The sequence below is a fragment of the Adiantum capillus-veneris genome, chromosome 10, assembly GCF_014529385.1.
Source record: "Adiantum capillus-veneris isolate H3 chromosome 10, ASM1452938v2, whole genome shotgun sequence".
Lineage (NCBI taxonomy): Eukaryota > Viridiplantae > Streptophyta > Polypodiopsida > Polypodiales > Pteridaceae > Adiantum > Adiantum capillus-veneris.
Genome location: NC_140940.1, coordinates 67,983,875 through 68,108,851, shown reverse-complemented (window position 1 = coordinate 68,108,851; position 124,977 = coordinate 67,983,875). Strand labels below are relative to the sequence as shown.

At 44.3% G+C, this 124,977-nt stretch overlaps 4 protein-coding genes across 7 annotated transcripts; 1 reads left to right on the top strand and 3 right to left on the bottom strand.

Annotated features, from left to right (window-relative positions):
• Positions 1–4,527: 4,527 nt before the first annotated feature.
• On the bottom strand, positions 4,528–68,300 carry HBP5 (SOUL heme-binding family protein). 4 transcript variants are annotated; one of them, XR_015189391.1, is made up of 10 exons: positions 67,736–68,298; positions 59,881–60,018; positions 37,686–37,754; positions 36,882–36,953; positions 36,715–36,797; positions 5,817–5,948; positions 5,400–5,613; positions 5,233–5,312; positions 4,930–5,120; positions 4,528–4,838 (listed from the first exon to the last, which is right to left on the bottom strand). XR_015189391.1 is itself a non-coding variant. In XM_086521387.1 (9 exons), the coding sequence occupies exons 1-8, from the start codon at positions 68,234–68,236 to the stop codon at positions 5,268–5,270; spliced, it is 1,254 nt and encodes a 417-aa protein (XP_086377513.1). In that variant the 5' UTR covers positions 68,237–68,300; the 3' UTR covers positions 4,840–5,120; positions 5,254–5,267. The 4 variants fall into 4 exon arrangements, 3 of the variants coding, with proteins under 3 accessions (XP_086377513.1, XP_086377511.1, XP_086377512.1); XM_086521387.1 differs by lacking the exon at positions 4,528–4,838 and having other exon boundaries at positions 4,840–5,120; positions 5,254–5,312; positions 67,736–68,300; XM_086521385.1 differs by lacking the exon at positions 4,528–4,838 and having other exon boundaries at positions 4,840–5,120.
• On the bottom strand, positions 6,232–13,083 carry LOC147449000 (uncharacterized). The gene has a single exon (XM_086521388.1). It carries the CDS (start codon positions 8,793–8,795, stop codon positions 8,085–8,087), a length of 711 nt encoding a protein of 236 aa, XP_086377514.1. The 5' UTR covers positions 8,796–13,083; the 3' UTR covers positions 6,232–8,084.
• On the bottom strand, positions 42,886–45,377 carry LOC147448999 (uncharacterized). The gene has a single exon (XM_086522498.1). The coding sequence runs from the start codon at positions 45,375–45,377 to the stop codon at positions 43,182–43,184; it is 2,196 nt and encodes a 731-aa protein (XP_086378624.1). The 3' UTR covers positions 42,886–43,181.
• LOC147448998 (uncharacterized) lies at positions 49,980–52,175 on the top strand. The gene has a single exon (XM_086522529.1). The coding sequence runs from the start codon at positions 49,980–49,982 to the stop codon at positions 52,173–52,175; it is 2,196 nt and encodes a 731-aa protein (XP_086378655.1).
• Positions 68,301–124,977: the final 56,677 nt, after the last annotated feature.

The following is a 124,977-nucleotide window of genomic DNA, read 5'->3' as shown; positions in this document are numbered from 1 at the left end:
TTTATCTGCCAGAGAGAGTTTTGATTCTAGAAATTTGCTTGAAACGAGATGGGGTGGCACCGGCGTGCACTGCTAGAGAGAGTTTTGATTCTAGAAATTTGCTTGAAATGAGATGGGGTGGCTCTTAAAGCTGAGGAGGCTCGGCGTGTACTGCTAGAGAGAGAGAGGGCGTGTACTACTAGAGAGAGAGGGAGAGGGAGGAGGAGAGACATTCAAATAGTGTGATGTGCTCACTGCTACCTATTGCGTAGGTTATTAATATAACCTGACTTCAAACTTTCAAAGTCAAGCATATGCGACTTGAGAGAGAGAGAGAGAGAGAGAGAGAGAGAGAGAGAGAGAGAGAAGTCAGGATCAAGACCTCGTCGCACCTCATCGTGAGTCGGCTACTAGTTTCACGTGCTATGGCGGAAGCAGTGATTTTATCAACCAACCTGTAGCTAGCGGCGAGCGCATGAACGCTAACAAACAGCGAGGCTGCAAGCGAGAGACCGAGCGAGAGAGAGACAGTGATGTCTAGATTATCGCTTTTCAAAAAAAAATCTTGAATCAAACCTCTGTAGCTACCCACGCCAGTGTGGAATGCTAGAGAGAGAGAGAGAGAGAGAGAGAGAGAGAGAGAGAGAGAGAGAGAGAGAGAGAAGAAGAAGAAGAAGAAGGGAGTTTTAACGTCGTAGGAAACTATCTTAAATCAAAACTCTCTGTAGCTGCCCGCGTCGACATGGACTGTAAGAGAGAGAGAGAGATCTAGCCTAAAAAATTTAGTGTAAAAAAAAACGAGGTCCAATGCTGAATTTACGATTAGCAAAAAAATGGAGAAATATACACAAGTTTAGTCTTCAACTTTTGACCTAAAAAACCAAGAGAATTTCAAGTTTGCCCTTATTTTCTTATGTTGGGGAAAATGTATTTTTCTAGCCCTGATCTTATTATGGGGTAGGGAATAATCAGTTGCTGACCATTCCTCGAAATCCGTGCTACTGCATGGCAAACGATCGAGGTCAAGAGCCATACGAGAGCGTCGATTTCCGGGTCAATGGTTAGCAAGTGACCATTCCCGGCCGTCAAGGTCCAAGGGAGGGGGGCCATGATCGCAGATTCTACACGCTGATTTATCTGCTAGAGAGAGTTTTGATTCTAGAAATTTGCTTGAAACGAGATGCGGTGGCACTTAAAGCTGAGGAGGCCCAGCGTGTATTGCTAGAGAGAGAGGGCGTGTACTACTAGAGAGAGAGGGAGAGGGAGAAAGAGAGACATTCAAATAGTGTGACGTGCTCACTGCTACCTATTGCGTAGCTTATTAATATAGCCTGACTTCAAACTTTCAAAGTCAACCATATGCGACTTGAGAGAGAGAGAGAGAGAGAGAGAGAGAGAGAGAGAGAGAGAGAGAGAGCGAAGTCAGGATCAGGACCTGGTCGCACCTCATCGTGAGTCAGCTACTAGTTTCACGTGCTATGGTGAAAGCAGTGATTTTATCAACCAGCCTGTAGCTAGCGGCGAGCGCATGAACGCTAACAAACAGCGAGGTTGCAAGCGAGAGAGAGACAGTGACGTCTAGATTATCGCTTTTCAAATAAAATCTTGAATCAAACCTCTCTGTAGCTATAGAGAGAGAGAGAGAGAGAGAGAGAGAGAGAGAGAAGAAGAAGAAGAAGAAGGGAGTTTTAACGTCGTAGGAAACTATCTTAAATCAAAACTCTCTGTAGCTGCCCGCGCCGACGTGGACTGCAAGAGAGAGAGAGATCTAGCCTAAAAAAATTAGTGTAAAAAAAAGAGGTCTAGTGCTGAATTTACGAGTAGCAAAAAAATGGAGAAATATACACAAGTTTAGTCTTCAACTTTTGACCTAAAAAACCAAGAGAATTTCAAGTTTGCCCTTATTTTCGTATGTTGGGGAAAATGTATTTTTCTAGCCCTAATCTTATTATGGGGTAGGGAATAATCAGTTGCTGACCATTCCTCGAAATCCGTGCTACTGCATGGCAAACGATGGACGTCGAGAGCCATACGAGAGCGTCGATTTCCGGGTCAATGGTTAGCAAGTGACCATTCCCGGCCGTCAAGGTCCAAGGGAGGGGGGCCATGATCACAGATTCTACACGCTGATTTATTAGCTACACAACAGTCCCGCTATTCATAAGCTTTTACATACTCTGCATGCTAACATGTCAACAACACAGTAGCTCTGCCATTGATGTCAGTTGTTGCTTAGATATTCTCTATGATGATTTGACAGAGTCTCACTCGTTGTGCGGTTACCCAAATTCCATGCACTGACTTGTCAAAATCTGGTGGCACTGCCCTTTCTGAAAGTTGAGTTGTCTCAGATCCAACAATGCATTATTGATTGTCCACTCAGGAATGTACACTAGATGAGCGGCCTAGATTGGCTGCCCCTGACCATGGACCTTGACGGATAGTTCCTCGCTTATAGTGTGTATTATGGGGCTTCTATTCCAAATTTTCAATATATGGACTATTGAAATTTGAATGGGTCACAAGAGGAGTGAGTCTTCAGAGAAGAGAAGGATGTTGACAACAATTGAAACTTCAAAAAGCCAAACCCTTTCCATGATTGGCAGTCGAGGGTTTCCAGTGAACTCGGCTACCTAAAACAGGCACCCTCATTGTTTTGAGGTTCACCTGTACGGTATTACTTTATAGTGATTCGGGAGTTCATATTGAATGTTGTATCTTTATTGCCAAGGATTCCTTGCCAAGGGATAAGAAATGGGTCTGAGATATTCACAAAGTGCAAGGGTTTCCCTAGTTACTTCTCTTCTTCCAATTCCGACAGTTCAGAAGACAGGCCGGAAGTGGAGTCCTCCTATCATCAGGGCCGGCAAAACACTAGAAAAGGCTCGACTCCGTCAAAAGATTTATCTTTACCTCCTCCTCCATCATCTTCGGGGCGCCGTTATGGGAAGAAGAGTTTGGAGTGGACACTCGTGAAATCAAGGATGACAACTCCACTCCAGAAGGGGACAAGGCCAGACATGAGTTAGGCTTTAACGACATGGTGGACCCCTTCTATAGGGGACCAAAACTGGAGAAAGACACTCCTTCCAAAAATAAAGGGAATGGTCGGGCGAAAATGACCCTGGAGAAAAGGAAGGACTAGGGGGGGTTTCCTGGCTTTGCCCCTTCCTGCTTCCCAAAAAAGAGAATGGCAAGGATGAACCCGAGGATGAGAAAAGGAGCAGCAGTAGGTATTGGAAATGTATTTAGTCCTTTGACAAGCCCTCTCGCATGATATCTATGATTAGACAAACAATTATTCGGTTCTATTACTCCAGGCTTTGCCTTAACAAAAGCTATTGCCCAGTTTTCTTTGACAATGACCTTTTTGATATTATTTGTATCTCAAGGAAATTCACTTTTGATAATTATAGACAACTGACGGTTACTTCAGGGTGGCCTTCACTTTGGTCACCCCCCAACTAGGTAACATAATGTTAATGTGTTAAGACTCACAGTCCTAGAATGATGGTTCGATTCAATCCCCATTTTGTTAAAAGTAAACCCACTATGGCATGACGATACATGACAAGGGATCCTAGCTTAGAATGCAATGGATGTATGTGGGTGCGTCCCCATCTACCTACTCCTTTTGCTAGGGAATTGGACACGCAAGAAGGATATGTCGCTAGCCCTTATTGACATAGAGCTACTGCCTTGGCAAGAGTTGTTGTCTTCGCTATGTCAACCAGATAAAAATGTGAAGGAGAAAATATTGAATATAATCAAATTTGATCCTCACTCAAAAACTTGCAAGGGGCATAGTGGGTATATGCGCACACGCACACAAAGAGATGGCAAACTAGGATTGAAGTGGATGTGCTAGTGGTAGAAATTGCAACGAAAACATGTAGCCTACCCTCATTTTGCTTTGTTGAACAAGCGCAACAAGATCGCATGGTGACAATTCGTGTTCCATACCATGTGACTTCTTGGGCTTGAAAGTTTATGAGGGCCCTTACTCTAGTAAGCTTGTCCCTCGTGTTCTAAATAGGTCTTGCTTCTTTGAGCTTCATTATACACACTCATCCCTTTGTCACTGTATTTTGACACAAGAAATATCAGCCACAATAACACTAAAGAGAAGTTCCTAATGGTACATTGGTTGAATCCTTTGTCTCCTTTGCATGTGCTACGACTGCGTATTTTCAACTTAATATCCACCACCTCCATCTATGCTTGGATAGAGTGTAAGAACTAAATAAAAACACATATGTGAATGATTATTGAAATACGTAGAAGTACCTTGACTAGTTTGGGATTTTTGATATAGTAAATTGCTAGTTTTTGCTCGGTTTAGTTATCGCTCGAAAAAACTTGCTCGAGATTTGGGATTCCTCACCACCCGCATAAGGCCGCATCCAACGGACGCCATAGCAAAGGCTCACCCAAGGTCTCTCTCCACGTCTTGTTACTAATGAATAGTGAGCTTCCATTATATTTACTATGTGCATTTGTCACAAGGAATCGCATGTGTTAATTTTTAGACCCTAACTTGATCGGCTCTAATCCAAATTGGATGCAGTTTGCTTTGAATAATTCTCAAGCATCTTGATCTTCGCCAATACACCAGAGTAACCCACTAACTTGAAAAAGAAAACTGTTGTAGCTTATCAAAACCCCAGTGGCATGCATCGCATCTGGGGGCCGCTCCAAAAACTACAAAGTCAATCCCTAGGAAACTTTAAAATACTCATAACTTCCCTGTCCGAACTCCGATCAACAAGCCGTAAAGACAAAGTCGAAGCGCACTTCGAACACTAAATAATAAACCCAACAAACCTACACTTTTGACAATTGTCGAGCAGCCCGACTCACTGCCATCAAAAACGCAATTAATGATCACAAAAACCCACTTGTTGCATACATACTGCCATCATTGCACAAATAGTACACACTTCAAACAACCTTAAATTGTGTCGCCTTTTGCTCTTTCCCTGCGTGGAAGCGGATCAACACGACAGAGGGGACAGACCTGAGAACAATGCGGCTAAGGCAAAAGCGGCTAGGGTGGCTGGACAAACAGCAACAGCTACCGTGGAACACCTACAAGTTGGTGGGTATAGCTGCTATGGACAACAATGTTGTAGGTCGAAAAACTGCAGTGAACAATTCAATTGATAGAGTTGGTGTTCTGTATTCTTGCTATTCTCATTAAGTGCTAAACATTCTTATTTTTTGTATAAAGTCAATCATCTTGAATTATCCAACCTTTTACAGAAGGCAAAGTACCATGCATAGTCTACTCATTCAAAGGTGAAATCTTCGAGCATGATGAGAACTTCGTTTCTCTGAAAAACACAAGAAAACATTAATAATCAAAGATAAAGAGTGAGTTCAAGCAAATAATACAACTTAGATACAATGCAAATTAGTACCCTGATCCTATCCCAAGTTCGCCCAGGATCATTGTATCGAGCCAGCATGAAGCCAGGCTTTGGATGCAACCCATCAATATTCAATGCAGACCGTAACTCTCTCTCCTTGCTCCTTACGAGTTCTTCGGTTGTTTCACCAGTAAATTTAATTGCCGCAATTATGCCACCCGAAACCTCTCTCAAATTTGCTGTGCCGGGTAATGGGGCAGGCAAGCTTCCAAAAAACTCAATTGAGAGTTAGAAAAAACTGATCTGATAAGTAGAGCAAGCAAATATACCACAGTATTTCCTTGAAACTAAACTAGTTTGAAATTTTGAGTTATAAAGGGTTGTTTGTATGTTTGGGTCTCCTCATCAAAGGCTAGCTTGTGCTAATGAGATTTCTTACCGTGTTCTATAACATAAAGTAGGAATTACCTTGACATCGTGCTTTGGATGGGAAGCACAACTTGAATGCTAACACCTGGTGTTGAATAGTCGACGGTGCTTGTAATTACTGGAGTTGTCATGGGGATCCTTTCTCCAGTAGAATTATTGCCAAATATATAGCTGCAGAAAGTCCTCTCTCTCTCTCTCTCTCTCTCTCTCTCTCTCTCTCATAGATCTTTAAGGTCTCTTGGGATAGTTTCCTACGACGTTAAAACTCTCTTCTTCTCGGGGGGGGGGGTGTGCGGGCACTAATAAAAAGAGGAAAATGGTATAACCTTTCTATCACCCAAGTGTGGTAGATTGGTTATGCCATTTCCCTCTTGAATAACAGGTCTTGAGTTGAACTCTCCTCATCGGATAGATCTTTAAGGTCTCTTGGGATAGTTTCCTACGACGTTAAAACTCTCTCTCTCTCTCTCTCTCTCTCTCTCTCTCTCTCTCTCTCTCTCTCTCTCTCTCTCTCTCTCTCTCTCTAAAAAGAAACTGATTTCTATTACTTTGTGAACATCATAATGCCCAAATGGTACCGATCTGAAGGTAGTATTCAACTAGAATAAAGCAGGCCCCAAGGCAATATCTAAAAGACTTATATAACTAGCCACAAGGAAAACTGAATGAATTGGAAAAAAGGCCAGGGGACAAAACCTCATCCACCTTCCTAAGGCCCTGGCCACCTAAGGAAGGTGGATGTCGGCTGTCTCTGAAAGATATGCACTTCCCCGCAAAAGTATTCTCTGCTGCTGTACTCCAAATTGCAAGATGAACAGAAAACCACCAGGCTATCAGCAGTCTCGACGATAAATGAACTGGAGTCAGCCTACCAAAAGGCAGCTGCTCTAGGTTGGGTCAATACCCACCAAGTAGTACCATCTCCAACCAAGGAAGTGAAGTAGCACAGGATAAGGGTAGTAGCAGTCGATGAGGAAGACGATGGGTAAGAAACAACTGGCATCACCAAGAAATCTGCCAAGAAAGCAAACAAGCTCATTTTGTACCAGTCAAGAAGACCATCGAGGCTGATCATAGGGCAAGCTCTTCTTGATTCACATATTCAAGTATTGGGATGCCAACATATATTGTTTCTGACATGGATCCCCAAATGACTAGCTTGTTCTGGAGAGCCTTATTTGAAAATATGAGAACGACACTCAAGTTCTAATCTTCTTTTCATCAACAGACGAAAGTTCAGTCGAAAATCACCAATCCCATAGTTCTGGATCTTCTACAATGTTATGTATATGATCATAAAAGTGAGTAGGAAAAGTATCTTCCTCTAGTGGAATTTGTGTACAACAACATAGTACACTCTTCCATAGGCAAAGCTCCCTTTCAAATTGTAGGTGGGAAGAAAATTCCACCTATTCTTTCAACAAAAGACAAAATATTCCAGGCCGATCATTTCGTGGAGTCATCAAGCCTTAGCTTCTTCCTATGCTAAAGTCGAGATCGCTCTTCAAAGATATCAGGAGAAGCACAAATAAACATATAAGGGCATTGGCATTTAAAGAAGGTGATTGGGTTCTCCGTTTTGAGAAGGCTCAATTGCGAAGATGCTCAACAAAAAGAACATTTATCCAAAGATCAGTCTCAGGTATTATTGGCCATTCCAAATCTCTGAAAAGATCAATGATGCCTTTTTTCGTTTGCACCTGCCTTCTCATCGGAGAATTCATGTCGTCTTTCATGTGAGCCTCTTTCGCCCTTTTCAAGGGAAAGTACCAAAGGACATGATAGACGATCAACAGCCAGAAGTTGAAGAGATGGAAGAATTTTTTTAGCCAGAACAGGTCCTTGGTTTGACTTCCCAGTTTCTTCTTGGAGTATTGAGAGGTGCTTGGTCAAGACCTTTGTAGTGCTTATCGGCACATTTTGCACACTAGGGAGATGCGAGACAACATGAGTGAGGATTTGATCCATCTTATCCCCAAGGAGGGAGGCTCCTTGGTTGAGATTCGACAGTGGCCTCCCTGTCAAAGGTGGCAGCGGTAGATACAATGAAGACAAGAATTGGCTCGTAATCCGGTGGACACCTCGACTCCAATCTAGAACATCTGCAATGCCAAACACATGAACAAGGCATAGAGAGAGAGAGAGAGAGAGAGAGAGAGAGATTGATTTATCGTCCACGTAGGTCATATATGACCCATGGGACCGTCACAAAAGGCATTACATCGACTTGTTGCTTCTGGGTCGGATACATATTAGTTAAGGACTGAGGGTCCAATCATTGGGATAAGGGAAAAAAGGAAACAAGATCTAGGGAGGGTTGGACAGAGCCTTTTTGGGGGCTCGAAATTCTTGAATGATGGCTTTACCACCTCGATAGACTGCCCATTTACCTTGCCTGCGGGCTTCGTGCATTTTCTTGAGCTCGCTCTTTTTTATCTTCAATTGAGTTGTGGTCAACTCGTCGTTGATCCAAATCTTTGTCTCTTTGAGGAGTCGGGCTTGTCGTAGTAATTGTAGCTTATCCTCTCTATCTTTGAAAGTAAGAAGGTAGTGTTCGGGTGGTACTTGCCTGTGTGTATCGTTGATCCAAGAAACCTTTTCAGGCTTGATGTTAATTGGTTGAAGGATGTCGTTGAGCTTGGTGATCGCTTCCTCGAGGGTGTCCTCAATGGTACACCATGGCGAGGAGAGCCCTCCAATGCGAACCTTGAGGGCATTTTCTTCTTGAAGTTTTTGTTCGCGAAGCTCTGCTGTCACGCATGTTTGAACTTCGGCAAAGGTGATCGATTGGGCTTGAGTGACCTTTGATTCGACTTCTTTTGCTTTGTCGGTGGCAAGCTCGACCATGGAGTCGAAGCGTGCCTCAAGCTTGCCAAGGCGAGCTTTGAGGTCACGGTTCTCCTCCATTACCTGGTCGAGGGCTGCTTGGAGTTGTGCAATCTGTGTGAGCTTGCTTGGGGCTGCAACTATTGTTGCAAAGCTTGGTCGGCTCTTCGCTGCAAGCTTAGGGGTGTTCATTCTGGGAGAGGGTCGGCTACCGTGGGAACAAACCCTAGGTAGGGAGTTTGTTGGGTTAGGCTTAGTGCTCTCAAAACAAAAAGCCAGAGGTTCGGGCAACCGAAATGGTTTCTTGAAGAGGCAGCTCCTGCAGGCCAATGTGACCTATGAGACGAAAAAGTTACAATGTGGTGGATCTGATACAAAGTCAGAGTAATGAGATGACAGAATGACAAAATGACAAAATAAAATACTATGGAATCCTGAACTGCTAGGTGTGAACTAAGCAGCCAATCGGTCGCTGGCGGACCTCATCAATCTCCTCCATGGTTAGTAGTCTGACCGGGCGTCGCGCATGTCAGGCCAAAGTGATCCGAATCCTCTGATGCAACCTCCGTCGATGCTGTGTAGTCCCCGCAGTCGTGGGCGTCTGGATCTCCCAAGCTCAGTCGCTCGGTCGATCAGTGTGCCTCTGGTGTGTGTGTGTGTGTGTGTGTGTGTGTGTGTGTGTGTGTGTGTGTGTGTGTGTGTGTGTGTGTGTGTGTGTGTGTGTGTGTGTGTGTGTGTGTGTGTGTGAGAGAGAGAGAGAGAGAGAGAGAGAGAGAGAGAGAGAGAGAGAGAGAGATTTGGGAACGATTCTCCATGCTGATAACAATCTGCTCATACAAGTGACCAAGGGTGGTCCGACATAGAACTGACATGGCAACTGGATAGACATGAGGTGCACACATTTGCGACTTCTATTGACACTTCCAACTGCTCCTATACACGAGACCACTGACACGGTCTCCACATGGGCTGCCCTAGCCTCCTGTGAAATAGAGGCTCTGGCGGTATCTCCTCCTACCAAGAAAACAGATCTGGAGAAGGAGAGAAACATGTCTCGAGTAGAGGGCATGCAACCTCCTCTCCGGTGCCTACACCTCTGCTATGGTGCTCTGCATCTTGGTGATCAGATTGTCTCCGTATAAATGCTCTGAGAGGAAAAACGCTAAGGGATTGCCCCTACTACCCATCATCTGCATGACCATGCTGCCCTGCTCACCGCAGAGAAAAACACTAGGGATGGGAGCAGCCAGCAAAAACGCTAGGCATGCTGCCCCCCCTAGCCTGCATACTCCTAGTAGGGCTGCCCAATGAGGATGCCCTGCACCATAGGGACTCTGCACATCTGCTCCTCAAGGTGCCCCTCCTCCTGTCTATATACCTCCATCAGCCTGAGTTGGCCAGCTGCCAACCAACCCCCACAACAGAGAAAAGAGGGAAATAGGGAAAAGAAATAACCAGAGCCCTAAGGGCAATAGGAAAAATACGCAATAGGAAAAATACTGGCAAGGCTGCAAAGAATACCCCCAGCCTGCAGGAGCCTAATGGCCATGGAACCAAGCCAAAACCCAAGGCTAAACATGGCTAGACACAACCCAACATGAGAAACCTACCTCACTCTGCCCAGGCAGAGCCACAAAACAGCCCTCATTCCCTAGCACCTGTCCCTAGGAGAAATTGGGACCAACTGGACCAACCAAGAGAGAGGCTTGAACTCTTAATAGCCCCTCTCAGCTCCTAGAAAGGGACCAGGAAGCTGGAGTGAGCAATCTACAACTGTAAAGAGAGGGTTTCGTGGACGAGGATATCTGCTACACAAGTCCGAGGTTGAACAATACAAGGCGTCATAGTATCATCCAACCACTATCCCCGAAACACGTCCGGAAAATAACATGTTGTCCGATGAAAGTAAATCCAGCTCTATCAAGATTCTCCTCAAGCCAACCAACTCAAAAGTCGCACAACCAGCATCTACAGAAGGTATTGTTGTTGACCACTCCAAGAGAATGCATCAATATTGAGGGTAAAGGCATAAAAGACCGGTATCCGGATCATTTCCCAACTCTAAACTGCTCCACCCTCCAGGAAAGAGTCGGAACCTTCAGTTATATATCACATGCCAGAATCTCCAACCTGCTATGCAAAGTCCAAAGAAAGGGACAACTGAGGCTGCTAAGAAATTATATGTCTGATGACGAAGAACCAAAGAACTTCACCAACCACCATATACAATGATGAACTACAAACTATATCTGAAGGAACTTCATCGAAACTGAGAGTGAAAACCTGGAACCAAATCTGGGAGAACCAAGAAGACTGTCTCCCCTCTTTGAGGAATGCCATAGCTAACTGTAAATGGTTCCTAGTTCGAAAAGGACCCCTATCCACCTGTAGGAAATATCATGCCAATCTAAGGAGAAGGGAAGTAGGTGTGTCATGAATGGTACAGTCTCCAAGGATCAATTTGGAAGACGAGGCATAGAAACTACTACTCGGATGCACTGGGAAGAGACATCGTCACACCACAAATACGAAAGACAAGGCAACCACCGAAATGGCTAAATGAGAACATCGGCCAAGATACTAACTGCACTGTGGGCTCAAGCACACCATCCAAAACCGCAAGAAATGGGCAAGGGAAACCAAGGATTGGAAGACACCGTGAATGGAGCATTGGTAGTCAATTTAAGATAATAACCTCGAAGCCCCTCTAAAAGAGAAGTATCCGCAAAAGTACACTAAGGTATCAACTGACTCGACCCACATCGAAACAGATCAAACACTGTCACTGAAAGCTCTAGAGCTAAAGCTGAGAACTCCCCCCAAGATAGGAAGTCCCCCTCCCGCTCAATCCTCGGAAAAGAGAATGAGTACCACTAGAAAGAAATCTGAGACAACCAAGAGTAAAACTGCTTCCTTTGTAGCTGAATAACATGTTAGGTTAAAGGCCCAAATGGCCCCCTTTAATGTATATTTTAAAGGTTACTAACCTTTGGCCAAGTTCACATTGAACTTGACCACTAACTTTAAATTGGTCCTATACACACTAATAAAGGGAATGTGAGTTTTTCCAACTCACTCACTTATTCCCCCTTCCAATATCGTGCGCTCTCTCTCTCTCTCTCTCTCTCTCTCTCTCTCTCTCTCTCTCTCTCTCTCTCTCCTATCGTTCTGCTAGCGCTACCTCTCTGCAGGCCTTTGCCTCCTCTGCAAGCAACACACCCTGCACTTCTTCGCATGCTCTATCACTTGCACACACCGCCGCGCACTCATCAACTGGTATCAAAGCCAAATTAGGGTTTGCTCCCAAACCTGCAAACGCTGATTTTCAGTCAAGGAGGTCAACTTTCACGCGAGATTTTGCAATTTCATCGCCAAAGGACTCGCCCCTGGACACTAGAGAGCTCCCGGCAAGTCAAATTGACCTAAAGCAGGCTGAAATTAGGTCAAAATCAGCAAATTACAGGTTAAGACAGCAAAATACAGGTTTTGCAAATGATGTATTATAGTGTGGGAATACTTTTGCTAAGTCCCCGCTACCCGAAAACACTGAAATTGCCGAAAAACAGGTCCTTAAACAAGTGTTTTCAATAAATTTCAGATTTACGCAGGTTTTTGCAAGTGTTTTTATGATGTGACTACATTGGGGAAAGTGCAAATTGATGCAATCTACGCACGTTTGACAAATTTTGGCTATGTATGACCATTTGTGGCTCAATTTCGTGCAATTTGATGCTACAAAGTGGGGCTTTTGCTCTTACATGCTTCTAAAAGCTGTGCATTAGCCTTATGTATGTTCTGTGAGGCTAAAAACAACTAAATTTGTTGTTTTTTAGCACAAATTCGCTCGCTGAAATTTCCTGCGCATAAATTTCAGAAATTGTTTTTTTTGTGCCCAAATCGACCTATTTTGCCCCAAATTGCTCCTGTGACCATTCGGAGCTGTAGTGCACACCTCTGTGAGGCTATACTCCGGTTTTTTGTGCATTTTGCCCAAAAATTCAGCGTATTAGCCCTCTTATTCGTGCAACTATGGCATCATCTTCTTCGGATGTGAAGAATCTCTTCGAGATTAGGAGGTTCAATGTAACAGGCTTCGACCTTTGGAAAGACAGGATTCAGGGAATCCTATTTCTTAAGGATTGTGAAGGGACACTTGAACAGGTAAAGCCACAGAATATAACGGATGAAGCATGGGTTAGCCTGAACAGGAAGGCTGTTACATACATTAAAATGGCCATGACCGATGAGACAGTCATTGATGTGAAAGGTCTCACGAGTGCTTTTGATGTGTGGGAGAAGTTAAAGAGAATGTATGAGAATACAACCAATGTCAACCAAGTGCATTTGATGCGAAAACTTGTTGGCATGCAACTAGATGAGTCCAAGAGCGCTGCAGAGCACTTGTCGTTGTTCGCAGGTACTTTGTCGCAGTTACAGGATTCAAGCTTGCTCCCTTTTGATGATAGCTAAAAGCTATCTTCTTGCTTATGACCTTACCTGAGTCATGGGAAACATTGGTGGTTTCATTGTCTAATAACCCCAATCTGACCTTTGATGGTGTTAGGGGTTCTATCTTGAATGAGGAAATTAGGAGGAAAGCAAGTGGAGAGGGAGACAACTCTGCCAACATGGTTAGAGGCAGGACAGAAAAGAAGAATGCCTATGCACAAAGGAGTAAGAGTAAGAGTAAAGAAAGGGGAAATGCCAGCAAAGGCAAGGGTGATGTGACTTGCTATCAGTGTGGCAAGAAAAGTCACAAGAAACCCGATTGCAGGTACTACAAAGCCGAGTTAGAACGGAAAAGGAATAGCGGAGACAAAAAAGAAAGAGAAGAAAGAAGTCAAGATAGATACACAAGATAGCTCAAAGGACAAAGAGAAGGCCATTGTGGCTTCTAGTGTTGTGATTGAGGAGTTCTCAGATGTAGAGGACATCTTGTGGACATCTTGTGTGCCACTTTGTCAGATAATGATGCTTATGACTTTGATGCCTCTCTTAATGTTCATTCACAGGACATGCAGATCACCAAGAGTGATCTTGGTGATCTTATTGATGCTTTGTTGACTGTCAATGATGCATTATCCCAAACTTGGATTGTTGATTCCGGTGCTTCATTTTATGTGACTCCTATTAAAGTGTTTCTCTACTCTTGATGCAGGCAAGCGTGGCCATGTATACCTTGGAAACAATCATGCACGTTCCATTGAGGGTATTGGCACTGTGCATCTCTCCGTAGATGGCACAAATGAGCTTGTTTTGCATGATGTTAGATACGTGCCGGGAATCAAGAAGAGTCTACTTTCTATTGGTCAGATGGATATGCATGATTACAGCATCTTGTATGAAAGAGAATCATGAAAAATGACTAAAGGCTCAAGGCTCATTGTAAAGGGCACAAAGAAAGGGACACTTTACTGCATGCATGGAAAGGCCGTGTTGGGCAAGTTTATTGCATTGGCAGAAATTAACTCTCATATGGAGTTGTGGCACAAGAGGCTTGGCCATATGAGCCAAAAGGATCTTTCTAAACTTTGTACTTTGAACAAGCTTGATGCTAAAGGCACAAAGCTTGACTTTTGTAATGAATGTCAATATGGCCAGCAAGTAAAGCGTTCTTATTACTCTGGTTTCTCTCGTAAATCTTGTGTGCTTGATCTTGTACATTCTGATGTATGTAGCATGCCTACTAAGTCTATGGGAGGTGCATGCTATTTTGTCTCCTTTGTTGATGATCATTCTAGGAAAATTTGGGTTTATTTGCTTAAATCTAAGGATGAAGCCTTTGCTGCGTTTAAGAGATTTCATGCATTTGTGACCACCCAAACAGGTAGAAAGCTAAAATGCTTGCGTACAGACAATTGGGGGGAGTTCCCAAGTGCTGAATTTAACAAGTTTTGTGAAATTTGGGCCTTAAGAGGGAGCTTATTGTGCCATACAATCCCTCTTCTAATGGTGTGGCTGAAAGATTCAATAGGACACTTTGTGAGACGGTGAGATGCATGTTATTCACAACTAATCTCTCTCATGGATTTTGGGAGAAGCTTTGAAAACTGCAGTGCATATATGCAATCGATCCCCTCACATGTCTTTGAAAGGTGACATCCCTAAAGAGGTTTGGTCTGGCAAGCCTGCTTCATATGATCACTGACGCATTTTTGGTTGCGAGGATTTTGTGCATGTCAGACTCGAGTTGAGGAGTAAACTAAATGCCAAGTCCATTAAAGGACTCTTCATGGCATATGGTGAAGAAGGCGAAATGGGTTACAGGATTTGGTTATCTCAGCTCAAAAGGGTTATACGCAGCCAGGATGTTGTTTTTAATGAGGCAAGGCTACTTCAAAACAATTGTGCCTCAAAGCATGACCATAAAAGGGTCAAATTTCAGCATGACCAGCCACCTGTTAGGCCTATTTTTGACCCTCAAGATGCACCACATATGGCTGAAAATGTAGATGATCCAGTGGTGTTTGAGCCAGATGATGTTGGGTAGGAAATTGAGGCTCCTGGAGGGCATTTGCAACCAAGAAACAATGCTGAAAATGGTGCTGAAAGTGATGTACAACAGCCCATTGTTGATGATTTTATCATGCCACCTGATGTAAACCCATTGCCAGATAATGTGGATCATTGGGTGAGGCGGTCTACTCGTCAAAGACGGCTTGTGAGCAGATATGATCCCTCTTTGCATTACATTATGTTGACAGATGAGGGAGAGCCTCTTACGTATAAAGAGGCAAAGACATGTGAGCACATCGACAAGCGAGAGCTTGCTATGCAGGAAGAGATTAAAGCTTTACATGCTAATCATACTTGGGATTTGGTGGAATTGCCCAAAGGAAGGAAGGCTATTCCTAACAAATGGGTGTATAAAATCAAGACAGTTGATGCAAAACCCAAGTATAAGGCAAGGCTAGTTGCAAAGGGATATGTTCAAACCAAGGGCATAGACTTTCAGGAAGTGTTCTCTCCTGTTGTGAAGATGACGACTTTGCGTGTATTGTTTGCCATAGTGGCTGCTCTTGATTTGGAAATGGACCAAATGGATGTACATACCGCTTTCTTGCATGGTGATGTAGAAGAAGAGCTTTACATGAAGCAACCCGAGGGTTTTGTTATTCCTGGCAAGGAACATATGGTATGCATGCTCAATAGAAGCTTGTATGGGCTGAAACAATCATGTAGACAGTGGTACAAGAAGTTTGATCACTTCATGCTTAAACATGGTTACAAAAGAAGCCATGCAGACCATTGTTTGTATACCAAATGTGATGAGGATGGCAGCCCTATCATTCTTGTGCTCTATGTTGATGATATGTTGATAGCTGCAAAGAAAAGAAGCTCTGTTGATGCTCTTAAAGGGCAGCTGAAATCTGCATTTTCAATGAAAGACCTTGGGGCAACTGAACATATACTTGGAGTGCGTGTTACAAGGCACAGAGACAAGCGCCTATTGTATTTGTCACAAGAAAAGTACATTGAAAAGGTGCTGGACAGATTTAACATGGCTAAAGCAAAGCCTCTTGGTGTGCCATTACAGCCATATGTCAAAATCTCCAAGGATGATTGTCCTAAGCCAAAGAAGAAACCAATGACATGCAAAGTGTGCCTTACGCTTCAGCTTGTGGTTCACTTATGTATGCTATGGTTGCTACTAGGCCTGACATAGCCAATGCAGTGGGAGTTGTGAGCCGATTTATGGCTAATCTAGGCAAGTTGCATTGGGATGCAGTGAAGTCCATTATGAGGTACTTGAAAGGGACTAAAAATAAATGCCTCTGCTATAGTAAAGGACCAATGGAGTTGAAGGGATTTTGTGACTATGACATGGCTGGTGATGTGGATACACGGAAATCCACAAGTGGCTATGTATTTACTCGTGGAAGGTGTTGTTTCATGGTGTTCTAGATTGCAAAAGATTGTTGCATTGTCTATGACAGAGGCTGAATATATTTCAGCCACTGATACTTCTAAAGAAGCTATTTGGTTAGCACGCCTATGCAATGAGTTTGGTTTGCCTGCCAAGGCACCTATGCTTGGTTGCTATAGCAAGAGTGCCATATGTCTGGCAAAGAATGCCATGTTTCATGCACGCACAAAGCATATTGATGTGCGGTATCACTTCATATGAGAAGTGCTTGAGGATGGTCTTATTACATTGGTTAAGGTCCATACATCACATAATCCAATAGATGCTCTCACTAAGTGCTTACTCAAAGCACAACATCATCTATGCATAGAGATGGTGGGAGTCACGTAGCTTAAAGGCGCCATTTATGCCTTTAAGTGGAAGGTTGTTGGGTTAAAGGCCCAAATGGCCCCCTTTAATGTATATTTTAAAGGTTACTAACCTTTGGCCAAGTTCACATTGAACTTGGCCACCACTAACTTTAAATTGGTCCTATACACATTAATAAAGGGAATGTGAGTTTTTCCAACTCACTCACTTATTCCCCCTTCCAATTGTGCGCTCTCTCTCTCTCTCTCTCCTATCGTTCTGCTAGCGCTACCTCTCTGCAGGCCTTTGCCTCCTCTGCAAGCCACACACCCTGCACTTCCTCGCGTGCTCTATCACTTGCACACACCGCCGCGCACTCATCATAACAAAGCCTGAATCTCATGGAACTCAAGGCTCAAAGAGAATCACACCATCGGTAAACTCGGACTGCTAAGAAGAAGAAGACCTGAAAGGTTGTCACCTGAGGATCTTGTTTGCCAAAGAAGCCGTTAGGGTCCAAAGACCTAGCTCCTCAAGCAAAACTCCCTGAGATCAAACCAAATGTCCGCCACTCCTGTACATGTGCCAAGATCAAACTTGTAGGCACAATCCAATACAATATGCCAAACTACATATACTCCCACTGTTGTAACTTGCTTCCTTAATATCTTCATCAAAAACTGTCCTTTGTACTTGTGCTGAAGAGAACATACCCACAATTGAATTGTGCAATGGATACCCGATACACAACATGATACCAATACTCAAAGGAATTGTAAAGGAACCGGCTTGGGGAACAAGCCCGTGAAGAATGCTAGGGCTGATCTGTAACATGCCAGAAAGCTGGGGAAAAAACTGCAAGGAGAAAGAACCTGCTATACTAGCCAGCCGTGGCACAATCCAATACAATATGCCAAATTGCATACAGACTCGGAAGAGCACATTTACTCCCAATGTTGTAACTTGCTTCCTTAAAATCTTCATCAAAAACTCTCCTTTGTACTTGTGCTCAAGAGAACATACCCACAATTGAATTGTGCAATCGATATCCAATACACAACATGATACCAATGAACCGGCTTGGGGAACAAGCCCGTGAAGAACGCTGGGGCTGATCTGTAACATGCCATAAAGTTGGGATAAAAACTCCAAGGGAAAAGAACCTGCTATACTAGCCAGCCGTGGCCGGATCTGCACCCGAAAATGGTTACCCCCAAGGTGGAGCTCTCCGAAGGGAGGTATAGAAGAAGCATCCAAACGTTGCTAACTGCGGAAGTAGGAACTAGATGTCCCCACCAACTGTCGACAATAAGTGCAAACCCGTCATCCAAAGGATCTTGACAAATCTCTTGTGATCATCAAGAAAACTACCCACAAAAGGTTGCAAACCTATCCTAAAATTGGTGCTGACAAGCTCACAAGAGATCGTAAATTGTCCCACAACTGGTACTGACAAGCTCACAAGAGGGCAAAGAAGTGACCAAATCTGTAGGGCCACACTACCAGTAGGGAAGGAGAGAATATGGAGAAAGGAGAAGTCCACCCTCCATTAAAAAAAACTCTTGTCCTTGTTGGCTCTACCTGACAAGGCCAACTCCAGCACATGCACTGGAACATGCACCTGAACTGCTGCATACCGGATAAACAAGAGTTACATGAGGCTGGAACTGGAACTTCCGTCCTTAAATGGACAAGAGAAAATCAAAAGGCATCCTCTGCTTAAAGAAGGAAAGAGATCCCCCCTCTATCGTCCATAATCCACAATCTGGTACAAAAGTGCGACCGGATCATAAACATGTTGCCCATCGGATAGGTAGCTCCGTCAACAATTCCAAGAAAGACGTGCAATTGCAAAAGGCATAGCAAATCTGCCAATCCATCTCCTCGAAGAAAACACAACCATAGAAACCTCCTCCATAAGTGTTGAAGAAGAAACACTTCTCGCTAAAGACAAAGCTAGAAATGAATAGCTCTCCCTCTGGATCCAACAACCACATGCTTGCTCCCCTTGCGAGAAGGCACGGTAACATGACTCCATCTGGGAGGAAACCAAGGCAATCCAGCACTGCTACACATCCTCAAGCCTCCATCGGGTTACCCTCAGTAAAGAGAAGTCAGGGTAATCAAGGGTAAAGACGGGGAAATTGTAGACGAGGATCCAAGGCCTCCACATACCCAAATCTGCCACAAACTTGGAGAAAAAACAGGAAACAAATAAGCAAGCTTCTTCTCTCTCAACCATGTCCAAAACAGTACCGGATCAGCCAAATTTGAACCTCCAAGGTGGTTGTGACATCTAAGTCTTTGATACCATGTCAAAGATGGCAGCGGAAGATGCAATGAAGACAAGAACTGGCTCGTGATCCGGTGGGCACCTCGACTCCATCTAGAACACCTGCAATGCCAAACACATGAAAAGGGCATACTTGTGGAGAAGAGAGATCATTGAGGTGGATAGAGACAGGACATTTGAGAATGAGAGAGAGAGAGAGAGAGAGAGAGAGAGAGAGAGAGAGAGAGAAATGAAATGAAATGAAATGTTATATTAACGTCTTCAAAAGGCCAAAATGACCTATGAGACCAATCAGTTACAAAATAGTGAATCTAATACCATGTCTGGGTACAAAAGAACTAGAAAAGAACTAGAAGTGGAACAAAATACTACTACTACTACTACAATCTAAAACTACGTGGGTGTAGCAGCTGATACAATAGGTACCCGGTAAACTGGATGTAACAGTGTGTGAAACAAAGATGGAAGAAATGGTGAGGATCCATCCTCATCTGCACTCTGGATGTCGAGAGAGTATGGCTCGAATCTTCTGTTGTAGTCTCCGTCGATGCTGTGTAGCTCCTCTCCTCAGTCGCGGTCGTCTGTATCTCTGTAGCTCCAATGCTCGGTCGATGAGAGTGCCAGTAGTGGTCGAATGAGTGTGGGACGAGCTCTGCAGTGGTGGCTGCTCCTCTGGCTGTCCCATATCTAGTGAAAAGAAATCTGTAATGTGTCTCTGGGACTGCCTCTCTCTAGCTCTCCCCAGTAAAGTGTCTCTATACCTGTGTAACTCAAGTAGATATAGTCCAAGACATCTCTGATCCTCATAACTCATGACCCTAGATAGAGGACCAAAACCCTCTCTGAATAAGCAGTGGAAACGCCCCCGTATCTCATAGAACAGAGAGAGAGAGAGAGAGAGAGAGAGAGATGGGAAAGGCTCTCCATGTTGATAACAATCTGCTCATACAAGTGACCAAGGCTCGTCCGGCATAGAACTGGCATGCCAACAAGATAGACCCGAGGTGCACACAATTGCGACTGCTACTGACACTGCCAACTCCTCCTGCACACGAGACCACTGACACGGTCTCCACATGGGCTGCCCTCGCCTCCTATGAAAGAGTCTCTAGCAGTATCTCCTCTTAGCAAGAGAACAGATTTGGAGAAGGAGAGAAACATGTCTCAAGTAGAGAGCATGGAACCTCCTCCCCGGTGCATGCACCTCTAGTGTGGTGCTCTGCAACCTAGTGATCACATCGTCTCTGTATAAATGCTCTGAGAGGAAAAACGCTAGGGGAATGCACATGCTGCCCATCATCTGCATGACGGCGCTGCCCTGCTCACCTTGGAGAAAAACGCTAGGTTTGGGAGCAGCCAGCAAAAACACTAGGCATGCTGCCCCCTGGCTTGCATACTCCTCCTAGGGCTGCCCAATGAGGACGGCATGCACCACAGGGACTACGTACATCTGCTCCTCAAGGTGCCCCTCCTCCTGCCTATATACCTCCATCAGCCTGAGTTGACCAGTTGTCCACCAGCCCCTACGACACACAAAAGAGGGAAATAGGGAAGAGAAATAACCAGAGGCCCTTAGGGCAATAGGAGAAATACTGGCAAGGCTCGGATAAATACCCCCAGCTTGTAGGAGCCTAATGGCCATGGAACCAAGGCAAAACCCAAGGCTAAACATGGCTAGACACAACCCGACATGAGAAACCTACCTCACTCTGGCTGGGCACAGCCACAAAACAGCCCTCGCTCCCTAGCACCTGTCCCTGGGAGAAACTGGGACCGACTGGACGAACCAAGAGAGATGCCTATAACCATTCTCAACTCAGTCTACAAAATCTTAGCAAAGGCTCTGAATTTGAGAATTCTGCCATTACTTGAGAGCATTATCCATGAGACACAGACGGGCTTTGTCAAGAAGCACAGCATCCTTGACAACATTTTCACCTTTTGGGAGGAGACTGCCCTCACACGTCTCCGAGAAGAGTAATTTGTGGTACTCCTCAATTTTAAGAAGGCATATTACAGAGTTGATTGGGGTTTCCTTGAGGGCACTATGCGCCGGATAAGGTTTACAGATTCATGGATTAGGGGAGTGCCAACTCTTTACAAGAGTGCACAGAATCAGGTGCTATTTGCAGGGGGAAGAGGGGAAGACTGCATGCTCGCATGTTCGGTTTGACAGGACTGCCCTCTTGCCCCCTTCCTGTTCCTCTTCTATGCTGAGGCGATGAGCAGATTTCTGACCTCACACGAGGTTGGTTTGCATCGACTACAGCTGCCTATTAGGGGAGACGATCTTTTGGGTGCTGAGTTTGCTGATGAATCGGGCATGTTTCTGGAGAGCCAGGAGACCAACTTGCACTATGCGAACAGTCTCTTGACGTGTTCTCTTGTGCGTAGGGAGCACTGATCAACAGGCGAAAGACAGTGGCTTTCTAAGTTGGTAGTGCTCCCCAATTGCTCCCTTGGGCCTTGGAAAGGCTTCAGGTGGATCCGTATGCTACTTGGGCTGTCACATGGGTTTGGATCTGTCACAAGAGCAGCAGATTGCTCCTCTCCTCCTTCCATTAAGAGGAAATTTCTCCATTGGAACTTAGCACCGTTCTCTCTTGCTAGCAAGGTTGTAGTTGCCAACCAGGTGCTTTTGTAAACTATGTTGTACATCACAGCTTGCTGGATTTTCCCAAGCTCTTGCATTAGCCAGTTGGAGAGGTTGATCAATAACTTTTTGTGGTCAGAGCCAGACACAGCCGGCTCACGCCAAAGTCTCCTGGCAACTTGGCAAGTTATTGCTTTACCTTGCTCTCAGGGAGGGTTGGGGATCATCGACCCAACACGGCAGAGTAGAGCCCTCCTTGGGAAGCTTGTGGTCAGAGAAATACTTCCACAGGAGGAGCCCTGGATGGAGCTATTGCTACACCGGATTCATGCTCGGGTCCAACAAACGGGTGGCCCATGGAGCCCTTCCACCCGGTGGATTTGCGCAGAGTAGGCTTGAGCACGAGATGGGAGGACCGCTGCTGCGAGCTTGCACAGAGTGAGCCCACATTGTTGGTAGCAACCCTCATGTCCCTTGGGGTCCCATGGCAAAGGGTTCAACGCACTTTTGAAAACTGGATGCAGTTTACAGGGCTTTTCCGAGGAGATTCCAAGCATTCAGCTACGAGACATGTGGGAGGTGCAGAGCATGTGTCAAGATATTGCAGAGGCTATACCTGTTGAGTGACACGTCCCTCTTGAGCCGGCAGTTCCTTGTTGGATGGGGGACTTTCACGCGACTGGAGGTCCTCATTGCAATTAGGGCTTGCTCACACAAAGGTTCTTGCATGTTCTTTCAGGTTTAGATAGAGGGCCGCTTCCACAGAGTCACTGTCGAGTTGATTGGTGCACAGTAGCCTCTCGGTAGAATGTGCCACCTGCGGCCACCCACTTGAGACCCAGCGTCATTGTCTATGGGATTGCCCGATGTCACAATAGGTTTGGCTTTGAATTCTTCGGCTTATGCATGTACTTTCTACAGCCAGTCACAGTACACTTGCGATGTTGCAGCTTGGTCCACACTCACAGGCCCAGCACTACGTTTTGAGATGGCTTCAGTCAGCAAGATGATTGTGATACACGAGAGTCGTCCTACACTCCAGCCCGCCACAGAGCTCGTCCCTCATCAGGAACGGAGCAGCGATAGAGAGTGGTGTTGGCAGCTCATTTGCAGCCTGACATTGTGGTTCATTTGTCGAGCCTCTTGCTTTCGCATCTTCAAGGGTCGACCTCTCCCATCAGCGGAGGTTGTTTGTGGTATTTGATTGGAGCTGATCCATACACTCAAGGACCGGTTTGAGGGACTTCGGCAGCTCTAACCGCATGCGAGAGCACGGCGAGGCCTTTTTGTGACTTTGGTGCCCAGAGCCCTTCTTCACGATGGTTCATGGTGCGCTTAGATGGCAGTACCATCCACCAATGTGGTTGTTTCGCCCTCCCATCTCCTGATCTAGCCATTACTGTACATATCTTTCCTTTTCACTGGGAGAGTCTCCCCACACTTTGATGTAGCCCTCTCTAGCAAGGGGCGTTTGTAGCCCATTAAGCAATTTTCTTAACTAATGGAAGGATCCTTTTCTTGCAAAAAAGGGTGGACAATTTGTTGGGCCACCTACAAACTAGCAAAGCGCCTAAGGCAAGTGGACACTTGGCCCCACATGCATGGCACATGGCAAGTGGACACTTGGACACACATGCAAGGCAGGTGAACACTTGGATAGCACGTGCATGGCACATGTGAGGCATGTGGACACTTGGACAAGACATGGTAGGTGGAAACTCGTGCATGGCAAGTGGTCTTGTGCACCAGGAGACCCATAAACAGCCAAGGGCGACCCCACACACAGCCACTAGCAACAAAGCAAGTGGCCACTTGTCAAAACAGCCCACTACAGGCTCAATGAGAGAGGGAAGGTGTTAACAAATGGCACATCTGCCATGTATAAACTGTACTAAACACACACACACACACTTTTTTTTTTTTGGTAAATCGATTTGATTGATTTACTAGTGGGAAACCTCGAAGCGAGGAAAATCTAGCGAAAGGGTCATATACAAGGGGAGGAACACAGAACTACTCAGCTAGAGAAACATTCATAGGAAAGCTGATGTATCTCTACGGTGATATCACCAACTTCCAAAGCAAACCGTAACGATTGCCTAAGAGAAAGCTTGAAGAGTGGGAACGGGTCTACATGAGTACGATGGAACATGTAAGCACTACGCTGACGCCACAAGGTCCAATAACCCGAGTATCTCACCCACATAAAGAAGACCGCGAAACGTTGTAGTGTCAATGAGAAAATGCCAAATGCCCAAAACCTTTTGTGGAAGACAACCCCAGGAAAACGGAGCCGCATACAGGCTGATACACGGCGAAGGAAATCTCTAGTAATGCAGCAATCCCACAAGTGGAAAATATCCTCTTCTGCAGTTGAGCAACAGACGCAAGAAGAGGGGCGAATATGACGCGCCCTAAGAGAAGTGCAAACTGGGAGCACTCCAAGCAAACAACGCCAAAGAAACAGTCGCTCCTTCATAGGCAAATGGCTTTTCCACAAGGCAGAGAGAAGATTCCTCCAACAGAGATCAGATTTGTGCATGTGCCAAAGGAAATTCCAATGATCAACAAGCCATGATTGTGGTAGAAGAAGAGCATAAATTCGATCGGCAGAAATATCTTAAAAAGGCGTTTCCCGAAGATCCCAATCAAACATGCGATCACCATCAAGCACAAGTGAAACAGGTAAAAAGTCAAGCAACATGCTTCGAAGTTCTCTCTAAAACTGACAGTAATGCATACCCAATCCAAAACAGCGAGCGGCGAAAGGAAACTCAAAAGTATATTCGGCCTCATCGACTACATCCTCAACCACACGAATGCCACGACTAGAGAGAAAGTAAGCCTGGCGAGGGCTGCGGTCGACCAAAGTAAGAGAGAATGTGCGGCTCCAATGGAGACTCTCCAAATGAATCGAATCACCTTCCTGCCGAGGATTCCATGAAAGATGAATCGTAACCTCTTTCCAGGCAGATACCAAAGTGGAAGCAAGAGGACATCCAAAAATGTGCCCTTCCATCTTGCCAAAAACCACCTCCCAGATAGAAGATTGTCAATGGGAAGTAACAACATGCTGGCCGAGGTATGCAAACATCAGAGTCCAAGGCTGAATTTGTTGCGCAAGTGTAGGCAACAACATAGCTTTCCTAGCAAGAACATGCCTTCACAAATCCAAGATATTAAGGCCACCAAGACGTTTAGGGTTGTAAAGCTTCTCCATCAACATCAAGCGCAAGCCTTTTTTCTGAGCATGGGTCCGCCACATATGGGACATAATGTCCGACATAAGAGAATCAAGACAACGACGAGGCCAGTGAATCAATGGCAAAAAGAATTGAACATATGCCAATCAGGATACTCTGAACGATTCGCAGACGAACATGTAATGGCCAAGTGGATAACATCCAGTAATGCAATGTGACATTCAAACGTTGCATAACCCAATCCACTTTCTGAGAGTGAGTGACATTCCTCCAATTGAATAACCCAAATGCCTAGTGATCACATTTGGATAAACAATCTCACCTGGCCACAATAGACTATGCCTAAACCGCGCCTTGAGCTTGTCTTGAAAATCAGCCCAACTGAAGGACAGGGACGTGAATTCGTCGATTTCCTCTAGGTGTGCGGCTAACTGTGCCTCTTGCCATGCGTGGTACCACTTGATGGCATCGCCGGCAAGGTACATGACTGCCGTCAAAACTTTGCTATTTCCTGTCTTCTTGGTTGTCGCAAAATAAGCATTAAATTGATGCAACCAAGAATGAATAACCGTAGCATCCATCTTACGATCATACTTACTGAAAGTCAACTTCTCTGTGACTGGATGGTTGGAATCCGCATCGTGGCTTGCGCCACTTGATGAAATCCCACGATCTTTGACTGGTTCGGACTTCGAGGAAAGTACTTGTCGAATCAATTCTTGAGTGCGTAGTTCTCGTTGAGCTTCACGCTCGATCTCCAAGGCCACTCTTTGAGCTTCAAGCTCGGCCTCCAAGGCCACTCTTTGAGCTGCACGCTCCGCCTCCAAGGCTTCCGCTCGTGTTCTAAAGCAAGGTGATTTGCTTCTTGTTTGGCCATCATGTCCATCATCTACTTAACCATTGCCTCCATAGGGTTAGGTACACTTGGTGGCGTAGATGGCAAAGGGGGAGGGTCGAACAAATCTCCTGGTGGGAAAATTCTTCATCGCCTCTCTCATGCTCATCACCTGTATGCGAAGTATCCATTCCGCTACGGGTGACGACCATGCACTATGATCTTTGGTTCTTAAGTCCCGAGGAACTTGGGTTTTTGAGGGTCTTAAGGTTCTTGAGGTTTTCTTTCGCTTGCAAACCGTGTTTGAGAAGGATCTTCTCTTCACCCGAGTTCTACTCCTTTCCGCGGGCGCACCCCTTGGCGGCCTTGCGCTCACACCAAGGTTGCTTTTTCCCACCTCACGTCGATTGGCCAGCCGCTAAGTGCACGGTCCGCTCTCAATGAGTGAAAAGAGCCACAAGGGAAGGCTGAACAAGCCCTTCTTTCCTGGGATTCCTGTCACTCTTCAAAAATATGATTACGAATCGACACGCCCAAGCGAACTTGGGTTCGTGCGACCGCAACAAGCAAAAAAAATCTTGTGATTCCTGTGGTTCTTTCCTTGAGTGATACTAAACACTGCCAAAGCTCTGATACCAATGTAAGGTGCAGCGGAATGAATATTGTACTTTCTCAAGATGAGTGATCCATATTTGCTCAAGGTTCCTTTTAGTTCTTATGGAAGGGAGAGCCTTCAATTATTAATGGAGAATGCTATGATCACAAACAAAGTGAGTGGACACTGTGCGTGCAAGTGTATGAGACTGAGAGATAGAGAGAAGAGAGATACGACACCAGAGACGTAAAACCCTCCTCCGAAGGCCCCACTCTCATCGGCGAGAGTGGTCTACTATTGATTGCACAAATGGGTACAATGATGATGCATAAAAGCCGATGCAGATCTAGGCTATGTCGACAACGTCAACCGTGATGGCGAGGACGACAATGGGGCTGAATTGGGGGTGAATCTTACTGCTGTCCAAAGATACTAACTAATGAAAATCTGCTGAACTTTGAGGCTGTTTTGGGCGGCTGAAAACGCAGGTTTGGCTGCGTTTTTGGGGGCTGAAACTTCTTGATAAAAACGCTGGTGTATGCAGGGGTTTAGGGCTGAAAAAACGCAGGTTTACCTGCTGCAAAAACGCTGGTTTTACCTGCTGTCCTTAGGCTGAAATCGCTGCTTGTATTGCTGCGAATGAAGGCTGAAAACGCTGGGGAAATGCAGCCTCTGTTGATGATAAAAACGCTGGTTGCTGGCAGCCTGCAACGATGATGAAAAATGCTAGGTGTTGTGGAAGCAACGCGGTCCAGAAGCTTGCTGAAAACGCCAAGCAAGATGGGGGGCTAGCAATGAGCAAAACGCTAGGCTAATGGGGTGATGGGGTCGCCAAGGAAAGCTTGGAGAGTCTGCTGAGAGAGGGGAGTACCTGTTGTGCTCCTTGCTCATCTGCCAAAGAGTGCTAGCTTTGGTTTGCTTATATATTTTCTTATTCAAATTGCCCTATCTAGTTTTGTTGGAAAGTCACTTAAATTAATAAGTGAAAAATGTCAAAAATAGGAACAATAGGCTAAATGCACTGGAAAAATCCCCTAGCTGATTCTAATGGATTCTGATGGGAATACTGATGATCATGTTGTGTGCAACCAGAGGATATGCATCTATGCTAAGTGACTGGGCATGCACGGTCTACGAATAGACTCACAAAAAGTGCCAGATCACTTCTAATCTAGACTGACTGGACTTGACGGAAACCCTGTTATGGTGTAGCTTGTCCACGGACACATAGGGTTGGATGTGTCACGTGACAACTATCAACCATCCCAGGGGTATTATTAATATCACCGCAAAGGAATGCATTTGAAGTCCATGAGCGAGAAGAGATGTCTCGCCATAGAGAACCCCTTTGCCCAGATGTTGTATGCGCATAAATGCCTCTAAATTCATATACCTGAAGGTTCAATAGGCATTGAACCACCATCCAACGGCCCTGCGGATCATTGTACAAGAGAGTTGGTTGAAGCTCATGCCGAACCAGCATCAATAAACCTGAAAATTCTTGCAAACCAGCATATACAATCCAATATCCAACAAAATAAGAACACTTACCAACAAAGTCATGTTGATTGTGTTCTTGCAAAACAACTACATCTGCCCTACATGTATGTACATAGTGTCAGGTCAGTCGCCATTTATCAAGGTTACATAACCCACGCACATTGTATGAAATGCATTTAATGCGACTGTGCATCAGAAATCATATATACAACGGCAAGAAACACATGGATCAAGTCGAGGTGACCATATGGACATCTCCATTCACCACATCCATAGTAGAACCCATCCGTTAAGTCAAAGCAAGAAACTTGTCCATAGAATTTGCATGAGAGGTGGAAGCCTCACCCAAAAGTACATCCTTATAGGAGTGCATCGCTTTTTCCCACGCATCAATCAACGTGCAATTGTCATTGCAGGGAAGCTTCTTAAACGTGTTAGGAAATATGACGTAGCTACACACGATATACATGGTTCACCCAATGTGGGCTACGTCCACGGGAAAGCAGCCACTCAATGGCTTTAGTACTTCAAAACAAGAAGTTAGGTTACAAAGGGATTATACCCTTTTGGAGCTCCCGCCTTGCTTCACTCTCACCACCTCACACCCACCTTGTTGTATCAACTTCACACTATGAAATGTGTGTAGAAATGGCCTCCTTTTATAGGCCAAAAGGACTACCCTCTCTCATGAGAGGCAGCCATGTGTGGCTGCCCTTGTGTAGATACTCCAATCCGCCCATGTGTGCCCGCCCTTGAGAAGACAAGTCCGCTTTTGAATTCGGCCACCGGCCATTGACTTCCGACCACCGCCACCGACCATTGACTACCGGCCACCGGCCAACCGACCGGTCGTTTTCCGACCACGTTCCGGCCGCCATCCCGCCATGGTATTCCGGCCATGATATTCCGCTCGAGACTGGGCGTTAAAATTTTGGTTTCCGGCAAGTTATTTTTCTTCACGCACGATGGCTTCTCCTCATAATGGGGGCCTTACAAATGTGCATTTTTAACACAGAAAATTACAAGGGCTAAATCAGGCTCCATATTTAACAATCTCTCACTTGGAGACTGATCTCCAAACCAAACATGTGACTGCTTTCCATCCTGGCTTCTTATCCTTGAATGCCGATTGAAGATGAGCAAAAGCTCAACTTCTCCTTGTTGACCACCTTTGTAAACATGTCTGCAGGATTTTCACTTGTATGCACCTTTCCTATCTTTAGCTGTCCCTCTTCCAAAAGAGTGTGTACGAAGTGATATCTCACCTCAATGTGCTTTGTCCTTGAATGAAAGGTTGAGTTCTTTGCAAGATGGATAGCGCTTTGGCTATCACTGTACAAGACACAATTGTCTTGTTTGAATCCAAGCTCTTTTAAGAATCTGTGAAGCCACAGAATTTCTTTGCTTGCCTCCGTCATTGCTACATACTCTGCTTCCGTGGTAGAAAGTGACACCACTTTCTGTAGCTTTGAAGCCCAGCTTACTGCTTAGGCTCAGCTTACTGCTTTGAAGACCACTTAGGCTCGAGACTGGGCGTTAAAATTTTGGTTTCCGACGAGTTATTTTATTTTCCGGCGAGTTATTTTTCTTCACGCACGATGGCTTCTCCTCATAATGGGGGCCTTACAAATGTGCGTTTTTAACACAAAAAATTACAAGGGGTAAATCACGCTCCATACTTAACAAAACAATACATTCTTATTGGTGTTAACCAAAGAAACATAATTACAGGAGGAAGGTGGAGTACGAATTTTCACTGTCTTTTTAGGCACCGCCCATGAGCTAACATCACTTGACCCAACATTTTTGCCTTTCCTAGCATTTACATTCCCAACATCAGCAGACTGCGGATTTTTGTTTTTCCCTTTATCTACATTGGGAACCACCTTCATAGTAGAAACTCCGTTCAATTTAGCTTCACCAACAGATTTGCCTATAGGGGCAGGGATAGAGAAAGGAACAGCCGAGAGAGGGGACTGCAAAACTGGGTCAAGACATTTAGATTGCATGTGACCAAATCTACCACATCGGAAACAGGAATTTGCAAATTTGCCCCATTTGAGTTTAAAAGGACGCTTGCCCACCCATGGATCCCCTGAATCTACCACAATTCCAATTGGGGTATGTTTGTCCGTATCCCAAAAAATGCAAAACCTATTGGTGTTCGCATCCAATTTCGAGGGGTAAATCACCTTGCCAAGCTGAGCAGCCAACAACAGAAGAAAATGTCTCCACTGCGAGGGAAATCAACAATTTCCACCCACACTGGACATTTGTGACGAACAAGGGTTTGATAGTCCTTCGTAAGTGCCCACGGCAGAACATGAGTCATCTGCGTGCCAAAAAAGAGGGGAGACATCTCCAGCAAAAGGTTTCTAGCTTCAGTATCTGCCAATAAAACCTCATAGAAACCCCGAGCACCAAAATAAACGCCTCGGACAACCTAGCGTTTGAGAAGGAAATCAACCCATTGTCCGACATCCTGCGCCAATGGGCACTTTGCCCGAGAAAAACAAAATGACCGTATTCATGGCATATTGCGCTACCGGATCCATAAGGTCATGTACTGGAATTCGCACCTCAATAGCATGTGCCTGACCATTCCAAGCTTTTCGAGCCTCTTCGAAGTCTTCGTACAGACAGCTTTTGATTTCAGAAGCACTCTACGAAACATTATCCATGGCTTTATGATGCTTGAAAACACACGGGAACTCTGACATGCAACAACCGGACCTCGACCAAAAACCAAAACAAAGGACTTTGTTTGTATTTTTGTTTTATTTTATCTAATTACAGAGACCTCAGAAATATATACATCTCCCACAGAGGACATACATCTACAAAATAATAGTGCCTGAAAAACTGTATGTAAGGTGCAGCGGAAGTGAATGTTGAACTTTGCTCAAGATGAGTGCTCCGAACTGTGCTCAAGGGTTCCGGAAGGGAGAGCCTTCCGTTCCTTTAGTCAGAGAGTACAAATGATTACAAACAAAGTGGTAAACACTGTGTAGAGAGAGAAGAATACGACACCAGAATGTTGTCAAACCCTCCTCCAAAGGCCCCACTCTCTATGGTGAGAGCGGTCTACTATTGATTGCACAAATCTCTACAATGCTTGGACTTGCCAACGATGTCGACAACGGTGAGGACGACAACGAGACGTGCTGAAATCTGAAAACGCTAATGGCTGAAATCTACAAATCTTTATCTGCTGAATTCTGACTCTATGTCGATGACGACGGCGATGACGACGATGCAACGACGACAAGCTGAAAACGGAGATGCTGGAATCTGCGTTTTCCGGGCTGAGACTGTAAACGCTCGTTGATCTGACCGTGCGACGAGGATCTGCTACGGGAATGTGAGATCTGCGAGGTTCAAGGCCTGCGGTGCGGGGTCTACATGCTGAAAACTGAAAACGCTCGTGCTATTCTGGGTTCTGTCGTGATGGAACTGCAAAACGCTGGTCTGCTATACTGCTCCAAAAACGCCGGGGCTAAATTGGGGTCTGTTGCAAAAACGCTAGGCTTCTGCTTGGTCTTGCTGTCGCCCGGGCTGATCTGCAATGCAAAACGCTAGGGCTTGCTGTTGATTAAAAGCGCTAGGCTTCTGCTGTTGGCAAAAACGCTAGGTGTGCTTTTGGGGAAGGTCTTGCTGAGAAGGTGCCTATTGAACAAGGTGTTCCTGCTGCCTCTTCTGCCAGATTATGCTAGCGCTGGGTTTTCTTATATACTTGGCTATCAAAATTGCCCTACCTAGTTCCCAACAAAAGTCACTTAAAAATAACAAGTGAAAAATGGCTAAAATAGGAAAAATAGGTCTATGCACTGTAAAAATTCTCCTGATGGGTTCTTATGGAAATCTGATGATCATGTTGTGTGCAACCAGAGGATATGCATCTACTCTAAGTATCTAGACATGCACGGTTTGCGAACAGACTCACAAAAGTGCCAGAACACTTCCTAACCTAGGTTGATTGAACTGAGCTGAACCCATGTCATGAAGTAGCTTACGTACACATAGGGTTAGATGTGCACATGACACTGTAACTGTCACAAAATGAAACCCCAAGGCAGACTGCACAGGTAATGAAGGCTTTGTTAGTGGCTGAAAACTGCAGGCCAAGCGTTGTTGATGCACAACAGCAAACTAAGCAGCAACTCCAGCAGGTCACGCGAGCTCTACCTAAAACTGCAGCAGGTCGCAGAGAGGTCTGACAGTGGACGAGCAAGCTCAAGAGAGCGTGGGCGGAACACCTGCAGGGCTTGGGACACGCGTGCAGTGCAGATGGGAGACTCACGCAAGTTGGCAGACAAGCAGAGGCTCACGCAAGACTTCCTTTCGATCTCACACAGTTCTCTCCACACACACACACACACACACACACACAAATCATAGCAAAGCAAACTCACACACATGCGTGCATCTATTTAAAGGGTTGAACAGCTAATTGTACATGTCATTTTACACTCTCCCCCTCAGACTACACTCTCTTGGACAAGGTGTCATCTCCCTTGAGGAGCTTTGTAACTATTCTGTCATTAATTGAATAAAAAAATACCAACAGCGTGCCTATTTAGGAGCCAGTGCTACGTAGGAGGGGAACTCTGCCTCTCCATCTCTCCTCATTCCTCTCTCTCATTTTCTCTTATTCTGTCTTGTGATCTCCATTATCTATTATATGCTAAGTCTTTATTGATTCTATTAACTATCTGTAAGTTGAAAACTAGTATTCTCTAACATTGTTGAAGGCCAGAAATTCTATTTTTGTTGTCCATTACCACCTGCGCAGTAGACCTTTCGATACACACTACAATCCTTGATGCAAAGGTGTGTGCACTGTGTGTGTGTGTGTGTGTGTGTGTGTGTGTGTGTGTGTGTGTGTGTGTGTGTGTGTGTTCATTCTTTCCTTCGTTCAAGCTTTTACTTAGGCAATCCTTACATTTGCCCTTGATGTTGGGGGCATATCCCCGAATATCCTACAACTCTCCTATGTTTGCTTTTAGAGCCTTCACATTACAGAACACTTCTTTGTTCCTCCCTTCGTATCTAATTTTTCTGATGGGTTTTCCTCAGTTTGAGGTTTCCCACTTGTAAATTAAGCAAAGATTTAAAAAATGTGTATGTGTCATGATATCATTCAATCACACATGTATTGAATAGGTACGATGTACCTATCTGAAGAACAATATTCTGAGTTCTTTGCGCAATATTGTTGCCGAAGCGTAGGTTAAAAAAGTGACTCTGTTCACAATCCTCCAAATAGGTAGTGTTTTCCACTTCCGTCGATTGGATATGAACGTGTGTGTGTGTGTGTGTGTGTGTGTGTGTGTGTGTGTGTGTGTGAGAGAGAGAGAGAGAGAGAGAATGAAATGAAATGTTATATTAACGTCTTCAAAAGGCCAAAATGACCTATGAGACCAAAAAGTTACAACGCGGTGAATCTGATAAAATGTCTGTCACAAACTGATGACGTGGCGGTATTGCTCGGACACTGCAATGATGTGGCTTGTACGGCAGCTTGCTGAAGTGGCAGAAGCCGACAGATGATGACGTGGCAGCAATACGTATTTTCGTAATTTGCGCTACTTGCTTTTTGGACCAGCTTTTTAACCAGTTGCTTTTGGGACTGTTTGCTTTTGAGTTTTTAAGCTTTTGGGGCTCTGCTTTTGGCATCCCTTGTAAGAATAAAAGGACCCAAGGGGCCTCACTCTTCGAGTCATCTGGACGCAAAGTCTGAGATAGAGGACCCATTGGGAGTTGTGCGTTGCTCAGAGATTAATATTAAATAAATACCGAAAGGAGCACCAGTCTTTGGGGCCAATCTCTCTGGGCACGGAACTACGCCGGGCCGTGTCAACCAAATTAAACTTTGATTTTAAAGTTGTGAAGTATTTTAAGTGATTCTCCTCGTGTCGCGACAGATTGGGGTGTCCAAGTTTGTTACAGCGGTATCAGAGCATCAAGCGTGTGCTTTTCTAAAAGCATACCGGTCCTATCAATGAGCAGATAGGACACTTGGGCACAATTTTGGAAATGGTTAATTGAAGTATCTCCGTGTCCTGAACCCGGACTTATTAGCGACTCCCACCCTTACTTCATCGCGCATCGCATGCGATCCCGTCTTCATTGCTTTGTCTTACAGGCCATTAAGAATCCCAGATTACACATGGGTTCTCGTGAAGAATCTGATGGAGATAACACCTCTCAACAGGAAGGCAAAGAAAAGTTGAAATTCGGCACGGGAGCTGAAGAAAAGAATGAAGATTTGGGCAAAAAAAAATTTGATTAAGTTTGCCAGAGCAGAATACAAGCGTCCACTGCACATTGACATGGGTGTGAAAAGATTGATGAAGTACTCCAGAGACCCGAGATTTATGAAACACCTGAAGATTACCCGACTGGTGAGATTCACTCGAGATTCGTGAGGCCATTGATTCTCCTCTCAGGACGAGACGAAAACTGAAAGGACAGACGAGTGCAGAAAAGCGGAAGCTTTACTCGCAAAAAGAGCTAGAACAGAACTGTTGACCAAAAGTTGAACCAAATACTAGAAAGGACACTGAAAGGGATACGGATGTACTGACAATCTGGTTGTTTGTGACAGATAACCGGAAATATGTGTGGATTGGGAAGCATGGAGTTGGACATCCACTCTTTTGCAACGAGGTGAGCCATCTCCTTGCTTGATTTGCAAGTGAAATCAAGGATGAGATGGTAAGATCAAGAGCGACGGAAGCTCATGACTGGATCCGTCGATTCGGGATAAGAATGATGAATTTGAATGAATGGATGATGACGCATGTTGAATGATTCTAGTGCATCCAGATTCCCATATGAATGAGATGACTGGATATTGTGGTAAGCGCATCAAGAGTTCTTGCGAGATGAGATGGCTACACAGGGATCGAGTGCATCAAGACTTCTCGACGGATGAGATGACTAGATGATTGAAACATTGTGTTCAGTATGAACTAAGTGTGTGAACGAAGAACTTTGAAATAGGAAGTTTCGAAGATGATTCTGATTTATGTATGAGATTAATGTCCTTTGGAAGAACTTGCTAGATGTGTGTCGATAACAGGTGAAATCGACGATAATGGATGACAAATTGGGAGCAATGACCGCTCCAGAATGAACTCGATAAGTATCATGAATATTGAATGAAACTAATGAAAGAACCTGCTATTTGTAAACAGATAACAGGGTTGAGAATGAGCGGATGATGATTTTGGAGAAATGACAGCTCCCGAATGAACCAGATAACGAATCATGAGTATTGAATCACGATTGATTCAATGAAACTGTCGTGAGCGCATCAAGGATTCCTGCAGGATGAGATGGCCACACAGCTAGAAGTAAATGATTGGACCACTCTGTTCAGTATGAACTTAGTGATGGATTGGGATCCCCGGAAATGATTACTCGCACACGACACTGCTAAAGTACGAATGGAATGAATTACCTGGTCTCGGAAATCTATGGACATGATCGCAATATGGGATTAGTCAATCCGACATCAATGAGATCTGGGATAGATGTAGACTACAATTCTTTCAAGAGGGGGGTATGTCACAAATTGATGACGTGGCGGTACTGCTCGGACACTGCAATGATGTAGCAGCTTGTACGACAGCCTACTGACGTGGCAGAACCGGAGGGACGTGGCAGCAGTATGGATTTCCGTAATTTGTGCTACTTGCTTTTTGGACCAGCTTTTTGACCAGTTGCTTTTGGGATTGTTTGCTTTTGAGTTTTTAAGCTTTTGGGGCTTTGCTTTTGGCATCCCTTGTAAGAATAAAAGGACCCAAGGGGCCTCACTCTTCGAATCATCTGAACGTAGAGTCTGAGAGTAGAGGACCCCTCGGGAGTTGTACTTTGCTCAAAGATTAATATAAAAGAAATATTGAAAGGGGCACCAGGCTTTGGGGCCAATCTCTGGGCACGGAACTACGCCGGGCCATGTCGACCAAATTGAACTGTGATTTTAAAGTTGTTAAGTATTTTAAGCGATTCTCCTCGTGTCGCGACAGATTCTAGACTTGGGGTGTCCAAGTTTGTTAAGAGTATGAGTACCAAAAATAAAAAGGTACTGAAAAAGGGGGTACTATAGAATTCTAAACTGCTAGATGTGAACGAAGCAACTAGCTAGAACTGTGTAGGATATGTGTAGGGGGTTGAAAGTAGTGACTGAGGGCTAATACAACACAATGTGGGTGTGTGTGTGGGGATATAATAGGTAAGATCTGATACAAAGGCTGATATAAAGAAGATGAATAGGGTGTACAATCTTCAAAAGAGCTAAATCACAGGAGATCCATCATCGATCGCTAGCAGATCTCCTCAATCTCCTCCATGGTCAGTAGTCTTACCGGGCATCGTGCATGTCGGGCCAAAGTGATCCGAATCTCTGATGCAGCCTCCGTCAATGATGTGTAGTCCTCCACAGTCGTGGGCGTCTGGATCTCCCTAGCTCATTCGCTTGATCGATCAGCATGCCTCTAGTGTGAGGAGAATGAGAGCTCTGCTGTGTAGCTGCTCCTTTGGCTGCCAGTGTCCGCTCTAAAGAAGTCTGTGATCCGTATCTGAGTTTGGCTAGCCTCTCCTCTCATCAAGCTCTCCCTGTGTCTACACAGCTCGAGAAAAAATAGTCCTTGAAATGATTCTTTCGTGTTCTCTCCTGTGGTATGTGATAGCATCTGAGCGCATCTGTATACTTAGCCACACAGTTCCAAAGAGTATTTAACTCTTTCAGACTCAGTTATCTGTGCATGCTAATGGCAATACTTCAGGAAGAACTAGATCATAAGATGTCCTGACGGCCAACAATATGTCCAAGATAACAAAGTTTTAGGTGGAATAATTTAAACCGCTTACCTTGTCACATTCTTGAAACCCTTTGAGCCTGTAAGCTGATCACCTGGTGCTTCTACAACAATAAACGGCTCATATTTGCGAACCTGTCTAAACCGACAAGAAAATCAGAGCATTTTAATAGCCAGTGAGCTATGGCACATTGTTTGGTGTTAACAACAATATCATACCTCATAAACATTGGCTCTTTTCAACACGTTGTATTTGGGTGTTTCCAAATCAGGCGTCTTGTAATACCACAGCTACAAATAAAGATATTACATCAATACTATTTTATAACAATGATTATGCAGCACTTATTCGAGAAACCTCTTTGCAAACATACAGTTAATGCATCCAGTCATGTTAAACACCCTATGTAACAAACCAAAATGCATTGGAGACAAACTATGCACTGCTTTTGCCGGAAGAAACAACACAAACACATTACCACTACCACTACCAGCCATTCTAGTACTTTCTGCCATATTACAGACCCTCTCCCACCTCCATGTCCAGTAATATTAACCAACCAGACCCTGATATCGTGGACGAACCAAAAGCACCTGATACTTAAACAACAAACCCAAGATGTACAAGACAATTATCTTGATATGTTTCTTTGCCTCAATGCAAATTTACGTTACCAACTAATTCTAAAATCTTTCTTTGAAGAACACAATTCCATCTTCTGGACTGATTCAATGTAGTTCATAAGAACCTAGTCATCCAGTAGCCATAAATTGGCCCAGTGGAGCCCCAGAGTTTTCGAAAGCCTTTTTTAACCCCATGTTCGAGTTTTCAGTGCAAGGTGCATAGATCTGTATTGATCGTTAACTCGCAATTTTCTTTGCCAACATCCCCGATTCACTAGATCTATGATTCCATGAGCTCCCATACATACGTACTTACCTATGCTCCTATGTCGCCTTGAAACAACCAAGTTGACAACATTCTAAAATAAGACACAGAGCACATAAGTGAAAGGGTCATACCTGCTTTAGAACATCAGTTACTCCCTCCAAAGAAAAGTAATCATTATTCTTTATTGAGTCCCAATAATCCTGAACGAGGAAGCAGATCCATTGACAGTTGGAATCAGTATTACAGTTGTTGAGAAGGATAAGGATCAGTACAAAAAGTTCACTACTTCTTGAGACTACCTCTTTCATGAACAAACCACGGACTTACAATTGCAAATTAGCATAAACCCATAAACAGGAGCTGCAATAAAGCATTATATTTTCCAACTCCATGTTATAACTAACATTGCAAGTGCACACTTGTACATGATGACTGGATCACTAGCTCATTTTGAGATCCAACGCATGCTTCTACAAATATTACTGACTTTGAAAAACCTGGCTTGCAAACTTCTCAAAGAGGGTTCAGAACCCCACGCTAGAAAGTGAAAAAGAGCAGAGATTGATGTTTTCAAAAGGTCAAATAACCTATTAAACCAAAGGATACTCTCCGTACATGACCAAAGTACAAAATGAGAATTGATAGTGTAATGGAGAATGGCTAATGGTATCTTGAGACCCCTAATCATCAATGAGGAAGAAGATCCATTGACAGCCGGAGTTCGTATTTCAATAGTCAAGACCGATAAAATTCAGTAAAAACAGTTTGTTACTTCTTGCAATTTTCTTGTTTTATAAACAAAACACAGATTTACAATTGCAAATTAGAATAAATCCATAAAGAGGAGCTGCCAATCTTGGTTAAAACATTTTTTGCATCAAATTTTCCAACACCATGTTATAACTTAACATTGCAAGTGCACACTTAATACATGATGAATGGGTAACACATATATATACCTAGATGAACACATGCATATAAGGATATTGCAGACTCTACTTGTGCTTACAAGAATTTTTCAAGCATTGGAACACAAAGGATTCGACTCGAAAGGTTGCTAAAAGCTTTGTTCAGGTCAAAAGGTGCGGGGTCTCACAATTATCCAAACTTGACAGATGTTCCACATCAATATTTTGAGATATAATTAAGCATGTATCATATGGGAAAAGATGGCAATGGCAATAAAAAGCCTCATATCAAGATGTGTGTCCTTACACTTGCCTTTCGTGGCATGAAGTTACTTATTTTCAAGAGGGAGCTCGTAAATGAGCTTCTGCGGCAGTTTTGGAGACAAAAAGTGTTGACTTCACTCATTTCTCTCCACTTCCAAGCCTGCCATGTCCATAAGAAGCCTTGAGGAAGGCCATTTTCACTACTCTACACCATCCTATGCCTCATATCAGGCTGATTTTCAGTGGAACAATCCATCATTAAGAGCAAGAGCAGGTACCAATTAAAGAACAACATACCTCTAGAGTATGCAAAGCTAGTCCTTCATGGCTTTTGTGCCTTGAGCAGATAACCCTTATGAGTAAATAGAAAGAAGTGCTTTGTCACGTATGTTTTTCTTGAAGTATTTTAGGAAATAGTATTTTGGTGGTGGAGAGAGAAGAGCATTGACCCGCTAACACTGGTGATTGAGGCCGACTTCCATGTATTCACTTGAAGATCCCAGATGTAAGAGATACTCCCACATACACCCTCCCCCCCCCCCCCCCCCCCACTTACGACCACATTGAGTATATCATAACTGTCAAAGTGAGGCAGCCTCAGGGAAACGGGCTGCTTTATAAAGTGCAATGTCTTCTTATCCATGGCTTTCCAATGCTTTGCTTTGTGGTGATTTAAACAATGCACCCGCTTTATCTGATAACACCACAGGACATTCGCACATGTTGAATGTGGATATGCAAGCCTGGACAGATTTTATTGCATGCATTGAGATGTTGGATTTGTGGAGCCTCTTGCATCCAAATGTTCATGGGTACATTTTTCGCATAGTAACAAGGGACGCCTTTTTCGGGTTTCCCGTCCCCACTTTTCCGTCGCCACTTGCCATCCCGCCCTCTTTTTTACACTAAAAATCCATTTGAGCCCCATTCCCTGTCCCGGAATGCGTCCCTTGTGACTATGATTTTTCGGCATAATGCTCCCTCTTCATATAGTGCACGATTAAATCGGTAGTATGTCCTCAACATGCAACAATTTGATGAGTTTGTATGTGAAATGAGCATAGGCCATACCTTACTGTTGTTTGATCATGCCCGAGTTGTGATGATATTGCGCTTTGGGAGATTCCATAGTGATCAGCCTCTCTCTAGGAAACATCTAGTGCAAATCAATAATGCTTATCTTTGCATGAGGCGTTCCTCAAGATGATTTATGATGTTATTCCCGCATTGGTCGTCCAACTACATCTTGATCCTGATATTTCCTGGTTTCGCTTTGTTGCGCATGTACAAAGTGTAATTCAAGATTATGGCAAGCATTACATGCTTCAATTACGTGGTGATGTTGAGGATGCCAAACATATTTATCAACAACTCCAACTCTTGGCTAATTGTCTGAAAGTGAATCGACGGCTCTTTGTCAGGCCCGGGTATGTCTGCAGCATAATGATAAACCCAAATTAGACAAATGGCAGACTTGGGGCAAAGTGAAAGATCAAGAAGCCCTGATTTTCTTTGATGGAGGAGCCAAGGCCAACTTCATGTCACCTGAATTGGCGGCGCGGCTCGAGATTACACCCGATCAGATGGGACCACCAGGAGAGGCAGTTCTAGCGGCACCCGAACGGGACATAGCCATTACATCTGTCATTGGCAAACTTCGGTTGCCTTGTCAAGGGTATTTGGGGCACGAGGACTTTTACATAATGCCCTTGGAAGGTTGTGAAGTCCTCCTCAGAGTCCCTTGGTACCATCAGAACAATGCCATGGTCTATTATCGCGTAAAGAAAGCGACTTTGACAAATGAAAAGGGCCAAAAATTGTACTTGATGTAAAGCTGAAAGGCGAGTCTATCCATATTGTATCGGCTTCCGCTGTTTCCAAATTCATGAAATATAGTCTCTTTGTTTACTCGATCTACTTGAAAGAGTTAAATGATGGACACAGAACAAATATGTCTGAACTTGATAAAAAACACCAAGACTTTCTCCACACTCATGCCGATTGCATTTCCGAGGGCCTGCCAGGAGAGTTGCCACCAACTCGTCCTGAGGATCACACTATTGATCTGATACCTAGAAGCACACCACCGAATCAGCCACCTTACCGTGTTAGCCAAGCCCAGAATGGAGAGATTATGAACCAAGTGAAAGACCTTCTGGAAAAGGGTCTTATCCAGCCGAGTACTTTACCCTACTGCTCTCCGATGTTGTTGGTTCTAAAGAAAGACGGATCTTGGAGAATGTGCATTGATTATAGAGCTCTCAATAAAATCACCATCAAGAACAAATTTTCGATTCGGAGGATCAATGATATTCTTGACAGACTACAAGGATCCTCCTGTTTGAGGAGGAGATATTTGACAAGTAGATATCATCATATCAGAATCGCGCCAAGAGATGTCTACAAGACAGCTTTTCGGATCAGCTTCGGTTTGTATGAATTTTTGGTGATGCCTTTTGGCCTTACCAATGCTCCAGCGACTTTCAATCGAATGATGGATAGAATTTTCAGAGAGTACAGATCTTTTGTTGGCACTTTCTTTGACGACATTATAGTCTTCTCCAAGGATGAGGCAAAACATACACCATCTGCTACAGGTCTTTCAGGCATTGCGAGATCACAAATTACTTATCAATGCCAAGAAGAGTGAATTTTTCTTGCTGGAGATACACTTTTTGGGACACATCGTCTCAGCAGGAGTACAGATGGACCCGGCCAAGATTGACACTATACGTGATTGACCCGATTTGAAGAATGTTCATGAAGTTAGAAGCTTCTTGGGCTTATGTTCTTACTACCGGCGGTTCATTGAAAAGTTTGCAAAGGTTGCTTCCCCTATGCACATTCTGACACAAAAAGGAGTCCCTTTCTCGTAGGGACCCACAGAGGTGACTCCCTTTCAGACTTTGAAAGAGAAATTGACTACGGGACCAGTATTGACTTTGCCGGATTTGCAAAAGTCATTCGAAGTATATTGTCATACTTGTGGTCGTAGTCTGGGTGTGGTCTTAATGCAAGAAGGCCATGTCATTGCCTATGAGAGCCGATTGTTTTCAAGGCCGGAATTGACAGCACAGATTTATGAGAAAGAGCTTTTGGCAATTATTCATGCTCTTGCTCATTGGCGATATTAACTACTCAGAATCGATTTTACGGTCTTCACTGATCATTTTACAGCTTTTCTAATGTTTTCTTTTAGAGCTTTCACATCACAAAACACTTTTGTGTTCCTCCCTTTGTCTCTAATCTTTCTCGTGGGTTTTCCTCATTTTGAGGTTTCCCACTTTTAAATTAATCAAAACAAATTTACAAAAAAAAAGTGGGTGGGTGGGTGTGTGGGTGGTGTCAAGGTGGAACCAAACGTAAAATATTGTACATATTCAATACGTAAGGTACGCAATCGTGAATGAATTGAGGTTTAAGGTGCGTAAAAATACGCACTATTGGTAAACAACTCTTAAAAAACAGGAAAAAAGTAAGAATTCACAAGAGAAGCCTACAAAAATGTAAACTATCGCTCTATATAGCTAAATGAAAAGGCCTACCTACATTAAACATCAATCAAGTCACAAGTAACCTACCATGATCCATGATACGAACATGGGACACAATCCTCGATTTCAGTGATAGCATGACAGATTGTTTACATGTATGAAGATCTGAGTTTTCATTGTTCAATGTTCAATACCATAAACTTAGAAGCAACATAGCACTGTAAGAGAATGTATAGCACCCATGAGTGAAGATCCAAAGATTGACTAATGATTATCAAAATATTGCAAATACAAAACTCAACACTACAATCATCTTGGCATGAAAAGTTCATATCAATCATGTCCAATGTCTAATGCCAACTACAAAAGCTCATAAACCAACAAGTTCCAAATGCCAAAACTACTACATAGCATAGTTTTTCCATACGTCAATCACACGTCGGACGCACACGGGTACGGAAGTACGGAATAAGTACGGATCAGACCACCCAAAATTCCACACGTCAGTCTTAGGATGCTACATAGTAATTGTAGAAATACTTACTGCACCACCATGTTTAAAACTTTATAAGTTTATAGACAAACAAAAGTTAAAACTTAAAACCATAGAAACTTTAGAAATTAAAAGTGGACTGAGGAGTCTGGAGAGTCGAGATTGGAGAGAATCAAGATGGTGCCTCAGACCTCTAAGTAATGATTGATAAAGTAACCTCCAAACAGAAAGGAGTCAAGAGTCAGGACAATAGAAGCAAGCCAAAAACATTCAGGAATCAGGAGTGTAGTCTCCTGAAGGCTGAATCCAAAACATAAGTAGGGAGGCGAGACTAGAGGCTAGAATCTAAACTGTAGACTCTAGAGTCAACAGTGAACAAAACACCATACGGGTAACGGCATGCCGCATAAGTAAATGTCAAAAACCATGGTCCAGACTCCATAAGCAGGCGGCCAGGCACAGTGAGCTCTAACTCTCACCATAGCTCACATCCTCATCGTCATAAGCAGCATCATCCTCCTCCTCGTCCTCATCCTCGTCCTCATCCTCATCCTCATCCTCATCCTCATCCTCATCACCACCAACTGAGCATGATGCTCCAATATGACTGGTCCCAGCAATGGGAATAGGCTCTATCGCATCTGTAGTACTCTCTGCAATGGCCTCCTGAATCTCTTGCAAGGCAAGCAAGCGGTCCTCATCTTTTTCCTTATTGAGCATTTCCAATGTGACCTCCATTCTCTCATAGCCGCGCTCTTTGATTTTGGATATGAGCCTCAAGTTCGTGTGTATGTACACAAGCTTCTCTGTATGAGATGGGAGTAGCCTATTTCTTCTCTTGGTATGAATGAGAGAGAAGGTGCTCCAATTTCTCTCACATGGAGAGGCACATGTCCCTTGCGAAAGCACTCTCAAAGCAAGAGCTTGCAAAGCATGTGTGCAAGCCCCAAAAGTTTCCCACCATTTCACTCCCTCTTGCATCCTCAATGCATCTTTTGCAATTGGATGAGCAAATGACTTGCTTTCAGCTTTATAAATGTCAAACTCATCAATTAGGGTGCCTTGCAAGGTCAAATCACCCTTGGTGTACCTGTCCAAGAATGTCATCCATCCTTCATGCACCTCGCCATCACTTTCTTGCCCTCTTCCTCGCCATATGGGATGCAACATGTATCCAACAGCATGTAACGGTGTGTGCAACATATTCCATCTTTGAATGCATAGATCCCTAATCTCTCTCATCCTTGCAGCATCAATGCCTTGCATGTTTTCAATTTGCTCTACCATGCGATCCGTAAGCTCGTACATAAGCCCCATGGTGGCTCCTTCCCTATCAGCCAAACGGAGAATTTTCAAAATCGGAGCACACATTTTCAAAATCAGCCTTGCCTCTTGCCAAAAGGATGCATTAAACACAATGTTCGAGACCTCAGTAGCCTTTTGAGTCTTGGATCTCTTCATCTTAACAAATTTGTCATCAATCATAAGCTTGCGCATACCTTGCATGCATCTCTCATCCACAAGATTGGCCAACATAATAAAGTAGTACGCAAATCGAGTGGCTGACGGCTTGACCAAGTCCTTCTTGCTAAGTTGCCGAAACAATGCCAACACAGTAGATTTTCTTGTCACAAATGTGACAATCTTTGTTGCATCCTCAAGCACTTTTCCAACCCAACCAATCTGTCCAATGTCCTCAAACAAAAGGTCCAAGCAATGGCAAGCACATCTGGTAAAAAAAATGTGTTTCCACTCCCTTTCAATCATCTCCCCAGCACCAACACAATTGGTTGCATTGTCCATGCATACCTGCACAACATTTGCTGGGCCAATCTCTCTGATAACCTGTTTCAGATGCTTAAAAATAAATTCCGATGTCTTTGTTTCCCCAGATGTGTCTACAGCTTTCAAAAACACTGACCCATGAATAGAGCATGCAAGAAAGTTAATGATAGGCCTGCGCCTAGTGTCAGACCATCCATCACACACTATAGAGCATCCATATCTTTTCCATTTCTCGCGTACACCCATGATCTCAGTCTTTACGCATTTAACCTCCTCATTCAATTCTGTGGTGCGCAAAGCATGATAAGAGGGGGGAACATACGAAGGACCTGCTTGCCCAATAGCTTTCACCATTTGCAAAAAGTAAGGGCTCCTTACTTTCCATGTAGGAACATCCTTAGCATAAAAAAACCTGCGCAAGGCTTGGTCTGCTTGCTTCCGTGTTTGCAAGCCAAATGCACTCGCCAAACCCCCTTGAGAAACCTTCCTCTTTTTGCTTGAGGACCCCACATTGGACTTGGAAGAGCCACTTACATTAGTTGTTCCCTTAGCATGCGTACTCATTGAAGCACTTCCTTGAGCTTGAGAGGCATCTCCTTCCAAATCATTGACCAGTGCATCTACAAAAGCAGCTCTGTCTTCTCCCTCTGGCCTTGCATCTGCATGCAATCTTGTGACAATCTCTACAACATCTGTTGGGGCCTCATCACATGGGCCTCCCACACCATGGCCAGCAATGCCCAAAATATGTGCACGGATACGCAAAGGACCATCGTCCCATGAATGCCCACAAAAATTACATTTACAAGTCCATTTTCCTTTTGGAAGACTCTTCACTTGTTGCACATACTGCCACTCGGGACGCTTGGTTCGGCCCATCTGCAAACTTGCAAAGAATTCGGCTTGGAAGTTGGAACTTGGAAGATGGTGCAACGAGCTTGAGCCTTGCCACTTGGAGTACTGAGCTGGCTCCTGCGCTATGTGTTGGGGGAGAGGTTGGAGGCAAGAGAGAGTGCGACCCGAGGGCGAAGACTCGAGAGAATGGGCGGGCCGCGGGCTGATGTCCAAGCCTCACAAGTTCATACACGCTCTGTGACAGTGTGAGTGTCTCTGCAATCTCTGTATATTCTATGCAGAGACATTCACCTGTAGATTATACGAGCGCGCGGCCAAAATAATGCAGCCGAAACTTTTTTGCCCAAATTTTTTGCCACACTGGCTGCACGTACGAAATCCTCTTCCATACTTCATCTGTACCCGCACCCGTACGGCAATACGGCAGGCCTTGCGTACTCGAACGAAAAAAACTATGCCCATACTAGGTTGGACTTCATATCAGCTGGGTTAGTTTATGCTTTACTGCAATCTGATGAATTGATTGTCTCACAGAAATTAGCTGTGGTCACTCTCCAAGTCTCACTTATGGTGGCAAAGAATGTTTTCTCGCATTTGGAAGAATCGTCTACCCCTTAAAGAGCGCATTTCCCCTACTTCAAATTTTCACTTGGACAAGCTTTACACTTTGCTCATGATGTGGGAGACATCTCTCTGGAAGCTTATAGGATTTACTTTAATTGCTTCTAGTTTTCGGAGCCTTCTGGTGCTTTGTCTTTTGTACCTCTTGTTTACTATGGATTTTTCCTCGCTTTGAGGTTTCCCACTTGTAAATTCAATCAAGAATTTTTTTTTACGTGTGTGTGTGTGTGTGTGAGAGAGAGAGAGATAGAGAGAGAGAGAGAACCCTCATAAACAAGGTGCCCATAACAATGGGTCTTTAGGAATCCGACTGACCAAGGTGGCCCAGCCAGGACCAAATGCAGCCAGCAAACAATGCAATTAGGTGGCCAGCCCAAGTGCACACTAGCTTGTACAAGTATGAAGCAGCACCTATTGTGTAACTCATAGTTTTTTTCGTTCGCGTACGGAAGGCGTGCCGTACTGCCGTACGGGTGCGGGTACGGATGAAGTACGGAAGAGGATTTCGTACGTGCAGCCAGCGTGGCAAAAAATTTGGGCAAAAAAGTTTCGGCTGCATTATTTTGCATAGTTATAGGGGACGGGGGGGACGGGCCCTAGGGCCGGGGGACGGCCGTAACCGGGCCGGTAACGACTGGGAACGCCGAGGGACGGACGGAAAACGGGCCGGACGGGCGGGTCGCAGGGGGGACGGACCGGGGTCGGACGGACCGGACGGGGACGGCAGGGGTCGGCCGGGGTCGGATTCAAAAAAATGGCCGTTTTTTACCGTTTGCAATGGCTCTGTGCAGCCCCAACTGCCATATTTTTTAAGCCTTGGCCCTTGGGAGGCTATAAAAGGCTCCCTTGGGCCTCTTAATACTCATAGTCTCAATGCTCAATGCTCATTCCATTTCCCTCAAGCTCAAGGCTCAAGCTCATTCCATTTCCCTCAAGCTCAAGGCTCAAGTTTGAACTTTGAAGCTCTCCTCTCCCTCTTCTACCCACTTTGAAGCTCTCCTTTACTCTCTCCACACAAGCTCTCCTCTAACCCTTCTAACTTCTAAGCTCTACTCTCTCGAGTCTCTCCACCATCATGTCATCTCAAGCCAACTCCACTTCTCAAGCCGCTTCTTCTCGAAGGAGGCCCGCCGTGCAAACGTGGTCGTGGTGGGATGAAGTCGACTTTAGCTCGCGTGGCAAAGGTGGCGGTGCAAGACCATGGACGTGCAAGCTATGTCCATACAAGAGATCGGGTGGTTCAAACAAAGTGCGAGCCCATCTTCTTCATGAACCCGGTCACGAGGTGAAGTTTTGCCCTCATGTAGCTCCCGAGAAGAGGTTGGATCTTCTTGAGAAACTCAGGGTGTATGAGGTTGCGGAAGCGGCCAAGAGGGGCCGTTTTGTTTCCGTTGATCCCTCCGCCACGGTGACACCGCGAGAGCAAAGGGAAGCCAACCTTGACGACATCTCTCGAACCTTCAAGAGCCATGGATCTACACCGTCCTCTTCCCTTCCGCATCGCCAAACCACTCTCAACGAAAATTGGAATCCTAAATTGAAGGAAGAGGTGGATAGGTCGGTTGCCCGATTCTTCTTCCACGACCACATTGCCTTCCATGCTTCGCGGTGAGTTTCCCTTGGCATATACACATTGCAATCTTTCATTTTGTATTCATAATGGGTTATAATTTCTCGACTCTCCATACTAACGCAACATGCTCTATTTTGTGTGGATAGGTCTCCATACTTTCGAACCATGGTTACGAAAATAGGGGAATATGGCTCCTCTTATGTGCCACCTTCATCGGAGAGGCTTCGCACCACCCTCCTTGACAAAGAGAAGCTTGCCGTGGAGCAAGCGGCCCAAGCAACAAAGGATTTGTGGGAGACCAATGGCGTCTCTCTTCTTGTAGATGGATGGAGCGACACCCGCAAGCGGTCCATCCACGGGGTGGTGGCCTACTCTCGGGGGGAGATGTACTTTGTGGAGTCACATGATGCATCTGATAGTGGCAAGGCCGTCGAGATGCTTACTGCGGAGTGGACAAGCACCATAGAGATCACCGGCCCGGAGAATGTCCTTTGTATGGTTGCAGATGGAGAGGCGTCAAATAGGGCAGCCGGAGCTATCATTGAGGGCATGTATCCTAGCATCCATGTCACATTTTGCATTGCGCATTGCCTCAATAACCTCCTCAAGGACATAGGGAACTTGTCATGGATTTCACCCACCATTGGTGACGCCTCTCGAATTGTCTCCTTTGTGCTCAACCATCAAAAAGTGCGCCATGAATTATCAAAGAGGAGCCACTTGTCTTTGCTCAAATATTCAGAGACAAGATTTGCATTCAATTGGCTTATGCTAGGCCGCTTGTCTACATGTGGCGGAGCCTTAAGGGGCCTCTTTCTCAGTGATGAGTTCCAGGCCATGCCGGAGTCTACATCAGCAGTAGGATTGAAATGCCGAGAATGGGCCGACGACACCGCTTGGTGGGAGGAGGTGAAGACTCTTGACGCCATGGTCAAGCCTATTCTACACCTACTTCGAGTGGTGGATGGCTTGCAGCCATGCATTGGCAAAGTCTACGAAGCCATGGATCGGATGATAGAGGCACTTGAGAAGCTTGTGCCTGACCGTGTTCAGTATGCGGAGATTCATGGCTTGTGTGAGTCGAGGTGGAATGGATACTACTCTCCACTTCATGCGGCAGCTTATGTGCTTGACCCTGAGTTTCAAGGAAGGCGTCAAGAGACCGACAAGGAGGTGAGCAAAGGATGGCGGCTTGCATTGGAGCGCCTTAAACCTAGTAGTGACATTAGGCGCAAGATTAGAGACGAGCTACTCAACTACAAGCAAAAGAAGGGCTCCTATGGATGTGTAGATGCACAGCTTGATCACAACAAGATTGGCTCGGTTTTGTGGTGGGAGGACTATGGAGGAGATGGCCCACATTTGCAGCGCTTGGCTGTTCGTGTCCTTAGCCAAGCATGTACCACTAGTTGCTTGGAGCAACTATGGAGTGTGTACAGCCACATTGCCTCTAAGAAGAGGAATCGCCTTGGGGTTCAGAGGGCCAATGATTTGGTGTTTGTGAGCGCTAACTTGCGCATGCTTGCCAAGAGCGTCACACACAAGGCAGATCCTTTCACTGAGTGGGAGATGGCACAAGAGAATCCATCTATGGCCAATACTCTTTTGGAGGAGCTAGAGGAGGATTTCGAGCCCCAATGCGAGCCTCCCGAGCCGGAGCCCTCATACGTTGCTGACGACCTCGACTACGACGACAATGTGGAGATTCAGCAGGCGAGCACTTCTTGAGTTTGATGATCATTGATCACTCGACTCTCGAGTCTAGACTCTTGAGTCTACGACTCTACCTACTACATATCCCTTTGTACTTTTTGTTATCCTTGAGGCCTCAGGCTTGTCCTAAGTCCTTTAGGCTTTTTGACTCTTGAGCCCTTGTGGCATGCACTTCTCATTTTGTATCGATCGATCATCGATGTTTTATTAGCACATTTCAGCCTATATGACTCGTGTTCTTTGGTCTATTTAGTGTAAATTTATGGTCAAAGTGATGCTCTATGTGTGTGGCATGAGTGTAGGTCAAAAAATGCAAAAAAAACTCTCTTTTTTTTGCCGTTCCGACCCTCGTCCCCGTTTCCTGACTTTTACCGTCCCGACCCCGTTCCCGACCCCGAACCGCCGTCCCATGTAACTATGTTATTTTGGCCGCGCGCTCGTATAGTCTACAGGCGAATGTCTCTGCATAGAATATACAGAGATTGCAGAGACACTCACACTGTCACAGAGCGTGTATGAACTTGTGAGGCTTGGACATCAGCCCGCGGCCCGCCCATTCTCTCGAGTCTTCGCCCTCGGGTCGCACTGTCTCTTGCCTCCAACCTCTCCCCCAACACATAGCGCAGGAGCCAGCTCAGTACTCCAAGTGGCAAGGCTCAAGCTCGTTGCACCATCTTCCAAGTTCCAACTTCCAAGCCGAATTCTTTGCAAGTTTGCAGATGGGCCGAACCAAGCGTCCCGAGTGGCAGTATGTGCAACAAGTGAAGAGTCTTCCAAAAGGAAAATGGACTTGTAAATGTAATTCTTGTGGGCATTCATGGGACGATGGTCCTTTGCGTATCCGTGCACATATTTTGGGCATTGCTGGCCATGGTGTGGGAGGCCCATGTGATGAGGCCCCAACAGATGTTGTAGAGATTGTCACAAGATTGCATGCAGATGCAAGGCCAGAGGGAGAAGACAGAGCTGCTTTTGTAGATGCACTGGTCAATGATTTGGAAGGAGATGCCTCTCAAGCTCAAGGAAGTGCTTCAATGAGTACGCATGCTAAGGGAACAACTAATGTAAGTGGCTCTTCCAAGTCCAATGTGGGGTCCTCAAGCAAAAAGCGGAAGGTTTCTCAAGGGGGTTTGGCGAGTGCATTTGGCTTGCAAACACGGAAGCAAGCGGACCAAGCCTTGCGCAGGTTTTTTTATGCTGAGGATGTTCCTACATGGAAAGTAAGGAGCCCTTACTTTTTGCAAATGGTGAAAGCTATTGGGCAAGCAGGTCCTTCGTATGTTCCCCCCTCTTATCATGCTTTACGCACCACAGAATTGAATGAGGAGGTTAAATGCGTAAAGACTGAGATCATGGGTGTACGCGAGAAATGGAAAAGATATGGATGCTCTATAGTGTGTCATGGATGGTCTGACACTAGGCGCACGCCTATCATTAACTTTCTTGCATGCTCTATTCATGGGTCAGTGTTTTTGAAAGCTGTAGACACATCTTGGGAAACAAAGACATCGGAATTTATTTTTAAGCATCTGAAACAGGTTATCAGAGAGATTGGCCCAGCAAATGTTGTGCAGGTATGCATAGACAATGCAACCAATTGTGTTGGTGCTGGGGAGATGATTGAAAGGGAGTGGAAACACATTTTTTTTACCAGATGTGCTTGCCATTGCTTGGACCTTTTGTTTGAGGACATTGGACAGATTGGTTGGGTTGGAAAAGTGCTTGAGGATGCAACAAAGATTGTCACATTTGTGACAAGAAAATCTACTGTGTTGGCATTGTTTCGGCAACTTAGCAAGAAGGACTTGGTCAAGCCGTCAGCCACTCGATTTGCGTACTACTTTATTATGTTGGCCAATCTTGTGGATGAGAGATGCATGCAAGGTATGCGCAAGCTTATGATTGATGACAAATTTGTTAAGATGAAGAGATCCAAGACTCAAAAGGCTACTGAGGTCTCGAACATTGTGTTTAATGCATCCTTTTGGCAAGAGGCAAGGCTGATTTTGAAAATGTGTGCTCCGATTTTGAAAATTCTCCGTTTGGCTGATAGGGAAGGAGCCACCATGGGGCTTATGTACGAGCTTACGGATCGCATGGTAGAGCAAATTGAAAACATGCAAGGCATTGATGCTGCAAGGATGAGAGAGATTAGGGATCTATGCATTCAAAGATGGAATATGTTGCACACACCGTTACATGCTGTTGGATACATGTTGCATCCCATATGGCGAGGAAGAGGGCAAGAAAGTGATGGCGAGGTGCATGAAGGATGGATGACATTCTTGGACAGGTACACCAAGGGTGATTTGACCTTGCAAGGCACCCTAATTGATGAGTTTGACATTTATAAAGCTGAAAGCAAGTCATTTGCTCATCCAATTGCAAAAGATGCATTGAGGATGCAAGAGGGAGTGAAATGGTGGGAAACTTTTGGGGCTTGCACACATGCTTTGCAAGCTCTTGCTTTGAGAGTGCTTTCGCAAGGGACATGTGCCTCTCCATGTGAGAGAAATTGGAGCACCTTCTCTCTCATTCATACCAAGAGAAGAAATAGGCTACTCCCATCTCATACAGAGAAGCTTGTGTACATACACACGAACTTGAGGCTCATATCCAAAATCAAAGAGCGCGGCTATGAGAGAATGGAGGTCACATTGGAAATGCTCAATAAGGAAAAAGATGAGGACCGCTTGCTTGCCTTGCAAGAGATTCAGGAGGCCATTGCAGAGAGTACTACAGATGCGATAGAGCCTATTCCCATTGCTGGGACCAGTCATATTGGAGCATCATGCTCAGTTGGTGGTGATGAGGATGAGGATGAGGATGAGGATGAGGATGAGGACGAGGATGAGGACGAGGAGGAGGATGATGCTGCTTATGACGATGAGGATGTGAGCTATGGTGAGAGTTAGAGCTCACGGTGCCTGGCCGCCTGCTTATGGAGTCTGGACCATGGTTTTTGACATTTACTTATGCGGCATGCCGTTACCCGTATGGTGTTTTGTTCACTGTTGACTCTAGAGTCTACAGTTTAGATTCTAGCCTCTAGTCTCGCCTCCCTACTTATGTTTTGGATTCAGCCTTCAGGAGACTACACTCCTGATTCCTGGATGTTTTTGGCTTGCTTCTATTGTCCTGACTCTTGACTCCTTTCTGTTTGGAGGTTACTTTATCAATCATTACTTAGAGGTCTGAGGCACCATCTTGATTCTCTCCAATCTCGACTCTCCAGACTCCTCAGTCCACTTTTAATTTCTAAAGTTTCTATGGTTTTAAGTTTTAACTTTTGTTTGTCTATAAACTTATAAAGTTTTAAACATGGTGGTGCAGTAAGTATTTCTACAATTACTTTGTAGCATCCTAAGACTGACGTGTGGAATTTTGGGTGGTCTGATCCGTACTTCCGTACCCGTGTGCGTCCGACGTGTGATTGACGTATGGAAAAACTATGGTGTAACTCTTAACACCTACTCTCAGCACTTAATCATGAACAAACTTCCACAAGCCGAAGACATGAGGCCTCAAATGAAGATGTCTGCTGCGAAGCAACCACCTAGGGACTTGGAGCCGCCAAGAAATCTCCAAGTAGATGCCATCACAGGCAGTGTAGAGAACTAATGTACTTCGCCACTGCAAAGTATATCGCTCCAACAAAGGTGTCATGAACCGTGTGTAGAAACAACTCTTATCATAGACTCAACAGTCGTAGGAGTGTCAAAAGACCTACACAAATGTCCAATCCTGCAGAAGAAGCTCTGTGGTCACTCTCTAAAGAAAAGAGGAAGCAGGGCAATCCATCAAGGCCGAGCAACCCATCCATAAAAACTCCGGGAAGGTCAGACTGAGAAGTATCCAACGCAAAACTCTATTGTGTGCTGCACTAGTCACTAGTAGATTGCATCACCCACCACTAGATGGTAGCTTGTCAGTAGGTGCTCAGTGTTGGGCTCTCCCTCAACTTGGAGGCTCAACTTGGAAGACACTCTAATCTCCGCTATGGTTATCCTTTGAGAAGAGGGATGGCCAAACCAAGGTGTCTGCGCCAAAGTCATCTTTTGAGAAGAAAGGTTAGCTAGACTAAGGAGTCTCGATCGTAGTCATCCTCGTAGAAGAGGGGTGGCGAGACCAAGAAGTCTACGTCGTCATAACCCCAGTCTGCAATCCTCTGATTTGGACCAAAGCACAATCCATGCTCACAATGCCACAAGACCGCAAGTCAGAGTGACTATCCTACTACCGAGCTGGGAGATGTGTATGTTGTAAGGTTACCGAGGGTGAGTGTAGAAAACTCTAAAGGTAAGAATCCATAAGGAGGAGAGTAATTGTACTATCAACCAAGCAATCAAGACCTGATTCTCCGCATCTCATGGATAAACTCCTCAAGGAAGTCTAAAGCATTGAAGCTCAACTCCAATCTATAGATCAAGGCCGAGCCGATGACCAAGAAGAAGGGGCACTCACAGATACAACTCTCTGAGGAGTGAGGGCGCCACAGAGTACCTAAAAAGTTTCAAAACGTTTCGTATAAAACGACTTTCAAAAGTTTTGGAACAGTTTCGCTAGATTAAGAAATGCTACCTCAAAAGTTTTGTCAACAACTACGAGTAACAAGCCACAAATATGCATGTGCAAAGCGTATTTATATAGCTCCTTGATGCAAAGATTACTTATCAAAGACTAGGAGAGAGTCCAAAACTCCTTTGAGTTGAGAACGTAATAAGTCTATAAGAACATGTGACATAGAGATTAGTATGAAGCAATTACCTTCAAAACCTTTCGAGAGAAGTTTTGAAATGTTAGAAACGCTTTGTGAGTTTCTTCATTTAAGAAACAAGTTTCTTGGCAACTATGGCCTGGCACCAATGGGTTGCCTATGTAACTGCAAATAAGCAGGTTGGCCAGCCTCAATAAATCCCCACGACCTCATAATAAGAATGCATAAAGAAATACCCTCATAAAAGGGCACCCATAATAATGGGTCTCCAAGACCAAAATAGGTATGGCCGCCCAAGGTGGCCCGGCTAGGACCAAATGCGGTGCAAGTGGGTGGCCAGCTTGGGTGCACACTAGCCTGTGCAAGTATGCCCTAACCCTACATGAAGCAACAGAGTGGTGTAACTCTTAACAATAACTACCTTGGTGTTCGGTTTTGTGCTTAAGCTCACACCATGGAGCCCTCTTATCACACTTGTACAGATTCATTGTATTTGCCTACTAGACTTTCCTACCACTTTTAGTTGATGCTCGCATTGACTAGCCACGATAGATAAATCCACACACACTCCCAAGGAGAAGCATGAACAACCAAGAAGAGATTTAGGCCGATCTCCACTTATTCCATCAGTTATGGATACGACGCACGGAGAAAAAAAAAAGACGAGTCCCATGAATCCATAGAGAACTTAGAGCTTCAAGAGGATGCAAGCAATGGAAATCTAGACAACCCAAAATGTAACATGAATAAAACCTCAACTAATATACGGTTTTATGATTATTTAGATCAAAGATCTAGGAACCAATGTCACCACTACAATAATAAAGTGCATGAGAAGTGGATTCCAAAATCCTCGATGGTGATGCAACCGCAACAAGCATCCTCATACATGGCTCCTATATAAGAAGAAAAGACTCAGCCGAGAAGAATACAGCCATGGCAATGAGCTAACAATGCTCTAATCAATGGGCCAAAAAATTCCTTCCAAAAATTACAATCCAAGAACATCCAGATAATAAATTTTCATAACCAGCAAACCACCAAGGGAAAGCACCAAATCTTAACCTTGCTAAGGATAGTAGCAACAATGATGATTCTTATGACATCCCCCAAGAACTCGTGTCATTACTATCACTAGCAACTTTTGTAACAACCATGGAAGGCCAAAAGCAAAGAACAACAAATTAGAGTAAAAAAGTTCGACAACATTAGGAGAAATATGAACCTTGCATGGGCCTTGTAAGGAATCCTAATTTTTAGGGATTAAGGCTAATGTTGTGTAGGGTTAAGGGGACAAGGGCATTCAAGAAGCTAGTTTTGAGTAGACTTTTCTAGCCTTTTTTTAGACACATCTAGGATGTGGACCTAAGAGGTCACTTTCTCTCTCTAGCTTTTGGAAAGTGAAGGGAGTAAAGGGGTGATGTCATCCAAAGCTTTCTCCAAAAGCCTATATAATGGCTCACTATGTACTTGCTTTGCTAGTTCAATAATCAATCAATTTTTGTGCCCAATTTCTTTGTGCATTGAGTCTCCTAATTGTGTATAGTGTGGTTGCACATGATGCTCTCCCTATCATCATGAACTAGTACGGCCGGCCGCCTTCGGCGGCCTCTCTCTCTCCCCCTCTCTCCCTCTTTCGCGTGCAAAGGGGCTTTCTTTAGTTTTGGACTTTAGCCTTCAGGTCGCAGATTGCGACACATGTAAAGGGCTTCCCCTTCCACCATATTATGTTAGTAGATGCAAGCCTAATCTATCCTCCTTGATCTCTCTACTCTGCATGTGGTATCAGAGCTTAAAACTAGGCTATCTCTATTTGTAGGTTTCTGTAGATGCATCACTCACCCTAAACTAGGCCATATAAGTCCCCTCCTTGCTTGAATTGGTTGCCATCCATACCTCTTTGCATTGCACTTTAGTAGTTTGCATAATAGACTTTGGATTGATTGTTATGTGTGTGAGCAATTAAACCCCTCCATGCACTTCAGAATTGAGCCCATCACAACCCCAATTCTTTGCCAAACTCTAGGTGTGCAAATACCCCTTGCTTATAGCTCTCCAATGAGCCTACTCATCGTAGCCAGGAAAGTGTCGTGCTCTCTCTACAGTGGGTGCTCCTCATTGCAGTATGCAAGAAACCTCACTCCAACAGAAAGAAAACATCACACTAAAATGGAACAAATCAAGCACAACAGATTCAAAACTTGGTGGAACTCGACAAACTCAAAGAACCATACAGACTCTGGCTTGGCAACACACTCAGCCCCATGCCCAGACTCATGGGTACAATGGGGGTGTCGAGGCTCCAATGTGCACGGACAGTGCAAACGTGTTGTGCATGAACTCAAGACTCGAAACTCAAGACGCTCGACTATACAAAGTGATAATAATGATAATAGAGTGTTCGACAAGTGGAACCAACGGTGTGACATGAAACGTTTCGGGGTTTCGTGCGTTTCGGGGTTTTGAGGTTTCTGAAACGTTTCGTTTTGGAGCTCAAAGAAAGCGAAACACGGGTTTCGTTTTATTTGTATGTTCGTATAATTATACATTGAATATACATACAAATTCATCTGTAAAGACATGAAATACCAAAATCTAGATGTGAGACTTGAGTCACAAGTGAACAAGGTAAGTCGGCAACCAGCTGCAACAACGTGGAGGTAAAGACGAGGGGGCCATGCTGACGTGTAAGGTTCAGAGAGAGAGAGAGAGAGAGAGAGAGAGAGAGAGAGAGAGAGAGAGAGAGAGAGAGACATTATTTGATGTGCGTGAGGGTCAAAAAATTTATCAATTTTTTGAGGCGGCCTTTGTGTATAGCTTTTAAAATCCCCGAACGTGTGGTTTGAGGTTAGCTAGTCAAAAGGGGGCAAAAAAGAAAAAATCAACTCGTTACGTCGAAACATTTCGGATGTTTCGCGGTGTCGGGGTTTCAAAGGGCTGAAACTAGTTTTTATGTCATAATGTCACTATGAACCAACCACAGATATTAATCTCCAACGGCTAGCAAAATATCCCAATCCAGCTAAGCCTATCTCCAAACTGCGGTGGTGGTGATCTGGCCACGGTGTCCACTAGACCACCATCCATATCACTTGCCACGTGTCACTGCCCAGGCTAGAGTTCGTCCGGTGTGAACTCTTGACCATGCCAGTGACATCGTAGCCCTGCTACACTCATGTTCATTTGGGGATCATTTGAGCTTCCTTAGCTCTCAGCCAAACTGCTACAAAAGGGATAAATTACAATTGGCTGCTACAAAAGGGATAAATTACAAAGAATCGGCTTTCCCCCAACAAGGGCCGAATTTGGTGGCTTGGTTTACGTAGGTAGACTCTATTCTTAGTGATTCGTGGCGGCACAAGTTCAAAACTCTCCTTATTTAGAAAGAGGGTATGAGCGGACACCACTCAAGCTCCAAACCCCCCTATGGTCCGGTGGGTCCAATAGCAGATATTCCCACGTCTTTTTCAGCTCGCTTTGCATCCGGACGCCGAGCGCCATCAACTCACTTCATAGCATTGTCGGGTCCCCAGAGATGTTCCCACACCCTTGCCAAAAGGCCTTGAGGACATAAGCGCCCATTCACCCTGATGCTCTCCTCCTCAATTTGTGGTTGTGCATCAACTCCTAGCGACCCGTTCCCACAGCAGTCCGAGACTTAAGAGTCTTTCACCCAAACCCATCCTACATCAACAACAAGAATCCCAAGGCTTCTAAAGCCCTACTTCAAGGGAGTTTTTTGAGCCTAAAATTTTCCAAGCCTCTTGTGAAGAGGTGCTTCACAATAGTGAAGAGTGGCTTCACAAAGCTTTTATTTTTGTAAAAACCCTTGCAAAAGAAGTGCACAAATTACACGGAGATTAGACACTGCCCTATACTAAAGGGGTAAGACCTTCTACCACACATTGGAATACACCATGGGGAAGGAAGCACTCACTGTTTTTTATGGCCAAGATTTCCATTACTGGCAAATCAAAACAAAGAGATATTTAATGAAGAAGCAATTATGGTTTACCGTCAAGCCATTGGGAGAGGGTAAAAGAATCGAGACTAAGCGGTTTCTAGCACAATTCACAGCACGAGATGAGCAAGCATTAAGCATTCTTCTCCTAGCAGTAGGAGACAAGTACATCCACTACTTAGATGAGTGCACTACCTCCTATGATGCATGGGTCGCACTAGACACTTTTGAGCTACAGCCAAAAACTCTAAAATTTCTTTCAAAATGCAACTCTATGGTCTCACCATGGAACTAGGAGAAGACCTACTTTCTCTTGTGAAGAGCATATACACACAATTAGCATACATAAAGTGCTTGGTGAGACCAAGTAGCTATTCTACCTAAAGCCGTACCAGATGAAGACTATGGGCAAATTGTCACCGTGCTCAAAGAAAAGGAGCCTGTACCCAACCTAGAGGATGTCATCAACTCGCTCCAAGAGCATAAGAAGAAGATTAAAGACACAAGGACCTTAGGAGGAGCTTTTGTTGCTACATCATCAAAGAACCCAACAAAGAGAGATGCAAGCACTCTGTAACCGCACCACCACACATTTGACAAATGTTACAAAATTAAACCTTGTGTGCATTGTGCTAAAAATAGCCATGGATCTAATTAGTGTTTGAACTTTGTACAGAGATAAAAACAAAGATAAAGGCAAAATCAACATAATTGAAGAATCACGTAATAAAGATAACGGAGCAGTATGCTTTGTAGATGTACTCTGAGACACTCACTTTTGTCCTACACCCTAGTTGCTTACTACTCTCTAGGGGAGGAGTTTCTGCCCTTGCCCACCATTCTCAAGAGGAGGGATTTTTGGCATACATCCTATTGAGACCACTCTCTGGGAGAGGCATTCATTTGTATACCTATTTAGATGGGAGACTACGACTCCACTAGAAGGACGTTGACCTTTGATGTGTGCCTAAGCTCACACCATGGAGCTCTCCTCTTATCACACACTTGTCCAGATTCATTGCATTTGCCTACCACATTTAGTTGATGCTTGCATTGACTACCCATGATACACACACCCACACCCATGGAGAAGCATGAATGACCAAGAAGAGATTTGGGCTGATTTCCACTCATTTCATCATCCATGATGTCATCCAAAGCTCTCTCCAGAAGCCTATATAATGGCTCACTTGTACTTGCTTTGCTAGTTCGATAATGAATCCAATTTTGTGCCCGTTCTCTTTGTGCATTGAGCCTCCTAATTGTGTTTAGTGTGGCTGCACATGATGCTCTCCCTATCATCATGAAAGCAAGCCTAATCTATCCTCCTTAATCTCTCTACTCTACACTTGGCATTGTGTTTAGTGTGGCTGCACATGATGCTCTCCCTATCATCATGAAAGCAAGCCTAATCTATCCTCCTTAATCTCTCTACTCTACACTTGGCATGGTATATAGATTTGCATTGAGCCTCATAGCAATAGAAAGTTGCATTTTTCACCTTGGCTACCACCACTCTACTACTCAAGTACCCATCACCATGACTTTCAATATTGCTAATTACTGTACTTTGATGATATCAGAGAAATCACAAAGATACTTGTACATGGATTTTTCTCATAAGCCAGTTTTTTATTGCTTTTGATACGAGTATAATACTTTTTTTCTTTCTTTCTTTGTCGTGCTCGCTCGCCCTAATTCCTCTATTCCTTTCCCTTGAACATCAAACACAGTCTTGTGGCAAATCTCTTTGAGTATCTGACACTGATATACAAATACGTTGCAGATCCCCCTCTGAAGGTTCATCAATAGAACCTTAGAAGAAATGTCAACTAGCAATAATACTGCAGAGTATCCAGCTTAAATCTGTTTTGATAAAGATAGTAAAAGGCTTAATATTTCTTTAGTCAGACAGTAAAAACAAAAAGAAACCTTTGCATACCACATGGCTAAGAAACTTTCCAGTGGTTGGATTTATGCCCATGACTGAAGTTCCAGTAAATATAAGCTCAGGCCTCCATGGCAAAAGAGCAAACCTCATCATCATCGTCCATCGTGTTGTTATCTCACTAGGCCCAGACTGCCAACAGAAATGTGATAGTTAACACCATTCTACAAGTTTGCAGCAAGGCACGACTTCTAAAACCAAGTTTTAAACAACAATTCTCTTTTCAAACAATTAAAACCACACCACAAAAAACACCACTTCTTTTTTAACTGGATAACAGGGGTTTACAGCTACAGATTGCATCAAAACTATGAGGCTCGAAATCTCTTTATGATCAGACAAACTACCTCAAGACCTGTACTTTGAGGTCACCACTATTGCAAACAAAACTAAAGGCCTAGCCTGGGCAGCATTCATTAGTCAGAAGCCAAATTAGAAGCCTGGAGTCATACCTGTACACAGTAAAACTAAATCTTTCTAACACAATCTTACTAGCCAATGATTACAAATCTTGCTTCTTTAAGGATATAAGTTTCCCTCCAAGGACTCTTTACCAACAAACAACCTTATGCACTATTCTAAATGGCATCAAATCTTGACTACAATCCTTCAGTTTCTCCTCTTGTTTCTCTGATTCATTTCGACTGCAATTTTAGAGGCCTTTTCCATAGGGCTAGCATTCACTTGAGCACATAGTCCAAAGTTCAGCAACTGCTTTTTGGCCAAGCTGTGAAACCCTTCTTAGCTAGCCTGCTCTAGAAAAGTACTCCAGACAACATTCTTGCTACAACTGAAATCCATTTGACACACGATTGTCTAAAGGTTGCATAACATATTCATCCTCACACCTGTACGGCCCAATTCATCACCCTTCGTGCTGGCATGTGCTCTTAGTGCACAAAAAGAATGTTCGTGGTACATGCGCATATATTGTCATGCATTGAACAGAATAACATCAAGAGTAGGTATTCACATACACATTGAGGGTAATCTTGTTTGGAGTATAACCACCTGCAATCCACCCTAGTACCCTCCCGTTTTGGGGCAGCCCTACTACCCTTGTGTTTCTGCAGATTTCATGCAGATCTGTCTCAGCCATGAGATCAGCCCACAGATAAGTAGCAAATTTCAGATCAATCCATTGAATCCCTGTTTTCATCAGTCAAGCACAGACCATTTTCAGCCGGGTAGTGCAAAGTTCACGCCCATATCAGCCCAAGAGATATCACTACAGAACGTTGTCTTGCAGCAATAACAAGGAAGAGATTAGAGCATTCGAGAGACGTACAAACAGTCGGCGAGTCATCTATAGATTTACACCACTCAGCTGCTTCACACAGGTCTAAGGCACATACTTGTACGGCTAGTGTCTCCGAGCTGGCCACCCATAGCATAGGTTGTACCTTGTCCGGCTGGCCGAGTTTGGGGCCAGCCGCCCACTTGAGTTGGATACCCACCTTGGGCACTCATGAGTCATATATATGGGGCCAAGGGGGTACACATTTCATTATCATTTTGATCATTGAACGGGTCTTCTGCTCTACCCTTGTCCTATCGCCCTGCTGCACTCTGCGGGTAGTCAATGGGGGGCTGATCGCCCCCTTTCCTGTTGTGTTCTCTCTCTCTCTCTCTCTCTCTCTCTCTCTCTCTCTCTCTCTCACATGGTATCAGTGGCCATACATGGTATCAGATGCCAGCAAGTGAAGACCCTTGCGATTTCAGCAACTCAAGCCTAGCACTAGCGTTTTTGCAGATTTTCATCGCGAGAATTGGAAAATTCACCCTAGCGTTTTTGGAACCAGCAGCATTTTTGCAGTTCAGCCAGCGTTTTTGGCCTTGCTCCCTGCAATTTTCTGCTCCCTCTCTTGGCACCCCCTCCTTGCGAAGAAACGCACCCAACAAGGACCAGATCAGCCCTTCGTTTTTCAAGGCAAAACCTGCGTTTTTTGGGACAGCTTGCGTTTTTAGACCTCACTGCGTTTTTGACTAGTTGCTGCGTTTTCAGCAAACGCTAAGACATTGCACCTACAGGAGCGGCCTACACCGCCTGGCATTTGCAGATCTACACCTTGGTTAGGTATCTACCCGGAATAGGCATTTTTTCTGCCATTATTTACTTGCTGTTTTTTTCTCTGTTTTCAGCCCCTCCACGGCTGAGAAGTGCGAGGACCCCCTCATCTGACCCTCTGCGACGCTCCCATACCAATCGGTGGCGTACAAGGACGCTGAAATCTCTGTTACAGCAGCGTTTTCAGCAACCTTTGCAGCGTTTTTTGGGCGGACAGCAGGCTGACTTTTTGCCTACTGTGTGGTCGATCACTCCATTGCTCATCAGGACACCATCCGGTGGTTGTCTGAGCAGTTATTGTGGACTGCTACAGCTTTGGAGACGGTACCTTCTACGGCAACGTGAGATCCTATTCCTTGATCCTTGGGAGGTCCATTCATTCCAGCCATCATTCGGCGGTTGCGCACTCCAGAAGGGGTGATGACTTGTGGTGTGCTATGGACACACCTATGCACTCATCAAAGGAGTTCACACGAGATATGGCCATGCTCATGGCATATGGGATTCCGACATTCCCCCGGAAGACACCACCATTTTGGGTGGACAGACACTTACCACTTGACCTCGACACATCAGATCGCTTACTTACACAGGAGCATCTACATGGACTTAGGGAGAGGATCTTGGATCTCTTCTTGGACAGGTTCATTGCTTGGATCTACAGACTAGAGTAGGACCTCAGTGCTTTGGACAGGTTCATTGCTTGGATCTACAGACTAGAGTAGGACCTCAGTGCTTTGGACTCTCTTGGAGAGTTTACCCACAAGATGCGGGACATCGGGCATCATTACGCAACTACATCCAGAGTCACCCGGAGCTTGGCTTGGATTGTAGTGCAGTTGCTCTTCTACACTCTTGATCATTTAGATTGCTACCTTCAGACTTGCTCACACTCACCCTCGGTAACCTTACAGTAGACTTATCCCCCGACCTGGGCAGTAGGCCACTCCTAGCTCATTCACATTGAGAGCCACACCGAGTTGCGGTTTGGTGGCGTTCGCGCGGATTCTGCTTTGGTTGACACCGGATGATTTGAGGCAGGAGATACAGGCAAGACGGCTTAGACAGATTGGTCTTGCCTTTCCTCTTCTCAAAGATTATTCACAACGCAGACTGCTCAGTCTAGCTTCCCTACTTCTACAGGATGATCACGGTGAAGACGGCTTGGTCTGACCACCTCTTCTCAGAGGCGCTACACAGTGCAGACTGTTGAGTCTGGCTTTCCTACCTCCTAACAAGACACCACCCGGTGGTGGTCCGTGCGGTCTACCGGTGATTGATGCAGCTTACGGTAGCTTCTACAGTGCAGACTGTTTAGTATGGCTTTCCTTGTTTCGGAAGTTTACGGCGCAAATTGCTACACTTGGCCTTCCTGGAGTTTTATACAGCTTAGCCACCTAGCCACACTGGGTTGCAGGTTCATGCATTGACAGGCTTCCGAACATTCTCATGACGGTTCCTGGGCTTCTCCATTTTCTCGAGACGGTTTGACAATAGACACCACAGATCCTATTGGGCAGGACACTTGCATATCTATTGACACTCCTTTCATGACAAGGAGTTGTTTTCACACTCAGTTCAGGACCTCCACGCAGTATCTTCACCCTGTATCGGCGGAGTACAGCAATTTGCTACACTGCTCGTGACGGCACTTTACCATGGAGATCTCTCGAAGGTTAGGACACCCCAGACTGCTGCAGACATCGCAGCAGACATCTTCATCATTTGCCTCACATCTTTGGCTTTGTGCGGTTTGTTCAACATCAGGTGTTGAGAGGGGGTGATAGATTTACACCACTCTGCTGCTTCACACAGGTCTAAGGCACTTCCTTGTATGGCTAGTGTCTCCGGGCTGGCCACAAATAGCATAAGTTGTACCTTGTCCGGCCACCCGAGTTTGGGACAAGCCGCCCTATTGAGTTGGGCACTCATATATATGGGGCCAGGGCGGTACATATTTCATTATCATTTTGATCATTGTACAAGTCTTCTGCTCTTGTAGTCAGTGGGGGGCTGATCACCTCCTTTCCCACACAGGCGTTGTGTTCTCTCTCTCTCTCTCTCTCTCTCTCTCTCTCTCTCTCTCTCTCTCTCTCTCTCTCTCTCTCTCTCTCTCTCTCTCTCTCTCTCTCTCTCTCTCTCTCTCTCTCTCTCTCTCTCTCTCTCTCTCTCTCTCTCTCTCTCTCTCTCGCGCGCGCGCGCGCGCACATGCACTCTCACATCCTCATCACCTCGGGTTTATGCATTTGCATAAGCATTCACGTACAACCTGTCAAAGTCACTTGCACAATAGAGAGACAAAAGCAACTAAATGGAGTGGTGTGCCCACTGCCCTTAAGTCGGTTTCTTGGAACCACACCGTGGTAATCAATCCCTTTTCTTCTCTCCTTGTCACAGGCCTTTGTATACAAAACCCATATATCACAGCAATTTATGAAAGATTATATATGTTGTCTTTCCAATTGAAAGGTTACAATGATTGGACGTGTTCTTCTGTCTACACGACCATGATTGATAGATATACTTCTATCTCAGAGCAAGGAAGTATGAATGACCATGGATATGCTTGTAAAGCATGAAGGACTACATCCTCTTATCTTATTGGAAGAGAGATATAGATGGATACAAAGTGTATGGAACGGATGGAATTTACCTTAGGCACACACATTGAGAAATGCATGATGACTTGCATTGAGTGCTATTTTGGAAATGCTTGAGAATTAGGCATTCATGCATAAAATGCACGAATGCTATTTGTTGATCAAGCGACTTATCTTTTGCAAGAGGATAATTATTCGTTACATTGAAATACTATTTTAAGCACTAACTTGTCATTTTTCAAGAGTTCATAGTGCAGCTTATTTCTCACATTTCCACTCAAAATTTGCAAGAACGGATCCCCTTGGTTCGTCGGAACCCTCAAATGCACTATCATCTAATTCCTTTTACTTCTCCGGAATCCCCTAATGAACTTTCATCCGGTTCCCTTGGTTCGGTCTCTTCACTAGAAGACTCTTGCCCTACTAAGGTGGACACTAGCGTGTCCGTAGGATACGTCAATGAGCCGGCATGCATTCCAAATCCTTGTTTGGCATGTCCCATAAGTCTTTGAATAGAGTCAAACTTCTATTGCGGACAATACTGTCGAATCTCTTTTTGCAAACCACAGCAAAACTGCTCCATCTGGTCCCTCAAAGTGACCCTCTGAAACGAGGACACTGCCTTAGGTATCCCAAAACCTATGGTAGTGGTCATCCAACGCTTAGTCATTCTCAAATGATGCCCGGCCGTGATGACATCTTCTTTATACTCTTTCATTAACTAAGCAGAAGTGAAAATTATCTCAAAGTTTACACACTTCTTAGGTGCTTCTCTCAGAGTTACCCGGAACGCGGAACGGGAACGGCGACGGGGACCCTCGCGGAACGGGGGAACGGCCAGGGGTCCGGAACGGGAACGGTGCGGAACGGGAGGCATAAAAAACACCTAAATAATGCTTGAGAAGGGAATGGGTGTGAGGGGGTGCGTTTTAATTTTTGAGTCCTTGCACACTTGAAAAAACACCTAATGTTCACTACCAATTTGCAAAAAACTACCTATTTCTCCCCATTTTTGAGAGTTGGCCGTTCCGGGCCGTTCCGGAGCCATTCCGGCCGGCCATTCCGATATCAAGTGGTCACCCGGAACGGCAAAACGTTCCGGGACATTCCGGCGTGGCAGAGGGGTAGGGAACGGCGTTCCGGCATTCCAGGGCCTACGAAACGCGTTCCCCGGTAACTATGGCTTCTCTGCGTAACAATAGAGTGGACCACCATGTCTATGCATTCCTTGGAGCGTTCCAAGCACTGACCTCCAGAGAAGGCGGCGTCAAATTGTTGTATAAATTCAAAGGCTCGATTGGTGTCTTGGTAGGCTAAAAACGTGTCAAACCTAACTGCTTGACTCCATCCTTGAACTCCTTGGTCTTCTTGTCCAATTGTTCATTGTCAATATCTCCTCCTCTGAACTGCTAGATGGCCTCCCATGCCTTCTAGACTTTTTCAAAAATCTGTTTTTCTTGTTTTTATGGCTTTTTCTCCAACTCTTCCGCCTTCTCTCATCCTCTCTGGAAATAGAGTACCACAACTGTCGGAACTCTCAGAAGAGAAAAATATGGGTCATCCTTTAAACGAACACACTTCTTGGATCTACATACCACCTAGACTTTCCCTCCCAAATAGCCGGGGAAATCCACTAATTTCCTCTTCTTTCGAGAGTGCTTTAAGCCTTTCCTTCACTGATTTATCTTCTTTTCAAGAGCTCTATCCAACTCTTTTTGCGAGTATACTTTCCGCTTCTTTGCACTCGACTTTTCTTTCAACTTCCTTACCACCTTGAGAGGAGAATTGACAGCTTCTCGCCATCTCTAGTGTATCTCATCAATCGGGTAATTCGGGTCCTAGGAGTACTTCATAAATCTTTTCACACATATACCTAGATGAATCCAGGATAAGGCCACATTCACCCTTAAAGGAAAGTGCAAGGTATAGACCCATGGTAGTCACCCACAAGACAATATAACCATCAGCTCCATCATGCATAGTATTGACTAAATACCACGACATCCCCACTAACGTCGTCAGTGCCCAATAGTGGGTGTAGAACTAGGTACTAACATATGTTCCCCAACACAACACACAACACACGCACACACACATGAGCATACATCAACAGAAAGTTCAGCGTACTGAGTTTCTGTCATGACTCCGGAGATCAAGGGCAGACTCATAATGAAGCCTAGCACTAAAAGAAGCATTAAATCTTTTCACACATAAGTCAACCTACAATTGTCATTTGTACTCCGCTCTGTCGAGATTTCATGCCGAAAATATGCCAAAATCTCCGTTGATTTCTTCAGTTCCCACACTAGGTTTCGTTTTTTCTTCATCTACCCGATGACCCATAATCGCAGGGGTTTTGTCTCCGTTTAATTCTCCGCAAGAACCCATCAATGCTGCAGAAGGGATCGGATCCTCCTTAGAAACCACAGTGTTGCTCGCCCGATAGCATGGAATGAGGTGAGACCCTCGTTCCTAGGGTTGCCCGAGGTCAGAGTCTCTAGTTCTCTGTAGTTCTTTTAATAAATATGTGTGCCAGGTCACTTCCAGTGAGTTTACATATTTATTATCATTTTTCCAGTTTGTAGGGTCGTGGGGTTTTCTGTCAGGCTGGTAGGGCAATTTACAAATTGCCCTATACAGGCAGCCCCCCCACCACCCCCCCCCCCCCCCTCTCTTGTACTTATGGCATGTGTTGAGTACTGCAGTAGCCAGCGATTTGGGCATCACACTCTCTCTCTAGCGTTTTCATTCTATAGCGTTGTGTATGTGTTTCCTCTCTCTAGCATGTACTGCAATAGCCAGCGTTTCGGGCATCACACTCTCTCTCTTGCGTTTTCATTCTATAACAGTGGTTGAGTACACCTGTATGTCCCTCATACCTCCCTCCCATCCTCTTGGTAACCGACAGGGAGACCCACACACATATTACATTTACATAAACAGCAATCATTTCAATCGAGGTAAGCACTTTTGTACCTTGATTCAGAAAGTCCTCGAAGCATGTAGTACAATTAGTTAAACGACAAGTCGTACTCAAAGCAGAGTCCATATCTTCTTAAATTAGTGACCAAGTTTGAATGTCATACTCAAACACAAAGCACATCCCCGGTAGAGTATGACCAAGCCTGCTCTCTAAAAAAAGTGTCAAAAGCATGCCAAGTAGAGAGAGCTGAAAATGCACCTGCTTAACACTGTGTAGCTCAAATTTGGGACTGAAGAGGTATCTCAGCATTTGGATGTTGAAAAGATACCCATCGACCGAGCTATACCGGGTGATGGGGTCACGGAAATCAACTTGAGTCTCATACTGCTCCTTGGTGATGCCGCGCTCATCGAAAAGATGGGGAAGATCTTCTTCTAGGAAATTAATGAGCTTCAGCATGAGGGCAGGAGAGCAACCGAGCTCAGCCTCTAAGCTCTGCCCATTCTCTGCCTTTTCCTTTACCTCGCTCTGTTCCAGTTTCTGCTCATTTTCTGCGTCTTCCTGCAAAGGAGGGGGAGCAACTGAAGCTGACAGCGGTCTGCGGTTTTTGTGTGTTGCTAGCATTCTGGGTTGCTTCCGTGAAGAGGGTGTGTTTTTACAAGAAATGATCACCACTTTGTGTGAGCTTCTTGTAGGCGGTAAATAGAATCGAAGGCTGGTCGTTGAGGTGGTGGAGGCAAGCAACTGGAAGCTTGCCATGGTTGCGATCCGCAATAGAAATTATGCAAAACGATAAGGTTGCACATGGTTGAATCTCCAAATAGTCACTGGTCCCAAATAGAAGAATGGCGGCCCCCAATTCCAGCTACATCGTACGCCAATAATAATGCATGCAGTGTGGCAAGCAGGCAATCACACGCTGGATGGGTTCGAATCGCTGGCCTTCTTGTCCCTCGGTTCTATAGTTTTGGGGTATGAGCTTTTTCTCCAATTGTGGCCAGCTGAGCGAAGAAAGCCAAGCGAAAATGTGAAATGCATTTTGAGCTAGAAAAACGCTCCACATGAAGTTAGGTGCCATATCACTAGCCCCCTCACCTTACACAAGTTGAAAAATACGCCATTAGTGGGAATCCAAAAAGATGCCCGCTTTGTGTGGTGGGCAATGATACAGTGGAGAGGAAGGCACGAATCAAAAATCACAAAGCACATCGTATGTGGTGGTGGGCGAACACAAGCGCAAGGCACATCGAAGGTGGTCAGCGAGTAGAGAGAGGAGCCAGGCCAGCCAGTGTTGCGAGGAGTTGTGGCAGAAGAAGCTTTCTTTTAAAAAGTGAAGTGAACCTCCCAAGCACCATTGGGCTAGCAGTTCCAAGTTGGTTATAGTAATGACCATTACTCTGCACGCGGCTACGTGAGTTCAAATCCAATTTTGATTCGTGGTTTTAGTCTCGTTGTATAGCAAGGCAATAAAACAAAAGAGTTGCCAGTAGGGGGTATCAATTGTAATAAAATCAAAAAATGGGTGCCACATTACTTTCGCAACTATAGTTTTGGATTGAACTACCAACAGGAAGCTGCACACTTACGTATGGGCTTTTTCTCCGACTGTGGCCAGCTGAGCGAAGAAAGCCAAGCGAAAATGTGAAATGCATTTTGAGATAGAAAAACTCTCCACATGAAGTTAGGTGCCATATCACTAGCCCCCTCACCTTATGCACTACACAATTTGAAAAATACGCCATTAATGGAAATCCAAAACGATGCCCACTTTGTGTGGTGGGCAATGATACAATAGAGAGGAAGGCACGAATCAAAAATCACAAAGCACATCGCATGTGGTGGTGGGCGAGCACAAGCGCAAGGCACATCGCAAGTTTTGATGGGCGAGCAGAAGACATCGAAGGTGGTCGGCGGGTAGAGAGAGGAGCCATGCCAGTCAGTGTTGCAAGGAGTTGTGGTAGAAGGAGCTTTCTTGTTAAAAAGTGAAGTGAACCTCCCGAGCACCATTGGGCTAGCAGTTCCAAGTTGGTTATAGTAATGACCCTTACTCTGCACGTGGCTACGGGAGTTCAAATCCAATTTTGAATTGTAGTTTTAGTCTCGTTGTATAGCAAGGCAATAAAACAAAAGAGTTGCCAGTAGGGGGTATCAATTGAAATAAAATCAAAAAATGGGTGCCACATTACTTTCGCAACTATAGATTTGGGTTGAACTACCAACAGGAAGCTGCACACTTACGTATGAGCTTTTTCTCCGACTGTGGTCAGCTGAGCGAAGAAAGCCAAGCGAAAATGTGAAATGCATTTTGAGCTAGAAAAACGATCCACATGAAGTTAGGTGCCATATCACTAGCCCCCTCACCTTATGCACTACACAGTTTGAAAAATACACCATTAATGGGAATCCAAAAAGATGTCCGCTTTGTGTGGTGGGCGATGATACAGTGGAGAGGAAGGCACGAATCAAAAATCACAAAGCACATCACATGTGGTGGTGGGCGAGCACAAGCGCAAGGCACATCGCAAGTGTTGATGGGCGAGCAGAAGCGCAAGGCACATCGAAGGTGGTCAGCGAGAAGAGAGAGGAGCCAGGCCAGCCAGTGTTGAGAGGAGTTGTGGCAGAAGAAGCTTTCTTTTAAAAAGTGAAGTGAACCTCCCAAGCACCATTGGGCTAGCAGTTCCAAGTTGGTTATAGTAATGGCCCTTACTCTGCACGCAGCTACAGGAGTTCAAATCCAATTTTGCATCGTGGTTTTAGTCTCGTTTTATAGCAAGGCAATAAAACAAAAGAGTTGCCAGTAGGGGGTATCAATTGAAATAAAGTCAAAAAATGGGCTCATTAAGTGTAGAGAAGAAAGGAAAAGGAGGGTTAGTAGAAGGAAGGGATTATGAGGTTTTGGAAAGTGGATTCTCTCTCTCACACACATGGGCAACCATGCCATCTCTCTCTCTCTCTCTCTCTCTCTCTCTCTCTCTCTCTCCACGCAACATTTGTATAGCTCATCCTCTCTCCCTCTCCCTCTCCCTCTCCTTCTCCACCCAACATCTGCAGGGATCATCTTCTCTCCCTCTCCCTTTCCACGTGATGTCTACAGGGTAGAGATTCGATGAGGCGATAGGGACTCGGTGGTGTGGAGGGAGGGAAGGAGGGGGGAGCAAAGGTGGGGGCAGGGCCTAAACGCATGTGTGCTCTAGTCTTCTCTTCCTGCCTGCGAGAGGTCATGCAGATTCTCTTTCACTCTGGCTGCGAGAGTGGTCGTGCGAATTCTCTATGCCTCCTGTCTACGAGAGTGGTCGCTAAGACTCTTTTTCTCTCTTAGAGTCGCGCACGCTGGATCTTGCTTGCGAAGAGAATCCAAAACCCGAGCTTTTTTTGCGAGCAAGCCATAATTTGAACGCAACTAACCATGATATAATAGTGGAAAGGCATTTCTTTTGTAGTAGAAACAAGTGTGCATATATGACTCACCTAAGACACTTGCATAAATTTACCTATATGGCACAATGCGAAATTTTTTTTGTGCTCTAATCTATCTATACAATAATAAAAGGGGGAAGGATTCCGCCCCCTGCCACATGGCATAACTTGCTTTCTCCGGCGCTTTCAGGCAAGTGTGCCCTACGCGAACAGTGACACGGCAGAAGGCCGCACTTATGGTGTTTGTGTGTGTGGGGAGTCACTGTCGACTCAGTGCTCCAGGCTCCTCGAGTCCCCAGAGAGAGAGAGAGAGAGAGAGAGAGTGGCACGACGGCCCAAACTCCGAAGAGTGGGGGAGGGAGCCTAATACGGCAACGTTGACGAGAGATTTCCTCGCCTGGCTTGGGACTCGGGGAGCGTTCGGGGAAAGTCATCTCTGATCCCATCGTTTCTTGCTGCTCTGCCCTCTGGTGATCGCTGTTGACGGCTCTGCTACTAGGGCGTCAACTAGCTCTGCTGCTCCGTCACCTCATGTATTGCTAGGGGTCCCTACGCTGCTGGAAACGGCAGCCTTCATGGTCACACACACACACACACACACACACACACACACACACACACATAAGAGGTTCTTTCTATGCAGAAGCTATATTGGGACACAGGCGGGCTTGAGAGCTTATTTCTATGTAGAAGCTATGGCTCCAGAGGAGATAATGCGTGAGTCTGAAGCCCACGACCTCTGCCCGTCGCGCACCTGTATGCAGCTCGCTAGCGCAGCCAGTTCAACTCACATATGATAAATGGAAGATCGAAACAGAGTTGTGTGTGTGTGTGTGTGTGTGTGTTTTTTTTTTTTTCGTGCGTTATGGGAGCTGGGAGGGCGTTTATTGCAGGCTGCACAGCGGAGACCTTACTTGAACACGAGCTGAGTGAGCTAGCTGCACTAGCGTCCTCATGGTTAGACAATCACAATTTCAATCCTCTGATCAGGACCGAGCCAAGATCATACCTGAAACGTACGATGCCTCCACATGTACGCAAAATTGGAGTGACTCAGTGAGTCAGCCGCCTCTTGGGCTTTAACAAAGAGAACGGAAGACAAAAAGGGCTGATAGTACATGCTCGAAAGCCAACTAGGGTCTGAACTTTGCTCGGGAACTGGCAGGAAAACAGTCATGTTTCCAAGCCTAAGATCAATGCATAACATCGTTATATCATCCGTGCTCACATAATTCTCCACATGTTCCTTGCCTTCTCTTCATCGACTGCTCACCATTTGCCTTCTTCAAGTATCTTCCACTCTCAGTCTCTCTAGATTTGAGGGGAGAGAGAGAGAGAGAGACATGTGTTGTTCACATCACATTAATAGGTGCACTCCATTTCACCTCCCATGGTAGGATTGAGCAAGCTCACAACCAATGCCAATAAGTTCGCAACAAATTTTTTAGAGTTGCCCAATTACAAATTTCATAGAAATTCCCACGACCAACATGATCGCCAACATGTTCGCAACCAAAGACCCATGCAGACTCGTTCTATGGTGGGCAAGCTGCAAGTGTGGTTATTTTTGTTCATTTATGAACATTTGCAATGCTATTATTGCATGTCCTTGAAGAGGCTTGAGCAGTCATCGACATGAAAATATAATTGAAGTTGGACAGTCACACACACACACACACACACACACAAAGAGAGAGAGAGAGAGAGAGAGAGAGAGAGAGAACGGTGGTGACCTCACATTTCCTTTACTATTGGCTATGGAAGTGGATGGGCCAAAGGTCTGTAGAAGGCATCTGCCAATTTACAAACATAGACAATGTTTGGACCCCATAAAAGAGCCAGCTTGAAGTGTCTTACATATGCAAGTCACTGCGAGTGCTCTTCATTTGAGGCCAGCCCTCCACAGTAGTGCCAGTTTCACAAAGCTCCGATGTGCCATCCTTGTAGCAACTTGACTCCTCTAAACCTCCTCCTTAAGAATGATGGCAGTCGACGGATTTTGGGCAACAACGACCTACAAGAGACAGTCACTTCGAGTTTTGAAGAGGCCAATTTAGACTCAAGAGGGGAAACCTATGTGAGTCTTGGGCCTAGGAAACCATTTACAGAGGATGCAAGATAGTGGTGCTATGTAGATGCAATCATCTATGCTTGATTTGTGATTGCACGTGGCATCATGAAATAACTTGACATAAACGCACAAAATAACTCATGATGAGATCATCATCAAAACCTATTACAAAATCACATTGTCTACGTGATATATATTTGATCCACATGTACAACAAGTATGGCGCATTCAATAAAGCTCGATAAGTTCTTGATGGTTTTCATGCTCTCTATTGCTACATATGCCAGTGGAAAAAGGGCGAGAAAGCTCTATAATGTTTCAAAGGAAGCAAAGTGAGGTCTTTTGTACCAATGTAAGCATGTATCCTTGCATCTAAAATGGATAGTTGATACAAGAAAACACGTTCATAATGAGATGGTTAGTTGATGGCTCTTGCAAAAACCATCTTGCTTGGAAATTTTTTGTCCACATATGTGCTATATGTCAACATCAAAGTTTCTATCTTGGAATGCACTTGGAGGTGAATATGTCTATCTAGAGTTGTCCAAAAAAGCATTGCCCTTGACACAGTCACTATTGTTTCATGTACTCTCTCCATGTGATCACTCAATTACTTTGGACAACTCAATTACTCATGTGGATCATGTTTAACACAATGACCATCATCGCGTCAATTATGCCTATTGCAATTTCCATCATCCTTTCTTCTGCAACTTCTACCATGTCCACTATCGTGTTGGTTTTGCTATCATGTCTATCGTCACCACTTCTTCTGTTTTGTTCCTCTTTGTTCAACTTTAGCCTTATGCTCAAGCTGCTCTTCTACTCTTTTGCCCTTGACACAGTCACTATTGTTTCATGTACTCTCGCCATGTGATCACTCAATTACTCATGTGGATCATGTCTAACACAATGACCATCATCGCGTCAATCATGCCTACTGCAATTTCCATCATCTTCTCTTCTGCACCTTCTACCATGATGTCCACTATCGTTTTGGCTTTTGCTATCATGTCTACCGTCACCACTTCTTCTGTGTTGTTCCTCTTTGTTCAACTTTAGCCTTATGCTCAAGCTGCTCTTTTGCAAATCTTTGATCCCCCTCGTCGAGGATAGCAAGCGTGTTGGTACTTGGGGGGGGGGGGGGGGGGGGGGGGGGGGAGAGAGAGAGAGAGGCCACCGAAGGCAGCCGACCATGCTAAATTTGCGAGGAGCAAGAGGCTTGAGGGTAACAAGGGCCATGCCGCTGCCGAAGACGGCGCCGTTTTACTAGTATTATATGAAGCAGCTTAAATTTTTCAAGGAAGGAGAGGGCATCCATGTGTCGCACTTTGGTTCTTTCAAAAACGAACTTAAGAAACATCTATACTATATATAATGCAGCTTAATTTTTTTGAGGAAGGAGAGGGTCTCCACGTGTCGACTCCTCCAAGCCTTGACTGCAACATTTCAGCCTTACGTCAACTCTTGGCAGGCCGTGTGTGTGTGTGTGTGTGTGTGTGTGTGTGTGTGTGTGTGTGTGTGTGTGTGTGTGTGTGTGTGTGTGTGTGTGTGTGTGTGTGAGAGAGAGAGAGAGAGAGAGAGAGAGAGAGCCTGAGAGAGAGAGAGAGAGAGAGAAAGACTTTGCAAGATTGCAGCCTTTCCACCCCCACGTCAACTCTTTGTAGGCATCCAACAATGTGTATTCACTGTCGCTAGAGAGGGAGAGAGAGACGTACGATTGTACATGCGCATAGCATGTGTGTGTGTGTGATAGATCTCTCTCTCTCTCTCTCTCTCTATATATATATATATATATATATAGAGAGAGAGAGAGAGAGAGAGAGAGAGGTTATCATAATGGGTTGCGCCAACATTGCATGTGTGTGTGTGTGTGTGTGTGTGTGTGAGAGAGAGAGAGAGAGAGAGAGAGAGAGAGCTCTGTGGTGTCGAGGAAGCTCTAGGTTGTTTTAAGCAGATGCGAAGGGATCGCCTTTCTTCACATGCGCTCATTGGGCTGCGCCAACATTGCGTGCACATGTGTGTGTGTGTGTGTGTTTGAGAGAGAGAGAGAGAGAGAGAGAGAGAGAGAGAGAGAGAGAGAGAGAGAGAGAGAGAGAGAGAGAGAGAGAGAGCTATGTGGCAAGAAAGCTCTAGGCTGTTTTCAGCAAATGCGAATTAGAGATGGGCATTCTTCAAATTCTCTCTCTGACTTAACTTGCAGCAGCATGAGCCATGAAGAGTCAAGACTGTCAAAATCTCTTAGAAGCACCGAAAGTATACAGTTTGGTGTGTGTTACGTGGATATGAAGATAATTCTTTAAAATATGAGAGGTTCTTCGCACATGAGAGAGACTCTTTGAAAATTAAATTACCTCTAGACCCATCAGGGCTAGAAAAATACGTTTTTCATAACCGACGAAAATAAGAGCAAACTTGAAATTCCTCCGATTTTTAGGTCAAAATTTGAAGCTTTTGCCAGTAATTTCACTAAAACTTGTGAGAATCTTCCGGTTTTCTTCAAGGCAGCTCAAAATATAATCATGATTTTATGATTTCAGCCGGTTAAAATACATTGGACCTTACATAGAGATCATCTACTTCAAGTCTTTCAATCATTATGAGATCACGAGTTAGTGATTAATGCGAAGAAAAGTGAATTTTTCTTACTAGAGATACACTTTTTGGGACACATTGTGTCAGCAACAGGAGTGCAAATGGATCCGGCCAAGATAGAGACTATCCGTGATTGGCCCGATTTGAAGAATGTCCATGAAGTTAGAAGCTCAAACTTCATGCGTGGAAATTAGGATGTCTATTTACTTCTATGCATGTGTCGAGGAAGGAGTGATACCTCTATCTGGATTATTTATACTATTTTTTGTAGTCAATTTGCATCGAAAACAATGTACTTGCTCTTGCCCAACCTCTGTCATACCCACTACAAGAGATGTAGCCCATGCACAACATTTTAGCCATCACTCAAGTGTCTCCAAGAACCCCAAGCATGTTGTTACTATTGTATAAATTTTGTGGCCACTGATTGCAAACTCTTGCTCCTACCCACCATGTTCCTCCTGCACTCTTCCATTCCTCTCCCTTTAATTTGTCACTTGCCTAAGAATTTCGGCCGATGTAGCATCACTACCAACTATAAGCTTTGCTTTTGCCATCTATTTCATCTATGGTTGTGCCCTATGTTTTTACTTTCTTCGATGATAAAGTTTCTACTCCATCATTTTACTGGTGGAGGCTCATCAAATTGTCATAAGGGAAGTTTGTCATGGGACTACCTACTACCAACTACGGATCCATATTCAAGCAAGCCGACGTAGGAGCAAATAAAGGAAAGTGGGGAAAGAGGGGTGGGTGGGTGGCGGGACAGGGGGGGAGTAGCATCGGAGATTTCCACATGCCAAGCCTCTCCCTCTCCTTAGTGTGTTGTCACTTCTACCCCCATCATGCCTTTCAACTCTGCCAATTTGGACAAAGTTAGAAAAAGAATCCCTCTACCCCACCTCTAGGGTGAGAGAAGAGGAATTTGTACATGTTCTAAATCACTTGAGTTGATCTACATATAGACAAAGTCTAAAGGACAATGAGGCATGATTTTCAGATTGGCCCAACCTTTTCCTTTTGTGCAGCATCATTGCTGGACGCAATAGGAGTCCCACTCATGTGGGACAAAAGGCACATCAAGTTCTTGATGAGTTTTTTTCTCAAAATATCATCTCTTGGAATGCGTTGATTGTAGGATGTGCCTAACATGGTTGTGGCTCAGAAGGTCTAGGCTATTTTTACCAAATGCAAAGGGAAGGCCTTCCACCAAAAGCAATCGCCTATGCTTGCACCTTAAAGACCTAAGAGCCACCATGCACGCTTCGCAATGGTGAGTAGAAGCGATGGGGAAAATCCAAAGATCAGAAATCATTGCAACGTGCAAATGCACCCTAATTACCTATCCATCGACCGACTGAACATGTGTTTGGCTTATGCATTTGATCAATGAGAGAGGAAGTGGTTGTAATTTTTTAGTATTCTTTTACATTGCAATACCTACCGTGTGTCGAAATATTATGCAAACCAAACATTGCTTACTACACGATCTACAATGAAATTAATGCAAACCATACCATTGCCTCTTGAATGCCCTATATCTCTCTATAACGCATGCGCGCGTGAACACACACACACACACACACACACACACACACACACACACACACACGAAGCCTGAAGGGAATGTGTGACATTGAGGAGTATACCAAGAGACCTTTAAGATCTATCCGAGGAGTCTTGAACTCAAGATGAGAACACTAAGAGAGAGAGAGAGAGAGAGAGAGAGAGAGAGAGAGAGAGAGAGAGAGAGAGAGAGAGAGAGGTCTCAATGGTAGCTATCACTGGCTTCAACTCAAGACAACTTGCAATGCCTAGACACGAAGGAAAACATGGACCATCACAAGCATAATCAGAGGCCTTGGGTGATTGATGGGTATTTACCCTCTCTCTCTCTCTCTCTCTCTCTCTCTCTCTCTCTCTCTCTCTCTCTCTCCCCCCCCAACACACACACACACACGAAGCCTGAAGGGAATGTGTGACATCGAGGAGTATGCCGAGATACCTTTAATTTAAGATCTATCCAATGAGTCTTCAACTCAACACGAGGACACTAAGAACACTTTAACAAGACCTCATATTCTGAATGCAATAGGACCAATCCCACGAATTCCTAGAGGTCAAGCAGTTTTGAAATGAAGACTAAGACATTAAGAGCACTCCACTAAGACCTCACATTTTTTAATGCAATAGGACCAGTCCCAAGAGACATCAAAGATCTATTCAACAAGTTTTGCAATGAAGACTAGGACATTAGGAACACTCTAGCAAGATCTCAAAGTGTTAATGGCATACGAATGGAATACCTAAAGATCTTTTCGACAAGTCTTAAAATGACAACTTAGATATTAGGAACACTCCAACAAGATATCAAAGTCTAGATACTCAAGTATGAAATGGGATAACCTAGAGAGAGAGAGAGAGAGAGAGAGAGAGAGAGAGAGAGAGAGAGAGAGAGAGCGAGAGCGAGAATGCAAGTGGGTGTTGCATTGGCAAAGGAAAGAAGAAGAAGAAAAAGGAGAATTTAAAACATTTCATGAGCAATCCTAGGAGACCTCCAAGATCAAAATGATTCTTGATCAAAGAGAGGAGAGGGCGTGGTTGCAAATGGACATGCCCCGATTGGCAAGAGCGTGTTGGGGCTTGGCCTGAAAAATCAAGTACCTAACATAGAAACCACAAAGAATTATTGTATCTTGGTCTATCAAGGAGCATGTGGAGGGCAAGAGGAGAGTAGCTACACCTTTAGAGTTGTTAAATCTTTCCCTAGAAAAATAAAATAGAGTGCTAATTCAAAATGTAAATTTACATTTGGTTTGATTAGAATGTGAGGAATAGTTACAATGTATGAGTTGTAAGCCCTTGCCATAAAGTAAGCCATAAAGAATTATTGTATCTTGGTTTATCAAGGAGCATTTGGAGGGCAGGAGGAGAGTAGCTACATCTTTAGAGTTGTTAATCTTTCACTAGAAAAATAAAATAGAGTGCTAATTCAAAATGAAAATTTACATTTGGTTTGATTAGAATGTGAAGAATAGTTACAATGTATGAGTTGTAAGCCCTTGCCATAAAGTAAGTAGCTAGAGCAATAATTGATGCACTATTGTATCAAAGGGCTACAAAAGCTCAAAAGAGAATCACATGCATTTACATGTCATTGTGGAATAAAAGAGAGCAAGGTCACCATGATTGAGGTGTACCTTCTTGTTAACGGCAACCTGCAGGTCACATACTAGTCTATTTTGAAATGCAAAAGTAAAGGGTAGAAAATGAAAAGGCTTAGTTTTGAGTTTGGTTAGGGGAAAAAGTCAAAAACTAAGTACTCTATCTATATTTATATTATTTATAGACTTTGCCAAGGCTATGGAGTTTCATCCCAACCCTCAAATTTGAAAGGTGACTACTTTTGTTTTACAAAACAAAGGGTTGCAGTTCTACTTTGCATTTTGAAGGCCATAAAGAACTCCACTTTCCTTTCTACACAAATGCACACTTAACACTTCAATTTATACTCCAGCTACAAAAAATGTCAAGCTTTTGAAGCTTTCACCCATCATATAACGTTGAACTAAAATCTTACGTCAAAATTTAAAGAATTGATGATATTTGTACTAAAATTTGTAAAATTTTTGTTGACTTTCCTTAAGGCAAGCTTGGAATCTAACTGGAAATTTACAATTTTAGTGCCAAAAATACACTAAACATTGGTTTACTGTAAACATTGGGAATCTTAAATAGCCCCAAAATGGAAGAACATGATGGACGTAGAAAGGCCAAATGCCTAGTACGTCCACGATCACTCTCTCACCACTCCAATTACACGCCATGCAAAGAGAGGAGGGACAACCTTATTGAAAATTTATTACACTTAGCCCTTAAATTTATACTTGAGCTTCAAAAAATGTCGAGCTTTTGAAGCTTTCACCCATCATATAATGTTGAACTAAAATCTTACACTTGGCACCTCTATGTATCATTGTCTTTTTGGCCCTGAGAATGTGTACATTGCACGTTGTAGCTTTGCACAAAGGGCCGTAGTCGGATGGTCTTGGAGTCGAATTGACACTACCTACACCAACAATAGCGTGTTGAGGCTATGTGTGTGTACGTGTGTGTGTGTGTGTGTGTGTGTGAGAGAGAGAGAGAGAGAGAGAGAGAGAGAGAGAGAGAGAGGTCTCGAATATGGCTTGCCAAAATAAATTTTCCAATCAAAGAAATTTTAAAATAAATAAGGCAAAATAAAACTCTTTTGAATTTTAGGTCGAAATTTAAAGAATTGATGATATTTGCACTAAAACTTGCAAAATTTTTGTCAACTTTCTTTAAGGCAAGCTTGAAATCTAACTGGAAATTCACAATTTTAGTGTCAAAAATACACTAAACCTTGGTTTTTTGTAAACATTGGGAATCTGAAATAGCCCCAAAATGGAAGAACATGACGGACATAGAAAAGCCAAATGCTCAATACATCCACGAGCACTCTCTCACCACTCCGAGTACAAGGAGGGACACACTTATTAAAATTTGTTACACCCTCGCATGGGACACCGATGTGTGTGTGTGTGTGTGTGTGTGTGTGAGAGAGAGAGAGAGAGAGAGAGAGAGAGAGATGAGCCCTGGAGGCATCCATGTGTTATTTAAAGGGTGACTCTACTTTTCCTTATGAAAGCCATAAAGAAACTTTAGCCCTCTCATTTGATGGTTGACTCTACTTTGATATTTTATCTTTAAGAGCTTCAAGAAATTTGAGTGCTCCACGTTTCTACGCATCTGCGCGCGCGCGCGAGAGAGAGAGAGAGAGAGAGAGAGAGAGAGAGAGAGAGAGAGAGAGAATATTTCAACCCTCTATACTATATATGAAGGAGAGGGCATCCATGTGTAAGACTTTGATTCATTTCAAAAAAGAACATAAGAAACATCTATTTCAAAATGCAAAAGCGAAGGGTAGAAAATGAAAAGGCTGAGTTTTGAGTTCTCGTTCTAGCAAAAAGTTAAAAACTGAGTACTCTATTTATATTAATATTATTTCAAGGCTATGGAGTTTCACCCAAATCCTCAAATTTGAAAGGGGACTACTTTTGTTTTACAAAACCAAGAGTGGCAGTTCTACTTTGCATTTTAAAGGCTATAAAGAATTCCCCTTTCCTTTCTACACAAATGCACACTTAGCTCTTGAATTTATACTCAGGCTACAAAAAATATCAAGTTTTTGGAGTTTTTACTCATCATATAACGTTGAACTAAAATCTTACACTTGGCACCTCTATGTATCATTGTCTTTTTGGCCCCGAGAATGTGCACACTGCATGTTGTAGCTTTGCACAAAAGAGGGCCATAGTCGGATGGTCTTGGAGTCGAATTGGCACTACCTACACTTAATGTGGAACAACAACAGCGTGTTGAGATTGTGTGTGTGTGTGTGTGTGTGTGTGTGTGAGAGAGAGAGAGAGAGAGAGAGGTCTTGAATATGGGTTACCACACATAAATTTTCCAATTGAAGAAATTTAAAAATAAAATAAGGCAAAATAAAACTCTTTTGAATTTTAGGTCAAATTTTAAAGAATTGATGATATTTGCACTAAAACTTGTAAATTTTTTGTGTGCTTTCTTTAAGGCAAGCTTGGAATCTAACTGGAAATTTACAATTTTAGTGCCAAAAATACACTAAACCTTGGTTTATTGCAAACATTGGGAATCTTAAATAGCACCAAATGGATTACGAACGTAGAAAAGCCAAATGCCCAGTACATCCACGATCACTCTCTCACCACTCTAAGTACATCTACGATCACTCTCTCACCACTCCAAGTACACACTATGCCAAGAGAGGAGGGACACACATATTGAAAATTTGTTACACTTAGCTTTAAATTTATACTCGAGCTTCAAAAAATGTAGAGCTTTTGATTTTTTCACCCATACTATAATGTTGAACTAAAATCTTACACTTGGCACCTCTATGTATCATTGTCTTTTTGGCTCCGAGAATGTGCACATTGCACTTTGTAGCTTTGCACAAAGGGCCATAGTCGGATGGCCTTGGAGTGGAATTGGCACTACCTACACCTAATGTGGAACAACAACAACGTGTTGAGGGTGTGTGTGTGTGTGTGTGTGAGAGAGAGAGAGAGAGAGAGAGGTCTTGAATATGGCTTACCAAAAATAAAATTTCCAATTGAAGAAATTTCAAAATAAATAAAGGCAATATAAAACTCTTTTGAATTTTAGGTCAGAATTTAAAGAATTGATAATATTTGCACTAAAACTTGTAAAATTTTTTGTCGACTTTCTTTAAGGCAAGCTTGGAATCTAACTGAAAATTTACAATTTTAGTGCAAAAAATAAAACCTTGGTTTATTGCAAACATTGGGAATCTTAAATAGCCCCAAAATGGAAGAACATGACAACGTAGAAAAGCCATATTCCCAGTACATCCACAATCACTCTCTCACCACTCCGAGTACAAGGAGGGGCACACTTATTGAAATTAGTTACACCCTCGCATGGGACATCAATGTGTGTGTGTGTGTGTGTGTGTGTGTGTGTGTGAGAGAGAGAGAGAGAGAGAGAGAGAGAGAGAGAGAGAGAGAGTTTAAACTGATATTATTATACATAACACATGAGACAAACTTCAAAGACCAAGGCCTACAGTTCATTAGTGTGACAATATAAATGTACAACATTCCATCTTCTCAAACAGCAGCCAAGGAAAGGACACCCTTACCTACATCCACAGTAAGAAAACAAACTATTCGTTAGTTTTCAAAGCGCATAATAGGTAACTGGGATGACCTAGTTGTCATCCATGTCACCTTGGTACTAACCTAAGAAGAAAACCATGATGTCTAAATTAAAGTGAAGTGTAATAGCCTTTTTAAAGACCCTGAATTTTAGAAACACATCATCAAAGTGTTAGGTCCAATTATTTGAACTATACAGTCCACACCTTAATGCAAAGTATCATTCGTTTATTCCAATGCGAAATACAACATCAAATCTTTCCCATTCGACATAAATTATCAACTGAAAAATTCTCATAATCCCTTAACCCCATCCGTTATCTAAAATATCATTTTAGAAAGCTAATTTAAGTAAGTCAATGTGTTTTTGAAGTCATAATACTCCTTACACCAACATCCGATCTCCAAATATCAATTTTTTAGAGTTAGTAGTTACCATTCCCATCCAGGCAATAACCCCAAAAAGCTAATTGGGCCATATTTTTGTGATATCAAAGTTTAGGCCGAAAAGAGCACGTAAAACCCGGATATAGAGAGAACAATATACATAAGGTTAGAGAATATCGTATCGACAAGCAATATAAGAGATAACTTTTTGATCAATATTGTGAGCCAAATACCACCTGCTCTGCAAAAGACACCATCATAACCAATCACTTGGCATTCCATACCGACTATAACAGTGGAAGGCCCACCAGCTTACCAACACTATACCATATCCAGGTCGATCAAGAGCCCATATTGACCATATAGAGGAGAAATGAATACGCATAAACGATTTATAACAACCTAAATGACCGGATATATGGCCAAACGAAACCATAAGCAGGGCTGAATACAATAAATTAGTCCCAGATGCAACATCATTCATAAATGAAGCACCAGCTAAATACATTTATTGATGGTATACCGAGTAGCAGGTAAGATCAACCACAATAAACAACTCATTATAAATCGAAAAGCAGTTTCCATTTCCTCATGGCCCAACATCTAGTCCGAAAAAACCTCCATGATTAGGGTCAACAGTTGATGTCCCTAACTGGTACACATTGTTGGGATGCAAATCTGTGCTAAATGCATAATCCAGCTTGTTGAACTTATAACAGGCTTAAAAAAACTTATCCCAAACATCTAGTACATGAATACATTCATGAGAAAGCATAGTATCATGTCATTAATCCCTGCAAAAATGGAAGACCAACAATAAGAGATAGGCTAGCCATCAGGTCTTCAAGCTAAACATATCAAGAGTTATTGCAAATGACTATCGGCCCAATAATTGATTCAGTCGTAGTCATGATACGGGTCAGTAGTAGGCAACCCCCCAACTAGCAAACACTTATTTGAATGCCGGCTGACTATTTCTTTCAATATCCATAGAGACCAACACAAATATACACTTGCTTACGGCCAAAAAACCAGTCCTTTCCACCCAGTTATACCAAATTCTTGTATCCAAGTTCAACCCCTGCTCATTGTGTGAGTTTTAGCAAATTTTCTTTTGGTTAAACCAGCAATCAAAGAGCATCAGTAAGAGAAAAATCGGCCTCAAGCCCCAACCTTATGTGTTCATGCGATCAGTTACCAGTACCAACAGCTCTTACTGTCCTAATATATCCAGAATACCTCCCATTGGTCTGGTTCTCCCATTGGGAGAACCAGACCATACCATGTCTTATAACAGAGAAAGACTAAAGTTTTACAATGTTTTGAAGTAATATATTCAAACTTACCTCAGTAGTATCCACCACGTTTTTCTTGCTAGGAGCCATACTTTGAGGAAAATCAAGTAGTGCTTCGTATACGAAGAATAACAATGTAGAGTATGCACCAAATGAGAAAACACACACACCCTTGCAGAATGAAAAACAAGTGAGCATACAACTCACCTTATAAAGCATTGCCACCTCCACCTATCATGCTCGTAGCTGGCTGTAGAGCCTATATTTGGAAAGACAGCTCACGATGCTTAATGAATATCCACCATTTCCACCCAGTATAGAGCAGCGCTCGAGCTTCATCAAGCCCCAAATATAGCGCGTTATGGGAGGGATGCATTCATCCTAGTCCCAATATGTCAGATCATTCAAAGCGCCCTCGTCGAACAAGGTAATGCTAACCTGGTTATTCCCCTTTAATAAAATCACTTATGATAGAGTTCTAAATCGCCCTCATGCAAGTAGCATCTCATGCATCATTCCCACAGGGTGGGGTATAGAGTGGGCTTTTTTTAGGTGAGAGGTAGCATTATTTAATTATAAGAAAGCATGGTATATTTCCTTCAAGTGGTAGATTTTATGAGATAAGTCAATGTTTTACAAGGGTTAAAGCAAACCCAAGGATTACACTATGGTAGATACGATATAGAGTCCGTATTGAGAGAGAGAGAGAGAGAGAGAGAGAGAGAGAGAGAGAGTGAGTTTCAATCCTCTATCTATTTATTAACATAATATGGCGGAGAGGAGTCTCCTTTACACATGGCACAAGTTGCGAGATAATGGCTAGAGTCCAAAAGAGGGAGAGAGAAGAGAGAGAGGACACACAACAAAGCGGGAGAGAGAAAGAGAGAGAGGCCACCGAAGGTGACTGGCTTTGCTAGTACTATATATGAAGCAACTTAAATTTTTCAAGGAAGGAGAGGGCATCCATGTGTCACACTCTGGTTCATTTCAAAAAAGAACTTAAGAAACATATCTTTTGAACTGCAAAAGTGAAGGGTAGAAAATGAAAAGGGTGAGTTTTGAGTTTAGTTCAAGTGAAAACTCAAAACTTAAGTACTCTATCTATATTTATATTATTTTTGGATTTTGACAAGGGTATGGAGTTTCATTGAAACCCTCAAATTTAAAAGGTGACTACCTTTTGTTTTACAAAACCAAGGGTGGCAGTTCTACTTTCCATTTTGAAGGCCATAAAGAACTCCCCTTTCCTTTCTACAAAATACACACTTAGCCCTTAAATTTATACTAGAGCTACAAATATTATCGAGCTTTTGAAGCTTTCATCCATCATATAATATTGAACTAAAACCTTATACTTGGCATCTCTATGTATCATTGTCTTTTTGGTCACGAGAATGTGTACATTGCACGTTGTAGCTTTGCACAAAGGGCCATAATCGGATGGTCTTGGAGTCAAATTGGCACTACATACACCTAATGTGGAACAACAACAATGTGTTTAGGTTGTGTGTGTGTGTGTGTGTGTGTGTGAGAGAGAGAGAGAGAGAGAGAGAGAGGTCACGAATATGGGTTACCAAAAATAAATTTTCTAAATGAAGAGATTTTAAAATAAATAAATGCAAAATAATACTCTTTTGAAATTTAGGTCGAAATTTAAAGAATTGATGATATTTGCACTAAAACTTGCAAAATTTTTGTTGACTTTCTTTAAGGCAAGCTTGGAATCTAACTGGAAATTTACAATTTTAGTGTAAAAAATACACTAACCTTGGTTTATTGCAAACATCGGGAATCTTAAATAGCCCCAAAATGGAAGAACATGACGGACGTAGAAAAGCCAAATGCCCAGTACATCCACGATCATTCCCTCACCACTCCGAGTATACGCTATGCCAAGAGAGGAGAGACACACTTATTGAAAATTTGTTACACTTAACCCTTAAATTTATACTCGAGCTTCAAAAAATGTCGAGCTTTTGAAGCTTTCACCCATAGTATAATGTTGAACTAAAATCTTACACTTGGCACCTCTATGTATCATCGTCTTTTTGGCCCCGAGAATGTGCACATTGCACGTTGTAGCTTTGCACAAAGGGCCATAGTCCGATAGTCTTGGAGTTGAATTGGCACTATTTACACCTAATGTGGAACAACATGAGCGTGTTGAGGCTATGTGTGTGTGTGTGTGTGTGTGTGTGTGTGTGTGTGAGAGAGAGAGAGAGAGAGAGAGGGAGAGAGAGAGGTCTCGAATATGGCTTACCAAAAATAAATTTTCCACTCAAAGAAATTTTAAAATAAATAAAGGCAAAATAAAGCTCTTTTGATATTTTACGTCAAAATTTAGAGAATTGATGATGTTTGCAAACGCAAGCTTGGAATCTAACTAGAAATGCCGAGTTTTTGAAGCTTTCACCCATCATATAACGTTAAATATAAATTTTCCACTTGGCACCTCTATGTATCATTGTCTTTTTGGCCCCGAGAATGTGCACATTGCACGTTGTAGCTTTGCACAAAGGGCCATAGTCGGATGGTCTTGCAGTCGAATTGGTATTACCAACACCTAATGTGGAACAACAACAACGTGTTGAGCGTGTTGAGGATGTGTCTGTATGTGTGTGTGTGTGTGTGTGTGTGTGTGTGTGTGTGTGTGTGTGTGAGAGAGAGAGAGAGAGAGAGAGAGAGAGAGAGAGAATGAGAATTCCAACCCTCTATCTATTTCAAGTTGCGAGATGAAGGCTAGATTTCAAAAGAGAGGGAGAGAAAGAGAGAGAGGCCGCTGAAGGTGGCTGGCCGTACTAGTACTATATATGAAGCAACATAAATTTTTCAAGGAAGGAGAGGGCATCCATGTGTCACACTCTGGTTCATTTAAAAAAAAAACTTAAGAAACATCTATTTTGAACTGCAAAAGTGAAGGATAGACAATGAAAAGGCTGAGTTTTGAGTTCTGGTTCATGTAAAAAATCAAAACGTAAGTACTCTATCTATATTTATATTATTTACAGAATTTAATAAGGCTATGGAGTTTCACCACAACCCTCAAATTTAAAACGTGACTACTTTTTTTTTAAAAAACCAGGGGTGGCAGTTCTACTTTGCATTTTGAAGGCCATAAAGAACTCCCCTTTCCTTTCTACAAAATGCACAGTTAGTCCTTAAATTGATACTCGAGCTACATAAAATATCGAGCTTTTGAAGCTTTCACCCATCATATAATGTTGAACTAAAACCTTATACTTGGCACCTCTATGTATCATTGTCTTTTTGGCCCCGAGAATGTGCACATTGCACGTTGTAGCTTTGCACAAAGGGCCATAGTCGGATGGTCTTGGAGTCAAATTGGCACTACATACACCTAATGTGGAACAACAACAGCATGTTTAGGTTGTGTGGGTGTGTGTGCGTGTGTGTGTGTGTGTGTGTGTGTGAGAGAGAGAGAGAGAGAGAGAGAGAGAGAGAGAGGTCTCGAATATGGGTTACCAAAAGTAAATTTTCCAAACGAAGAAATTTTAAAATAAATAAAGACAAAACAAAACTCTTTTGAATTTTAGGTCGAAATTTAAAGAATTGATGATATTTGCACTAAAACTTGCAAAATTTTGTCGACTTTCTTTAAGGCAAGCTTGGAATCTAACTGGAAATTTACAATTTTAGTGCCAAAAATACGCTAAACTTTGGTTTATTGCAAACATTGGGAATCTTAAATAGCCCCAAAATGGAAGAACATGACGGACGTAGAAAAGCCAAATGCCCAGTACATCCACAATCACTCTCTCACCACTCCGAGTACACGCTATGCCAAGAAAGGAGGGATACACTTATTGAAAATTTGTTACACTAAGCCATTAAATTATACTCGAGCTTCAAAAAATGTCAAGCTTTTGAAGCTTTCACCCATAGTATAATGTCGAACTAAAATCTTACACTTGACACCTCTATGTATCATTGTCTTTTTGGCCCCGAGAATGTGCACATTGCACGTTGTAGCTTTGCAAAAAGGGCCATAGTCGGATGGTCTTGGAGTCGAATTGACACTACCTACACCTAATGTGGAACAACATGAGCGTGTTGAAGGTGTGTGTGTGTGTGTGTGTGTGTGTGTGTGTGTGTGAGTGAGAGAGAGAGAGAGAGAGAGAGAGAGAGAGAGAATATGGCTTACCAAAAATAAAATTTCCAATCAAAGAAATTTTAAAATAAATAATGGCAAAAGAAAGCTCTTTTGATATTTAGTTAGAAAGTTAGAGAATTGAGGATGTTTGCAAAGGTAAGCTTGGAATCTAACTAGAAATGTCGAGATTTTGAAGCTTTCACCCATCATATAAAGTTGAACTAAAATCTTACACTTGACACCTCTATGTATCATTGTCTTTTTGGCCCCGAGAATGTGCACATTGCAAGTTGTAGCTTTGCACAAAGGGCCATAGTCGGATGGTCTTGGAGTCGAATTGGCACTACCAACACCTAATGTGGAACAACAACAACGTGTTGAGGCTGTGTGTGTGTGTGTGTGTGTGGGAGAGAGAGAGAGAGAGAGATTTTCAACCCTCTATCTATTCAAGTTGCGAGATGAAGGCTAGATTTCAGAAGAGGGGGAGAGAAAGAGAGAGAGAGGCCGCCGAAGGCGGCTGGCCGTACTAGTACTATATATAAAGCAACTTAAAGTTTTCAAGGAAAGAGAGGGCATCCATGCGTCACACTCTGGCTCATTTAAAAAAAGAACTTAAGAAACATCTATTTTGAAATTCAATAAGTGAAAGAATCACGATGGCTTTCTAAAATAATTAGAACGTGATAAAATCATTAGGTTTAGTTTAAGTAGAATCAGTGTTCAAGAAAGGATTGCCTCAGCTTAGCCTTGAGCCGATTGAAAATGGAGACTATCTGGTTGCAAACCATGGTAAAGGGAAAAAAAACTGATGAAATATGTGAGAAAATAGTTCAAAAATCCTACAAATTATAAATTTATGCTAGTATTTTCGGTGCTTTTCTTTGTGAGAAGGAAACTCAGTCGACGGTCGCTTAATAAAAGAGACTTTCTTGAATATTGACTAGAATTAAGTTATAGAATGTAAAAAAAGTCAAGCCATGTGAAATTGTGAAATAAAATGTGAAATTAAAAAAAACTCATTAATATATGTGTGTGTATCCATAGAATTTATTAGAATTATAGAAGTGAAGTTTCACTTTAACATGCTAAAACAATAGAATGCAAAAAAGTGAAGACATGTAGGATATGAAATGAAAGTTAAATAAACATTTAAAGTACATTTAAAGTAAATCTCTATCATGCACTGGAAACAATGAAAGTCTCCTAACTCAACATAACACTAAGGTTTCTTTTAGAAAGCAAAAAGAAAGGGTAGAAAATAAAAAGGACCAGTCAAAAACTAAGTAAGTTTCACCCCAACCCTCAAATTTGAAAGGTGACTACTTTTTTTTTTAACGAAACCAAGGGTGGCAAATCTACTTTGCAGTTTGAAGGCCATAAAGAACTCCCCTTTCCTCTGTACACAAATGCACACTTAGCCCTTAAACTTATACTAGAGCTACAAAAAATATAGAGCTTTTGAAGCTTTCACCCATCATATAACGTTGAACTAAAACCTTATACTTGGCACCTCTATGTATCATTGTCTTTTTCGCCCCGAGAATGTGCACATTGCACGTTGTAGCTTTGCACAAAGGGCCATAGTTGGATGGTCTTGGAGTCGAATTGGCATTACATACACCTAATGTGGAACAACAAGAACATGTTGAGGTTGCGTGTTGGTTGTGTTGTGTGTGTGTGTGTGTGTGTGTGTGTGTGTGTGTGTGAGAGAGAGAGAGAGAGAGAGAGAGAGAGGTTTCGAATATGGCTTACCAAAAATAAATTTTTCAATCGAAGAAATTTTAAAATAAATAAAGGCAAAATAAAATTCTTTTGAATTTTAGGTCGAAATTTAGAGAATTGATTATATTTGTACTAAAACTTGTAAAAATTTTGTCGACTTTCTTTAAGGCAAACTTGGAATCTAACTGAAAATTTACAATTTTAGTGCCAAAAATACAATAAACCTTGGTTTATTGCAAACATTGGGAATCTTAAATAGCCCCAAAATGGAAGAACATAACGGACGTAGAAAAGCCAAATGCCCAGTACATCCACGACCACTCTCTCACCACTCCGAGTACACGCTATGCCAAGAGAGGAGGTACACACTTATTGAAAATTTGCTACACTTAGCCCTAAAAGTTATACTCGAGCTTTAAAAAAAGTTCAGCTTTTGAAGCTTTCACCCATCATATAATGTTGAACTAAAATCTTACACTTGGCACCTCTATGTATCATTGTCTTTTTGGCTCCGAGAATGTGTACATTGCACTTTGTAGCTTTGCACAAAGGGCCATAGTCGGATGGTCTTGGAGTCAAATTGGCACTACCTACACCTAATGTGGAACAACATGAGCGTGTTGAGGCTGTGTGTGTGTGTGTGTGTGTGTGTGTGAGAGAGAGAGAGAGAGAGAGAGAGAGAGGTCTCGAATATAGCTTACCAAAAATAAATTTTCCAATCGAAGAAATTTTAAAAGAAATAAAGTCAAAATAAAACTATTTTGAATTTTAGGTCGAAATTTAAAGAATTTATGATATTTGCAAAGGCAAGCTTGGAATCTAACTGAAAATTTACAATTTTAGTGCCAAAAAATGCACTAAACCTTTGTCTATTGTAAACATTGGGAATCTTAAATAGCCCCAAAATGGAAGAACATGACGGACGTAGAAAAGCCAAATGCTGAGTAATCCACGATCACTCTCTCACCACTCCGAGTACAAGGAGGGACACACTTATTGAAAATTTGTTACAACCTCGCATGGGGCACCGATGTGTGTGTGTGTGTGTGTGTGTGTGTGTGTGTGTGTGAGAGAGAGAGAGAGAGAGAGAGAGAGAGAGAGCGATCCGTGGAGGCATCCATGTGTCATTTAAAGGGTGACTCTGCTTTTCCTTATGAAGGCCATAAATAAACTGTAGCCCTCACATTTGATGGGTGAATCTACTTCTGATATTTTATCTTTAAGAGCTTCAAGAAATTCGAGCACTCCACGTTTCCACGCATCACGTGCGTACGCGAGAGAGAGAGAGAGAGAGAGAGAGAGAGAGAGAGAGAGAGAGAGAGAGAGAATTTCAACCCACAAAAACAAAGGATTCCAACAGACTTCAAAGATCCACTTGGCCAAGACTTAAAACTATATATATGTGTGTGTGTGTGTGTGTATGTATATGTATATGTATACGTGTTTGCGTGTGTGTGTGTGTGTGTGTGTATGTATATGTATATGTATATGTATGTGTGTTTGTGTGTGTGTGTGTGTGTGTGTGAGTGAGAGAGAGAGAGAGAGAGAGAGAGATGTTAATGTCAAAGGAACACACCAAGAGACCTCAAATCTCTATCTAACAAGTTTTGAACTTAAGACCCACTATTTAAGAGGGTAATGTGATAACCAATCCACCATACTGAAAGATTATTATAGTTTCTTCTTCTTATTAATTGAGAGAGATCCCAAACATCTAGCCAACAAGTCGAACTCAAAAAAATTTGTGTGCGTATGAACATGCATGTGTGTGTGTGTGTGTGTGTGTGAGAGAGAGAGAGAGAGAGAGAGAGAGAAACAGGGGAGAGAGACAAATAGAGAGAGGAAAGGAGGAAAAATAAGAGAATTTTTATTGTCATAAGAACAACTCGAATAGATACAAAAGATCTACTTGACAAGTCTTGATCTCAAAGTTGAGAGAGAGAGAGAGAGAGAGAGAGAGAGAGAGAGAGATGTCATCTTTGTGGAATGATTATAGGGACTAGAATGCACCCTCCTCGCTTATGTATTCATGCGCGCGCACACACACACACACACACACACACACACACACATACACAAATAATTATGGCTATCTACGAGCTTACATTTGCCCATAGCAAAATAAAGATTAATGGATGGAGATAGAAAGGGTAACCGGGGGTTTGAACACCTGTGTGTGTGTGTGTGTGTGTGTGTGTGTGTGTGAGAGAGAGAGAGAGAGAGAGAGAGAGAGAGAGAGAGAGAGAGAGAGAAGCTTTCATGCCATAGAAATACATCAAGAGACCTCAAAGCTCTATCTGACAAGTCTTGAACTTGAGAGGGAGAGAGAGAGAGAGAGAGAGAGAGAGAGAGAGAGAGGGAGGGAGCGAGGGAGGAAGAATAAGAGAATTTTTATTAACATAAGAACAATCCAAACATATATAAAAAATATGCTCAACGAGTCTTGATCTCAAGACTTAATAAGAAAGAGAGAGGGAAATGCTATCTTCTTGGAGTGATTATTGGGACTAAAGTACACCTTGGTCGCTTGTGCACACACATCCACACACACCTAGCGATATGTGTATGTGTGTGACCCAATGGCCATGCTTTTTTGGCCGCAGCAACGTGCGGGGGGTCACACACTAGTTTATAGGTCTCAAGCCAACCCCCCCCCCCCCCCCCCCTTCTCTCTCTCTCTCTCCTCTACATTCCATTTACTATACCCTTGTTGTTTCTTTCATTATGAGTGTGCTAATTTCTAACTTCACATTCCATTTCTTAATTCATTCCCTCCCCCCCCCCCCCCTCTCTCTCTCTCTCTCTCTCTATGTGCATGCATGTGTATATATGTGTGTGTGTGTGTGTGTGTGTGAGAGAGAGAGAGAGAGAGAGAGAGAGAGAGAGAGAGAGAGAAAAGCTATGTTGTTGCCCGTTTTGGTGGAGCAGTAGCAACCCTGGGCTCTCATGGTCACACATTTGTGTGCGCACATTATCACCCTTTCTTTTGGTCATTGAAAACATACTTATTGGGATGTTGTGTTTGGGAATCTTGAAGGACACATTCCTGGATGTCCATTTACTTCTTCTCTAATTGTTGATTGGAAGGTTGTCACTTCGCATTTGGCTTGGGATGGTCGACAATCCTCTGGGGGTAACTCTCTTCGCTTGGAGAGTCTGCATTGGAGTAGGATTTTTGCTTCAAATTTGGTTCAACGGTCTCCTCGCCAAGCGTATTTTCTTTCCCAAAAAGGAATCTGTCAGGTGCATTAGGTGGTTGATGACTTGGGTTATGTTCTTTCTTTTGCTGATGCCGTCTCCCTCTTTTGGTTGGGTCTTCACTATTCTCCTCTCTGGCGGGAGATTCAAAACATGCTTGCTGTTCATTCGCCCATTCCTCCTCTGGATGAAGACTCTCGCTTCTCAGATTGGAATCTGGCTACTACTAGATTGGACTGCATCTCAGCTGCCAGTGTCTATGCCATTTTTCAGTCTGATGTATGGATTGTGCATCGGGGTAATCAGTTGTGGTCTCTTTCCGAGTCATCCTTGTGGTGGCAACACGGATTGTCTCGCATTTGGCATAGTCATTTGCCTTCGAAGGAACGTGTTTTCTTGTGGAGGTGCTTGGTGGGAGCTCTACCTGTTGGCACTGTGTTGCATGCTCGGCATATTGCGCCTTCCCGCTGCCCCAGATGCCTTGAAGGTGAGGAGACCGTGCCACACTTGCTGTGGTGTTGTCGTCACTCCAGAGCCTTCATTCGGCAAGTGTCGACTGCTCTTCGACTACGTTTTCCTTCCGGCTCTTTTCACAGACGATTTTGGCTTTTTCGGGTGCTTTGGTCACCACAATCTCAGTTTGCGATCTTCTTCACCTGGGTCAGATTTTGGACTATGTGGGCCATCTGGCATCATAGGAACTCCTTAATGTTCCAGGGCACTTTTGTTGACCCCTTTCCCTATTTCAAATTATCTCTTGGTCAAGCGCTGCATTTTGCCTATGAAGCTGGAGACATCACTCTTGATGCCTACAGGATTTACTTTGACTGTTTCCCACTTGTAAATTAATCAAAGCAGATTTACAAAAAAGTGTGAGAGAGAGAGAGGGAGATGTACCATGAGCAAGAAACTACAATAATTGACTCAACAACGTTGGTGGAGTAGCAAGAGGGCACAAGGAGGGTGATGCATGGGGGAGAGGGATTATTGTGCATTGGATTGTGAATAATAGGAGCGAGGGGTTGACAGAAAACTATGGCAAAAATAAGCACTTCACATGCTTTCAAAACTTTTCAAAATTACAAGTTGGTGTAGATAGGTCTGTTCAGAGATTTTTTGGGACTTAATTAAAATCACAAGTGATTCTTAAGAAAAAAAAGTGTTCTTGTGCTAATATAATCTACTCACAATTGTGAGGTTCAGAAAAAAAATAAATAAAAATCTTCAAAATGTAAATGGAAGGGTGGATGTGTTACGGTTGCCAGGGACACTCAAAATGAACACCTTCACCAAGAGGTCAAGGGTCCGCAACTTGGAGCTCGCATGCTGGGATGCTTGCGTCCACAAACTTGAGTCCCTTTGGCGGCTTGTTGATGGGCTCGTCCAAAAAATGGCCCGAGATCACGTCTTGTTTGACGCGTGCAGGAGCCTTGGTGGCACCACGCGGAGTTGAAGTTTAGTCGAGTGTGAAAGCGTCTTTAGGATCAAGGTTGAGCGAACGAGGCTGTTCGGGCCTTGAGCGTATATCTAAGAGGTCCCCCTCGAACTCTCTCAAGCCACTTTGGGCTATCTTGGAAAATTTCCGAAAAGTCCTCGAGTCAGGGTGGGCTGAATCTGCCAGCAGCCCGTCGGTTGACAACGAGGAGCGCCACAGACATGTGTTCATGAATGTGTATGGCTGATCTCGAAGAGGAAGCCGAGGTCTCCGCGTGGAGTACCTAGACGTCCCAAAAGGACATGCCGTCCGCGTGTAGCGTCGAGCCGAGGCTTGCCGAAAAGAACCGACTACGAATCTATTGCAGCCTTCGTCTGCGAATGAGGAGCGCCTTGGGCGCGCGTTCGTGAATGCACATGGCTGAGCTCGAAGAGGAAGTCAAGACCTCCACGTGGAGTACTTGAACGTCCTAAACGGACAACCCGTCCGCGTAAGGTGCCTTGCCGATGCTCGCCGAAGAGACCCACCGGCTACGAGCCGACGGCCCCGAAACTGGGTCATGGAGTCCCCGTGCATGGCGGTGTCAGGAGTTTTTTGGAGCAAGGGATTGCGCATATGTACATACACATGCATGGTGCATCGAATAAAGGATTGCCCAATTTCCATAGCTAGGTGGTTACGTGGGGCCCAAGTGTGTACAGGTAGGACAGGGTGTACATAGTGCAACGATTTTCACTATTATCAGTACCAGTGTGTTTTTTCTACAATAAGGAGGAGTTGGTAGCGCGTAAAACTTCTCAAGGAAGCTATCCGCGGGCCGACGACATGAGATAAGCAGGTGCGTCAGATGGCATCGAGTGGCGTCAGGAGGTCGAACGGGGTCAATATTTGCACGTGGATGAATACGGACACAAAGTGGGTGTTTTCTTGTGAGAGTTATGCAGAAAGGTCATCATTAGGACCACTTTTTGGGGCCACTTCACGTGGTTGCGAGACGCATTATTGAAAAGAAATGAGTGCCAGGTGTGCGGATGATGCAAAAAGGTGACAACTATACACTGCGAGGTCAGTTTTTGGCTTGTTCGGGGTCAGTTTGAGGTCATCTAAAAGGCCAAGGGTGCCCAACGAATAAAGCTAAGTGTGGGAATTGAAAAAACAGAGAGAAGACCAGAAAAAAACGTGGAGAAGAGAGGAGGAACAGCCGCAAGTGTTTTTTTGCTATTTTTGGAGCATTTTTTGGCCCTAAACTGCTCATCCGAGGTCGGATTTGAGCACTGTGACATTGTAGGGTGGGGTTTTTGGGCGTTCCGGACGCAATGGCGCTGTCCATTTTGTCAAATTCCTCACAGATTTTCTGCTGTTTTTCTGTGTAATCTTCTCCGGTGAGTGAAGCCTCTGCCTAACTTTGTGGTTGTATCTGGTGTATTTCCTCAATATTGTGTAAACTATTTGCCCCATTGGTGTTGGGCTGAGCTTCATTGAGTCTAAACAACAGCAATTTGCCTCCTTTGAGCTGAATTGAGAGTGTGTGTGTGAGTGTGTATGTGTGAGTGTTGAGTGGGCAAGTGGATAGTCTCTCTCCTCTCACTCCAGAGGTGTGTTCCCTGTCTCGGCCAGGTGTGTTGTGTAAGCCGAGTGGTGCCCCATAGTGTGTGTGTGTATCATCCCAAGAGTGTGTGTCGGGTCATTATAGAGGCGTTGTGTGTGTTTCCATCCCGCTCACATTCTTTTGGTGCCCCCACGGAGGATCTTCTTCGAGTACCTTCTGCTTCAAGCTTCGAGCTTCGAGATTGGGGATTACAGGTTGCAGGTTGTAGATTACAGGTTACAGGTACAGGTGGCTGGAGTACAATGATATACTAGCAGTGGTGTCACTTGCAGTTGTTGTGGGTATGCATCACTTGGCGCTTGCTTGAGCGCATTGTTTGTTGGTATTGTACGTTACTTGTGGAAACTGCCATTGTACGCATTTGTGGAGCCATATTTGGTTTTATTTGGCAGTCCCAGCCATTTCTGAGACTTGGTCTAGAAGATAGTCATTTCTGAGACTTGACTATACGCGATTTGCATTAGCCTTCGTGTAAGGGTCGATAGCGTGAGGTTTTATTGAGCTGGGGGATTCTCAAATGTGGAGATCCTTTCAGTGATATAGGTAGCTAGAACACCCTTTTTGTGACCTCGTCATAGGCTATGTACTAGTGAGTCCTATTTGATGCTCGAGTTCTATTATTGACAGTTTATGCATACATATACAGTCTATATTTTGGGTTCCTACTGCTCTACTTCTGGGGAAACTCTGTCAAAATTTTTCCAAGTTATGATGGCTGGTCTTTTGGTCTTTTAAGGCATTTATGCTGTTATGCTACTGAAATTCTGGCAAAATCAGAGGATAAGTCAGATGTGCTTTCTCGGGAGCTGCATGGTTGGCTTTAATGGATGATCAAAACGGACCTCAATTCACTCCTTTTCATTTAACTCAAAGAATCCAGATAAATGTTCATGTGTCCAGGAAGATCTTTTTCCAGCAGCGCATAGTGTTCATGTTCGGGCCAAGAAGATTAAGGGAGATACTGGAATGTCCTTTGCCTGTTGTAATTCCGATGATTAACTATGAAAACTCATTTGATGTGCATGTGTTTGTCCTTATCTAAAGCTGAGCTCCATTGAAGTTTCTAGGGATTGGGTAGTCAAAAGTTTTGGGTTCTTGCACGTGTGTTCGAAGGGGTTCTCAAAGCATAGTAACTTGGGTAGCCATGGCTTTCTCTTATCCGGAGTTTCATGGAAGAAGTGATGAAAATGTGGAAGACTTTTTAGAAAATATGGAGGTTGTGTGCATTAGCAACCAAATTTATGACCCGGCGCAGATGTTACGCCTTCTTCAAATTTGTTTGAAGAGTGATGCATGAATGTGGTCCAAAGCATTTGAAGAGGAGTTGCGTGTGGCTGATCCACCTGTAAGATTGAGTTGGGACAATCTAAGGCATGGATTGGAAGTGGAGTTTGTGAAAACAGAAGATCCTGACAAAGTGTGGCAAGAAGTACAGGCTTTAGTGCAAAAGGAAGGTGAGCCAGTAGATGCGTACATACGAAAGTTTTCATTGGCATGGGAGCGAATGTGCAAGGCCTTAGCACCACAAGTACCCCCGCCTGACATGATGAAGAAGGACACGTTTTTGACTGGTCTTTGGGAGAATATTCGTTGGAGAGTGGAGCTAAAGAAGCCTAGGACATATGAAGATGCACTAGAGGTGGCCAGGAACAAAGAGTGGAAGTTAAGGAAAATGAGCCAGTTAGGGGTGGAGTCTTTGCCCATGAGGTCTGAATTTCAGCCTATTGACTCTTTACAAGGTCGCATGCCAGGGGTTCATCATGAACCAGTGGTTGCTGTTACTCCTCAAGTTATGCCAACAGTGGTCACTACAACAGTGCAAGATGATGGGCTAAGGCAAGACATGAGGCAAGTGGTCGATTTAATGAAGAATATCAGCCTAAACATGCTACGTCAAGTGGGAAATAATCGAGGTTGAGGGAGGTTTGAAAATCAGCCAAGAGGTGAAGAAAGGCCTAGGAATGGTGTTGGACAAAGCAATGGGTAGGTACTGGAGGCAGACGCCCACATGTTATAATTGTGAAGAGTTGGGTCACATCAGCCCGCAATGTGATAAGCCACCAAGGATGGGGGGAGATATGTATCCATTGCCAAGACAGGTGCTAACTAGGTCAAATGATTATGGTATCGAAATTAAGGGAGACGAAGGAACTAGTGGACTGACCCAGGAGGAAAAGGGAAAGACAAAAGTGCTAAGTGTAGTCACCTTGGAGAAGGCATCAAAGCTAGAGGATACATTAGTGATGCCTATTGGGAAGAGGACCACAAAGGAAACAGAAGGAAGAAGTGCCCCAGGTCCTAGTAAGAAGAAGGGAAAGAGTCATGAAGGCGAGGATGTCAAGGCCAAGAGAAAAAGGAGGGCTCGTCGCAAGTTTCATGTTTCAGATTTTCCACTAGGGGATGGGCAATTAAGCTATGACTTGAAGGAGGATTTGACGAGCAGGAAGGCAGATGTTACTTTTGGGCAGCTTATAGAGATGGTGCCTAAGCTAAAGCGACAGTGGAAGAGGATGGTTAACCCAATGGAGAAAGAGCCAGAGAGAGGTTCAGTAAAGGTGTTGGCAATGGATGAGCTACCAGACATTTGTCCAATAGTAGATGTGTGGCATAAAAGGAAAAATTTGGGACAAGGTTATGTGGATGGCGGAGCCCAAATATGCGTCATAACACACTCATGCGTTGAGAAGATGGGTCTCACAGTGGCTGGGGTGTCAGGTTTCCGGATCAGACTGGCAAACCATCAAAAAGTAAAATGCTTGGGTGTTGTAAAGAGCTTAGAAGTGGAGGCATATGATGCAAAGGCAGTGGTTGATTTTCATGTGATGCCAGCAGGGTTGGGAGCATATCCTATTATACTGGGCAGACCATGGTTACGTGCAATGGGAGCTGTTCAAGATTGGCGACATGGTACGATTAGCCTCTATGGAAAGACAGGTACCAAGAAGCTTTATAATATGGACACAAGGAAACGATTAGAGGAGCTTTATGAAGATGAGGATGAGTCTAGTGATGAAGACTATTCCATGGTGACAGATGAGGACAGTGATAGCACTACCAGCAGTGATGAGGATGCTGATGTTGCATTTCTTTTGATGGACAAAGGAATCCAGGAGTCTGGTTTAGTTGCATTTGCGAATGAAGTTGAAGATGAGAGTGAAGGGCCTTATGAAGTGATTGAAGGGCTGATGCAAACGAAGGTTGAATTGTCAAAGAAACAAGAATTGATGACACAAATGATCAGGGGAGACCTCTCAGCCATGGAAAAGGAGATATATTTGCACATGCTGGCTAGTTTTCCTGATTTGTTCATTACTTCATATGAAGAGATCAGAGGGTTCAAGGGCGAAGAGATGCATATAGAGCTGAAAGAAGGTGTTAAGCCAATGCGGCAAAGGCTAAGAAGGATGGGTCAAGAGCAAATGGAAGCCTTGCGAGAAGAGGTGGACAAGTTATTGAAGGCGGGGTTTATAGTTCCAGTGGAGACCACAGAATGGGTGAGTCCAGTTGTAGTCAGTCCAAAGAAGGATGGGAAGTGGAGAATTTGTGTAGATCTTAAACCCTTAAATGCAGCCGCTAAGAATAACCCATATCCTCTTCCATTCATCGATCAGATCTTGGATTCAGTGGCAGGTTATGAGAGGTACAATGTGTGTGATGGTTTTTCAGGCTATTTTCAATTGAATATTGCTCTTAAAGACCGCACAAAGACCACTTTTATTATGCCATGGGGCTGCTATTGCTACACAGTATTGCCATTTGGGTTGTCAAATGGACCTTCTTTCTATCAAGAGAGAGCAAATTGGGTGTTGGAACCATTCATTGGTAGTTGTGTTAAAGCTTTTATGGATGACTTCTGTGTTTATAGCAGTAGGGCTGAACACCATGAGAAGCTGCAAATGGTATTGGCTCGATATGATGAATATGGAGGACAACTAAATCCAAAGAAATGTCATCTAGCACAGCCAAGGGTGAAGTTATTGGGCTACATGGTGTCAGAAAATGGCATTGAGGCTGATCCAGACAAGGTTAAGTCTATTATTCTTCTTCCATCACCTACAAGTACGAAGCAATTGGCAACCTTTATACACAAACTGAAGTACATGGCAAGGTTTATTTCATTGTCTTCTCAGATTCTTTATCCATTACAACAAGTGGCAAAGCATAATCCATTGCAATGGGATGACAAGTGTGAAGAAGTTTTTCAAGAGGTGAAAGAGGTGTTAGGGGGGTTGTCAGCCATGCAGGCTCCTGATTCGGAGAAAGTTTTTGATGTAAATCCCTCAGTAGGGGATGATGCCATTGGAGCCATGCTATTGCAAAAGGGGAAGGACAACCATTATATGAGGCCAGTGTATTGTGCAAGCCGAGTGAAGTTGGTAGCGGAGAGAAAGTTCTCGGAAGTAGAGCTAGTGATGGCTAGTGTAATATTTGCTTGTCGACGATTTCGTCATTACTTGCTACCACGGCCTTTTGTTTTCTTGATGAGTTATTCCTTTTTGCCACAGTTAATTAATGGTACTAACATGTCAAATGTGGTGAAGAAATGGGTAATTGAGCTGCAAGAGTTTGAGTTCTCTTTTCTAGTGGAAGATAGTACAAGGGCTACCCTAGCTGATTTGTTGACCTACAAGGAGAATCCCATTATTGTTAAGGAAGAGGTGGTGAGAAAGGTAGTTGAAGAAGTGCCACATATCAGCAATGCACATGTGTTGTTCTTTCATGGTTCATACAGAAAGAGCCATCATGTAGCTTCAGGGGGTATAGCACTTTATGATCCAGAGGGGAAGCTAGTATGCAAGAGAGGGTTCAAATTGGATGCTCATAGTAACAATGAGGCTAAATATGCTACTCTGGAAGCCGGATTACACATTTGTTTGAAGCATGGGGTTCGAAGGTTGAGCATAAAAGGTGATGCCTTGTTAGCGGTGAAGCAAGTGCTGGGTGTGTGGAAGAGCAAGAACACCTCATTGAAGGAAATGTGCTTTAGAATTAAAGGCCTGTTAAAAAAGTACGAAGCATGGATCATCAGAAACATTGAACGTGCTCTAAATGGAGAGGCACATGAAGCAGCTCAAGGCATGATTGGGGAGCTATCTGTGTTGAGGACCACTTTACCTCTTTATCATGGCCGGGAAAGTTTGGCTCAAGAAGAGGAGTTTTTGCTAACAGGAATCATTCCAAAGGAGATTCAGAAGTCTAAGAAGTATGGCTTTGTGTGTAGAGCATATAGGTACAAATTGATTGGTGATGTCTTATACATGAAAGGGGCTGATCTCGTGTTGAGACGTGTACCTTGGCGGGAGGAGCTTTACAGAGTGTTGGAAGAGAATCATGAAGGCGCATGTGGTGGCCATTTTGCTCTAAAGATCACCTTGCATAAGATATTGCAAGAGGGGTATGTATGGCCTAGTTTGCACAAGGATGTTCACCATTGGTGTAGGTCTTGCAATAGGTGTCAAGCATTTGGGAAGAGAGCGTTGAAGCCAGAGCTACGAAAAACCATTATGGCGTTTGATGTGTTTGAAAAGTGGGGGATTAATGCAATAGGCCCGTTACCTATCACAAGCAGAGGCAAAAGCTATATCTTGACGGCAGTGGACTATCTCTCTAGATGGGCAGAGGCTATAGCAGTAAAACAGATCACTGCAAAGGATGTGGCAAAATTTGTGTATGATGAAATATGTTGCAAGTTTGGGGTGCCACTGGAGCTACTTTCAGATAAGGGGCCTGGCTTTAGAGCTAAACTGCTAGATTTTTTATGTGCAAAGATGAAGATTAGGCACCAGCATACCACTCCTTATTACCCACAGTGTAATGGCTTAAATGAAAGATTCAATGGTGAGTTGGTACAAATTCTTTCTAAAGTGACAGAGCACCAAGGAAAGAATTGGGATTTGGAATTGCCTAGTGCATTATGGGCTTACCGTACTTCGGTGAAGACAGGTACAGGGTTTACTCCATTTCATTTGGTGTATGGAAAGGAAGCACTATTGCCTGTGGAGGTAGAGTTGCCTACGGTCAAGATGTTAGAGAAGTTGCTTGGGACGCCTAGTGATGCATTCAAAGAGAGGCTCTTGCAGTTACAAGAGGTCCAGTTGGATAGGATGAGCACGTTGGAGCATTATGGGTAGATGCAGGATAAGGCTTTGGCAAAGATAAATGAAAAGGTCAAAAGTAAGGGTATCAAGAAACATGACTTGGTTTTGCGCTACAACAGTAAGCTGGACAACACCTTCCAAAAGAAGTTTCAAATTAAGTGGGAAGGCCCTTTCAAGGTAGTGGAGTGTTTCTCGAATGGTACATATCAGTTGGCTAACATGGATGGGTTTCTACATAAGTCAAGGGTAAATGCATTGCGTCTTAAATTGTATCATGCCAGGTTGATGATGGTCGAGCAAGATGAGCTGTATGTGGATCAAGGAGTGTTGGTGAAGGATGAGGAGACTTGTGACGCTGCGAGTCTCATATCTCTCTTTGCTATTGCTGATCATGAATGATCTAGCAGGCTAGGGGAAGGGCAAATTATGTCAGGAGTTTTTTGGAGCAAGGGATTGCACATATGTACATACACATGCATGGTGCATCGAATAAAGGATTGCCCAATTTCCATAGCCAGGTGGTTACGTGGGGCCCAAGTGTGTACAGGTAGGACAGGGTGTACATAGTGCATCGATTTTCACTATTATCAGTACCAGTGTGTTTTTTCTACAATAAGGAGGAGTTGGTAGCGCGTAAAACTTCTCAAGGAAGCTATCCGCGGGCCGACGACATGAGGTAAGCAGGTGCGTCAGATGGCATCGAGTGGCGTCAGGAGGGCGAATAGGGTCAATATTTGCATGTGGATGAATGCGGACACAAAGTGGGTGTTTTCTTGTGAGAGTTATGCAAAAAGGTCATCATTAGGACAAATTTTTGGGGCCACTTCACGTGGTTGCGAGACGCATTATTGAAAAGAAATGAGTGCCAGGTGTGCGGATGATGCAAAAAGGTGACAACTATGCACTGCGAGGTCAGTTTTTGGCATGTTCGGGGTCCGTTTGAGGTCATCTAAAAGGCCAAGGGTGCCCAACTAATAAAGCTAAGTGTGGGAACTGAAAAAACAGAGAGAAGACCAGAAAGAAACGTGGAGAAGAGAGGAGGAACAGCCGCAAGTGTTTTTTTGCTATTTTTGGAGCATTTTTTGGCCCTAAACTGCTCATCCGAGGTCGGATTTGAGCACTGTGACATTGTAGGGTGGGGTTTGTGGGCGTTCCGGATGCAATGGAGCTGTCCATTTTGCCAAATTCCTCACAGATTTTCTGCTGTTTTTCTGTGTAATCTTCTCCGGTGAGTGAAGCCTCTGCTTAACTTTGTGGTTGTATCTGGTGTATTTCCTCAATACTGTGTAAACTATTTGCCCCATTGGTGTTGGGCTGAGCTTCATTGAGTCTAAACAACAACAATTTGCCTCTTTTGAGCTGAATTGAGAGTGTGTGTGTGAGTGTTGAGTGGCAAGTGGATAGTCTCTCTCCTCTCACTCCAGAGGTGTGTTCCCTGTCTCGGCCAGGTGTGTTGTGTAAGCCGAGTGGTGCCCCATAGTGTGTGTGTGTATCATCCCAAGAGTGTGTGTCGGGTCATTATAGAGGCATTGTGTGTGTTTCCATCCCGCTCACAGCGGACTCCCGCGATTACCTCCACGTGATGAAGTGGAGGGGGACACTCCCGTTACCTGGCACTCTCAAACCCCCGCACGTGTCCGTAGTACCTAGACGGTGAGGCGAGGAGAAAATCTAGGTCTAGCCGAGATCGGGTGGTCACTGTCCCACTGTCACCCCGGGAGCTCCAAATCAACTGGACCCCAACATACACCCCCCCCTTAGAAAACTCTCGTCCGGAGAGTAGCACTGTTAGGGCAGGAAACTCCCTGGTTAATGCTTTGGAGCTATGCGTGTCTACGAAATCCAAAATGGGTTGCATGAGCGGTCTTACCGATGAGGCTGTGTCTATCTCAAACAGCCGTGCTTGCTAAATGCAGAAAAAGCTGTGGGTACCAAGTCCGCTTGGCACTTTTGATGGGGCTTGAATGATAGATGTATGTACATTGAGTGGCATAGACCAAGTTGTTGTGTTGATCCATGCCGAGGAACCTGTCTGTTCCGAATATATTACCTGATGATGCAATGACGATGCAACACTCGTCTTTGAGTGTGAGAACCAAGTCGCATTGATTCCCATTGCTTCTTGGAAGCTGATTTGACTGACTTCGTGCTGATTCCTTCCTGGATGGCAACGAAGGTCCACTTCGCGTTAAGCTGAGTTGACTACATGGTGCCTAACCCATGCATCGAAAAGGATTTGCTCGCTTTGCGTTCCATGGAGAGTAAGGTACTCTGCCGAATTGAATCCTTGGGCTTAATTGCCGAGGCCGCCGTTCCTCCTGAAGATTTGGCCTTTGGATTTTCCTTCTTGAAGCACTTACCGAGTGCTCATTGTAGACCTGGATGTCTTGATATGAGCTTACCTGCTCATTGAAGTAAGGTACATTGCAGAAGGTACCTTTTAGGTTTATTGAGCACCGGTCCGTCCCTTGACCAAAAAGATGGAGCCTATTTGATAACTTCCTTGGCATACAAACCAAGGTTTTCCTGAGATTGCCGGAGAGTCAATCCCATTGATACCTTGAAGCTTTGGCATACTTCAGGACTCTGTTGAACCTGAATGTTCTGATCTGAGTCTTGCAAACTTGAGGGCAAGACTTGAAGTAGGTAACTCGTAGAGAAGAAGATTGGCCGATCCGCTTCTGTTCCTTGCTATCTGCTTGAAGCTTGCCGCTTGAGCTGAGCCTGAGTGCTCACTTATATCTGTTTAGATCTGGAAGAACTTTGATTTGTTCTTAACAAACCTTCCTTCGTTGGCCGACGAAAACAAACTTGAGAATCACTCATCTTGGGTCTTCGTGTTTTCCCTTGCTTAGATCCACTGCGATCTTGATAAAGGGTTGATAGTGCGGTTGAAGAAAGAGGAATGATGGAGGGACTCGTCTACTTGAGTCCAATGTGGTTGCGCCACATACCTTTTCTTGTGTGCCCATGAGGCTCCATCTTGAGCCGAATGTTGGGCTTGAAAGCATGTGTACCTGTTGAGGCTCCTGTCTGAGCCGAATGTAGGTGTACTCTTCGTGGTACCCGTATGGCTCCTTATGAGCCTGATGTAGGCATATCAACTGTTTTTACCTTGGAGGGGATCCTGTCTGAGCCCGGATGTAGGTGTCTTTGCTTTAAGGGTCTATGTCACCATCGGGGTGGACATAGCCTTGATTCCCTTCTTCTGCTGAAGATGTGCCCACTCTGATTGGGCTGATGTTGGCTTGTGTGTATGAGCATTGCTATCTCGTAGACCGTCACTGCGGAAGGCATCACTCAACCTCCGGCCTTCTTGAGAGGGGGCCTTCCTCATGTGGCTCTTGCGTTGTGCCGTCTTTGTGGGGGGCTGTCCCCGAATCTGTGTGCTAAGGAAAAAGATGCATGGCCCTCCCGCGCGCAGACCTGTAGCTTCGTTGTGGTGCTCGATCCACCACTTCTGGGTCATCCGGCTTCGATGGTTAGGATGTGCACGGTCCACCCAAATCGAGTTGGGTCCCCGGCTTCGATGAAGGGGCTTGGTCCACCACTTAAGGGTCATCCAGCTTAGCTGTGTAGAATGGTGCACGGTCCACCCAAGTCGAAATCGGGTCCCCGACTTTGCTGTTGTGGATAGGTGCACGGTCCACCCGAGTCGAAATCGGGTCCCCGGCTTTACTGATGCTAACTGGCTCTTACATAGGCTGATGGTCTACAGGCACGTAGTCCTGCTTGTGAAGATCTTGTCTCTTTGTGTGTTGATGGGGCTCTCATGGTAGCCTGATATTCGGCAGGCACTCTGTCCTACTTTTGAAGTTCACCTCGCTGCTTTGAGGCTCTGGCTGTAGCCTGATAGTCTGCAGGCACTCAGTCTTGCTTTTGATGATCTATTTGCTTGTTGCTGCTTGCGTCTTGATTGAGTTGGGGTGTTTTTCCTCGAGGGGGCTCAACCACTCTCGGGTGTTTTGCCGAAGCCCCGGGCTCAACCGCTAGCATAGGGGCTAGGATCCGGTCTTCATGCCTTCACCTGCCGATTGAATTCTCCTCAAGAGGTACTCTCGACCTCACGCTGATATAGCGCGGCCTTTCCCTGCCGGCTTGTCTTTGCCGATGATGAGGAGGGCCTTCCTTGGCACCTACCTCACTGCTACTGATGATGATGCTGAATGGAGGGGGCTGTCTAGCCTGACCTCGAGAGAGTCCCACTGGACTACATGCTGGGGTGACATCTCGTTGTCCCCTCACGGTGAAGAAGCCTTGGATCTACTCCTTTGCTCTGACTGCGTTGAAGCAGGCCTTGGTCATCTTAGGATAAACTTTGGCTGGCAGCTGGCTGTTGAATGTTGTCTTACGTCAAGTCACCGCATCTCTGAACTACGCCCAACACAATCCAGGAGATACTTAGAGGGATGAGCGACCCCGTTCCATCCCGGGTGCTTTATAGCTCGCGGCTTCATTGTGTCCTTTGTAGATTGATACATTTTGTATGGTAGCATCCTTGTACCTGTTCCTACTTCCTCTGAAGTGGTCTCAATCCAGTCCTTAGGTTCCCGCCCCGAATCGACATGAGGGTGGAGTATTCCTAACACGCCCTCCATCCAAAACGCTATGTGTTCCAATTTCTCATGGGGGCTTGCCCAGGTGATTCTGGTGAGAGCTACACTTAGCTCCGCTGCTATGACGGCCAGATTCCCAGGCCTAGGCCGTTGAACTACTGTGCTTTCTTTCCACCTGTGAATTCTTGAGCTAGAGATTCCATCCTAACTTGCTTGCTATTCGGGTTTGAAGCCCTTGTAGACAATTGCACTTGCCGTCGATGTTCATGTCAAGGATCACACTCCCTGTACGTCTTCATTCCTTATACCCTTTAGCTCGATGATGCTGGTTTTGCCTGTTCTGAATGAGGGACAGCAGCCTGTCACGCTGCCCGTGACCCTGCCACATGGGTCTATGTGCATATGCTGCATTCTGAAGATCAGCCACTGCCACTATGACTCTGAGCCTGTGCCACCAGGCTTGAAGCGCCAATGCTAAAGTCACCTCGCCGTCCTTGTTGACAATGAGGCTGTGAAGGGGATCGGAGAGCACCACAGACGGAGAGTGAGAGAGAGAAGGAGACACACGACACACTGATATGGGTAGGGAGACTCAAAGAGTGAGGAGCCCCCTATACACTTATGCTATGTATAAGGTATAGAAGTCAGTGGGCGCCCAGACTCTGGGCGACCGGGCAAGGCACAGCGCCTATACCTCAACAAACTCCCACTTAAAGGCGATTGTGCCTTTAAGGGAGGGAACCTAGTCTAAAGACTACAAAAGGCGAGAGAAAATCGCTCTCAACCAATGTCCACTGGCTGGCTGTGATTGTATGCATCCGGCTGTCCTGCTCCCGTGTAAGTCCATACACCACCAGACGTACCGCACACGTACTGCAAGTATGTACGCAATACTTGCATATCTCCCTCGTCACTATGCCATCATCAGTCAACAAACGACTAACAACCCCAATTGCAAATGCTCCCACTGCAGTTGTGATATCCGGTCTCAAGATCAGCATCTCATACATGAGACCACCGAATGCCGATGCAATGCTAGCAGGCCCTGCTAGCTCTACGGAGCATGCATCAACATATATATCCCTGGCAATAAGCATCTCTGACTGACATGGCGTGTCAGCCACATGCATCTCCTGACTGTCCACAAAAGACGCATCAACCTGTCGTGCAACCTCAGAGTAAACCAGTTGCTCTAGGTGTCTGCTGGAAGACATATCCTGCACAACTATATCCCCATGCTCACTGTCGAGCATATAAAGGAATGACTGCATAATCGCTGACATCTTAGCCTCCTCTGCAATCATCCACTGCAAACATGACCACTCAATCTGTTGTGACTCACTAGAGCTCTTATGCTCTAACTCCTTATGCATAGACTCTTGCACAACGTCCTCCTCTCGTGACGCACTAGAGCAAGACCGCTCTACCTGTCTATCCTGCATAGAAGTATCTCGCACAACTGACTCTCTACTTTGCTCAGTCACTAGCAAAGCATGCATGTCTGACTTTGTCACCTCTCTGTGTGACTGCTCAAGTCGTGCCCCAACTTTGTGCACAACGAGCTCACCACTCTGCACTCCATGCAAAGCACCCTACAACCCATGAGCAAAAGAGACTGTCCGGGTCTCTCGCTCTCTGTATGGCTGTAACAAGATTGAGACTCGACCATCTCGCACCAGTACTATGTGCAATGGGTACCATGTGCCAACTCTAGCACCTCTTGCAATCATCAGCGAACCCAAATGCAACGCAAAAGATCGCTCAAGCAACGATACTCGACATCCACTATCCCATAACTGTCTGACTGAGATCAAATCCCTTCTCAGATCTGGCACATAATGCACATGGCGCAGGGTAAATCTCATACCACTGGGCAAGGACAAACATACGTCTCCTGCACCCTCAATGTCATACACAACACCATCAGCCATGTGCACACAACCAAGTCTCCCACTAGAAAACGTGCTAAACCACCCACGATGCGACGTGACATGGAAAGTAGCATCTGAATCTAGTAACCAATGTGAAGACAATGTGCAATCCGATATGCAATCCGTAGACATAAGATCGTCTGAAGACAAGCTAGATGTAAATGTGACATCGCCGTCACAAGCATACTTAGTATCTCACTAACATCTGTCATGCTCAAATCTGCATCACGTATTTGTCGCCTCCGTTGTCTCAAACACCTGAAACATCGACGCCTAATGTGCCCTCTATGTCCACAATGCCAACATGTCAAGTCTCTATGCCATCGAGACTTGCGTGTGGGACCAATCTCTCCCATGGACATAGAAGTGGGACTAGACTCCCTTGTAGACATGGATGTCGCGTACATAGCATGTAAACGCTGCCATAAAGCATGAGTTGTAGTCTCCCTCGAGAGCTGCCAGTAAACAGACTCAACGAGATGCAAACGAATTGTAGACATGGCTAACTCATCAAGATCCTGCCAATCATCATCACACATAGAATTGGGCTTCGCCAATAAACCACGCAAGGGTTTATCCTGTCCCAAATCCGCCAATGCAACAAGCATATGCTCCTTCCAAGCAACAAAATCTGCACCATCAAACTGTGTCAGACCATAACGCTGGAAGTCAAATGAAAAATCAGCCATAATGCTCGCAAAAGAGCAACCAACAATGAGTAGCAAATGTCAACCAAATCAGCCCTAAACTGGCTCGAATCGCATCAAAAAAAGTCTGCAAATATGGCTCAAAACCTGATGCAAAATTGCACCAATAACCGTGCAAAACCTTGCACAAAATCACAAGTCAATATGACTCGAATCTGGCTACCTAGCTTGCAGCCACACAAGCATACATCACAATATTCACTCCTGTGAGTGTGCCAAGATAACTGTACGCCTGTCAAACCATGAGCTAATCACCAAGCCCACACTGTGTGGTATCGATGCATACACACGCACAAATCTCCCACCTGCAGAGAACACCGTACGCAAATGCTGAGTGCAACCCGCAATCTCTACCTAGATCGCATAAATGATGCGCGTAAAACTCCTGGGAAAATTTTGCCAGAGTTTCGATGCACAATGGCTATCAACACAAAATAACCATTGTCCTGCAAGCTCAATACAATGAGCAATCAATGCGCATCAAACTACACTCAACATACATGCATAAGCTCTGCAAACCTGTGTCCAACAAATGCTCACAAAGAGTACCACAGATGACCATACATATCATCCACAACCAACCTCTGCACTTGCTCACAAGATCTACTGCTCAGCACATAAGCATACGTAGAGCATTACCCGCTCAAAAACCATGTATGCAAGCCACAACACTGATGAAGAACCACTCAACTGCAAAACTGGAAACACCTGTGGGAGTACTAAACTCAACCTGTACCTGGGAGTCAAACCCGATCTTGTCACACCTCATATGTGCCTGCTACTTGCAGTGTGCACGGGTAAGTTGTCTGCAGCAAAGAAAACAACAGAGCCCAAAACTGTCCTGAAAAATAGTCTCTGTGTTTTTAATTTCAGACCCACCTGCACTCCGAATCAGAAAACAATTCCTTCTACAAAGTCGTAGAGCTTGAAGTTAGCTCCGTTTTGAACAAAAAGTTTTGGAATCGGAGCTTTGTAGCTCAAGTTATGAGCAAAACAGTAGACTGCTGTCAAACTGCCAAAAACTGAACGACTTTCTTATGTGCTTCTTTGAGCTCATAGAAAGGCTCAAACTCACTTCCCACCTCGATGCGTGAGTTGAATGCATCAATCTCACAATGCTTCCATGTCTATGGAAGCTCCAAGCTCCAATCTATCGCCGATGTAGCCGTTGCAAAGCTTGCCGAGAAGAGGAAAAATGTTGTACACAATGGGCTGGTCTGTAGAGGAACTGTGGACTGATCTGTGAGCACTAGGAAGCTCCTGAGAGCTCTCCTGCAAGCCTCTGTATGGTTGTCCACAAGCCTCCTCTATTTCTTTGCTCAGATCTGTGACCTCTCCGCCATAACCGACGAGTTCATCGCGAAGCCGTCCATCTACTCTCTCACACCTGTTGCTCTGATACCAATTGAAGGGGATCGGAGAGCACCACAGACGGAGAGTGAGAGAGAGAAGGAGACACACGACACACAGATATGGGTGGGGAGACTCAAAGAGTGAGCAGTCCGCTATACACTTATGCTATATATAAGGTATACAAGTCAGTGGGCGCCTAGACTCTGGGCGACCGGGCAAGGCATAGCGCCTATACCCCAATAGGCTGTATTTGAATGAGTCGGTCCCTTACCTTGGGCCGCTCTGCCAAGCCATACCAATACTAGGTTGAAGCTTAATGGATGATAGCCACGATTGACTCCGGGTTCGCTTACCTCTTCACAAGGTGCTTGTCAACTCCTGACGAGCCTGACTGATGAGAAAATGCATATATCGAGGGCCGATCCAACTGGAGGCCGATTGAAGGTGATTGCTGAAGGGGAGCACTTAGCATTGTGTCCCTGCGGCTGCCCAATGAGACTGGCAGCTGCTTTGTTCTTGATAGCTGCTTGTTGAGCATGGAGGGTCTCTTCACCTAGAGCCCCCGCCGAAGAAAATTTGGAGCCGGTGTATCTGACGACTCGAAATACCCCTGCTGGGCATGTATTTTGTGTATACCTTGAGCCACGGTTGGGCCTCTGCCGCCGAGCTTCCCACATTCCATTGGAGTCGCTTTACTTTGCAACCCCGGTCACATTCTTGGTGACCCAGTGCGTTTGCATCGCTGGCTCGCACATCTGTGATCATCTTGGTAGTAGATTTTCCGTACTTTGCTTTTGATGTCCCGCCGTTGAAAATCGCGGGTTTAGCTCTGATACCAAGTGTTACGGGGCTGTCCGAGACACTCAAGATGAACACCTTCACCAAGAGACCAAGGGCCCGCAACTTGGAGTTCGCATGCTGGGAGGCTTGCGTCCACTGACTTGAGTCCCTTTGGCGGCTCGTTGATGGGCTCGTCCAGAAAATGGCCCGAGATCACGTCTTGCTTGATGCACGCGGGAGCCTTGGTGGCACCGCGCGGAGTTGAAGTTTAGTTGAGTGCGGAAGCGTCTTTAGGATCAATGTTGAGCAAACGAGGCTATTCGGGCCTTGAGCGCATATCTAAGAGGTCCCCTTGGAACTCTCTCAGGCCACTTTGGGCTATCTTGGAAAATTGTCGAAAAGTCCTCGGACCGCCTCGGGTCGGGGTGGGCTAAGCCTGCCAGCAGCTCGTCGGTTGAGAACGAGGAGCACCACAGGCACGCGTTCATGAATGTGCATGGCTGATCTCGAAGAGGAAGCTGAGGTCTCTGTGTGGAGTACCTAAACGTCCCAAACGGACATGCCGTCCGCGTGTAGTGTCAGGCGGACGCTCGCCGAAAAGAACCGACTACGAATCTGCCGCAGCCTTCGTCTGCAAACGAGGAGCGCCTCGGGCGTGCGTTCGTGAATGTATATGATTGAGCTCGAAGAGGAAGTCAAGACCTCCGCGTGGAGTAGTTGAACGTCCTAAACGGACAACCTGTCTGCGTATGGCGCCTTGTCGACACTCGTCGAAGAGACCCGCCCGGCTACGAGCCGACAGCCCCGAAACTGGGTCATGGAGTCGCCGTGCGTCGCGAACTCCCCTGATTACCTCCACGTGCTGAAGTGGAGGGGACACTCCTGTTACCGGGCACTCTCAAACCCCCGCACGCGTCCGTAGTACCTAGACGGTGAGGTGAGGAGAAAATCTAGGTCAGGACTATGTCCCATCGTCCGTCGTTCCCAACCGGGTCCATCGCGCGTCCCCGCGGCACTGAGCCGTGGCTAGCCGAGATCGGACGGTCACCGTCCCGCCGTCACCCCGGGAGCTCCGAATCAACCGAACCCCAACAGGATGGTGGTCACTGGTGATGTGAGGTAAATGAGGGCAGTACAATCAATCCTCAACTATGGATGATGGGAAGCACGACATGTTGAGCATGTATCAAGAAGTAGACCAAGAAGCTAATGATCTTGGAGATGCCTCACTTAGAGGACAGGTGTGTAGGAGGGAGAGACAATTGGTCTCTCTCTCTCTCTCTCTCTCTCTCTCTCTCTCTCTCTAGGCCACACTACACATGCACATTTGTGTCCCCTCTTCTATCATTTCTCTACAAGTTTGGCCTCGAGGGGAGCCCAAATATCTCTCTATGTCCATCTTGTTTCTTTGGAGCGGAGGCCCTACGTCTTGCACGTTGAGATGCATTGATCTACTAACATAACATGGCGGAAGGGGGAGCCCTTTACACGTGTCGCAATTTGCGACCTGAAGGCTAAAGTCCAAAACTCAAAAAAGCCCCTTTACACACGATAAAGAGGGAGAGAGGGGGAGAGAGAGAGGCCGCTGAAGGCGGCCGGCCGTACTAGTATGATAGGTGTGGGTGAGGAGGAAGATCTCCGAGGCGAAGCACGTAGAGGTGATGAGAGAGATAGACCACGCACATGCGGGGTGCCGATCGTTCATTGGAGCCTGGAATCTCCATCGGTGGTCAAGACGCTGTTTGCGCACATGCGTTGGCGGCAATCGCCTCACCGGTCACCACCGACCGTCAGCTTGCGCACATGCTGCACGACCGGCCCAGATCCGGCGGCTGCTTTGTCGACCCTGACGGGCAATCGCTGTTGACCTCCATTGCACTCAGGATATTGTTGCCCCTGTGATTTGGCAGTGCATTGCAGCTAGGCGAGGAGCCGTTTACGTACAGAAGCTATGGCGACATAAAGGCTTAGGAGCTCGCACATGCAAATAGTGCTAAAAATAGAATAGCAACGGTAGAACACCATTGCAAACGGATAGGGGAGAGCCATGGCTTTCCGATTGCTGCGGCGGCAGGACCACGTTCAACAGGCGATACGCTAAGCTCCAAAATGGTGGTGGGGTACCTTGGAATCTTCACCCACCGGTGGGCAATTTGGGGCGCATGTGTGCACCCTAAGAGAAGGGGGGGGGGGGGGGGGGGGGGGGGGGGGGGGCGCTCTGAAAGGCAATAGAGACTTTAGAATTGCTACATTTCAGTGGAATCTTGAATCTCGCTTGCAAATTAATCAGTTTGTGGCATCGTACACCCAAAAATAGGTGATAGCGAATAGGTCTGTTTAATTTTATAAATAGCATGTGTAAATGTTGGTTGGATTAGCTTTATAAATCTCCATTTACACTAACAAACTTGCCTGCACTTCAATGGTTTTTGAAGTAAATAACAATTTAGTAAATTCCTATGGTTTTTGAATTAAATAACAATTTGGCACACGTTTATTTTCATCTTCAAATACATAGTGACACATATTTACTTTCATCTTCAAAGGCTTAAGGTCCTCAACAAAAAAATTTCATCGATTTTCTTCTCGCTGGAAAACACTTGCTCGCCATTTGGTAGAACTCTGCTTGCGTTCAAAGCACTATGAGCCTGTGTGCATCGTTGTTGAGTAGCATTAGTGCAAAGATGTGGATGCATCTTTCAACTAATGAATTTTATTTGCAAGCAACCATGAGCGAATCTTTTTGTATTTGCAATTGAAAACACGAGTCCGTTAGGTGGTCACAATTTTTAAGGACTTGTGTTTTCAATTGAATCAAGGAAGATTCTCTCTCTCTCTCTCTCTCTCTCTCTCTCTCTCCTCACGAAAATTGGTGTAGGCAACAGAAGGAAACCACCCATCGTAGCTTGCTACTTACGTCTGATGTAGGCTACACCAAGAGAGGGTGGAGGGTGTTGCAGGTAGGGCGAGAGCGAGCAACCTTTTGCAGGGCGAGTTACAAGGTGCAAGGGAACACACACCGGGGGGGGGGGCGCCTGCCCAAAACCTTCGATTGAGCAAGAAGGCTATGTCTTGCTTCCGCAATAGTTAGGGAGGGGTGGAGGCAGATGCCATCTAGTTTTGAGTGCAGGTCAGTAGCATGGAAGGAAAAGCATGGTAATCATGTAAAGGGAAGCAGGACTCAAGGGGAGAGGATGATGTGTAAGCATAGGGGGAGAAGGTGAAGAGGGTAGAACAGAGGGGGAGGGAGGATGGCGAATGGAGGCGAGGCATTAAGGGTGGGGAGGGGGAGACTTTGTAGAATCTTCTCAAAAATTATTGTTTTAAAAAGCATACCAATAGGACACATGCAATAGGACGTGAGCTAGTAGGTATTGTGACAAGTACGAGGCATAGTGTCACACACATCCGTGCAGAAGTGTGTGTGTCTTCCATGTCCACTATAGTGCAATCATACTTGGGGTAGTAGACCCCTCTTTCATTAGCCTTGTTGAGCTCACTCAACAAAAATGGCACGCAAAAGATTGTCGTTGGCCTTGAACCTCGCACCTACATCATCTAATGTGGAAATATCTCCAGCTCACATAGGCATGTATGCCGATGGCAACTAATATTACAGTGGTATTGCATATCGACCATGTGCGACACTCAAGGCATCCAAAATGCTTTTTCCGGGCTATGTCATGTCCCCTCATTTGAGAAGGGCCCATATGCACCAAATTAGGACGGCTCGCAAGGATTCCAAACACCTGTAAAATCAACAATGTTCATGTTATTGCTAGTTTTCACCCGTGAAAGACTATACATTTTTTCAATGTGGTGCGAGGGAGGTTAGCCTTTGCCCCAGTGCTGGTGTTGATCTTCTCATCTACTTATCCTCTTCTCTTTCACAGGCCTACATAGCACTCCACTCTAGGAGGTGTGCGCATTTGTACATTCTCTACTTTCTCTCTCTCTCTCTCTCTCTCTCTCTCTCTCTCTCGTTGCCATGTTTGTGTTCGAATTCTAAGCTATGCACATTTGATCTCGCTATTTTACACATATGTTTGTGTGTATTTGTAGGACATAAAGCATCTAGATGTTTATAAAACCCACGGCTACGCTTCGTGGAGACATAGTGCGTTTGGCTATGTAGACATTTTCCCACAACAATGAAAGCTAAGTCTATTGTTGTCCTTTCTATTGAGATTCTCTACTTGATATTAACCGCAAGTGCTCTTTGCCTAACTTGGTTGCATCTCTTTTGGAATTAGGTGAGTATGAGTTAGTAAACCAAGATAAAGAGGGAGGCAAAGAGTATGCTCACCTAAAGCTTAGACACACACGAGCATTGAGCCCACCCACTCACAAACTAGGCCACTTGACTAAGGCAGCTCTGCCTACAATGTCAAACGCTCTGGCTACGAACATGCATCACCTTGCGTTGTTTCCACCGTCTTGCACTCGAGGTCCCGCCCACAAACCCCCCCCCACCCAGGGCTAGAAAAATACATTTTTCCTAACCAATCAAATAAGGGGAAACTTGAAATTCTCTCGTTTTTAGGTCAAGTTGGAAGCTTTTGCTAGTAATTACACTAAAATTTGTGTAAACTTTTCGGTTTTCCTAAAGCAAGCTCAAAATCTAACCAGGATTTTAGAATTTCAGCCGGTTAAAATACACTAGACCCCGGATTTTTTCTAACACTAACCCTCCCCCAAGCCGCCGCCGCCACGCCCCCCCCCCCCCCCCCCCCCCCCCCCCCCCCGATGTTGCCGATTGGTTTGTCACATTGCTTGATCTTCCACTTGGTGAGACTTGCTCGCATGCCTTGATGGTCATCCCATTTTAAAAACATTTGTACCACCCTATTTAGTAGAATTACAAAATAATATATGTTTGAGAGCATGCATAGTAACTAATTCAAGGTCTATGTATACCGTAGGGAGGATTTTCTTGTGGATGCAAAGTGAAGAAGAGTGTGTATGAGCGCAAGATGATCAAGGCATGTAGAAAAATTTAGGGATTACCTTCACTAGGAATGGGATATTCCACTGAAGAAGAAGGGGTAGTAAAATTTTCTCTCTCACACTCTCTCAAGAATCTATTCAATAGAAAAATGGCCATGCTATCGTCCACTTTGATGCTCAAAGAACACTTGGCAAATCCACACACCATCTCACACTAAAATGCATGGGAGCTCACCATCAAAAGACAGCCATGCAGCCCAACAGACCAACAGGAACCGATACCTCAAGCACCATAGCTCGATCTGACAGTGACTCGTAGGGTGGAAACATTGCCATCCGACAACACTAAGGGCAACTATCTATCATTAGTGAAACATGATCACAATGTCAATTCCTTTATTCAGCTCACCAGCGTTCATATCAAGAGTAGGGCCCGACATCGTTGGCCGCTAGCTTTGTTGTCAACTATGGTTGGTGCCCTTCTTTAGTTCATGCGCATGCACAATGACCACTAGGAGTTCCGTCATTAGGATCTAAGCAAAGAAAGGATGTGCGCACCATGCATGCAGAACGTGGACTAGGCATGCGAAACGAACCTTTACCCATAAATTGAGGCTAGTCTTCAAGATGAGAAAATGAGCCAAATGTTGGCATTAGGGTTGTAAAGAAAGGATGTGCACGCCATGCATGCAACACGAGGACAAGGCATGCGAAACGAACTTTTACCCATAAATTGAGGCAAGTCTTTGAGATGAGAAAATGAGCCAAATGTTGGAATTAGGGTTGCAGGGATGCACACACAATAGTGTGTTCACACACTACCACTGACACGGTATAAAAGCTTCCATAGTTGTCCTGTGTTGTCACGTAAGCCAAGTTGATCTCTCCTGCTGAGAGTCTCTCGTTTGACATAGTGATAATGCACCTAAATCTGCTTTGTGCAAGCATGAAAAATTGGGTTCCTTGTTGCAAATGCCAACGCGCTCTGATTGTTAGTGCAGATGATGTTGGTAGTGTCATGTTCAACGCAAAAATCATTCATAAGGCATTTGAGCCATACACGTTCAATCGTAGCTATGAAGACTGCCCTATACTCAGCTTCACAACTGGAAGTGGCCACAATAGGTTGCTTCTTGCTCAACCATGATATGCATGAGCTTCCAAGCATGAAACAAAAACCACTTGTGGACACTCGTGTGTCATAACAACTTGCCCAATTTGAGTCTAAAAAGGCATGCAAATATGGCGGCAATGATCCCCCCTTAGGATAAAACAATGAGAAAACAATCCAAGATGTAAAGTGCCACTCAAGTAGCAAAATATCCTTTTAACAACCGGCCAATGCTTAAACCCTAGACTATGCATAAATTTGTTGACCTGTGAGACTGCAAATCCGGTCTCGTATCATAAATAAGGCATCTAACATAGTCTCATAAAGAGTGACATCAATAAGATCTCCAGCATCATGAAGACTCAATTTCAAACATGTTTCCATTGGAGTAGCAATAGGTATACAGTCCTCAAGTCCAAACGTACATAGTAATGATTCTATGTATCTTGCTTCACACAAAGCAATACTTCCATCACACTGCTTAAAATGTATGCCCAAGTAATGATGCAAAACCCCCAAGTCTTTCATCTTGAAAATAACATTCAATTCAGAGTTGAGATGTCAAGCTCAACATCTATGTCTCTTGGATGACTACCACAGATAGTCATCATCACTGGCACGCTTGGTGGATACGCATATCTTCGCTAGTGATACTATAGTTGTACTACACCGAGCTGGTCTACCTACTGGAGTGATGGCACACTTATCTACTCACTTCACTCACTAACGGTTTACACTAAACCGTTGTACTAGTTCCCCTTTTATGTTGTATTTTCCCTTATGTTTTGTAGACCTCTTATCTTGAGTTAGTGGAGAAGAAGAAGTACAGTCTCTTTGCCCCCATATGTGTGTGTGTGTGCGTGCATGCACGCACGCTTGCAAGAGCTCAAGATCTCTTTCCTTGTCCATCTCTTAACATGGTATCAAAGCCCGGTTGTATCTGAGGAGATTGGAGCAGCAAGCAGGAGCAGTTTAGGAAGTGACTTCAGTATTCTCGAGAGTCGTCACATCAACGATCATCGATTGAGGCGATTCCACTTAAGAGTGTTCAAAGACATTGTTTGGGAGTGTGGAACAGTTGTATGTACGCATATTATGGTTACAGGTGGTAATTGACTATTTTTAGCAGGTTGCTTAGAGACTTGGTGCAAGGTTGGAAACTTGTCGTCCAACAATGATGGACTTAACTAGATTGCCAGTGAGAAACTGGACAAGAACAACTTCCATGCTTGGAAGTTCATACCAACCAATTTCCTTATGGGAAAAGGTTATTGGGATTACATTGATGGAGAGCATGAGACAACACCACCATTGCCAGAGGAAGGTGTGAGTGCTACACAAATTAAGACACTTAAAGATTGGAACCAAGGAGCTTGAAAAGTCATGTACTGGCTTTTTGTTAGTGTACAAGACACTATGATTGGACATATATAGGATGCTCATACTCCTAAGGAGGCTTTGGACACTTTTCTATCATTGGATGTGACCAACACAAAGGCAAGGAAACTACAACTGAAGACTGAGCTAAATATTGTGCAGTAGAAAAACCTGTCCATCAGCAACTATTCATTGAAGATAAAGAACATATGTGAGTCACTTGCATCAATTGGTGTTACAGTCAATGATGATGATAAGTTAGAAGCTTGTTTTTGAGGTTTGGGTCCTGAGTACAAGCACTTTAAAACTGGCATCCATCTTTGGGAGAACATTCCCTTGTTTACAGAATTTGGTGTCCTTATTGATTGTGGAAGAGAAGGAACTTGAGGAAGACTCCTCTACACATGGTGGAAACAATTTTGAACAGGTCCTTTTCAACAATAGAGGAAGAGGAAGAGAACGTGGTATAGGTCATGGACAAGGCCAAGGAAGAGGCAACCACCAAGCACAATAATAGAACAACAATCAGGGTCAGAACAAAGGTGGTGTTTGTGGAAACTTTCGAGGCAGGGGGAGTCCAAGAGGTCATGGAAATGTGCAGCGTAATAATGTAGGTCAACATGGAAATGTAGTATGTTGGGGTTGTTGAAGATATGGTCACTTTGAACGTGATTGTCCAGATAGGGGGCAACAAAACAATTATGCAACCAGTAGCAGGAATGCAGATGATCCCGAGAGGTTATTTGTAGTGAAGCAGTGCTAAATACTATGTCTGAAAATGTGGCAAAATCCAATGATAATGTCTGGTATGAATCACATGACAGTCATAGTGAATGGTTCAAGGAAATGCTGACTTTACAAAGTCCTAGTTATGTAGAAACTAGGGATGATACTGCACATTCCATTATGCATATAGGGAATGTGCAATTATCTATGATAGATGGTAAAGTGAAGTATTTTGTTGATGTACTACATGTACCCAACATTACAAAGAATCTAGTTTTCGTTGGGCAAATGGTTGAGCAGGGTTTGTAGGTCAGGTTGAACTCGGATGGTCTCTTTGTTGAAGAGCATAAGAAGAATGGAAGGCTGGTTGCACAAGGAAAGAAAGTGGGCAAAAGGTTTACTTTGGATGTAAATGTGCTCAAGGTGAATGTTGTCATGTTTACACGAGCTACAGGTGTTGTTCCAGATATAGAGATTTGGCACAAACATATTGGTCATGTAAATTTGTAGAGGCTGAAAATGATGTAGACCAAAGAGATGGTTATAAGTTTGCCTATATTTAGAGTTGCTGAACTGCAAAAAGTTTGTGAAGCTTGTCAATTCGGAAAGCAGGCAAAAGTGTCCTTTCCTCATGATAAGCATGTAAGCAGGAATGCATTGAATTTAGTACATACATATGTATAAGGTCCGGTGAAGACTACATCTATGGGTGGATGTAGATACTATATGAGTTTCATTGATGACCATACGAGTATGGATCTACTTCATGAAGCAAAAAAGTGAGGTATTTAGGCATTTTCAAAGTATCAAAGTTATGGTTGAAAAACAGATTGGGAAACATGTAAAGTGCCTAAGGTCAAATGGAGTGGGAGAATACTTCTCCAATGAATTCAATTATTTTTTGAAAAAACATGGAATTTGAAGGCAATTCCATGCAAGTATACTCCACAGGAAAATGGTGTTGCTGAGCGAAAGAACATGTACGTTGCAAAAGTGGCTAAAGCTTTGATGAAGAGTAGAACATGCCAGATTGTTATTGGGATGAGGTTCTTGCTACAGGTGTTTACATTATGAATAGGACCCCCACTGTTGCAGTACATGACATATTGACACATGAAGAAAAGTTCAATGGTGAAAAACTGGATGTATCAGATTTTAAAGTGTTTGGATGTATTGATTATGTGCATGTGCTGGATGAGCTAAGAAGTAAGCTTGATCTGAAAGCAGAAAAATGTGTGTTCATTGGTTATTCCCTTGAGCAAAAAGGGTACAAGTGCTACAATTTTGTCACGGGGAAAGTGAGGGTGAGCAAGGATGTTGTTTTTCATGAAATGGCAAGTTGATACGCTGATGTAAAAGATGATTTGGGACTTGATGTAAGAGAGAATGTGGGTGCAAACAATACATGTGTGCAGTCACAAGTTTTGAGTGGGCCACGATGGTCATCAGAGCAGTTCATGGTGAGAGTCCATGGAGTGGCAGGTTACGTGAAAGAGTGATTCCTGCTAACTCTTCAAATGTATCAAGAAAAGGAAAATAAAAAGTTGATGATGTCCCTAGTGCCAAATTTGAGTGATGGTTATGATGATTGCGATAGCAATGGTTTTGAGCAGAGTTTGGATGAGGATTTTGGCATACCCTCTGTGAAGACTACAAGTGCAAGAAGGATGCAAGCACGGAACAAGGCACCTAGAAGTTATCTTGGACCATGCAAGTCAAAAGGAGCAAAAAATCATGTGCAAAGATTGACTTATGATAGTTTTGTGGCTCGTCACTCTACATTTATGGTGAGGATTTACAGAGGAGGTAGAACCCACATGTTTTGAGGATGCTGTCACGAAAAATGGTGGCAAGCTATGGATGAGGAGATGGTTGCACTTGATGCAAATGGAACATGGAATTGGAGCCATTACCAAAAGGTAAAAAGGCAATTGGATGTAAATGGGTTTACAAAATAAAGCATAATATTGATGGCACTGTGAGTAGGTACAAGGCTAGGCTTGTAGCCAAAGGTTATGCACATACTTATGGGATTGATTATGAATAGACTTTCAGTCCCATAGCCAAAATGGCTACCATTTGTGCATTTATTGCAGTGGCTGCCGCGTTAAAATGGGTGCTGAAGCAAATGGATGTAAAGAATGCATTTTTGAATGGAGACTTAGAGGAAACTGTATACATGGAGCAAGCACAAGGTTATGAAAATATGAGGCTACATGACCTTGTATGCAGGCTAAAGAAAGCATTGTATGGGCTGAAGCGAGCACCTAGAGCTTGGTATGAAAGGATTGTTGCATTTCTCATTTCATTGGGATTTGAAACGTCTGATGCAGATCATCATTGAATGTGCACAAGAATGAGGTAGGAGTTGTGGTGATATGCATATATGTGGATGATTTGATTGTTGAAGGAGATAATTTGGCTTAAGAAGAGGTTGTACAAGCTCTACTTATGCAGGAATTTGAGATGAAAGATTTGTGAGACTTGCGATATTTCTTGGGCATTAAAATTTTTCGCACAAAAGAGGGTGTATGGCTGTCACAAAGGCAATACGCTTTGGATATGTTGAAAAAATCTGATATGGTTGACTGTAAGCCAATTGCAATGCCTTTAGATCAGAATTTGAAGTTGGGAAATGATGTAGGTCAAGTGCTTGAGATAGTGGGCAGCTTGATCTACTTGACTATCTCGTGTCCATATTTGAGCTACATAGTTGGATTGGTGAGTCAGTTTATGCAATCTCCAAGAAACCACACTTGGATGCAGTGAGGTGCACTTTGCGCTTTGTGAGTGCTACTTCGGATTATGCACTCTTTTATAGGGTTGATGTGGAGCTGCAGCTCTATGGCTACACAAATGCGGATTGGGCTGGTAGTACATACAATCGCACGTCTACAAGCGGATTCATGTTCTCACTTGAGATTGCTGCTATCACATGGAGTGGCAAGAAGCAACCTATGATTGCTCTTTTGAGTACAGAGGTAGAGTACAGGGGTGCTGCAGCGGTGGCATGTGAGGTAGCATGGATGGGATTTCTACTTCATGACTTTCGAGTACATGTCAGAGGACATACGGTTGGCACAAAACCCAATGTTCCATGCCAAGGCAAAGCACATCGAGGTGCATTACCACTTCATCAGAGAGAGGGCCGTAGCAGGCGACATCGACATTGAGTCCGTGGAGACAGATGAGTAGGTTGTCGACATCTTCACAAAGGCCCTTGGAGCGGAGAAGCTACGGTGATTTCGAGCGATGCTCGACATACGAGAGGGAATTGAGCTTGAGGGAGAGTCTTGAGATGTCAAGATCAACATGTACGTCGATGATTACCACCCATAGTCATCATCACTCGCGGGCCTTGGTGGATACACATATCTTCGCCAGTGATACTATAGTTGTACTACAAAGCTAGTCTACCTACCGGAGTGATGACACACTATCTACTCATCTCACTCATTAGCGGTTTACACTAGACCATTGTACTAGTTCCTCTTTTATGTTGTATTTTCCTTTATGTTTTGTAGACCTCTCACCTTGAGTTAGTGAGGAAGAAGTACAGTCTCTTGTTGGGATTAAAGCCCAAGTGGCCTCTTATACGGATATGGCCGCCGGCCCGCCTAATTCGCTTATCACTAACTCTTTGTATATACTCACTTATACTTGCGTGAATAAAAAAGATTTGGGAGATAACCCTTCAACGAATTCTCTGCGTACTGTGTAAGCTCTCTGTCTGTGTATCTGTGTGTGTGTGTGTGTGTGTGTGTGTGTGTGTGTGTGTGTGAGTCGATCTAAGCTCCGCTCCACGACTTCAATTGGTATCAGAGCCAGGTTCAGTGCGTTTTTGCGTAATTGTGCGCGCACACTTTTCAGGCAGGTTCTGGATCCGGAGCTTGGAAATTCACACTCAGCGTTCCGAAAGTATTCCCAGCAGGTGACCTACAGTTTTACCCCCCTTTCGAAGTTGTTTATGCCCTCAGAATTTCGTTCTGAGCACTACATCAGAAGATAGGTTTCACCACAAAGAAACCCGTCTTGTGTAGATTGGCAAGCCGGAGGTGATCGGCATCAATATCGGCATCAACATACATCACTCATTCATCTTCAAAGCATCATCTATAGACCAGGTACACATATATATCATCAGATATATATATTGCAGTCTGCATTGCTACTTCTTGTGCTTGCCAGGTTCCAGGGGAGGTGTGGCCATACGACGGCTTGGCACCACTCGCATGTATTGCAGATTGATGTACTGTGATTGTGGGTCTGCTAGTTGTGAGTCATGCTAGCAGAGAGACCGCCGTAGTGGTCATAGGACAATGATTGGTCTATTGTAGGATATGAAGGGGATCGAGGAGCACCACAGACGGAGAGTGAGAGAGAGAAGGAGACACACGACACAGATATGGGTGGGGAGACTCAAAGAGTGAGAAGCCCCCTATACACTTATGCTATGTATAAGGTATACAAGTCAGTGGGCGCCCAGACTCTGGGCAGTCGGGCAAGGCACAGTCGCCTATACCCCAACAACCTCCCACTTAAAGGCGACTGTGCCTTTAAGCAAGGGAACCTAGACTAAAGACTACAAAAGGTGAGAGAAAACCGCTCTCAACCGATGCCCACTGGCTGGCTGTGATCGTGTGCATCCGGCTGTCCTACTCCCGTGTAAGTCCATACACCACCAGACGTACCACACACGTACTGCAAGTATGTACGTAATACCTGCATATCTCCCTCGTGCACTATGCCATCATCAGTCAACAAACGATTGACAACCCCAACTGCAAATGCTCCCACTGCAGCTGCGATATCCGGTCTCAAGATCAGCATCTCATACATGAGACCACCGAATGCCGATGCAATGCTAGCAGGCCCTGCTAGCTCTACAGAGCATGCATCGACATATATATCCCTGGAAATAGGCATATCTGACTGACAAGGCGTGTCAGCCACATGCATCTCCTGACTGTCCACAAAAGACGCATCAACCTGTCGTGCAACCTCAGAGCAAACCAGCTGCTCTAGGTGTCTGCTGGAAGACATATCCTGCACAACTATATCCCCATGCTCACTGTCGAGCATAGAAAGGAATGACTGCATAATCGCTGACATCTTAGCCTCCTCTGCAATCATCCACTGCAAACATGACCACTCAATCTGCTGTGACTCACTAGAGCTCTCATGCTCTAACTCCGTATGCATAGACTCTTGCACAACGTCCTCCTATCGTGACTCACTAGAGCAAGACCGCTCTACCTGTCTATCCTGCATAGAAGTATCTCGCACAACTGAATCTCTGCTTTGCTCAGTCACTAGCAAAGCATGCATGTCTGA

Bases quoted from the DNA above. Each gene is read 5' to 3' on its own strand.
- LOC147449000 (XM_086521388.1), bottom strand. From the start codon at position 8,795: ATGAACACCCCTAAGCTTGCAGCGAAGAGCCGACCAAGCTTTGCAACA.
- LOC147448999 (XM_086522498.1), bottom strand. From the start codon at position 45,377: ATGGGCCGAACCAAGCGTCCCGAGTGGCAGTATGTGCAACAAGTGAAG.
- LOC147448998 (XM_086522529.1), top strand. From the start codon at position 49,980: ATGGGCCGAACCAAGCGTCCCGAGTGGCAGTATGTGCAACAAGTGAAG.
- HBP5 (XM_086521387.1), bottom strand. From the start codon at position 68,236: ATGGCAAGCTTCCAGTTGCTTGCCTCCACCACCTCAACGACCAGCCTT. The intron at 5,949-36,714 runs GTAAGCGGTTTA...GACTTTCTGCAG, and splicing joins GGTTTCAAGAATGTGACAAG to CTATATATTTGGCAATAATT. The intron at 5,614-5,816 runs GTAATTCCTACT...GTTTTTTGGAAG, and splicing joins ATCCAAAGCACGATGTCAAG to CTTGCCTGCCCCATTACCCG.